General features: G+C 36.6%; 4 protein-coding genes and 3 pseudogenes across 7 annotated transcripts; 2 read left to right on the forward strand and 5 right to left on the reverse strand.

Moving 5' to 3' along the window:
• Positions 1-20860: 20860 nt before the first annotated feature.
• On the reverse strand, positions 20861-25918 carry LOC143537406 (putative disease resistance protein At5g66910; annotated as a pseudogene). The gene is made up of 8 exons (XR_013136051.1): positions 25813-25918; positions 25504-25706; positions 25008-25366; positions 24724-24919; positions 24326-24368; positions 22624-23207; positions 21875-21993; positions 20861-20929 (listed from the first exon to the last, which is right to left on the reverse strand). The product of XR_013136051.1 is annotated as a putative disease resistance protein At5g66910 (transcript).
• Positions 25919-30028: 4110 nt separating this feature from the next.
• LOC143537390 (putative glutathione peroxidase 8) lies at positions 30029-76649 on the forward strand. Its single transcript, XM_077031174.1, has 5 exons — positions 30029-30111; positions 30195-30256; positions 30339-30457; positions 30538-30705; positions 76533-76649. Exons 1-5 carry the CDS (start codon positions 30029-30031, stop codon positions 76557-76559), a joined length of 459 nt encoding a protein of 152 aa, XP_076887289.1. The 3' UTR covers positions 76560-76649.
• Positions 50138-51722, reverse strand: LOC143537368 (5-amino-6-(5-phospho-D-ribitylamino)uracil phosphatase, chloroplastic-like; annotated as a pseudogene).
• LOC143537389 (putative glutathione peroxidase 8) lies at positions 73724-76681 on the forward strand. Its single transcript, XM_077031173.1, has 6 exons — positions 73724-73800; positions 75146-75222; positions 75298-75359; positions 75455-75573; positions 76280-76447; positions 76533-76681. The coding sequence occupies exons 1-6, from the start codon at positions 73759-73761 to the stop codon at positions 76557-76559; spliced, it is 495 nt and encodes a 164-aa protein (XP_076887288.1). The 5' UTR covers positions 73724-73758; the 3' UTR covers positions 76560-76681.
• Positions 76682-77892: 1211 nt separating this feature from the next.
• On the reverse strand, positions 77893-79379 carry LOC143537391 (5-amino-6-(5-phospho-D-ribitylamino)uracil phosphatase, chloroplastic pseudogene; annotated as a pseudogene).
• A 5198-nt stretch (positions 79380-84577) lies between these two features.
• LOC143537392 (ASI1-immunoprecipitated protein 3-like) lies at positions 84578-97442 on the reverse strand. The gene is made up of 8 exons (XM_077031175.1): positions 97081-97442; positions 96035-96103; positions 93101-93781; positions 87279-87419; positions 87123-87206; positions 86982-87041; positions 84956-85042; positions 84578-84882 (listed from the first exon to the last, which is right to left on the reverse strand). Exons 1-8 carry the CDS (start codon positions 97429-97431, stop codon positions 84595-84597), a joined length of 1761 nt encoding a protein of 586 aa, XP_076887290.1. The 5' UTR covers positions 97432-97442; the 3' UTR covers positions 84578-84594.
• A 1951-nt stretch (positions 97443-99393) lies between these two features.
• On the reverse strand, positions 99394-102987 carry LOC143537369 (uncharacterized). 3 transcript variants are annotated; one of them, XM_077031150.1, is made up of 9 exons: positions 102918-102987; positions 100891-101935; positions 100691-100809; positions 100479-100603; positions 100287-100386; positions 100116-100193; positions 99950-100033; positions 99778-99863; positions 99394-99692 (listed from the first exon to the last, which is right to left on the reverse strand). In XM_077031150.1, the coding sequence occupies exons 2-9, from the start codon at positions 101885-101887 to the stop codon at positions 99566-99568; spliced, it is 1716 nt and encodes a 571-aa protein (XP_076887265.1). In that variant the 5' UTR covers positions 101888-101935; positions 102918-102987; the 3' UTR covers positions 99394-99565. The 3 variants fall into 3 exon arrangements, with proteins under 3 accessions (XP_076887265.1, XP_076887266.1, XP_076887267.1); XM_077031151.1 differs by lacking the exon at positions 100116-100193; XM_077031152.1 differs by lacking the exon at positions 99394-99692 and having other exon boundaries at positions 99783-99856.
• Positions 102988-116235: the final 13248 nt, after the last annotated feature.

The raw sequence follows: 116235 nt of genomic DNA on the forward strand, positions 1-116235 counted from the left end.
TGATTTCTACTGGTTGGTTTATAAGAGATCGTACCTTGATTGTTATTCTAAAACCGAAGCAACAGCTGATGGATGGATGGATCAATTGGAAGCGTGAAAACCCTAAACTGAAACCCCCCCTTTTGAAGCTTCTAAACGAGTGTGTTTTGTGTTGGACCAAACTCAACACACTATACTTATTGCACTGAAGCTTCTAGGAAATATTATTAAACACCTATATTATATTTAAAAGAATAACTATATTATATTGGGTTTTAAAAAATAAAAACAACAATGAACACATTTTTTTAAAGAAAAATTATTAAATAATATTACAATTTTTGACGATTAGTGAATGTGAAGATGGAAGCACGCGTGACAACCACTTTATTACCACTTTTCATATGATTATAAGACCGTGCATGATAGTTTCTCACATGCCACGCATGAATGGGGGCGATCATATACGCGCGATACATGTTTCTCAACTCCCGTTTCCAAAAACTAATTAACTTGGACCCATTCCTAAGTTTCCAAGAATCGGCGGTCGATTTCCTAACAACCGCCTTAGATCATCTCTTATGCAACAAGTATAAGTAATTATTTTTTAATGTTAAAAATGAAGCTTTCTTGTTATCATATGAACATGGTATGTTAAAAAGAGACCAACCACCATGGATCTTCAACGCTACCATAGGTTATAGAAAAGAGAACTAGCCTTGTTAACCCAAATCAGTAAAAGTGAGTACTATTTTTACTAATCATAAAATTATTATATAATATAAAAAAAAAATTTGGTGACGCAAGTGTATTACTGATACATTTGGCATCGTGAGATTGGCTAAATATTTTTTTAATTATAATAATTAAATGGTTATTCGTGTCGATTCATCGCCGTGATGCTCGAGACCGAAAACGTTCGGGTTTTACTAACTCACCAACGCAACGCCTGGTATCAACAATGCTCGGATTTTACCAACACCTGGGTTTAACCGACCTTTTTTATTTTAGTTCTAGTACCGAAAAGCATGAAAAGGAAATGAACCGAATATGCGTCGACTCGCCATCGCAACGCCCGTTAGAACTTGATCGCAAGATAGATTACTAAGCCACCAAACATGGCTGACTAAATAATGAGTACGTCTTGAATGCATTAGTTAAGATGTTTGTTACTTTTTTGTGTTTTTAATCAATTACTCTTTTAAGTTTTAGAATTGATTGAAAGTCATTATTTTGATTGGTTTTTGTTATGATATTATTGATTAAAAACATTGGGATTTGTAAAAAAACGAGAATCATATTTATGAATTATATTCCTATTATAAAACTACAAATTATGCAGGTATTGTTTTTAGTCTTTGAAAGGGTTTGTTAGGGATTAGGTATGTATGTTGGGAACTGAATTAAGCAGTATCAAAAGCTATTATTCAGGCTTTATATAAAAAATGTTTAAATGTACACATAGTATTAGAGACTAAAATAATAGTCACTAAAAAATACATTAAAGACTAGTTTAGGAGACTGATTATCAGACTTTAAAAGTACACACTAGAGACTAAAATAGCATACTATTCAAGATTAATTTTCAGTCCCTAAATGCGGCATATTAACAACTGAAATTGAGTAGTAACGAAGACTAATTCTTAGTCTTTAAAACATTTTATTGGAGACTGATTTGATATAGAATCATGAACCTACTAAAACGTATTAGGGACAATAATCTTGTTTGGAGGACTGTTTTGCAGTCCCTAAATTTATAATTTGGGACTGAAATATCATAGTATGCGAGACTGATTTGTAGTCCCTAGAGATATGTTTTAGGGACTGAAATGACGTGTCACATGGGGATAAATCGAGGACTGAATTTTGTGTATCAGAGACTGATTGTTAGTCCTTGTTAGTGTCATATGACGAGGAGTGATTTTCAGTTACAAAAACTAGTATCTAGGACTAGGTCTCTGTCACTCTCGGTAAACTAATCATGTATGAATGGAAGTAAATAATGTTGACAAATTGATTTTAGCATGCAAAGAATGTTTTAACAGAAACTTAATCGACTAATTTTTTATTATATTTTGCGATGACTACCATGCCTGCCTGCAGATTTGAATTCCTGAACTATACATACAAGGAATGAAACATTATTTGGTTTGTCAAATTTATTTCATGTTACAGGAATCTAATGTGTCCGTTAAGATAAACCATTATGCATTTTAGGTTGAGGAAAGAAGTTATGCGGTTGAGACACAATCTGACCACGACAAGAGCTTATAGCTTGCTTCTATAGAATCCAAAATATAAGAAGCATGTCTGACAAATGACCAGATCATAGATCGATTGTTACACGTGTGGGTAAATTAAAAGGCTGAACTTCAAGTTTCAAGTCAACAATCAACATTAACATGTCGATTTTAGATTGATATCATGAATATTTTGTATTAATTATCTCGTATAAAAGAGAGTAGTTTTAGATAATTGAAGAAACACGGATCCGATCTCCGGGTATGGGTTCTGGATCCAATAAGTTCACAGGGTAGGATACGATAATTACGACCAAGATATGAGTATAACTTCCCAAAGTCTAGTGACCGGAACCTGCAAAACAGATACCGTGAGTCTCGTTATAGGAAGGACAAGAGGGGGGGTCTTCCTGTAACCACCATCCGGCATGAGAATCAGTAACGTTCGTAGAGGAGAAAGTACTGAAGTAAATAGACTAAGTGTAGTCAGAATAGGAGTGAGTGAATGGATACCTCATACCATTTAACAAGGTATTTATAACCGAAGGATAAAGGAAGATGATTGGGGCAGCTGTCCTCTTCTAGAAGATCTTTGATAACCGCCTGGATACGTGTCCTCTTGTGATAGGTTGGGCTATACGTCTCATGTGCATGAGTATAACAACCTGGACACGTGTCACCAACTGATAGGACGGATCGCGCCTTTGCCATGTGCACGGTTATAACAACCTGGCCAGGTGTCCTTTGTTAATTGGTTAGTATGTCACGTATTCCCCAAGTAAGAATCATGAACCTGCTTCTAGAGAGTACTTGAGTGGTGACAGCTGTCCCGCTGGCCCTGTCTTCCGGTTGCTTAGGCGGACAGATGTCCTGTCCTGCGAATGACTTTTGAGGATGCCAGGATGCTTCCGCGTGTGTTATGAGGACGTTCCTCCTCAATCGTGATATGCGGGTGATCCATGTGTCCCGCGGGTGGCTTACAAGAGGATTCTCTATGACCCGCGGGTGGTACTTAAGGGTATTTGGGTCTTTTTGGTACCCTACCTCTACAAGTCCCCCCTAGTCCAGTGCTTCTTCGTTGTGAAGTCTTTATGCGGGTGAAATTCTGCATTTAATGTATGGTGGGGATTTTTGTTGTTCGGAAGTTAGGTAGAAAATATCTTCTGTTGGTATGGATAATCATGAAAAAAGGACAAGTTGACCACTCGTAGGCGTGTGAACAGATGATGGAACGTTTTTTACGGCTGTCACTGTACCCGAATGTACAACTTTTTTTCTTTTTCGAATTTCCCGCGTGACGTGGCAGTCACTGGCTGGGTGATGTTTTTCTCTCTCTACTGTTCATATCCCATCGCATTAATTGCGATGGGTATAAATAGGGAGAGACTTCTTCCTTTCGAAGTTTTATCGCTCTTTTCCTTTGATTATCCATATAATTTCTCTGAACTTTTCGTACATCTTTTCTTCTCTCTTATTGTACTTTACCATAATGTCGAACGTCCAAACTGAAGTCGACGAAATAGAAGTTTCATGGGATTATTCAGAATATGAAAAGCTGCTAGAGACGTACGGTATTCCTCCTGAATGGGGACCGGAGTTTCCTTCCCCTGGTTCTATCGCCAGTTTCCCACCGCCTGGGAAAATGGTCGTGTATGCTGACTATTTTGTTTATGGGAATTTCGTCTTCCCATAACAAAATTTTTCGAGAGAGTCTTAACCGCCTATGGGATCCATTTATCCCAATTACATCCGCGTGCTATGATGCGAATTCGTCACTACGAATTTGTATGTATAGCACGTGATATGGTGCCCCATATTGATCGATTTCCAGTTTTTTATCGCCTTGCTAACCGCAACGGTTGGTATACATGTCAAGGGTTTTCTGACCGGAGTATCGGGTATGAAGTTGAGAAGTAGTCCACAGATTGGCGCAACAAGTTTTTTTGGATATCCGAGGATGTGGTGCCTCTGACCATGGTTCGCCGTCCGGTGAACTCTGCTCTTCCGAAGGTTGTCACAGCCGCTCATGAGGGTCGTGAGTGGTATCGTGTGCTTACCATGGAGCCCTCACCTATGCGTGCCTTACCGGAAGAAGCATTAGTGTGGGCAGGCATGAGTCGTTTGTGGCCAACGGAATTCATGGAACCCATTTTTGTAGATGTGCATGAGCGTAAGTTCCCTTGTATTATCTTTTCTCTTTCTTGAATATTTTGATGATTAAGTTTCTATCTTTTCAGGTCGGAGTTCCATGTTTAATGTTTGATGTGCGAATATATATATATGTATATATATATATATATATATATATGAATAAAACACAAGTCGCAACTAAGCTTTAAAAACCAAACAATCTATCCTAGTTCACACAAACGGCAAGTGTACCGGTCGCGTATAGCACAGATGAGGAAAGTCCGGATATCGAACTCGAAGACACGTGAAAACGTTTATAATCACTAAACTCTAACCAAAACTCACCAAAATATTTAATTGATTTTTTTTAGATTTGATTTAACTACTTAACTTAACTAAATGAAAACTTTTGACAAAACTTCGGAAACTTTGACTGCAGTGATAAAAACGTCTACCTAGGTAAGAATCATATTGAAGGAGATGACAAGACAATGGATTGAAAACTCTCACGACACCGGTCCTAAAGGATGATACAACTAAGGTTCGCTCAAGAAGGTCAGATCACCTCTCGGTCTCACTAACAAACTCTAACTTATTTTAGTTGATTTTAAGAACAAACCGGGAAAACAAATTATTAACGTGTTCTAATGCCGACTCACCTCTCGATCTCACCGACACACTAGCCTAACGGAAACGAATACTACGCAACCAAGGATAGAGGAACAACTCAACTTAACTTAAACTAGATCAACTAATCGATCAAACATCTAAACCCGACAAGAACAAAATCTGCTCTCGCGCGATCTTAATTCTAACAAGTAAAAGTAATGAGACGAGTTTACTTCTTATCACCTCTCGGTCTCTAAGAAGGTGTTTCACAACTGATTTTATCTAATTAATTTACCCACTTATCCCTACGGTTGTACTTCCCGCAAATAAACCCTAAACACAAAGTAAAGAGCCTTAAACATGCAACAACTAATCAAAACCGATTCAATTAATTAAAGCACGAGGTTATTAGGTATAATCGAACAAAACACAGCCACTAAACACAATCTAATTTACTGTTAAATCAAACTTTACATTAATAATTTCAGCCATGATCATTAACAATCCATATTACTAGTCAAAACCTAACAATATTCATCAAACCTAGGTAGAACAAACAAGATTAGCTACTCATTAAGTTTGGACAGCCATTAACATTCAAGTAAAACATCATAAACATCAACATAAACATAATCAAACTCATTCAAAATCCAAGAATAACTAAATCAAAGTCAAACAATCAATTACTTGCAAAACAATCCAAAGAAAAAGATCAATTCAACTAGTTAGGGTTCTTGAACAAAAAGTAAAGTTTATGAGAGTTTTACTTAGATATATGGCTGATATAAATGATGAAAAAAGAGTATAGCTGCTGTCCCAAGTCACCCAAGCCTTCTTTCCTTCTTCCCTAGCCGCCACCTAGCCACCACAAAATTTTCTTTCTTTTTCCTCTTGCTGCCGATCGGACTAGGTAGTAGGAGTTAGGGTTCTTTGATTTCGGTTTTTGTGGCTGGATCATGGCAGAAAATTAAGTTAATTAACTTAATATAATATCATGTAAGGCTTCTAACTTGTGGGCTTGGGTCGGGCCTTGAGTTGTAGTTTTAAAACTTGACCAAAAAGGCCCCTAGAGTCTTCCAACTTAACTCTTTTTTTCACCATCTTTCATAAACCTACAATTAACATTTAAACTTTGTAAATTATTGCACTTAACCCCCAATACTTTCATAAAATAAACAATTAAGCATAAAAACCATGATAAAATCATAAGGAAAGTAAGTGTGTTTTACAACACATCAATGTTCTTTTTGGGGACAGGGGTTGTGTCCGCAAGAGTGTCCGTGAGGCGGGGGACCAACCTATACTTGACAAAACTAAGTCTCAATTTCTGTTTCCGAAGAAAGTTCGGGCTGAACTGTAATATCAAATGCCACCTTTGAAACATGTGCGTATGTTCTAAACCCTCCTCCCCTTACTGCCGTTACTTCCGACGGAACGATTGCCATCTTATCATCAAGTGATGATGATGGAGATGTTTCTCAGTTTTCTGCTTCGGAAGAAGAAAGAGACTCTGATGAGGGTGCTTCTGAATTTTCCTCTGTCTCATCTTTGTTAGCAGAATTGGAGAAAAAAAGAGCTTTCTTAGCGTCTCAGACGGGTCACACGAACGTGAAGGCTGCAGATACTGAGGCGGGACCATCAAAGAAAAAACGAAAAGTGCACCGTCCCAAGAAGCCGCAATACAGCCTTGCTGACCGCATTGACACTGTTGAAGGTACGTATCAACCTTTAAATACTGTCTTCTTTTGTATGAGTGTTTGGCTAAGTATAACTTTGCTATGTAGATCCGTTGATCTTTAGTGAGGATATATCTGAGAAGTTATCTAAACCAACTTCTCATACTGAAAAACCATCATCCCCTTTTTCAAGGGGAGGGGCGGAGGACAAACCATCTACTCCGCCTGATGTTGCTGATATGGAGGACCGGCCAACCTCCCCCCGGGTTGAGGTTACTGTAGATGAGAGGATGCTGACTCCTCCGATTGGTACTTCGACGGAAGGTCCCGACAGTCTGACCGTGATACTCGCTTCGATTACTTTTTTCAGACTGGGAGTGTTACAGGGGATCAGCAGGACAATCCTGCTATTGATGAAGAGAATATCCAGACTGAAGAGCTTCCTCATCGACCTCCTCCACAACAGTCTTCCTCCACCCCGGCTCGCCTTAAACCTTCTGGTTCTCGTTATTACGGGGACACGGGTCTGGCTGACAAACATGAGCTGTTTGTCCCTCCATGGGGCATTACTAACGGTTCTCGGTTTTCCCAACCTAGAACTTGTATGGAGTTTGTTGAACACTGTACACCACCCGCTGAGATGGCATACCAACGTGACCTTTCCCGACATGATCTTCACACGAATGTAGCTTATCATCTGGCTAACGCCTTGGCCGGCAGCCAAGAGGTTTTAAGTGAATGGCGTACCTTAGGTGGGAAGGTCGGTGAAGCTCGTCGAGCCACTGAGGCTGCGAAGAAAGAAGCTGAGAAGTACCGAATTGCTGCTCAAACTGCTAAATGGAAACAAGCTGATGCAGAAAATGCCCTCAAGAGTGAGCAAGCTCGTAATGCTGATGCAGCACGCCGATGGAAAGAAGCTTGTGAGAAGCAAAATTCCGTGCTTGAGGCTTCCCGGGCAAAGGCTCAAAGGGAAAGAGATGATTTGGCCCGTACTCAAGAAGCCAACTCCGCTTTAGAGAATCAAGTGGCTCTTCTGGGCGCGCGAATTCATGATCTTGAGGCGGAGTTAAAATTTCAGAAGGAGCGAGTCGATATTAAGGACCAGAATGCTGCTGAAATTCAAACTGCCTATGACTCTCTCCTTCAAGCTCATGAAGAAGCTATTGCGGAATCTAAAGAGTTCCGAGCGCGGGCAGAACGTGCGGAACAGGACCGTTAGTGGTTCCTTACTCGGGGAGTTGATGCTGTAAGTTATACTTTATTAATTGTTGTTTTACTCTCACCTTTGATACTGGGAACTTATGTTTTTGTCTCAACAGGTCGTCCGCCATCAAAGGAAGTAAGGAGCTGAGTAACAGTATTGCCAATGTGATTGCTGCTTCTTCATCACTTGGGCGTGTTATGGGTTTTCACGAAGGGGTGAGTTATGCTCGAAGCAACCGCACATTTAAAGACCATCCGCTGCATGGTGTAAATGTCAAATAAAATCATGCTGACCGAGTTAGAGAGCAGGATACTTTAGTCTTCCCTCTACAAGATATGCTTCCGGAGTTTGCTTCTGTATACGACGGCGTACAACTTTTGAAGAATTATCTTGGGGAGGAATCTGAGGATGATTCTTCGGAAGATACATCTTTGAAAGTGTAACATCCCGGAATTTCTAAAAATAATATTTAATATATTATCTATTTATGATGGAAAAGTATACTTGAGTTAGTAGAGAATTAATAAAATAATAGGGATGGAAGGATAAGTAGGCTAATTAGATGGAGTTAATTATGGACCAAAAAGGAAAGATGGGCCTATGGTCCATGGGCTTAAGGGAGTATAAATACCCCTTAAAACCCTAATCCTTTCCATTATTATCTATCTCTACACCATAGCCTACACCTTGAGAAACACACACAAACAACATCCCTCAAACCGAGCCAAGATCCGAAGGTGGAAACCCGAACCCGTTAGTGCTAGATCGTCGTGGAGAAACAAAACAACATCAAGGCTTAACCGTGCTCGTATTTTGACTCGTTTAAGGTATGTTTATAATTAGGAATCGTTCATTAGGGTTCGGATCAGTTGGGAAATCATAGATCTGTATGAGAATGATGAAAACGAACCTAACAAATCAAATCTTACTGAAATTGGTTAACATTCGATGGGTTAATTGATTCCTAAACGATCCGTAGGGTATATGATCAAATCGCACCCCTTAAACGTTAATGTTTGGCTGATTAAATGGTTAGGGTTTGTAGGCGCTGTAATTCCGAGTCCGTTGATACCTAAATCATGTTATTTGATTAAGAAACGAGGGTTTAATTGCAGATCTAAGATCTGTTGACTATTTGCTGTTCTTGGCAATTTTGACTTTGACCCTGAGTCAAAAGTCTGGATAAGATGGACACAATTCGTTATGATCAGATGTGGTTCGTTATGATAAAATAACGAATTAATCAATCCATTCGTATGTCCAAATAACGAATCAGGTGATTCACAATTCGTTATAATTACAGCAGCGAACTAGGTCATTCGTTACTAGTCAATTCGTTATAATAAGACAGCGAACCAGACAACGAATCAGGAGATTCGTTAATAACCAATTCGTTATACTTAGATAACGAATCAGTTGATTCGTTAATCACTATTCGCTATGTTAAGCTAACGAACTAGAACGACGAATTAAGTAACGAATCAGGCATGTAAGATGACGAATTAGATAACAAATTAGGCTTAATTCATTATACCAAATGAGTGCGCGTCTAGCTCGACCCCAGCCAGGGGCTCTGCCTCTTGGACCCGGCTAGGGGCTGCCGCCCCTAGACCCTGCTGCCAGGGGCGCTGCCCCTGGACCCCCGTTCATTGTGGGTTGTAGTTGAACTAGAAAATACGATATGGATAGAAATAGTTAATTGATACAAGTAAATATTAAACAGTTAGACGCGCACAGCTCGAGAAGGAGTAGCCGTTAGCAGAAGAAGTAGCTGAGATCAGGTGAGTTTCTAGCCCCATTTCCTTGTTATGTTTTTCGGGGCTGTGTGCATACTCGACGTGAAGTGTGAATACACTTACCTTAAGTGGTAAGTGTATGCTATAGATGTTATACGAGGTAGCTATTATATAATGCTTGTCGGTACGTGAACGATCTTCGGATATTGCACGTATCGCCAAGGATAGTGATTGCCAAGTGGTTGTTAGTGTGTATGAATGCTATGACGTGACTTGATTATTATGTAAATAATGTATTGATATGAAGTGTGATGTAGACAAGTAGAGGTAGAGTGTGTTAGAAGTGGCAAGAGTCTAGTAAGAGTGTTAGTGGCATGACGATAGTACGTGGTAGGGTAAGCCTATGCGTGCCCTCGTTATTAAAGTGGCATAATGTGAGTGCGTGGTAGGGTAAGCCTATGCGTTCCCTCATTATTAAAGTGGTATGGCGTGAGTGCGTGATAGGGCAAGCCTATACGTGCCTTCGTTATTAAGTGGCATAATGTGAGTGCATGAGAGGGTAAGCCTCTATGTGCTTCTATAAACAAGTGGCTAAGACGTAAGGGGCAGTTAAGTGGTTAAGCGGTAAGGTAAGCAGGTTAGTCAGTGGACTACATGTCTTCAGACACGTATATGATGCATGTAGTGGTTGTATGATAAGTTGCTTGATTAACTAGAACTCACTCTACGTAGCTGACTTTTAGTATGCACGCAGGTGAGCTGATTATAGAGTTAGCATGAGGATGGCACATGGCAGGGATTGAATGGCTGGCATCTGAAGAAAGAAGAAAAGATGTTTTAAATATAATATTTTATGTTATGGTTTTAAAGAAAAGATTTAATGTTTTGTAATAAACAGTTAAAGTTTTATATTCCGCGAAAGTTTTAATTAACTCTGATTTGAAGAACTGTGTTATGAGTAAATCCAACGCTAAAGTAGGGCTACCGGGAACGGGGCCTTACAGAAAGTTCCGGAAGACCCATCAGCCTAGAACCCTTAAGATAAGTTTAGATGTTCTGTGAAAGATGAATCCCATAAGTTGTCAAGATCGATTGGACAAACTTGGTAACCGGAATCCTGTTGCCGAACACACAACCTTGAACCCACCGTTGGCATGTTTGCCGTTTTTTTATAAAATGACCCTTCGCGATGGGTGGTATAGTTTTGCATCCATCGAGAAGAGGATCATAGGCACGGAATGGCTCCGTAGCCTCCATGGCTGGAAGCCAAAGTTTTTCTGGATCCGAGAGGACGTCATTCTTTAAAGATGACGAAACGCAAAGTGGATGCTCCCCCGCCTATTGTTCCTGCCACCACTCATGAAGGTCTTTCCTGGTTTAAAACACCGATGTCTACCCCTTCTCCCATGCGTCCCATTCACGAAGGCGCAATGGTGAGTGTGAAGATGAGCCGATTGTGGCCATTTCCCAAATTGGAGCCGTATTATGAGAAGACCGATAAGAGTAAGTTTGTTCATGGTCTCTGTCTTTTTCTTGATGTATGAATAATTTCTGACTTGTTTTATTTATTTCTGTAGGTGAAGGTTCCGCCTTCAGTACTTTTGTGATTCTTTTACTGTTTTTAATATCTTTTGAGAATATTTTTCTGAGATCTTCGACTTTTTGAAATGTTTGAAAGTTTGGATAACTATGGTGACGTGGCGGAGAGAGAAACTTTTTGAGGACCACTGATAAGACGTGCATGACGCCGTTGACAGCCTGTTTACACTCATTTTAAACTCTTTCCTAACGTGTTAGTCATTTAGCAGTCCGCAGTTTTCTCTCTCTTCTGGCACTCCATCAGGTGCATTAATTGCGATGAGTATAAATAAACCACTTGTGGGTTTCATTCAACTTTTATCACTTTCAAATTTCCTTTCTTTCAAGTCTTTGAGACTATCAATACTTTCAGAAAACTTCTTACGATTTATTCATCTTTCTGAGATTTAAATGGCTAAAGAAAAGAAGAGTATCCCTGCTATCAACGAGGTTGTCGTCTGCCTTAAAGAAGAGGATTATAATGACGTTGTTAACGTGTGCGGGTTGACGACGGAGTGGGAGCCGGAACGTCCTGCTAGTGGTTCTTTTGCCACTAGTCCTCCTCCGAAGAAAATGGTTGTATATGTAGATCACTTTACAACGGGGAACTTCCGGATTCCGGTTACCAAGTTTGTCCAATCGATCTTGACAACTTATGGGATTCATCTTTCACAGAACATCTAAACTTATCTTAAGTTTGTCCGATGCTAAAGAAGAAGCCCTTAAAGCTATAAATGAAGCTAGGAAAGTCAGCCAGGCCCTGGAGGCGGAGAAGGCTGCTCGGTCCGCTGCTGAGGAAGCCAAGGCTGTTCTCCAGAAACAATTGGACGAACAACCCAAATTAGTGGACCAAGCTTTGGAGTGTGCTAGTCACAAAATGGAGCTTATCCAGGCTAAAGCGAATAAAAAATGGCTACTATCGGAAGCCATCCCCAAGGTATATGTCTTATTCTTATCATAAATAATCTAAGTTTTTTTAGAGTTACTTATGTATGATTGTTTTGACAGGTCATCGCCGATGTTCGGGCTAGTGATGAGCTTGGGAACTGCGTTGCTATCCTCCTAAAAGCTTCGAAGCAGGCCGGTCACCAACTAGGTTTCCAAGAAGGTTATCAGTTTGGCTTGAATTCCAAGATTCCTGAGGAATATGTTCTGGCCGGCCAAGATACTGCTGCCATCCTTAAACAGAAAACAAAGGACTTTGATTCTTTGAAATTTTCTTTGACGGAGCAGATATCCGAGCTTGCTGACAAGGAGGACAACATTCAGCAGTTAAAGACTCTTCTTGAACTTGATGGAGAAGATGAAGGAGAAGAAGGTGCGGGAGGCAACGATGCGGAACATGAAGATGTCGCGCCATAGATAAACTTTTCTTTTTCTTTTTAACTAGGCTCCTCCATATCTTGTAATCCCTTTTTGTATGAATAAAGAAGGCTTATTATTGTATCCGACACACTTTTTTTTATTTTTTATAATATAAGTGTTTTTAGAGGATCTTCTTTGTGTACGAATAAAGGATAACATAATAATACAAGTCTCAAATGACTGAAATGAAAATTTTCATAACTGAGGCATAAGCCGAATTACAAGAAACGAAATTACAAAGGTTCTTAACATCTAGTTAGGCGCGCAGGCCAAAAGACAAACCCACTAAATGTAGCATTTCCTCAGTTGGGCCCCATTCCAAGTTCTAGGGATCTCCATCCCGTCCAACCTTTCTAGTTTGTAGGCACCTTTAGATAGAACTTTCTGGATTCCATAAGGTCCTTCCCAGGTAGGGGCCAACTTGCCCGGGGGCTCTTGTCCTGAGGCTTCGTTACTGCGGTAGACGAAGTCTCCCGCGTCGAATTCACATCTTTGGATCCGCGAGTTGTAATATTTTTGCATTTGGCGTTTATAATTATGCTCGCGGATCGATGCCAATTCCCTTCTTTCCTCAAGGGGGTTAAGGTTCATCCGGAGTTCATGATCGTTATCCTTGATCATGAGGATTCTGGCGGATGGGATCCCGATTTCGGCCGGAATCATGGCCTCCGTGCCATAAGTTAAACTAAAGGGGGTTTCGGAATTACTGGAATTATTTTGAGTGCGGAAAGCCCATACCACATGGGGCAATTCATCGACCCAACCCGTCCTTTTAGTTCCTAATCTGGCCTTAATTCCTTCTTTGATGGTCCGATTGGTTCTTTCAACCTGACCATTCGCTTGCCGATGGGCTACTAAGGTGGAGATTTGAGAAATGTGTAATTCTTTTAACCATTCTTGTAGCCTACTGTCCGCGAACTGAGTTCCGTTATCACTAATGAGTTTCAGAGGAAGACCAAACCGGTATATTATGAATTCCCACAAGAATTTCTTAACGTTTGCTGCCATTATGGAGGCGACCGGTTTAGCTTCTACCCACTTCGTGAAGTAGTCTATTGCTACTATCAAGAATTTGACTCATCCTGGGGCTTCGGGGAAAAGTCCCATTATGTCAATCGCCCATTTCTGGAACGGCCAAGCCGAAGTGACTGGAACTAACTCGTTCTTTGGTCGTAGCGTATTAGGTGCATGACGCTGACATGAATCACATTTTTTTTTATTTCTTGCACAACATCCAAATGCATTCCAGGCCAATAGTATCTGGCATTCATTAATTTGGCTACGACCATGCGCGGGCCAGCGTGAAGACCACAAATGCCTTCATGAACCTCTCTGATTAAATTGTTCTCGTCCTCGGCATCCACACATCGAAGTAGTGGTCCGAAGAAGGAACGTCGGTATAAAACACCATCAAGAATCTGATAATTCAAGGCTTTGTGCTTTATTTTTCGGGCCGCGGTTTTTCCCTCCGGAAGTGCTCCTGATGACAAGTATGTCATGATGGGTGTCATCCAGGATTCTACTCCCGTTTAAATCACTAAAACTTGGTATTGCGGAACAGACGGGCGATCTAATATTTCGATGCGGAGTCCTTGGCAAAGTGTTCGAAGTTTGTTGAAGCCAACTTACTGAGAGCATCCGCTGATTTTTTCTCGCTTCTCTTTATATGAATGACTTTGCAAGAAGAGAACTAGAGCATCAAATCTTTTTCCTGTGACACATATGAAGCCATGATATCATTTTTTGCTTCATATGTGCCATTGATTTGTCCCGCAATTAACATAGAATCTACCCGGGCTTCCAAATGTTTAACCCCAAGCTTTTTGGCTATCCGCAAGCCTGCCAAGAAAGCTTCATACTCTGCCTCGTTGTTGGTACTTTTAAAATCCAACTTTATGGCATATGTAAACTCATGGCCTTCGGGATTGACTAGCCTGAGGCCTGCGCCACATCCCTCACTGCTTGAAGCTCCGTCCGTGAATAAAGACCAAATCTATCCTAATTCCGGAGGTGCTTGGGGTTGCTGCTCGATCAAACATTCTTTTTCCTTGTGATGCGGGACTTCTGTGACGAAGTCCGCCAACACCTGCCTTTTAATTGCTGGCCTAGGTTTGTATTCTATTGCGTGTTCACCTAGCTCGATGGCCCATTTGGCCAAGCGACCAGACAATTCTGGTTTACTGAGAACGTTTTTGAGCTTGTATCCGGTTAAGACATTGATGGGGTGCCCTTGAAAGTACCTACGAAGGCGTCGAGCAGTATAGACCAGCTCCAAACCAAGTTTTTCAATCATGGAGTATCTTGTTTCCGGGTCCGATAATGTTCTGCTGACATAGTAAATCGGCGTTTGAATGTTCTTTCGATCTGTCAGAAGAACAGCCCCGATGGCAATGTCTGAAGCCGATAGATACAACGTTAAAGGTTCTCCCGCGTGAGGTGATGTTAACGTGGGAAGTTCCATCAAACATTTTTTAACCTCCAAAAAAGCTTGTTCCGCCTCCGCGGTCCATTTAAATTGCGCTTTCTTGAGGCAATTCCTTAGAGTTGATATGAAAGGTGAGACTTGGCTGCATGATTTGCTAAAAAACGATTCAAAGCAACCAGTCGGCCATTGAGTGTCTGAACTTCCTTGAGGGAAGACGGGGAAGGCAAGCGGGCTATAGCTTGAATTTTATCTGGATTAGCTTTGAAGCCCGTATCCGTGGCAACCACTCCCAGAAACTTTCCCTCTTCCATTCCGAATGAACACTTGGCTGGGTTCAACTTCATGTTAATACCTTTCAATGTTTTGAAAGTCTCTTCAATATCTCTCAACATCTGGTCTTCCTCAGCACTTTTGATTACGAGATCGTCCATATACACTCCTAAGTTTCGACCAATTTGGTCTTTAAATGCTATGTCCATTAATCGTTGATATGTGGCCCCCACATTCTTTAGTCCGAAAGGCATCATTTTATAACAAAAGATGCCTTGATCGGTACGGAATGCTGTCTTGTCTTCGTCTCCTACTGCCATGCGAATTTGATGATAACCTTTGTAGGCATCCAGGAAGCACTTGAATTTGAATGGTGCCACAGCATCAACCTTGAGATCTATTTCAAGAAAGTTCGTACTATCTTAGAAATAGTCGGTCCCTGTTATAGTTTGATCAGGAAACTTTTTGTTTAAAACCCATTTTTCTGGTTCAGTATTCACAGTTTGTTTTGGAATCTTGCTAGGTTTTGAGCTCTCGGTTACAAAGAAGTGTCGATTAACATGAATTATTGCTATACCAGTACAATTTGGAACTCCTACTACACCGTGTGTCGTGGACGGATGAGCATTGAAGTCACCAATCGCTTCTTGTCCAAGAATAATGTCATGTTTTGATGTTGCTGGCAACACAAGAAATTAGACCTCCTCGGTCCTAGAATGAATTCCGTCGCTTAGGGTGACTGGGAATGAAATTACGCCCCGCGGATACATTATTTCCCCTTCGAACCCAGATACTGGAGCATGGATGGGTTTCAATCTTTCCTTATTTTCTTCGTCAAGCTGTTCAAAGCATTGTTCATACATAATGTCTGATGTACTACCGGTGTCGAAGAAGACATATTGGGAACGATAGTGTCCAAAGAGAGAGCAGTGATGATCAGGGGATTTTTGTTGTTCGGACCCCCTTTGATTCGTGGGAAGACTACTGGCTCATTCTTCCACTCCTCATCATCAGACTCTTTCCTCTTTTTCTCTTTGTTGTATCCACCTTGTATCATATGGACATTCAAATCTTTGACTTGTTTTTTACTTGGACCTTGGTTGTCCCGAATGGGAGCTTTACCGTTATCGGGTTTCCCATTTTTCACTAAATGCTTGAGTTTTCCAGACTTCACAGGTGCCTCAATTTCACTTTTTAATGTTCTACACTCATTCGTATTATGACCAATGTCATCATGATACGAACAATGCTTTGTGGCATCTAAGAATGACCTTCTTGTCAGTGGCTGTGGCTTTCTGAAACTTATATTTTCTGTAGTGAGAATTTTAGCGGGAGTTTTTGAAAGAGGAGTCCAACTGTTGGGACCTCGGTTTGAGGGTCCCGCTTTGTTCTTGTTTCCTATGAGGGATCTTGCATCAAATGGTTTTGGCACTTCCGCACTTGGCTGAAGCCTTGACCAGATAGGGCCTTTCGCCTGTCTATTAGGTCTTGGAGTTTGAAAATCGACTTTAAATTTTTGCTTCGGGTTACCATTTCTCAATGTTTTCTCAGTGTTAGCATACACCTTTGCTGCGGTCATAAGATCATCCCATTTTTTGGGCATTCCATCCCTACCGGTGAGTGTACGGACCAAATCGTCACATTTAACATTCTTGCGGAAGGCACCGCGAAGCATGTCCTTGCTGATTCCACCTATATTCAGACTTTCGTCATTAAATCTGGTGATAAAATCTTCTATGGACTCGTTATCACGTCGGATGACATCCAAAATTTCTGATTGGTCACGTGTATGCTTCTTCTGATGGCTGAACTGTTGAGAAAATTTTTCACCAGATCGTCCCAACTAGAAACCTCCCCGTCAGGTAACTTTTCAAACCATTCTCTTGCTGCCCCTGTTAGTGTCAATGCGAACATGTGACACCAATAGGGGAGCGTCCAACCACTAACACCACCTACCGCTATAAAGTTCTGGAGATGATCACTTGGATCAGTCATACCATTATATTTACCCACTGATGTAGGTATTTTAGCATTGATAGGGAAAGGTGCCGTAGCAATACTTGCTATGAATTTTGATTTTTCGGCGAAGGCCGCCGGACGATATGGTTTAGTGAAGTCCCGCTCAGCGTTACTGTGGTATTCAGTGTGGCGGACTATATCTTGCGGACGACTACTTCTCGCCCGTGAGCTCATCCTACTGTCCCCGGTGTACATACTATTTTCACCCGGTTGATAAGTTGGGTCATAACTATCAAATTCTTCCAAGTAAGATGGTATCCGCATATTTATGCGAGGACGATGACGTAACCTCGGTAATTCGCCAAACTCTGGTTCCGTCAGTTGGCTGTACGGATCTGACTTCCTCTCACTGTTGGTGGAGGAGAGGGAGATCTTCTTGGAGATTCCTCATAATCCAAAGCGCGAATATGAAGTCGTTCATCACGTTTTCTGCGTTCATATTCAGCCACCAAACTTTGTTGTTGCACATGAAGCAACTCCTCGGGAGTTAGCTTTTCTCTAGGTTTGGAATTACGTTGGCGAGACCTCGCCATGTTAGAGTTGCCTGAATCATCTTCCAGATCCAATACTGACTGGTTTCGGCGAGTCTCTTCCGTAATCCGTCTGAGATTACCCAAATTAGAACCTTCCGGAGCCGAGCCACGCCCTATGTCTGTGGGAGCGGGACCGGTTGGTGTTGTAACATTTTCTAGGGGTAAAACCCCCAGGTGTTACATCGGTGATTCGTGACCCCGGAGCTGTGACACGTTCAAGAGTACGGCCGCTTGGAGTCGTAATATGTGAAAAAACGCTAAGAACTGGAGGTGCTTCCGTGTTAGTCACGGTGAATCGGGTGCAGAAGTTCCCGTCGGCCCTTCAAGAAGTTTACTCATATCGAACGAACCAAAAAACCAACGAAAACTATTGCTGTTCTAACACCAAACACGGATGGCGCCAATGAAGAAACATGGATCCGATCCCCGGGTATGGGTCCTGGATCCAATGAGTCCACAGGGTAGGATACGATAATTACGACCAAGATATGAGTATAACTTCCCAAAGTCCAGTGACCGGAACCTACAAAACAGATACCGCGAGTCTCCTTACAGGAAGGACAAGAGGGGGGGTCTTCCTGTAACCACCCTCCGGCGTGAGAATCAATAACGTTCGTAGAGGAGAAAGTACTGAAGTAAATAGACTAAGTTAGTCAGAATAGAAGTGAGTGAATGGATACCTCATACCATTTAACAAGGTATTTATAGCCGAAGGATGAAGGAAGATGATTGGGGCAGCTGTCCTCTTCTAGAAGATCTTTGATAACCGTCTGGACACGTGTCCTCTTGTGATAGGTTGGGCTATACGTCTCATGTGCATGAGTATAACAACCTGGACACGTGTCACCAACTGATAGGACGGATCGCGCCCTGGCCATGTGCACGGTTATAACAACCTGGCTAGGTGTCCTTTGTTCATTGGTTAGTATGTCACGTATTCCCCAAGTAAGAATCATGAACCTGCTTCTAGAGAGTACTTGAGTGGTGACAGCTGTCCCGCTGGCCCTGTCTTCCGGTTGCTTAGGTGGACAGATGTCCTGTCCTGCTGATGACTTTTGAGGATGCCAGGATGCTTCCGCGTGTGTTATGAGGACGTTCATCGTGATATATGGGTGATCGATGTGTCCCGCGGGTGGCTTACAAAAGGATTCTCTATGACCCGCAGGTGATACTTAAGGGTATTTGGGTCTTTTTGGTACCCTACCTCTACAATAATGCTTCAAAACACTTGCATATTAATTGTGGTTTGATAAAATAGTTTATACTTTTATAACAAGCATATTAAATCTTTTTTGGAGACTATATATTGTATTCTCATACTTCATTCATAAGTTTCCCATTATATATACTCCAGTTTTAGCTTGTTTGTTTTCAAAATGATGATAACAAACTAGTTAACGAACAAAAATAGACTTCAAACATTTGCTTAAATAGAAAATAGCCAATGTGTACCTCTTAGGAAAGTTGGAATACGTATGCTTGGTTGGCAACTTTGATAAAAGACTACTAATGGATAAACATATCATGACTTATTATTTTTCTATTTACTCTCCAATTATACCCAACTCTTTGTGAAGTATTTAGTATTGTAACAAAAAAAAAGGAACAATTATTAGTAAATTTTAATTGACAGCTAAAATTACAAGTGAAATACTAGTCCACCATCATCCTCAACTATTGGAAAACATAATACTTTTTCCCCATATTCAATGCTTAATGATGGAGGGAGAAAACACCTCATCCTTTATCTCTATTGTCTCGAAACAACCTTGGCCTCACCTTCTTCTCCTTCAAACGTTTTGTACAAAACGCTTGGAGACTTTTGAAGCCCAAAACGCCCCCTGGGGTGGTGTTCCCGTGATGAGAATAGTGAGAAACAACTTTTGGGGCTAGGATGATTTCCCATAAAAATATGGGATGAGAATGAGGATGGGGATAAAATGTAGATGTTTTTTTTTTGTCATCAACCTGTTAAATGGTGAACATAAATACTCTATACTACCAAAAAAGTGAAAACAACACACACTCATTGTTAACGGGGAAGTTATTGATACTTTGTTAGGCTTAATGGTCATTTTATGACAAAGAGTGCGAAGGCTCTACCTTTTGGGTACTTTGTGGGAATGTCTTTAGCTTTTCAAGTTGTAAATGAAAATTTAGTTATAATGTGGCACAAATTTGGTTTAAAGTCAATTATTAAGAAAAATGGAGGCTTTTACTTTATATAATTTTGTTCATGATGAGGGATTGCTTCAAGTTTTGGAACGTAATCCATGGTTGGTTTATAATGTTCCCTTAGTTTTACAATTATGGGAACCGCATTCATTTCTATCTAAACCATACCCAACCTCGGTTTCTATTTGGGTTGCTATTAAGGATCTTCCATCGTGTGCATGGAATATACATTAATCCAAAAAGAGTTTCATACACCGATGACACGTTTTTGAATTTTATTTCCTAAAACCCCAAGAAAAAGTGCTGAATAAATAATTTATTTATTTGTCCTTTAATATTTATCTCGACGGTTGCTTGATTTAAAAATATTCAACCATAATATTTTAAGTAGTTGTAAACGAGACTAGTGAAAACTCAAAACAAACTCGTTTGAAAATTAGCTTGACTCGTTTCGAGCTCTATATTCAAATCTCGAGATCAATTCAATTCGTTTATTACTTATTTTATCCACATTCATGCTTGTAATTATAGATTTTTATATAACATATATTTTTACTTGCCATTTTCTCGTAATATGAATATAACAATATTTATTATCTTAAATAAGTTTATTAAACTAATGTAGATGTTAGGTTCGTTTAGACTTACCAGCCTGATAAAACGCAATAATATCAAGCTCGGGACCGACTTATTTATTAAACGAACTTCAGTTTAGGCTTGAACTCATTTAACTTCAGCTTGATTAAACATTTAATGAGTATATATCAAGTAGCCAACACGCATCTTCTTGTTCACTTTGTAAGTACTATTTTGCTTTATTTATAAAGGTACATCTTATTTGATTAAAATTCGATACTTGTCTCAAATATCAAGTTTTAGTTCCGTAACTTAAAAAGTATGATGGTTAAACTCCATGTTTGACTAATCCCAAACAGCAAGTTGAAAAAAGTTTGAACCTTTTAGTGCAGTTAATGAACATGATTGGTGAGTCTGAATTGAAATTGAATAAAAAAACCTTCAATATTTAATATTTTATTTTGTATCTTTTGAATCACATCTTTATTTATGTATGTTGATGTTGATTGATCGAACAGTTGACTTTTGTTGACCAGGTCAGATTAGCAAGCTTGAAGATTTGGGGATTCTTGATTTGTTTTACCAAGGGTTTCTTTTTTACATTAGAATCTGTAAGGGAAGACCCGAAGAACAATATTTGGCTATGAAGTCCCTCGCTGATACCTGAGAACTCGGATCTAACTCCATCACATCAACTTTAGCATTATACAGCCATAACTACGTGCACACCGCGCATGGCAAAGACACGTGTGGTCTATACCACTTGTAGCACCTATATTTATACATCACTGTTTTTACCTCAACTATTCACCATTCAAATCAAACTTCAATGAAGGCAGATAAAAAAAACCTGTTTACTGCATTGTGTGTTTTGTCTAAATGTTTTAAATATTTCATTAAAAAAATCAAAATCACAATGTTACTTTAAACATACAAAATCTAACTAGTTGATCAGGTCGACCAGAGAGAAAAAGCCCATTCCATGACTTGAATTGGGATAGGTGGTGCAAGTACTATTGGATATCAAGCACAACAAACATAAACACAACAGGTTTTGAATAAAGTAGAAATAGTGTTAATTTTTTATTCTTAGTCTTTACACCGAAAATGTAATAAGAGTATATATACATAAGCATATGGCAGGTACTCTTAACCGATGCAACGATTAAGCATGGCACAGCCAAATCAACAATCGTTCACAACAGTGTTGACAACGATCTACTATCTTACCCTACATTAAAATAAATATATAGCAATAATAACACAAATAATAATATATCTAAGGTTTGATGTGTATGCCCCACACGTCAGTCTGCTTCTGTGTCAAGTTCGTAGATACTGAAAACTAGTATTAAATACCACTTCTGTGTTAGAAAGCTGTTCCACGGATTCTCGTTTAACACCTGTTATGATATCCATGTAAAGCGTTCCACCAAAACTACCCATACGTTTTGGCAACTTATTCAACGTGCCACAACCTGAGATAGAAGTAAACATAAAACCGAATTAACCAAAAAAATCTAACCGAAGACTAACCAACAGCTAAATTTTGCTTTTTTAAATAATTGATTTTTCGGCCGGTTCCCATTAACCATTTTCTAAACCAAACCGAACCGATTAACCAATACTTTTATCCGTAACAATCATCTTCTTTATGTTCCAACACTTCAAAATGATATTTATCCAAATTTCTTTGGCCATTGTATTCTTTTCTTGATCTTGATATTTCATTCTATCAATAATATACATTAACTCGTTTCAAATGACAGTGACTTTAAATTGGGTTAATTCTTTTATACAATGGCTTTGACAATAAGTTCTTCACCTGTTAAAACTTAAAACTGATTTCATAAGTGATCCTTTATGTATATTTCAAAACTCATATATATAAACTAATTGTTTATAGTGTTCATCGTTTTGATTTTAGTAAATTCTTAACAAAGGTCAGTAAATATTTAGTCTATGTCAAAGTTTGGGTTTAGCTGTTAATTAACCGAACCGAATTAACCACTAATAATCGATTAACCCAAACATAACGGTTATTAGTTTTTTAATAACCGAAGTGTTCGGTTACGGTTATTGCCATTAACCGAGTCGAGCCGTCTAACCTGAGATGTCAAGGACACTTAGATTTGAAAGGTTTGAGATTGATTTTGGTAGCTTTCTCAGCAATAGACACCCATAGAGAATAAGGGTTTCCAAACCCTTTAAGTTGCCGAAATCTACAGGTATTTCACGCAACATATTGCTCTTCTCAATATTAATCATCCTCATATGGATGCTATAACATAGCATTCGCGGGTATACCTCTAAGTTACCGCATCTATCATTTCAAATTCGGCCAGTCTTGGCCAAACATGCTTGTAAACTGAGACATCCTCAAAAGCATCACGCATGTTGTAATTTGTAAATGAAACCTTCTCCAAGTTCACCAATCCAAAAAGGCATCCACCCAATGATGATATCACAACATTCTCCAGTCGTATTCTAGTCAGATTAGATAAGGAGGTAAGAACGTGGCAGCCTTCAATATCTCTGCAGTTATAACTAGGCGTTGTGATTATCAAAATCTTCAGTTTTTTCATTTTATTCAAAAAGTGCGGTAAGCTATAGTCATTTGACTTGAAGTCTATCGACATTACTTCAACATCCGGGGCACTCACATCACACCAATTCGAGTTGAACGACTCTCCTGCCATCAAGATTTTAATCAAAGTGAGCAAATGGTACGAGGTACGAATAGGGCTGTAAACGAGTCAAGCCGAGCCGAGCCGAGCCGAGCTAAGTATAGCTCAAGCTCGATTCAAGCCGGCTCGGCTCGGCTAGATTATGTTCAACGAGCTAGGACACTGTGCTCGAGCTCGGTTCGTACACAACCCTAGCCAGCTCGTGGCTCGACAAGCTAACAACGATTATTTAAGACATGTTTTCTTTATTTTATTTTTTTGCAAAGTTTTTCGCGGTGGAGATTTAGCTCTAATCATTATAAAGGGATTAAGAAACTACAATTAGGAATTGGAAACCAAATAACAAGATATATTCAAATTAATTCAGATTCAAAGTATGATCAAAGTTGTTGTGAATTATTCTAGTCTTTCTAAATGTATGCTCTGTGTTTTAGGAACCATGTATATATTTATATTTGTCAAATGCAATTCAATCGTAATCATTCAAAACCAATTGACAATGTTTCCATACAATAGGAGTCAGAGGCAGGATTTAGTGTCAATAATTTGGAAAGCCAATAATTTAGAAAAACATAACATCAGTCAAGACCATCAATCTATGTATAATATTGTTATTATTATTATTTATTAACAAGCTTTTGTGTCGAGCCTGCGAGCTGGACCACAAACCGAGCCACCCCAAGTTCGAGCTCGACTCGATCACAAAACAAGGCAGCTAGGCTAGTTTTAAATCGAGCTTTTTTCGAACAAGCTTTTTTCGAGCGAGCAACGGGCATTTTGAACACCCCTAGATACGAACGGGGTATTTTCAGTACCTACTTTTAAGGTTTTCGGGAACGAGATCGGTAATTTCGGTACCAGCATTTTACTGTTTTTTCCCTTCAAATACCATACTGAACTGGTACGGTACCGAGCACGTTCGGTACCGGTACCAATTTTTGGTGAATTTCAGGATCCGTTTCGGGTCCGATACAGAGTTCATCCCTAAATCAATTAATAAGAAACAAGATGTACGAATAAATTCATGCACGATCTAGTTAAAAAAAGTGTAACCCGCTGTTGGCATGATTTTCATTTTAGGAGACAACTTTCTTTTAAACAAAAAAAACATCATCGTATATACCTGTATATGTAGATAATATGCGGGTTTGCATAGGATCTTTTAACTTATTGTATTGATGCAATCTCGTCGCTTCCTTGAGCATTTGTAATCAGCAAGTCATTGTGTTCTCGTATATTCAACCTGGGCCTCTTTGCAATGGGTAGCTTGCTATTCAAGTTAACAGCAAGCTACCTTAGCAAATCATGTTGGCTCACAATTTTATGCGCACAATGGGTGTTGAACGTTGCATATCGTCCTTTTCTAAAATAACAAAGAAAACAGTTAAAAAGTGTTTAAAAATTAAGTGTGAAGATTTTCATTTTAGGAGACTTTAATTTAAGCAAAAAGCTTAAACAAAAAAAAATCATCATATATACCTATAGATATAATAATATGCGGGCTTGCATATGATCTTTAACTTCTTGAACTGATGTAATCTCGTCACTTCCTTGAGCATTTGTAATAAGTAAGTCATTGTGTTCTCGTGTACTCATCTTGGGCCTCTTTGCAATGGGTAGCTTGCTATTCAAGTTAACAGCAAGCTGTCTCAGCAAATCATGTTGGCTCACAATTTTATGCGCACAATGGATGTTGAACGTTGCATATCGTCCTTTTCTAAAATTACAAAGAAAACAGTTAAAAACTGAAGTGTTCAAAAACTGAAGTGTGCACTAAGTCGAAGTAATGGGGAAAATGAAAATACCAGCGGCGTCTGACAAGACTGACAAGATTTCTGTCCGATAGTTCGTGGATTGTTGCCAAGGTATCAACTGCCTCATCATCATGTTTGTATATCTGAACCCACATATCTAAAAGAACAACAGCAGGGATTCTTTCATCTTCGAGGAACATTCCAAAGTCTAAAAAAGCTTGTTTGAACTTATCTTCCAACACCTCGAAGCTTCTTTCTAGACCATAAAGAATTTCCTGGTTAAGATCTAGCATTGATTCACCTTTAGCCAACGACTTAATCAAAGATAGCCAGACGGTCTCATCTCTTCCATTTAATGAGCCACCAACTACTGAAAGAGTAAGCGGGTGTCTTTTACAACATTGCACCATCTACAACACAAGGGTTACAAAGAGATTAAGTCCAAAGCAGCAACAAAATTCATTGAATAGTCATTTCTATCTATAATAAAGAAAAGTAAATAAACAGAGAGGAGCTTAGCTCGTATATTCGTTTTTACTAATGTTACCTCATTGACGATATTTTCGTCGATTGTAGAACTCGGCATGGGGTGAAAAGCATCCTCGTCACTCAAACAGTCGAATCTGAACTCATCATATTTCCTGAATCTCATTCTAGTAGTTACCAAAAGTGTGTATCTTCTTCTTCTAATATCGAACTTGTTCTTTGCATCTTCTGGGCCTTGAAACTTCACCCCAAAAACAAAAACATCTGTCATAGAGTAAGAAATGTTAACTATTACATAGATAGCCGATAAATAGCAAAAATTAGTGAAATGAGGCATTCAATGAATATGATAATAAACATTATGGAATACCTTGAACTTGAGGATCATTGACCAGCAGTTTAGCGAGAGTAGTCTTCCCGAAGCAGAAACAACCAGCAGCAGAAACCTCGTCACCATCGATCTCTTTTATGAACATGTTCTGTTCATCCTCTGTACGGTCTAGCTGGTTTCGGCAAGATCTGGTGTTATTCTGTCTAGGGTGATCTTAAGTGGAGCCAGTTGGAGTTAGGGTTTGAACTCTAGCCACGTATATCACCGCCTAGCCAAAGGGTTCCATTTGATTTCTATTTCTATTGGTTTGTTTGTTTGTTTGTTTATAAGAGATCGTACCTTGATTGTTATTCTAAAACCGAAGCAAGAGCTGATCGAGTATGGATTGATGGATGGATCGAAGGAAGGAAGCCGTGTGAAAACCCTAAAAACCCCTCTTTTGAAGCTTCTAAGTCAAGTTATAAGCTAAACGGGAGAGTTTTCTGTTGGACCAAACTCTTCACACTTTATTTATTGCATTGGAGATTCTAGGAAATATTAGTAACTTATATTATATTTAAAAGAATAACTATATTATATTGAGTTTTAAAAAATAAAAACAATGAACACATTTTTTTAAAGAAAAATCATTAAATAATATTACAATTTTATGCAATTAGTGAATGTGAAGATGGAAACACGCGTGACAACCACTTTATTTCCCACCTTTCATATGATCATAAGACCGTGTATGAGTCCTAGATACCCTTAAATGAGAGCTGATTATATTTAGTGCATGCGTTTTAAAAAAGTAACTGACTTAAGTATTAAGGTTTTCAGTTAATATATTTGGGTACTATGATTTATTTATAGTAACACATTTAGGTACTTACACTAATGCAAAATATTTAATTGAGAAGCCTCTCAAATGCCGGTATGTTCGTTATTTTAGTTAAGGGGGAAAAACTTTTGATCACAGTTTTACGGAACATGTTTATAAGCCCATTTTCTAGAATCATTCAATTTCTTTTTTAAATAGTCGTAAAATAGTGAATTTAACATAATTTATTTAGAGCTCATGGGGTTTGCTTCACTATAGTATTAACCACCAACCAAAAATAAACACTAGTGTATCGACATACCACCGATACAATTACAATTTCTCCAAACAACACCATCAAAACACGCATACCACCCGAATACATGTACTTACTTAAAGACCCCCTCTCACGTTAAGCTTAATCATTTTGCTTCATTCTTTACTCATAAGAAACTCGTTTTTATTTCACCAATCATGCTACTTATGCAAGCCAGTTGCCTTATGAATATCACTTTATTCTTTGCTTTTCATATGCACCAAATTATTGTCAAACAAATCGCATGGAAAACCTTTGCCCTCCCATCTAGGAAATAATGAGAATTTAAATAATTCCAACAAGTCACGAGTTGAGAACACAAAAATAAACGACACCTTACACAGTTACACCAATTCTCCACAAGACTCCTAATAGATTAAGCAAATTGACAAGATACGAATAAATGCTCCACCGACTCGACATCTTCTTCACAAATCAGACATATCACCAGCACATTGCACTTAGCCAAAGAAAATAGTACCGGTATTCTTTCCATTTTTACACTTCAAGCCAACATCATGGCGTTTTTAGGAACAAAATTATTCCATTAAAAATATAACACCCCCCCCCCCCAAACAAACTTGTTTTTTAAACTCTTTGCCGAGAACACCACTTCATCATCAGAATCTATTAGCTTATCATCCACCTCACTCAAACTTACGTGTTGACATAGGCTCAACAAGTTTCTAAGTTCATAAATCTCATCTGGCCCATATGGTGCCCTCGACTAGCCCCATTGCTCGCATATTTCCCCTAGGTACATTAATAGGCGGTCAGAAACTTTACACCCTTTATTAGTCTCAAGTTCGAAGAATAAGGGGAACCGAGCATAAACGTGGAATCCCCTGCCACCGCTCAAGCCAAAAAAATGTATTGTTTCCACTCCTTACCTCATGCCTCAACACAGTACATAGATCCACCCCCAGTTCTGCCAAGTCGCACAAAATTTTAATTCTATGTTTTCATAGACCCACTAAGGAAATTTTTGTCGAAACAACGACCATGATATTTCTGAATGATGCAAGGACCATAGAGGGCATGTTTGGGATTGCCTTTTGAAATGGCTTATGGCTTTTTAGAGAGCCAAAATGTCCAAAATGTCCCTCCAAAATAACCTAAAAGCATCAAACTTGATGCTTTTAGATGCTTTTGGAGGAGCATTTTCGATATTTTGGCTCTCCAAAAACCATAAGCCATTTCAAGAAGCAATCCCAAACACCCCTAGAATATTTCTCCACAATCCATTTATCTCATTCTTAAATATCCACCACTACTTTGCTAGCACGGTGAGATTTGTTTCGTCTAACGAGCATATTCCCAACACATCCTTATTCACCGGAATCAATACTTTTTGCCAAGAAACCCGATTAATTTTCACATTCTCCTCCTCCGACCCACTAAAAAAAACCTCCGGTTTCTTTCGAGCTCCCTTACAGGGCACCATTGTGTCTTTTCGCACACCATTGTGTCTTTTATCATCATTGTGACTTTTCGCACCCCATTGTGTCTTTTCGCTTATCATTGTGCCTTTTTTGGTCATTGTGTCTTTTTTCATCATTGTGTCTTTTTTTGTCATTGTGTATTTTCGCTTATCATTGTGTCTTTTTTCGTTATTGTGTTTTTTCGTCATTGTGTCTTTCAACTCATCATTATGTTTTTTTAAATACTAATAACATCGTTGTGTAATAATAATATGTAAAAATAATGATAATAACAACAAATTATCTAATACATAAAACACAATGATTAATACATGTTACACAATAACTTGAAACGTAAAACACAATGGTGAATACGTATAACACAATGACCTAAAACGTAAGACACAATGGTGAATACGTATAACACAATGACCTAAAATGTAAGACACAATGGTGAATATATAACACAATGACTTGAAACGTAAAACACAATGGAAACAACATATTACACAATGACTTGAAACGTAATACACAATGAACGCAATACTATTTTTCTCAAATTAAATGAATCTGTCATATGTCAATCCGAATAAGAGACAATGAACGTATTACACAATGACTAAAAGTTAATGACGAACAAAACGACACAATGACGTAATCTTTGTTTTAATTTTTGTCTTTAATATGAGTATCAATTGAAAAATATAATGATAAAAAACTATAATATAATTCATAGGAAAACTCAACTAAAAGACACAATGAACAACAAAAAAACACAATTAAAAAAACCTATTAATTTTTATTTTATTTTTATATAACAATATGATACTCATATTAAAGATGAAAAACGCTTATTATTATGGTGAATTTTTTTGAAAAGAATAATGTCGTATGAAAAAGTTATGGACATTTTAAAATGATGGAGGAATTGACATGTGCCTTGCATGTGGAGAGAGAAAGTCAACAAAGGTGGGTTATTACCTTCATGCCCTTTACATTAATTTTTATTTATTAAATTAATCTTAGCCATTCAAATCTAAGATCAATGGACTTGATTCCTTCTCACCCTTCTCATTTTTGTTGTCCTTTGTACTTTAACATTATCCTAAAGATAATACCCATTGATAAAGGATTGTTTTTGGAAACAAATCTTGGATTTGAGATTTGAAGCTCCTGGTTTGACTTTTCAAGTCAACTAGGTTAAATTTTAAGCTGAAGTTTGTTAGCGTGAACGCTTTGATAAGTCATGGAAATGTGGTCACTTCACTTGAATTTTTTTTGACTCCGTACGCGGGGCCAAAGTAGTCCGAGCCGGCCACGAGTCCGGATGGACGGAGCCCCTAGCGGTCCACCTATTGAGGGATTCCCGGATAAAACATCCCCACGCCCGTCAAACGGCATGACAGCGTGAGATCAGGATTCGAACCCTTGCAAGCCAGGGTCATCCCTCATATTTCCCATATAAATTGGTGATAGTAAGGTTTGAACGCCTTACCTCTCACTAGTAAAGTGAGTGCTCTACCATTGAGCCACATCCAATTTATCACTTCACTTGAATTAGAATATAACAAAGTCTAAATGCACAAGAATGTGGTGTAAAATTTACAACAAATCCATAACATATTTGTATTTTAAAGATAGCAACTTTGACCTGGAAAGTCAAAAATTGATATCCAAGTAATAAATAAGAATGCCCCTTTTGATTGCCAACTTTAATCTATGAAGGATGCTAATGGAAACAATGTTGACCTTAGCGTCTACAGAGGCAAAGTTCTACTTGTAGTCAATGTTGCCTCCAAACGGTATGAATATGATTCATTTTTTTTTTTGGTACTATTAAATGATCATGGAATCTTGTTTATAAATTGGTGAATCTTTGTGGCAGCGGATTGACCAATTCAAATTACACCGAGTTGAATCAACTCTATGAAAAATACAAAGATCAAGGTTTCGTTTTTTATGACAACTTGTTTATGTCTTGTTATAACTTATAAGCATATGTCTTTGAAGAATTTGATGCATGATGTAGGTTTGAAAATCTTGGCATTCCCATGTAATCAATTTGGGGATGAGGAGCCTGGGAGTAACGAGCAGATTCTAGAGTTTGTTTGCACTCGATTCAAATCCGAGTTCCCTGTTTTTGACAAGGTATTTAGTGATTAACATTTGAGTTAATATACTTACATAAATCAATATGTATATTAATATAAATTCCAAATTCTTGATAGATTGAAGTGAATGGCGAAAATGCTGCACCGGTATATAAGTTCTTGAAGTTAGGAAAACGAGGGATCTTTGGGGACGATATTCAATGGAACTTTGCCAAGTTTTTGGTCGGTAAAGATGGGCAGCCTGTTGGACGTTATTACCCGACAACTTCACCTCCCATAATTGAGGTAAAAGCAACCGTGTTTTTTTTATATAAATCAGTTCTAAAATCAGTGTGTAACTGTTAGGATCAGACGGGTCACACACACACGAACACAAGTCACACACCACTCAACTCACAATCAAGAACAACATGAAGATTTATAGTGGTTCGGTCCGACTCTGACCTACGTTCACTCTCGGTAACTAGGAGGTTTTATTACTTGTTGATGGGTGCAAATTTTACAAATACAAAGATGTCTTATATAAAGATTGAGAAAAAACAAGAACCATGGAACATGCCGTAAACCATGGAACGAGGCTTGAATTTAGATGAGTCACAAACGTGTTTGTTCTCTGCTGCCGACTTTCTGCCACAATCTTTGGCAAACCTCAAAGTGGCTTCACACATAACAATCTTCCACTTGAAGCCACGGAACAATCTTCACCTGTACTTCAACTGTGCATCTGTATTTCTGTAAGAACCTTTTGATCTTAGTACCTTCCTAGTTACCCGACCTTCTCTTCAATTATCCTGAAGGCCAGTTGAAGCTATGCAAAGCTTCAACTTCTCTAAGGGGACAAACTTAGTCAACATATCAGCTGGATTTTCAGTTCCTTTGATCTTCTTTAACTTCAAAGTACCATCACTAACTTTGTCTCTGATGAAGTGATATCTCAGTTGTATGTGTTTCGTCTTCGAATGGAAGACATGATTCTTTGCAAGATGAATTGCACTTTGATTATCACAGAATAGTGCACAATCATCTTGTTCTTTGACAAGTTATTTCAGAAAAATCTTCAACCATATAAGCTCTTTACTTGCTTCAGCAACTGCCATATACTCTGCTTCAGTGGTTGAAAGGGCAACACTTTTCTGTAGTTTAGACATCCAACTTACCGCAGTGCCTCCCACTGTAAAGACATACCCGGTAGTGCTTTTGAATGATTCTTTGCAACCACCAAGGTCTGCATCTGCAAAGCCTTTCAGAATAACATATTTCCCCTTAAAATGCAATGCCACTTTTGAAGTCCCCTACAAATATCTTAGCAACCACTTAACTGCTTCCCAATGTTCTCTACCCGGATTAGACATAAACCGACTTACAACTCCCACTACATGAGCAATATCTGGTCTCGTGCATACCATTGCATACATAAGGCTACCAACTGCAGATGGATACGGAACTTTAGCCATTTCTGCTTTGTCTTCTTCTGATTTTGGTGACTGATCTTTGGAAAGCTTAAAGTGACTTCCCAATGGCGTGCTTCTAATCTTGGCATCTATAAGGCTGAATTTCTCTAACATTTTCTCAATGTACTTCTCTTGAGAGAGTGTCAAAGAACCATCTTCTTTGTTTCTGAAAATACTCATCCCGAGTATTTGGTTTGCAACTCCTAAGTCTTTCATTTCGAACTCTTCAGACATTTGCTTCTTTAACTTCTTGATTTCTGTCATGTTCGAACCTGCAATCAACATATCATCTACATAGAGTAGTAGAATGATATAAGAACCCTTAAACTTCTTTATGTAACAAAAATGGTCATTGTCACATCTCTTGTAACCAACTCTTCCCATGAAGTTATAACTTCAAATACCCTTGTCTGGGCGCTTGTTTCAAACCATACAAACTCTTCTTCAATTTACACACCAAGTTTTCCTTACCTTTAACCTGGAAACCTTCTGGTTGTGCCATGTAGATTTCTTCTTCTAGGTCTTCGTGTAGAAAAGCTCCAAGAGAAAAGAACACGTATGTAATGGATATGCGGTCAACTGAGATGACTACAGAAGAGTCATGTCTTCTGTCAAAGGCAACTGAGTTTGAGTCAGAGTTATGGCATCGAAGAATTGGACATATACATCTTCGCAAAATGAATTACATTGTCAAGAATGGGCTGGTACTTGGAGTTCCCTTGAAGAATTTTAACTTTGAAGATCAATGCTTGTCGTGCAAGAAAGGGAAGCAACACAAAAAACCTCATCACTCCAAGAAGGTTAACTCAATTGTCAGTACCCTAGACCTACTACACATGGATCTCTTTGGCCCCGTGAATGTAAAGCGTCTAGGTGGAACGTCATACTGCTTGGTTGTAACTGATGATTACTCTCGATACTCTTGGGTATACTTTCTGAAGGCAAAAGATGAGACAGTTCAGTTGGTAATTAACTTGATTACCAAGGTTGAAAATATTGTTAGGGAGAAAGGTTAAGTACATCAGGAGTGATAATGGTACAGAGTTCAAGAACTATCAGATGGAGATGTTCTGCTTACAGAAAGGGATAAAACATCAGTACAGCGCCCCGTATACTCCGCAACAAAATGGAGTAGCTGAGAGGAAGAATAGAACGCTAATCAAAGGAGCCAGAACCATGCTGGCAGATGCTAAACTTTCCGTGGTGTTCTGGGCTGAAGCTGTTGCCACAGCCTGTTATATCCTTAATCGTGTTTTAACTGTTAAAAGATTAAATAAAACTTGTTATGAACTTATGCATGGTAGAAAGCCAAACTTGAATGGTCTCGAACCTTTCGGGTCCCCATGTTCGATATTAAAGAAAAACTCAAAATTTGGTGAGAAAGCCGACGAAGGTATTTTAGTCGGGTATGTTGTTGGGACTCCCAACAGAAGAGTCTTTAATTTATCGAACAACAAGGTTGAGGTGGTATGTAACACTGACATTACAAGTTACAAATCACCAAGGCCTAGCATGGGACCCGCTGAAGCTTTCGACTATGATAAACTATTCAAATCTTTTAATATGCCTTACTTGGATTTTGCAGAAGTTGATGAGAAAATTGCTTCACAGATTCTGTATGACGAGGAGGAAAATATTGTGCAACGTCCGCAATACGATGAAAGTCAACCTACCTCGTCAAGTGTCGTTGATACTCCTGCTGCCTCTACTGAAGAAGAATTCTACAATCCATTTCACACTCAACATCAATCACACTGATGAACTCTCTTCAAATTTAGAAAACAATCTGAAAGTCGGTCCGGTTCAGACTACTGGAATTCACAAAAATCACCCTTTGGAGAATGTGATAGGTAATCTGTCTGACGGTGTTCAAACAAGAAGAAGTTTGGATGAACACACATGTGTTTACGCAAGCATTAAAGACACGGGTATCATAAATGAATGCTTGTACACCTGCTTCATCAGCCAGATTGAACCAAAGAATTATCAAATGGCTCTAAAGGATAGCTCGTGGGTTGAAGCCATGCAAGAAGAATTAGCACAGTTTGAGAAGATGGAAGTATGGAAATTAGTTGAAAAACCACATAATGTAAATGCTATCGGTACAAAGTGGGTTTTTAAATGTAAGAAAGATGAGAAAGGGATAATCATACGGAACAAGGCAAGACTGGTAGTAAAAGGGTTTAATCAGCAAGAAGGAATCGATTACAACGAAGTGTTTGCTCATGTGGCAAGATTGGAGGCAATTCGACTATTTTTGGCATTTGCTGCACACAAAGAGATGAAAGTGTTCCAGTTAGATGTGAAAAGTGCCTTTCTAAATGGTAAAGTCGATAAGGTGGTGTATGTTAAACAACCTCCGGGATTCCCTGACCCAGATTTTCCTGATCAAGTGTACAAACAGAGTAAAGCTTTATATGGGCTACATCAGGCCCCTCGTGCCTGGTACGCAACCTTGTCCGATTACTTGCTTGAGAATGGGTTCAAAAGAACAAAGATCGATAGCACGCTGTTTGTCAAGAGAGAAGGGGGAGATTTTCTACTCGTTCAAGTCTATGTGGACGACATCAATTTTGCTGCATCAAAAGTCGCCATGTGTCAGGAATTTGAAGCAGTCATGAAAAAGAGGTTTGAAATGAGTGCCATGGGCGAATTAACTTTCTTTTTGGGATTGCAGGTAGATCAGAAGAAAGATGGGATGTTTATTCATCAAACAAAATATGTCCATGATGTGCTCAAACACTTCAAGATGGTCGATAGCACCCCATTTGATACTCCAGTTTGCGTCAACCACAAACTAGGTGTTGATTCTGACAGTGATGAAGACGTTGATCCCACCCAATATCGAGCAATCATAGGTTCTTTAATGTATCTAACTGCATCTAGACCTGACATTATGTTTGCAGTTTGTCTTTGTGCTCGTTTTCAGGCAAGCCCGAAGGAATCTCACATGAAGGGAGTGAAGAGAATATTGCGGTATCTCAAAGGCAAGCCTAAGTTGGGATTGTGGTACACGGAAGGGGGAGAACTGGATTTGGTAGCTTACACAGATTCTGACTATGGAGGTTGCAATCAGAACAGGAAGTCAACAACCGGTGGATGTCAGTTTATGGGAGGAAGATTGGTGTCGTGGCAGTGCAAGAAGCATACCTCAGTAGCCATTTCCACCTGCGAAGCAGAGTACATGGCAGCATCAAACTGCTGCTCCCAGGTTCTATGGATACAACAGCAATTGCGCGATTATGGTCTGAATTTCACTCAAACTCCTATTTGCATTGATAACACTGCTGCAATCTCAGTAACTAACAATCCTGTCAAACACAGCAAAACTAAACATATTGACATTCGTCATCATTTTATACGGGATTGTGCTGAGAAGAAATTAATTGTGCTTGAAAAGGTTGATTCTTTGGATAATTTCGCCAATCTTTTTACTAAAGCGTTTGACCGATCCCGTTTTCAAAATCTTGTTGAGCTTAATGGGATGATCAATCCCGAGTAACCTTGTTTTCCGTTTTATTTAAAAAAAAAACATCACTATCGCTTAAAATTATGTCGGTTGCTTAAGTTTGAAGGACACATCTTCGGATATGTTTGGTCCTTACTTCTACTAGTAGATTATGATGATAGCCATTAACCAGATGACTGAAAGTGACCGGGGCGGTTTATGATGGGTTTTTATTCTTTCGCTGAAAAATAGTCGTTCATACTTAGTTAGAAGGACACATACTAGTATGTGGTCGGTCCAGCTGATCCATTGGATCTTCAGGATAGCCGTTTACCTGAAGACTTTGACTTGATCAGGGCGATAGAATTTAAATTTTTTTTTGGGAGATGATATAATTTTTCAAGTCTATAACTTCGTAAGAAGTTTCAATACAATGTTTAAAAGAAAATTGATCCAACCATGGAAAGTGATAGAAAAACTAATTCTGTGTGCTTAACTGGTGAAGTTATTAGGCCTAAAAGACTCTAGAACAGCCATTGTATGTTATGGTAGCTTTCTATGGTGCGTAAAAGTAGAAGTGATACAAACTAAATCTCCTCGATTTAATGTGGAGAATCATTCTGAGTTGTGCATGTCTCCATATACATCTTTCCGAATGATAGGCAGAAAAGTGATTACCCAGTCATACACGAGCCCGTGAATGTTTTGATTCCCGAGAAGATAGTGTCAAGTACCTTCAGTGATCCAGATTCGGGACTTGCAGTTGTCTACAATTTGAAGCTGTATTAATGTCTTTATTAAAAAAAATGTTGTTAAGCCTTCTGAAGCTTAATTCTCAGTTTTCGAATATCAATAAAATGGCAAGAAAGAGAACGGGAAGAAGACTCTAAATATCGATGTGTGCTTACTGTTTAATCAGACACTACGGGTCGAAGTCAACTCGGGGTGACTTGGGGAAAGCCAAATACGCTTTGAGAATAGAGAGGAGGCGTCACAATCTCTCAAGTGATGTCCATCTAAAGTTTGAGCTTAATTGAACCTAATCCGTATCACAGAAGCGATGAAAACCATACTAAGTTTTATACCTGCTTACAACCTGTTTCTTTATGTCATAATATCGCTGAACATGGATCTATGTAACAGCCACTTAATTAGTATGATTCCTGTTCAGATATTTTCTAAAACATGCAGGTCCTCGTCAAGACTGAAATTTGACCTCGTTTATTTTATTACTAAAATTTTCATTGCCTATTTTGTTTTATGGTTTAAAACTTGGTTACTTGGTTCTTTGATCGTAAAGTTTAAATCTTTAACGGAGGATTTTACAAGCCAGTTGCATTTTGATCAATTTTATAAGGTTCTGTTTGTAAATTAATATAGGCGAAGTTACTGGTAAGCTACATAGGCGAAGTTGACCACCAGGTTAACTATAAGCGAAGTTAATGGTAAGCTACTTAGGTGCGAAGTTGTCACAGGGGCGAAGTTAAACTTAACTTCGCCCATGTATTTTCAAACCTATAAAAGGTGTAACAGGGGTCAACTTGGTCAAATACTTTCCAAACTATAAACCCTCGGCGAACTTATACCCACACACTTCTAACCTCGGCGAACTTAAAGCTTGAATCGAACCTCAGTATTATCTGTTTCTTGTCCGTGATAAAGGTGTGTAGGATTGGTTTAACCTGTAATTCATATTAATGGTGTTAATCAGAAGCCTTTGTGGTCCGATTTGTGACATATTTTGTGCAATTCTTTAAACAATCGATAAACTATCTGTTTCTACTGTGTTTGTAACCCATTTAGTCTTCTAGATCTCAATAGAACTATCTTTTCATGTTCTCATTCTCAAATACTTCAAAAAAAACCATGATCGGATCTCTGTAATACGCCGTTTCAGATTCAGGCGAAGTTAGGGTTAAGGCGAAGTTGTACTCAACTTCGCCATATGTTTAACTTCGCCTGCTCAAGATTATATTATTTAAGTGATCTGGTTTGTTCTCAGGCGAAGTTAGAGTTTAGGGCGAAGTTGTACTCAACTTCGCCATATGACTAACTTCGCCTGCTCATGAAAATCTTATCTAAGTGTTCTGATCTGTTTACTCATGCGAAGTTGGGTTCTGCAAAGTTAAACATAAAAGTTATTATAACTTCGCTCATGGTAACAGGCGAAGTTATGATCTGTTACGTCAATTTTATAACTTAGACAGTTTGTTGTGCAGATATGGCTGCTGTGGCAGGGGCTGGTGGTGCTGGTGGTGACGAAGGTGGTGACAATAACCGATAGTTCTTTCCGGGTCACAACATGTATATCACTTTGGATCCGGATGCTAGTGGTATAGACGACTATCGTGAGATCATATCATTCCTTGTTCCCTCACGTATTTTTCACGCCATCACGACTACTCTCCCTATTTCACTCCCAAATATTGAAGACTTTTGGCGAACGGTAGAATATGACTCTAGAGTTGATCCTCCGATTATGCGCGCTACAGTGAACAATCAGGTGGTACAGTTCTCGGCAGATCAAATAAGGGTCGCTTTACAGTTCGGGGCTGAAACTACTGATGATCCAACAAATTTTCCGGCTCCATTCAGAGATGGTGCGTTTCTGCGTATGGGTTATTCGGGTCCGTTGGGTGACACTCAAAGGAGAAAGGGATTTTTATTAGATCAGTGGCGTTTTCTGTTGCACATGATGATAGTGTGCATGTCTGGTCGTAAAGCTGGTACAGACGGTATGGGGGCAACGATGCAATCTGCAATGACAGCCCTGACTTACAACAAGCCCTACAGCTTTAGTCAGATGGTGTTTTATGAAATTGATCGTCAGAGACGCACGGTCGCCAGGGAAAGATTTTTGATGTACCCGAGATTCCTACAGATGATTCTGAATCACGTAGCCCCTACGCTGCCTCAACGACGTCCTATTCGTTATGTTGAAAGTGTGAATAAGAGAATTTTTGCGCAATGTAGGTCATCAAGTGCTCGTAGCAAACCAGAGCTTCGTCCGCGGCACACTGCACTATTTGGTTATTTGGTGAATCCTGCTTATATTGTCCTCCAGGAGATGAATTTCGTGACCCGGCACCGCAACAGGCTAATGTTCCTCAACCACCTCCTGTGGTTCAACCACCACCTGTGGTACATCAAGCACTGCCTGCTGATCCTGTTGCAGCTCCGGAAGAACAGGTCGATCTTGAAGTCGCCTTTGGAGAGCAAGGGTTCTTTGACATGGAACAAATTGATCCAGCTGCTGAGGTTCGAGCCCCAGTAGCTGAGGCATCGGGTGTGAATGTTTCTATGGTCGCTACGTCTGTAGCGGATGCTGAGAGAACCGACTCTGACTCCTCCACTGACGATATTGCTGAAGCACAACAGATTCTGGTCAGACAAAAAAGAATACATGGCAAGAGAAAGAAAGACTCGGATGACAGTGAATCTGACTATGAGGAAGAGTTAGACAAGTTGGTACGAAGATCAAAGAAGGTCAGAGCTGGTGAGAGTTCAGGAGTTGGTGAAAGCTCAAGGGTGGTTCGTTTCTCTCCACCCTCGTTATCTGGTATGACTATGGTTCCTGCTTCTATGACTGTGACAGTGCCGATTACCTCAAGTGTTCCCGTGATGACCACATCGTCATCCTTTGGTGTTCCTCCGACCACGTTTCAATTTACAGCACCGGAGATAGTCTCCTTGCCACCTCCTACTGTCACTCCATCGGAGGTTGTTGCAAGATTTGTTAAGTCAACGTTGGTTGCTACTGTGGGGATGCCTGTTTCAATACCACCAGCAGTTACTTTTCAGACTACTTCTGATACTCCAGCCAGTTTGGGAATTCCTCCACCTTATGCTCAAGACATTTCTCACATGCGTTTTGATTTTGATGCTACTTTGTCTGATTCTGAAAGGATAGCGGCTCTTGAACAGGTAGTTGCTGAACAGTCAAGAATCAATCTAATCCAGACTCAAGCTATCCAGTGACTTGTAGCAGAAAATCAGATCCAATCGTCCCTCCTTGTTGAACACGGTAAACTATTTGATGCTCTAAAATAGTTCTTAGCATCTTAGGGGGAGACGAGCTGCAAGGGCGACGAGTTGAGAACCAAGAAGAGACAAGATAGAGACGATGATCCCAATGCGTCGAAAGGTGCAGGTGGTGAGTTGCCAAGAACTGAACAAACTCTTGGGACTTCCACATCTCAGGGGGAGTCAACTGGCACATCAGGTGGATCAGGTGGTGAAAATGTCGTGGTTGTTGATGATGAGGAAATGTTGGGTGACGATGATGATTTAACAGATGATGTGTTAACTATTGATGAGATTGAAAAGATAGAAGAACAGATTGTGATTGATAGTGAGATAGAATAAGGTGAGATTGTGGATGATAGTGTAGAACATGATACTCCAGATGTTGACAAGGTGAATATGAGTCAAGATATGGATGTGTCTGATGAGTCTGAGTGGGAAGAACAGCCGAGATGGAAAGAAGGCTATGCTCAGTGGTTTGTTAAGACAAAGAAGCCAGCGGTTCCAACAATGTTCAAAAAGAGTTACAATATCAAGGGGTATGCTGAGTCAAAGAAATGTATTATTTGTTGGCTGTATGATGAGCAGTTAAAGTTATTTGTGATTAAACACTTTGATGGGATTCAGTATTTTAAGAGACGTTGAGATCTCTCAATACCTTGCCTGAGTGTGAGGTGAAGGATTTGGCTAAATTGAGATTGATTAATAGGAGTGATGACAATATGGCTAGAATAATTGGGAAGATCGTGTGGAAAGAAAGTGTGAAAGAGAAGAAGTTTGAGTTGTTAAAGCCTCAGAAAGGGAAGTTAGTTGAAGATAAGGAAAGGGGAATGCGAGCTGATGGCAAACCTTGGATGGTGATGAAATATAAGCCGATTCGGTGTTTGAAAGAAGTGCCGATGAAGATAATGCCCAAGGATGTTTTAAAGAGTCTCAAGTGGTGGTATGTTGATAGTCAAACAGCTGAAGCTGTTATGGAAGATGAGGACGAACAGGAGATTCTGAGAGTGTATGATCCCATGCACTTGGTAAATTTGTCTCAAGCTGATTTGCAGGTACTTAACGACAAGAAGATATTCTACATTCCTGCGTGGAAAGATGAAACCAAGAAGTACCAGAGGGTGGTCTCTGTATGTGTAAGATAGGGCGTTCATGCTTGAAGACGGGTGACACGAGATTTTTGGGATTACTAGACACGAGAATGAAGATAGAGATATGAAGATACTGCCAAGGGGGAGTCTGTTGGTACATAATGTCAGTAGTCCAGTATCTTGTGTTTTGTATGTGTCTGTAATCGTTTTAGATTGTTTGTTCTGATTTGAATATTGTTTTGCATAAGTTCTCCTGGGATGTAGGAGAACTTGGAGATAAGCGAAGTTATGACAACTTCGCCTAGTATGTTAGGCGAAGTTGTCAAGGTCTATTTAAACCTCCACTTCGGCATATCTTGGTTAAGTTTTTTACGAACGTGTTGGTGATTATTTGATATCACGTGTTGAAGTGTTGCAGTACAATCGAGTTTATTAGTATTGTGACGTGTGTTTATTTATAAGTTCAACGTATTATCTATCTTACGCTCGTATCGTATTACCTGGGGATTCCGCACCCTCGTGTTACGAGATACTCCTGTGTAGATCCGGCTGGGAACCTACAAGATGCAAGCCTTCTACTGCTACAATACTGAGAACAAGTCTAATAGTGGTCATCTTCACTACTGGAGAGAATATCTCATTGAAATCGATTCCCTCTTTCTGTTGAAAACCCTTGACTACTAATCTTGCTTTGTACCGTTTGGTACCATCATGTTCATCCTTGACCCTAAAAACCCATTTGTTTTGAAGATCCTTCTTCCCAGCAGGAAGCTTTGTTAAGTACCAGGTCTTGTTCTTCTCTAGCGACTACATTTCATCTTTCATTGCTAACTCCCACTGCAATGAATCTTTTGTAACATCCCGAAATTTCAAGATAATATTAATTATATTACTTAATAATAGAGGGAAAGTTTACTCGGGTTATCAAGAAATAAATAAAAGAGTAGGAGTTGGTATGGGTCGGGCTAGTGTCGGGTAATGGACGTTGGTTATGGATTTGGATTAATTGAGATGGGTTAAATGAGAATGGGATTTCAGGGATATAAATACCCCCAAAACCCCAAAATATCTTCATTCTATCTTTATCCAAGCACACTCCACACACACATACACACACACCAAGCACCCAAAACCGCCGCCGGCCGGGCCGAGAAAGAAGGAAGGATCGAGCGAGGTCCGGGTAAGAGAGAAAGATTAGTGGTGATACCAAGATAAACGAGATCCAAACAAGCTCAAAAGGTATGATTCTTGATCTTGGAAGTTTAAAGATCCGAGCTTTTAGTGTATAAACGACCGAAAAAGGTCGGGAAGTGTAGTGGGTGGTATTGAACCTTAACAAGGGTGTTAAAATCGCCCGAAATGTTGATCAGAAACCGAAACAGCGGACATCTGGGCAACTTCGCCTTCATCTGGGCAACTTCGCCTTCATCTGGGCAACTTCGCCTTCAAGCGATGAACTTCGCCTGCAAGCTAAGTTCGCCTGATGAACTTCGCCTGCAAGCTAAGTTCGCCTGATGATAAGTTCGCCTGAGGTTTAACTTCGCCTAAAGCCAAGTTCGCCTGAGGTTTAACTTCGCCTAAAGCTAAGTTCGCCTGAGGTTTAACTTCGCCTAAAGCCAAGTTCGCCTGAGGTTTAACTTCGCCTAAAGCCAAGTTCGCCTGAGGTTTAACTTCGCCTAAAGCTAAGTTCGCCTAAGGTTTAACTTCGCCTAAAGTTATGTTCGCTTAGAAAATAAATTAAAAACCTAATGGAAAATGTGTTAAGACAGTTAATGTAAATAAAATTTTTCCAAGCTGACCTGGCAGCTCGACCCCAGCCAGGGGCTCTGCCCCTTGGACCCTGCTAGGGGCTGCCGCCCCTAGTCCCCGCTGCCAGGGGCGCTTCCCCCGGACCCCCGTTCGTTGTGGGTCATATAAAGATAGAAATACATTATGAGAAGTGATAGTTAATTGATACGTATACTTGTTATACAGTCAGCCGTGCACAACTGAAGAAAGGGATTACGATTAACGGTGAACGTAACCGTGTTCAGGTGAGTTTCTAGCCCCATTTATGTGTTACGTTTTCGGGGCTGTGTGCATACTCAATATGTTTGTTAATACACTTATCCTAAGAGATAAGTGTATGCCTTATGTGGATAATGTGAAATGTATGAATGATTGCTTGATGGTACGTGAACGATCTTCGGATATTGCACGTACTGTCAGGTTGTAACGCTATGTATAAGGTAAGTATGTTATGTATGTTTATGTGTATGAACATGATAGAGATAATAGAAGAAAGAAATGATAACGTATGGTTGTGTGGTTACGAAGAGGGTACCGAGCCCTAGTAATACTCGAGGAATGTAGGGCGTAATGCTCTTTATAACGTAAGATATGAAAGTAAGATAATACTAAAGAAAGTAAGAAAGTATGAACGAAAGGATATAAATTTTATGTGTATGCCTTATATGGATAATGTGAAATAGATGAATGATTGCTTGCCGGTACGTGAACGATCTTCGAATATTGCACGTATCGTCGAGGGAAGTGACTAGCTCCTTACATGGATATTAAATAATAAAGTATAGAGTTCCTTTTATGGAAGGTATAGTGTTCCTTTTATGGAAAGTATAGTGTTCCTTCTATGGAAAGTATAGTGTTCCTTTTATGGAAGGTAAAGTGTTCCTTTTATGGAAGGTATAGTGTTCCTTTTATGGATAGTAAAGTGTTCCTTCTATGGAAAGTATAGTGTTCCTCCTATGGAAATTATATATGGTAGGGTAATGGTAATGGTTCTTTTAATAGATATTACGTGACAATCCTCCTATGGATATTTATACAAGGTTAAGGTAGTAATATGTGTCTTCGGATACGGGAAGTAATATATGGGAATGGATTGTATGTTGCCTGATTAACTAGAACTCACTCAGCGTAGCTGACTTTTAGTATGCACGCAGGTGAGCTGATTATAGAGTTAGCATGAGGATGACACACGGCATGGATTGAACGGCTGGCATCTGAAGAAAGAAGTAAAGATGTTTTAAATATAAAGTTTTGTGTTATGGTATCAAAGAAAAGATTTAATGTTTTGTAACAAATGATTGATGTTTTATATTCCGCGAAAAGTTTTAATAAACTCTGATTTGAAGAACTGTGTTTATGAGTAAATCCGACGCTAAAGTAGGGTCACCGGGTTCGGGGCCTTACATCTTTCAACCCCATAGCTTCAGAGTAACACTGAGGTTCACCATTTTCAGTCAAAAGAATGTAGTTGACTGATGGTGAGTACCGGTTTGGCGGTCTAGTGGCTCTATACGATCTTCTTGGTTGATTTAGAGGTGTTTATGGGGATTCTGTAGTTTGAGGAGCAACTTCTTCTACTTCTTCTTCCTCAGAATCATTACTATAATAATCCCCTGAGCTCCCACTGTCGCTTGACTCATTCCCATTTTCTGGATTGTCGACTGAAGCTTCTTTTCTTTTTCATTTTCAAACTCAACACTTTCTTTCTGAACTTCTTGTCTTTTGGTGTTTTTGTCTTTGTATAATTCATTTTCACTGAAGACGACATTCTTGCTTCTCATTACTTTTCTGCCTTAATTATCCCAAAGCCTGTAACCCATTTCTTCTGACCCATAACCAATGAATGTGCACTTCTTGGACTTTGAGTCTAGCTTGTCTCTTTCAACACTTTCTAACAAATCATAAGCACTGCAACCAAAGACTCGTAAGTGTTTTAGACTTACCTCCTTTCCTTGCCACATTTCTTCTGGCAATTTGAAACCCAAGGGAACACATGGTGACCGGTTGATCAAGTAAGCTGCAGTGTTAACTGCATCTGCCCAGAATGTCTTGGGCATCCCAGCATTCAGCCTCATGCTTCTTGCCCTTTCATTCAATGTTTTATTCATTCTCTCAGCTACACCATTTGCTGAGGAGTTCTAGAACTGTCCTGATCGTCTTTATCCCTTCCTTGGCACAATAGTCAGTGAACTGTTTGCTTATGTATTCACCACCATTGTCCGACTTTAAGCACTTTACCTTCAAATTAGTTTCATTTTCAACAGCATATTTCCATATCTTAAAAGCATCAAATACGCCAGATTTATGTTTAAGAAAATATACCCATACCTTGCGTGTTGAATCATCGATGAAGATAACATAGTATCTCGAGCCTCCTAGAGATGAAACTGAATATACATCCGAGTGAACAAGCTTCAACTTCTGAGCTTTTGGTGTCCTCCATGTCTTCACAAAAGTAACCCTTTTTTGTTTTCCAAGAACACAAGGTTCACAAAATTCAGTTTCCACTTTCTTCAAGTCTGGAAACTTTCCTTTCTGAGCCAACATCTTCAATCCCTTCTCGCTCATGTGTCCGAGTCGGTTGTGCCATAAATTTGATGGACTCGGACCGATGGTCATTTCATGAACACCTTCAACAGAAACTTATGCCATGTATAGAGTGTCTTTCTTCTTTCCTTTAGCAATCACTAAATTTCCCTTGATCACTTTCCATTTTCCACCCCCAAAGTGAACACTAAACCCTTCATCATCCAGTTTACCAACTGAAATCAACTTTCTCCTCAAATTAGGAATAACCCTGACATTTTTTAATGTCCATATAGTTCCTAATGAGGTCTTCAAGTCTACATCTCCAATACCTGTAATATCAAGCGTCTGATCATCTGCTAAACGAACTTTACCAAAGTTACCTGTTTGTAGATTCTTGACCATATCTGGGCATGAGATAGCATGGAAAGAAGCACCCGAATCCATAATCCAAGATTCAACTGAATCTTTAACAGAACATATGAAAGCATAACCTAATTCTTCTGAGGATACACTGTTTACTTCTTTCTTTGCAGCTGGGTTTGTACATTGGCTTCTAAAGTGATATTTTTCTTTGCAATTCCAACATTCAATGTCTTTTCTGTCTTTTTTGTACTTTGACTGACTCCTTATTCTGGACTTTGATCTGGCTCGACTATGTCCTCTTTCGTTTCTTCTTCATCTACTTTCTGTATGCAATAGAGAACTAGAATTAGAAGTCCCACTGTTGCTTCTCCGCCTGATATCTTCATTTACAATCAAGTCACGAATACTCTCGAAAGTGAGTTTGATAGTGCCAGATACACTACTAACAGCTATGACTGTGCCTGACCAACTGTCGGGCAAAGATGATAAAAGGAGGAGCGCTTGTACTTCATCTTCAAACTTTATTGCAACCGAGGCTAAACGAGAGATAATCGAGTTAAACTCGTTTATGTGAGCGGTATCTGACATGCCTTCTTTCATCTTGGTGTTAACCAATTGTTTGATGAGGAACACTTTGTTGGAAGCTGACGGCTTCTCGTACATGTTGAATAAAGCCTTAAATACTCCATAAGTAGTTGTTTCATTGACAATGTTATGTGCAACACTTTTTGCCAATGAAAGCCTAACTACACCCAAGGCTTGTCGATCCAACAACTTCCAATCTTCATCGTACATGTCATCCGGTTGTTCGCCCAACATAGGCAAACGCAAACTTTTCTGATATAATAAATCTTCAATAAGCATCTTCCAAAATCCATAATCGGTTCCGTCAAATTTATCAATCTTGATTTTACCGTCTTCTGCCATTTTAAAAAATTACCAAATTACTTACCAAACAGGTTCGTACTGCTAAGTGGTAATTTATACGAGTGGAAGCAACAACTGAAACAAGAAATTTATATTTTTCGCGTGTTAACGCCGATAGATGGAATTTGATGAAATCTTGGTTAAATGGTTGATGGGTGGTTTTTGTCAAAGTATGAAACTTGTGGAATTGGTGAAAAAAAAGGAATCTTGACTTTGCTTTTTGAGATAAGGAAACGTATTCTTCTTCTTCTTGCTTGCTTGAGCAGACAACACAACACAAAATATGGACAAAGAATTAAATATCTTTCTTCCTTCGATCTCCCAAGAAAACGAGCAAGCGATGGTGGCGCGCACGATTTTCGGCAAGGGGAGCAGGCGACAGGTTCATCGGAACCCTAGACAGTCGCGACGGCGGCGGCGGTTCTGGCCGCGGTGATGATTCTGGTCGGCGGCGGTGGCAGATCTGATTGGAACTCTAGTTCCGGTTTCACAGGTCAGTATCTTCTTCACCTCTAACCTGGTTCGTGTGATTCAATCGATCCTGAGCTCTGATGCCAGTTGTTAGGATCAGACGGGTCACACACACGAACACAAGTCACACACCACTCAACTCACAATCAAGAACAACACGAAGATTTATAGTGGTTCGGTTCGGCTCTGACCTACGTCCACTCTAGGTAACTAGGAGGTTTTATTACTTGTTGATGGGTGCAAAATTTACAAATACAAAGATGTCTTATATAAAGATTGAGAAAAAACAAGAACCATGGAACATGCGGTAAACCATGGAACGAGGCTTGAGTTTAGAGGAGTCACAAACGTGCTTGTTCTCTGCTGCTGACTTTCTGCCACAATCTTTGACAAACCTCAAAGTGGCTTCACACATAACAGTAACTACTTTCTGTATCTCTCTTAAAGCTGTAAACTTGATTATTATGCAAAGAGATGTGCAGAAATTTGTGGAGTAGATTCATGAAAAGTTTCCCGTTTCGTAAGGATAACATGCAATGATTAAAATGCTGATTGTACTACATTCGATGTTAGTTTGAAAGACTTAAGAGCATCATTAAAAGGTTCTTTTTCTTTGTTGAAAAAGAGGGATAAAAAGATCTCAGAACATAATAATATTCATCAAGTTAGCAGATGACTGAGATGACATAATATCCTACTGCTACTTAATTATGGGTGTGAATTTCTGGCTCGTTAAGAGTCAAGCATGAGATTCGCTGGTTTGAGTCCCTAGTCATGTGTAATAAACTCATGTAAAGGACTAGAGAACTATATTGTATTTTAGCTTTGCTTAATGTTTTTAGAACAATGTTGTAGAACTCGTCTTTGTCAAAAAAAAAAAAAAACTTTAAACCGTTAAAAATTTGGATCAGTAGAACTCATCAAGCCACCTCACAACCAAATCATCAGCACCGAGTTCATCAACCGGATGATTACTAACCACTGCCACATACATTAAACAACCCGATAGCTTCTTCAATATTTTATTTTGACACATAGTCTTGGGCACCTTTAAAGGTCAAAAGAATATTTTGGATAATTTGTAAGACATGTTTATGTACATCTTGTAACATCCCCAAAATTTCGATCCAAATTTGACTACTTAGGAAAGTTGAGGGATCAAAAATAATCTCAAAGATAAGTAATGAGAAAATATTAAATAAGAAAAATAAGGAAATAAAAATATTTCCTAAGTTAAGTTTACTTACATGAAAGAAATTCCATCCCACATTGTAAGATGTAAGATAGTGGAAGCATTTCACTAAGGTATAAATAAGAAAGATGGAATCCATCTCACATGGAAAGTGGTAAAGAAATGGAAGCACTTTATAAGGAAGAGATTTTTCATAATAATATTCTTTTATGAATATCATGCACTAAGTAGTCCTAGCGGAGGGTGCATAGCACCCGACGCGCACACGCACGCGCTCGGGCTCGGGCAAGGACGAGGACGATGGCGATGGCGAAGGCGACGGCGACGGCGAAGGGCGTTGGGCGCAATGTGGCGCTTTGATGGCGCATTTTGCACTTCGCACGCTCGCATCGCCGCTTTAAGAGCCGCCTTAGTATTTTTGGACAACGAGAATTAGACCAGAAGTGACAAGCTTCAAAAGATAAAGGACCAAAAGTGAAAATAATATCCAGGAACCCATCGGGCTACGCGATGAGTCCAAGGAGAGGTCATCGCGTACCGCGATGGGCCGTGACGAGTCAGCAACACGTGTCGCACTCCGGCGACACGTGGCAGCGTACCAGGACACGTGGCAAGACGTGTCAGGCCACGTGGCGACACGTGGCACGATCTAAAAAACGTACTCGTCGCGATACGTGACGGTTTGAAAAAGGGCCCATCGCGTACCGCGATGGGACCAGAAATCAGCTATAAAAGGGGAGGCCATGGGCTCATTCCCTCACACCCGCACCCGATCTCTCTCTAGATTTACACTCTATCTACCTCGGTTTGCGTGCCGAACACCGTTTTTCATGCCACCGACCCGACAATCATTACCTCGTAATCCGTGCCAAATACCCGGTATTTCCTCGAAGTGCGTGCCACTCAAGAAACCCGACATTCCGTCTCGTAATACGTGCACGACCCGGCGACCGAACATTGCCTCGATTTGCGTGCCAAGAGGAGTTGATCAAGAACGCCTCGATAGACGTGCATAGAGTAGAACTGCTGGCCGTATAAACTTAGGAACATCTAACTCCAAATACCCATGCGAGGTAAGGGGTTTTGCCTAAGTTATTATTTTATTATTATATATGGCTTAGACCATAGTCGAGGGTATAGCCCGAACCTTGAATATGATTTAGAATAAAATAACTTTTCTTAAGCGAAGGTTATAGTTAAATAGTATTTTTTTTTATTATTAAGAAATATAATATTCATATAGAAAGAATATAAAGTTAATGTTTCTTCTTGAAGAAGAAACATAGTATGAAAATGATAAACAAACAAAGGGACTAAAGGTACAAATGTTTTGAATAAACAAATGTTTTTATCAAGGTTAAAGCTATACAAAACTGACTAAAGGTCTGAAGCAAGATCGTTGATCTAGTTATTTATACAAAGGTTATTCTCGTACTATAGGTCCGAGGTAACAAAACAAGAAGAAGGAAACAGAAAACAGGAATCAGTAACAGAAATTGATTATAAACAGAAAAGGTGAATACGCCCCAAACCTTTTATAATGAGTCTGAATGTTTGCATAGGATTTACGAATCCTTAAAACTTTGTGTTACAATAATAAGAAACGAACACTCTGATTATGAGTATACATGTGTCTGGATCCAAACATACATGGTGACTCGGCATTTACCCGAGGCCATGCATATTATCAACATGCCTCTGAAGGTCTACGGGACTGTTCAGAGAAATGATATTGTGTATATAATTAATTGTACATGGTACTTAGGGTAATTTGATCCCAATTTAGTTGGGTGCCTAATGAATAGTCACAAAGGTATTATTGTTGGTATCACAAAGGTATTGAAAAGAGATTTTAGAGTCAGTGTTATTCACCAGCTTTGTGCTGACGTATTTTCCCACCCATGTTACAGGGAAACAAGAAATGTTAGAACAGACAAGCAAGAAGAAATAGAAGATTGGAGTTATAGTCATTAGATGCTATCTGATGGCTCAGATATTTTATTTGAAAATATTATAAATTATGTTTTATAAAATGAAAATGTATTTGAAACATCAAAAGGGTATTTAAATCCGACAGTTTAATAAGTTTTCAATATAAATATTTTAAAGACTTCCGCTATAAACCGCAACTCTGATTTATTTACAAAACAGGTACCAACCAGTGGTCACACGCCTAGGCCCTAAAGTGGGGTGTGACACATCTAGTCATATATATTATATGAAAGACATAGTCTCGCTTTTTTTAGCACTACTTACATGTTTTAAAGAACAACTGTGATCAATGTGGAATAATGTTGAAGGTATTATGTCTATAAAGAAACTTGCATTTTTTTGTTAGAATTATTAAACATTGGATCAATCATCTCAACTTCACATGTAATAAAAAAAGGAAAATAAATATTAAACAAGGTGCAACAACTATGTATGTAAAATATTTATATACAAATTACACATATATAATAACACATACAATTACAAATGGTAATCTAATGTAGACTACCATGTTCCCTTTTCATTCCCCATATTCCCATTTGTGTATTTATCATAAAACTATAACCAACTGATGCACATTTTTACCATGAACATTACCTACTGTACAGATTCATACATACCAAATTACCAAAAATCATGATTATCAATAGCAGCCCGAGAAGACGGGTCATCTTTTTCCTGCAACTCCATCTCCACCTCCGGTTCCGTCCCAAACTCAGAAGATTCAACATCAGCAAGATTCTTCAAATCGACAACCGACAGCTCATCAAGCCACCTCACAACCAAATCATCAGCCATTAGCTCATAAACCGGATGCTTACTAGCCACCGCCACACACTTCATTCTAGCCTCGTGAGCCGCTTCAACCGTCAAATTTGAGTTACCAAACACGATACACCTCTCGGGTATAAACCGCAACAACTGACCCGCATACGCAAACATTTCTGGGTCGGGTTTCCCTCTATGCTCATCTTCAGTAGTCACCACCACTTAAACAACCCGTTTATCCCAATCGACCCAATAGCTTCTTCAATATTATCTCTCGAGCGTGTCGAGACTAACACCATGGGAATATCGTAACGGCCCAACGGGTCAACACGTTCAAAAACTCCTTCGACCCGTCACGAAACCTGTACACCCCACCCTGTAACGCTTGATAAATATGTTCCCTTCTTAACGACATCCGTTTAAGTTGACTCGGGTCTCTTGACCAACAAAGGACCTCCGAAATCGCCTGCTCGTTTTTCATCCCTTCGATCTGTAACATCCCGGCCTCTCGTACCACCAATATTGTCCGCTTTGCCCCCGATGGGTTACCCATCCGGGAACTCACGGCTTTATTTTTGGTTGCCCAGTAGAGACTTCCCAGGTGGTCACCCATCCTAGTAATACTTCCACCTAAGCGCGCTTAACCGTGGAGTGTTCATGTGCTCCACAGCCAAATAAGCCAAAACGCGTTGGTGATGTTAAGAGGCAGGACATTACATATGAACCAAGGATCTCTCTTGTCCACGGACGATGTGGGATTTGCCTAAGAGTGGGACGATGTTGTGTTTGCCAAGGGTGTTACACGATCCTAGAAAGCATAAACGAAGGAGGCGGAGATTTACCCTCTTCCTACGAAAGCGCAATCCACGACTAATTCTCGAGATCAGGATTGTCTTCAACAATAACCCCCTCCCACTCAAATATTGCACCTAACCACCCGCACCCCATTCGTTCTTATCTCAACAACGGGTTATGCAACGACGGGTTATCAGTTTTGTTGTTAGGTGGCCATAGCCCGGGCTTTTGGTCAACACTAGCATCGGTTTCATAATCAGAACTCTCTTTGAAATTATAGACCTCTTTGGTCAACTCCATTGCCCGGGTTTTTGGTTGGGCAAAACCGGGGGCAATCGATTCGGGCATATCAGAATTCAATTAAAGGAAGGATCTTTCAAACTATGCCCAAAAATTGGACTATGCCCTAGAAGGTAAGTTGCAGCTATTGATTCCACCATTTTCAGACAAATTAATTGAAGAAAGTAGAAAACCCCCAAATTTATTAACAAGGTTGAAGCGTCCAAAATGACCAACTTAGTAAACAATGTTAACTTTTGGTGCTTTCGTTTCGTTTGCATCTCTTTTGGTATGTATTTGTAGACTATTGGTATGTAACTTTTGTATCCAAACAATGTTAATTTTGGTGCTATGTTTTGGTATGTATTTGTAGTGTATTGGTATGTAACTTTTGGTATCCAAACAATGTTAACCTTGGTGCTATGTAATGTATTTGTTTTGGTATCTATTTGTATTGTTTTTTGTGTTTCAATGTTGGCTACTTTATTGAGTTGAGAAAATGCATGCATGCACACCACACAATACAAGCATGCATGCACAGCAAACAATACTCCATCTATCTATTATATGCATGCATACAATACAACCAAAATAACATAAACCATCTATTAAATTTCAACAACCAAAAAAGTGGGCTGATCGTTTCAGCATCTTCATTACAACTGTATTCCAACATCCAAAATAGCATAAACCACACACCTAATTTGAAACACACACATCATAACTTAATACCACAACCCTAATTTGTAACTCTAAAAGTCGTTCAAATCAAAAGTTAGAACCCGGTCAGTAGCTTCAGTTGTCGTTCCGCCAGCCGTATCCCTGATCACATTTTATGTCTTTCGGAACTTTCGTGGACGGGGTACATGCAACTGAGATTGAAGGGGTTCTTTACACTTTCCACTTGTGTGACCCGTTTCATGACATCGGGTACAAAACTAGGGGTTGTTTCCTCACCACGAGACGGGATACGTTTATTTTCACTTGGTCGACCGGCTTGTCTTTTTTACATATGCGGAGGGAGTAAAGGCACATGATCTTCTGGCACCACCCATTTAGATTCATTTGTTACGGGGTTAATGGGCTTTAAATACGTAGATAACATGTACTCTTTTCTATAGTAGTAAGTAACTACAATCTGTTTGTTTGTTAAATTTGCAAACAACAATTACATGTCCACAAGGTAACCCTGAAACCTGCCATTTTCGAAAATCGCAATTTCGGTTCAGCAAATCAACCTACATCGTCTATCACCATCGTGAACATTATAACGATATTCGTCTATGCCCATAACTCTCCAAGTCCTATTTTTTCTCAATTTACGGGATGTCCTGCTTTCAGCCCATTTAGACAGTAAATGACTACCTTTTGCTGTAAGTAAACAAAATTGTGTTATTATTTAAAGCAACTAATCAGTAGTAAAAAGTAAGATAAAACTTACCAGCATCTTGTCGTCTTTCAAAAAACCATCTTCGTTGCAGTTCAACAAAGTAATTTGTTAATTTTGTAATCGGATACTATCTTTCAGCCACAGACAACGCGCTTATTGATTCCGCACTGTTGAATGTCATTATATTATAACGATGAACGGGACAATAGGCTCTAGACCACTTTCCAAACCCAAACCCTGTTAGTGTAGCCCTGGAAGACGGGCATTTTGAACAAAGTAAATTAAAATTGCGTTTGAAATAAGATCTTCTATAGGATTTACATGTTGCCCAGTATAGGCTTCTTTCAGCTTTGCCTTTCAATTGTAGATTAACCATCAAATGCCGACAGCAAAAACCATGATACGCAACCAAAAAGATGTCCTTTATAGATAACTCAATCGACTTAGCCCGATCCAAAAATTATTGCCAAGTTTGGATGATCACCGACACATTCTCTTAGTTTTGTTAGAAACCATGTCCATGATTCACTGCTTTCGCTATAACCTACACCGTATGCTATCGGAAATATTTGGTTGTTACCATCCATAACTACCGCCAAAAACATTGTCCCTTTGAATAGATACGCCCCATCGATTATAATAACTGGACACAAACACCTAATTAAGCTTCTTACAGAAGCACCGATGGCAATAAATAGCATTTCAAAACAATTTAAATCATCTCTTAAGATATGAGTGCGAGTTCCAGGATTGGCAATCTCTAAATTGTGACAGTAAATCGAAAGTTTACCAAATGAATCCTCGGAGGAACCAAGAAGAAGACTCTCGGCATACACTTTACCTTTCCAACCTTGTTTGTAGGATAAATTTGCATTGAATCTTTGACCAAGAATGTTTACAACATCCTTCCCTTTAATGTTTTGTGTGCTATCCTCAAGCAAACCCTTAATGCAATGAGCCACCACTTTTTTATTCGCATTACGATGATTATGATGCATTTGCGTCTTAGAACATGTATGAATGTCATTAAATGACGTTACATGAAATGCTTCAGTATCTTTGATGTTACGTGACAGCAAAAACCATTCACAACCTTCAAATCTACAACGAACTTCTAATCGTTGTTTGTTGGATCTCGAAGTTATAAACTCAAACCCCTCAGTTAGTGCCATAATTCCTAACTCAAGTTGCAACTCTTCTTTGTTCATAAACACTTTCCTTAGAAAATGATGCGAAGATGAACAAACTAATATATGACCCTTTCTTTTCTTTGATTTATTAGAAATATCTTCAAGAAGTAACGATGGATCATCATTCAAATCAAAACACTCTTGAGTATCTACACATCCACTACCACCAACATCGCCATATTCATAAGTTGATATATTCAAATCCGGTATACATTGTTTCCGGGGGGCCATTCAACTCAACAATGGCATCTGAGATATAATCACCATGCTCTCCAACAACATATATGAACACTATTTCAGAATTGTTCACTTTTTCAGCCTGTTTTAAAAAAAAGACACGTCATAGTCATCTTCTATATCTACGGGATACAAGTACGATGAGAACTTATATGATCACCGTGAAATGTGTGTTACCTTAAACTGAGCTTCAAGTAAGCCCAACAACTTTGAATGGTTGATGTTTGAATCAAGATTGACACCTCCCTGTTTACAGTTTGTTGGAACATATTCACAGCTTCCATCATTATTGTTTTGTCATTTACCACCATAACAAACTACAATGTTATCAAATTTCATGAAACCTAATTGAAACCTACTTGGAAATATGCTTGAAGATAGAAATGGAAGAAGATGAAGATAATCAGCCCTTATTAAATATAATTCATAGTTTAATTTAAGAAAGTGGGGTCCACCTGAAACCTAGTTAGAAATATAGTCGGAGTAGACGGAATATTTAAACACTTTGTCGGTCGAGACGGAATACCAAAACTCCTATCGTTTTAGACGAAATTTAAACTTTTAAAACTTATAAAAACAAAAGATGAGAATATGATCTCCTTGGAACAGATTCATTTCAAAATGCGTCTTGGAAGACAAAATTCAAAAAACTCTTTTCTCAAGAAAAATAGAATTTGAATGGACCAGATAAGAAACATAAAAAAACCGTCTGGAGAGACTACTTTTTACAAAATCATTTAACTTAGAAATATGGACGAAAACCCCAAGATTTTTAAAAATCTCGTCGGGTTTGTCAAAGTAATGCCAAGTGTCAAGTTTTAATTGGTTCCACAATCCCGTCGGTTATAATTCCAAAGCGTCACCTCAGTACAAGTTCGTTGGATTATTTTGGGAATCTTGCTTCGTTTAGGATCATTTTTTTTTCTTTCGCTTCCTTCGGGTTATTTTGGGAATTTGCCCAAAAAATAAGATACTTATAAAAGTATTTTAGTATATAGAAAGAAAATACAGAAGTATGTGATTATGTGCAATATATCGGTGTTTAAAAGTAGATGTAGTGTTGAAGAAGAAATGAGTTTTTTTATGTTTGAAAGCGAATGAGTAGAAATCTGATGTGACAGCTGATTTGACGCATTTAGTTTTTTTTACTCATCCATCATTGTAGATGCTCTTAGTTTTAATTTTTATTCAAATATATTATTTGAATTAGGTACGTAAATATTTGTTTGTTTTAAGTTATTATTTGTTATATTGGTGTAAAGTTTAAAAATTGTATATATACTAATTTGTTTTTTAATTGTTTATGTAGCTTCAAGTATGTAATCAAACTATTATGCATTATAAGCTATTATATATTAAGTTATTTTGTTTAATGTATATAATTATTTTGTGCTTGCATAAAAATGTCCTATTAAAAATATACATTAGATACCAACTCAAAATAAGATGTTTTAGTAAGAATAATAAATGAAATAGTTTACAATGATTTTTAAAAGGGCTTTTCTAACCACATCGCTGGTGTTGTTAGAAAACCGTACCAGACGCCGCTTATAGCTCTATCCACGGCGTATAGGTGTTTTCTAAAAAGATGTGTTTTTTTTTTGTCTTTTGTTTAACCACGGCTTATAGCTCTATATGTGGCATATGTGTTTTTTTAAAAGCCTGTTTTTTTTGTCTTTTTATGTTTAATGTATTTTAGTTTTAATTTAATTGATTATTATTTTTTATTTTGTTGTTTTATTAAAAAAATTATTGAATTTCTTTATCAAGAATTACACCAATTATAACGAAGCAATGTAAATAAACGATACACACACAAACACACACAACCATCCAACAAATTTGTACAAATAATAACAAAATGTAGAAATCTATCTAAATGCCAGCGTCACTGGTGTTAACAGGCGATGCTTAAATCGTAGGATTATGTGACGATAAAAAACACAAAAAACCACCACCGCGTTCTGACCATGAAGCGAGCACATCGAGCATTAGGTGTGGTCGCGAGGACAACGACGACGTTGTACAATAAAAAACACGAAAACCACCACCATTACAACGAGTTTGTACAATTAATAACAAAATGTAGAAATATATATATATATATATATATATATAAATGACAACGTCATTAGCGTATTAACGAAAGATAATTAAATCTTAGGATTTACGTGACAATAAAAAGCACAAAAACCACCATCACGTTCTGACCATTAAGCGAGCACATCGGGCGTCAGGCGTGGCCGCGAGGACGATGATAGACCGGGATTCAGATGTAGGTTTTATAGGACGACGGCAACGATGCCATTCGTGACACTGCCATTAAGATAGATTTTTATTATTATTTGTACAAACTCATATGTATATATCGTTTATTCACATTGTTTCGTTATAATTTTTATAATTGTTGATAAAGAAAATAAAAAAAATCTATTTTTAATAAAACAACAAAAAAAACAATAATTAAAATAAATAAAATTAAATTAAAAGTAAAATAAAATTAACACAAAAAGACAAAAAAAAACATTTTTAGAAAATATCCTTATATGCCGCGAATAAAGAAATAAACAGCCTCTGGTGCGGTGTGGGGTGTGGTTAGAAAGACCCTTTTAAAATACGAGAACCCAAAGATTACAATTATTGCATTGATTGCTAAAGAATGTTATTAATTCATACAATATGTTGAACCTATCATTCTCATATTTTAGTTTCGTCACTGTCAATCACCGTCAACTACGAAATAATCAAAGAGCAAACATAAATGGGACTTACTGAAATATTGTTTTAGCCAATGAGCCAGTTAGATGCCTCTAAACTTTAAAGATGAAGATAGAAGAGAATTTAACTAATATAACTTTATTTGAATTAAATATGACTTAACTACTTTTATATAGTATAATATATGTTTAACATTTAAAATGTGTTATTTTAAAAATTGTAACATCCCTAAAATTTTGATCCAAATTTGACAACTTAGGAAAGTTGAGAGATCAAAAATAATATTAAAGACAAGTCATGAGAAAATATTAAATAAGGAAATATAAGAAAAGTAAGGAAATAAAAATATTTCCTAAGTAAAGTTTACTTACATGAAAGAAATTACATCCCACATTAGAAGATGTAAGAAAGTGGAAGCATTCCACCAATGTATAAATAAGGAAGATGGAATCCATCCCACATGGAAAGTGGTAAAAAAAATGGAAGCTCTTTATAAGGAAGAGATTTTCCATAGTGATATTCTTTTATGAATATAATGCACCAAGTGGTCCTAGCGTAGGGTGCGTAGCACCCGACGCGCTAGGGCTCGGGCGAGGACGATGGCGACGGCGAAGGGCGTTGGGCGCAATGTGGCGCTTTGATATAAAGGACTGAAAACGAAAAATAATATCTAAGGACCCATCGCGGTACGCGATGAGTCCAAGATGTCGGCCATCGCGATACGCGATGGACCATGATGACTCAGAGACACGTGTCACACTCTAGTGACACGTGGCAGCAGGTCAGGACACGTGGCACACGTGTCAGGCCACGTGGCGACACGAGGCAAGATCTCAGAATTTATGTCGGTCGCGGTACGCAACGGAGTTAGGAAAGGAGCCCATCGCGGTACGCGATGGGACTCAAAAACGGCTATAAATAGGGTGGCCATGGCACATTCATCTCACACACCCACAACCACTCTCTCTAGAATTTACTCTCTCTCTACCTCGATTTACGTGCCGAACACCGTTTTGCATGCCACCGACCCGACAAATATCACATCGTAATCCGTGCCAAATACCCGGTGTTTTCCTCGAAGTGTGTGCCACTCAAGAAACCCGACATTCATCTCGTAATACGTGCACGACCCGGCAACCGAACATTACCTCGATTTGTGTGCCAAGAGGAGTTGATCAAGAACGCCTCGATAGACGTGCATAGAGTAGAAGTGCTGTCCGTATAAACTTAGGAATATCTAACTCCGAATACCCGTGCGAGGTAAGGGGTTCTGCCTAAGTTATTATACTATTATTATGGCTTAGACCATAGTCAGAGTTATAGCCGAACCTTGATTATGATTAAGAATAAAATAATTTTCTTAAGCAAAGGTTATAGTTAAAATAATATTTCTTTATGATTAAGAAATATAATATTCTTATAAAAAGAATAAAGATAAACTAATGTTTCTTCTTGAAGAAGAAACATAACATTGGTAAATAAAGAAAGGGACTAAAGGTCCAAATATTTTGAATAAAGAAATGATTTTATCAAGGTTAAAGCTATACAAAACGGACTAAAGGTCTGAATCTAGATCGTTGATCTAGTTATTTATACAAAGGTTATTCTCGTACTATAGGTCCGAGATAACAAAACAAGAAGAGGAAATCATAAAACAGGAATCAGTAACAGAAACTGATTATAAAACAGAAAAGGTGAATACGCCCCCAAACCTTTTATAATGAGTCTGAATGTTTAAAACTTTGTGTTACAATAATAAGAAACGGACACTCTGATTAAGAGTATACATGTGTCTGGATCCAAACATACATGGTGACTCGGCATTTCCCCGAGGCCATGCATATCATCAACATGCCTCTGAAGGTCTACGGGACTGTTCAGAGAAATGATATTGTGTATATAATTAATTGTACATGATACTTAGGGTAATTTGATCCCAATTTAGGTGGGTGCCTAATGAGTAGTTACAAAGGTATTATTGTTGGTTTCACAAAGGTATTATTGTTGGTTTCACAAAGGTATTGAAAAGAGATTTTAGAGTCAGCGTTATTCACCAGCTTTGTGTTGACGTATTTTCCCACCCATGTTACTGGAAAACAAGAAAGGTTAGAACATATAAGCAAGAAGGAATATAAGATTGGAGTTATAGTCATTAGACACTATCTGATGGCTCAGATATTTTATTTGAAAATATTATATAAAGTTATGTTTTATAAAGAAATGTGTTTGAGATATCAAACGGGTATTTTGACCCGAGAGTTTAATAAGTTTTCAATATAATATTATTTTTTAAAGACTTCCGCTGAAATAAAACCCGCAACTCTGATTTATTTACAAAACAGGTACCAACTATTGGTCACACGCCTAAGCCCTAAATTGGGGCGTGACAAAAATGGTCAAGTTATTCTACAAAGAGGGACAAAAATGAGAACGATTTTTAGTTCAAAAAAAAATCCCTTCAAAAAAACAATGTAAAATTAATAAAAAAAATCATAACTCAAAAATTAATAAAAAATAAAAAATGTATAAAAGCAAAATGTTTCCACCGTCTTCCTTGTTCTAAAAAAACACGAAAATGCACAATGTTGAGGAAAAAATATCATTAAGTCTTTTTATTTATCATTGTGTTTTGTGTTTATTTCGTTATTGATTGTGTCTTTCTTGATATTGTGTTATATTACTCAAAATTTTGTTGTATACTGTTCGGCATTGTGTTAAATTTTGCGACCTATTGTGTCTTTTTTATTTATCATTGTGTTGTTTGTTCATTTTCGGCATTATGTCTTTTTCTCTACATTGTGTCTTTTCGTCGTTTTTTTTCTTTGGAACGGGAATGGCGGGAGAAATATTTTGGTTTTTTATTTTTTTTGGTTTTTTATTTATATTTTGAGTTATAATTTTTTAATTATTTTTTTTTGAATTTTTTGTTTAGAGGTTTTTTGTGTGGACCACAAATTCTTCTCACATTTCTCATTTTTGTCTTCCTTTGTGTTTTAACTTTACCATTTAAAAAGGCCAATATGCACACTCAAGTACCTTGAAAGTTCGTTCCACTCCGGGCCTTAGAATGGTTGACTGATCATGTTCTCAATCTTTGACCCGAACCATTTTTAACACTATCCATTTTATGTCATCCGTAGTATAAATTTCTGGATCCGCCTCTGTCAGGCTAGATCATGTAATCTTGTTTATAAAATGGTGATTCTTTGGGGCAGCGGGTGCCCAATTCAAATTACACCGAGTTGAATCAACGCTATGCAAACAAAGATCAAGATTTGTTTTTTTTTTATTTTTTTCTTATAAACAATTTGTTTAATTCTTGTTGTAAGCATATAAATTTAAAGAATTTGGTGCATGATGTAGGTTTTTAACTAAAAACTGAGTTAGTTGATAGTTGATGTAATCTATACTATATAAAAAATAAAACTTATTTCATGTCACATGTCATCACCAAATTTATACTTACAAAAATTTTTCCTTCACTCTCTCATATTAAATACACTTGACAATTCTTTTTCTTATTAATAATTTTGTATTTCATTTATTTTACTTTTTAATCTTTCATTTTCTCTTTTTAATAATTATTTGTTATTAATAATTTTGTATTTTATATTTTTACTTTTAATCTTTCATTGTCTCTTTTTAATAATTCTTTCATGATTTAAACAATTAAATACCAACATAAATATATTATTTTGTTTTATATAAATATATTATATTAGTTATTAATATTAGGTTTTTATAAGTAACCAATTTTTCACGTTGATATTGAATAATGATTTCAAAAATTAAGGTTTTAAATATATTATATTAATTAAGGTTTTATAAGAAATGATATTATTAGATGAAGAGATAAGATTAATTTTAAAATTAAATTTCAATAAACTTTAACTTATTATAAATATATGATTTTATACTAAATTACAAGTCTTTTTCTTTCAAACCCTAAAAAGATAAATTCACTATTAATGTATTCTTAGTGTTTATGTTAGCTTAAATGAGCGGGTTTCTTTAACCGGTTAAATATGAAACACGGTTCAAGTCAAAACATTATATGATTAAAATGAGTTTCGGTCCATGGGTTGGTTTAAAAAATTAGCCATTTACAACTTCTTTTTAGTTAACTATTTAATCAACCCATCATATATGTTAAGTTCATAATCTTAAAAATCCACAAAAATATAAACACTAGACTACATGTTTTGGTTTTTCAGGTGGATAAAAACAACTTATATTTGGAATACACATGTTAGACATTAACACACTATTAATCATATGATAAATTGACTTTGTATATTCTTCTATTATTGAAGATTTTAAAAATACAGTTTTCTTTAGTGAGCGAGTTATACTTGCACTGAAAAATGAGGTCGCTCAAGAAACTAGCAACCGTTCGCTATCCATGTTGTATCAGTCATAAAAAAATACGCTACAAGAAAGTATTAATTTATTTATTCGAACTCGTGTGCTACACGGGTAACTAACCTAGTAAGAAAGTAAATAACACATTTTCCCTCATTTCAAACTCGCATCCTTCTTACACGGTTACACTCATAAGATAACAGCTTCTGGTGTTTAGGCCAGGGCCGCTCCGAGAAAGCAAAAATAATTTTGGGCCGGAGGCGAATTCTTTTTGGGCCTTAAATAAAAGGAGTATTTTGTTGGGTTTAAACAATTTAATTTTTATAAAGGTTTATTGTTTATAATTTGGGTTGTGTAATTGTATAAAAATATGAGTTAAAATGTCTCAAATGAGAATATAACTCATAACCTTTTGGTTGGAGTAATACTCTTTGCCACTAGACCAAGCTAGTGGTTATGTAATTGAGTTTAAAATTAAATATACATATTGTATTTAATAAAAATACATATATATAAAAAAAATTCGGGTCTAGCGGGGTGTCGGGCCTGTGGCCGTCGACCACCCCGCCACCCCGTCAAGGCCAGCTCTGGTGGTGTTGTTGACATAGTAGGGTACGTTTGGTCTTTTAATTTTTCTTTTTTATATAAATACAGTCGTGTGACAAAAAATAATTTTGTAAAATCACATATACTTAATCGGGTCAACTTAGGTAATGTCATGGAAGAACAAGACGCGGTGTCGCATGGCATGTATTATCAATCAAACTAGGCCTATAAATTTAAAAGGGGGGGGGGGGGGATACAACTCTTTTAGCATGCCCATTTATATTAATTAAAGGTAAAAAACACAGAATTAGTTAAACATTAATAATAATATTTTAAGTGTTAATATTATACCATCTTCAGTCTTCTCGTTTAAAAGGATTCTACAATTTAACGTATTTAAGAATTTCAATAATCCCACAATTTGCAGTTCTGATAACTTAAATCTTAATTACTCTACTTTGATTATGATTATGATTATTCAACTTTCACTACAAATTTGTGCAACACAGACGGGCAAATTTTATTACGACTTTGATTATTCGAATTAGGATTACTGGATTAGGTAGAAGATTGTTACATGCTTTGATACTGATTAGTCGTCTTTGATTACGCTTTCGTTAACTCCTGCTATGGTTAACTGGTTTGATATGTTTGATTACAAGATCCGACTTTACTTTTGCAGTGTGTATTTTTATTATCTAAATGCAATATAATCACATTTTAATTGTTTTAATTGTTTGTACTTCTATAATATATGTACATTTTACTGTTATAGATAAGTTTGCCTCTTCTATGGCCCATGTTATTAGATGTACTATATATATATGCAATATATTTATATACATACCCATAAATTTTACAAAAGTTTGTTAGGTGACTTATCATTGAATTTGTGATGATATAACCAAGTGAACACATTACTTTAGCTTGGTCCCCTCCTGCATAGGATACTCACCATACACCAACTAAGGAGTGTACTGTGAAGATTGATGTTATTCTTTTTTAGTGAAAGAACATCATCTTTCAAAACATTATGCATTACTTTTTTCTTTTTCTTGTTTTTTCAATTCACAAGATTCTTGCTTGAACTTATGATTATGGGGATGAATTATATAATAATAAAACATATAGATATGTTGCTTGAACTTTTCTGATTGAAAGTGATTATTTGGATTAATGCTTGGAATCAAGACGTGTGACACTTTGTTTATGTGGATCTCGTACTTTTATACTTAAAACTAGCTATGTATTAAATGTCCATTTTATTGTGAATTATCACTATTTCTCAATATGATAACACAATGAGACATGTTACTTATGCATCTAACTAAGGCTACTTAGATATTTAAAATGTCAATATATGTTATTCAGGTATTTTATTTGTTATATTTTAGACATCTAGAAAAGAAAACAAATGTATTTGTAACATATTTATACATACTACAACTTTCATATTGAAAGTAATTACATAAGAGCATCTTGTCTATTGCGGTACTGTACCGTGCATTTTTTAATTTTCCCTTTTAGAGGTAGAGGTGTGTTGAAGGAAAAGAGAACACAACAACTCATATAATCCGTAAAAGGATGTCTGCTACATTAATTGAATTTTCTTTAATGTTATCAACAACCATTAGTTTTATTCTTTTATATGTTATCAACATGCATTAATTTGATTTTGTTAACCTTTTCTTTTACCATCACTAATTTGTTATTTTAACCATTGCCACTATAGTTTCACCATCAACTTTTCCCACAAAACTAACTTTTGTTAAAATACTTTTAGGCTTTCAACTTCAATCACAAACTTTTACACTATTACATATTGAACAAAACTTTTAGCTTTTTAACTTTTAACTATAAAACATTTTAAACTTTTTACAAATTGGTCTCCCAAAACTTTTTAGGTACATTTAAATTTGCGGGGATAAAAAAAGAGCTTTCGAAGCGGCCAGTGATCAGATTTCTGCACATGGATACAAATATAAGACTAAAGGCAAAATCATTTGAAATGTGGTGAAATGTGGCCATAACCATACAATCTGTTTCAATATAGAAATTTGAACTTAGTTAACAATGAAATAAGTAAAATAAAATAGTTATCCATATAAAACATAATAAATGAAAGTAAAAGGTAAAAGGCTTCACAATCACAGCAAAATACTATACTAGTATACTACTACAAATCATCATAGTTGTACTAGTATACTAGTACAAATCATCATACGTTGTACTGCTTACTAGCATTCAATATAAAGGAAGAAGCTGCATTCAATTATTCATCCTCACACACCTCCAATCAAATATCACTTTCTTCATCTTCACATTCACTCATTCAGTAGTCAGCTAGCTCCCATACTCATATAGCTTCCCAGGTACATAATCCTTTTTTCATCCTCTTGATAGATATATCCATCAATGTTTTTAATAAAAAAATCTCACATTATTTATTTAGGAATTATGATCCAAGATAATTAATTAAGAAACAGAAGGTGATAATCAAGGTTTATACCATGGCAAATGACAAAATAAGGCAAAAACCCATCATGCTGTAGATTCTGTCCAGGGTAAGTACGTACATACATAATTCATATATGTTTATTTTTAATAACAAATGGGTTTTGCAAGGGTCCATTCCTTAGTCGCAGCTCTGAATGGCTGATGAATTACAGTGACCGGAGATATGGACATCGAAAGGATGGTCAAGAAGCTAAAGAAGGTGGGGCCTGCGGAGATTATATCGGTTGGACCGGGTATAGCTGCTTAATTATTTTCATGTCAACTAAGTGTGCACGTATAACATAGTACGTATGTTTTATACCGTTAATAATTGGTGTAATTTGGGTCTAGCTTCTAATTGAATGCCGATGAATTCTACTTAATTATAATTACAATAATTATATCTTCTTCTTGCAAGCGTTTACTGAAATTTCTTCAATTATAACATTATTATATAATAATTATATCTATATTTGTTATTATTATTGTCTCCAAATTAAATAAGTTGTAATTTTTGGAGAGGATAATAATAATAATAATAATAATAATAATAATATAACTAATATTTAATAATATTAAAATTGAAGAAATTTTCAGTAAATGGTTGCAAAATTATAATCGTTATAACTACAATTAGATACAATTCATCGCAATTAAGTTAGAAGCTAGATCCAAATTACACCAATTATTAACTGTATAAAACATACGTACTATGTTATATGTGTGCACTTAGTTGACATGAAAATAATTAAGCATCTATACCCAGCCCAACCGATATAATCTCCACAGGCCCCACCTTCTTCAACTTCTTGGCCATCTTTGCGATCTTCATGCCTCCGATCATCGTGATCGATCGGCCATACATATCTGCGACTACGGAATGGACCCTGCAAACAACATTTCATATCAATTTGTTATCTTTTTAAATAAAAAATTAATATGTATGAATTATGTAGGTACACACATACCCTGGACAGAAACTACAGTGTGTATGGCTTTTTGCCTTATCTTGTCGTTCGTCATTGTATCAACCTTGATTACCACCTTATGTTTCTTAATTAACTATGTTGGATCATAATTCATAAATAAAAAACTACTTTTTGACCCCCCCGCGTGTTGTGGCAGGAATTCGGTTGGTCGATGGTGTGGTCTTGTAGTACTCCCACATTTATCTGTTTTATTAGTTCATTGAAAAATGTAGAATCAGTTTCAATTACCCAAAGAACATATTTTGATGCTAGAATGTATTACCTGTAATGTTTCGCCTATGCATCCTAATACTAGATTGTCGCTATCTAGTCAAAAACAATTAAAATCAGCTCCTAATCACCTAAGCAAGCTAGGGTAAGTAGGGTGTCGAACAAATAGGAGTATGTGGCCAGTGTAACGTGCAACCAATTCATAATATTATAAATAAAGTGTAGTGCTGATCACACAAGCAAATAGTTTGGTTTTTAGAATGATTAAGCAATTTAACAATTCAAGCAATTAACAATAGCAAATCACACCCGGGGTTCAAGAATGCAAACAAACAGTAATCTCATATAGCCTAACAAATTAACTGTTACTGATTAACACAGACTGATTAACGAGCTAAACCTTAGGCATCAAAAATCGCTAACACACGGCACTGGTTATCAAACAGTCCGTGCCAGTGTGACTCAACTAAGAGCAATGTATGCTTCTTTGTATTCAACTAATCAAAACAATCATATGAGCAATTATTATAGCAACCGACAAACTAATTGTTCTGATCAACGTAAACCTAAACCGACTGAATGCACAACAATACTAAACATCAATACTCATAGATTAATCATCAACAGTTACAAAGTATGTGTTCTTAATACATGAGAAAACTGAAAGTAATACAAACTTTACATCCCGAATATGATTCGAGAGGACTAGTCGAGCATCATTATTGATAGATTAGGATGAGGAAGGCCATTAGGATTGACCAAGAGATGATTGGTAGCCCTGGAATTCACCCGAAATCGCCTAACAGTTGTTGTGCAGAAAACATAAATAGAAAGTGTTACTAAAATATTATAAAAATATATTATAATGATAGGTATGTTATCAATTATATATTAACAGCAGAACTACAATGGCAACAAGTGTCTCTATACAAATTTATGAACCAATTCTTTTACATCCTGTTGTTGTTATTATTATTATTATTATTTATAAGTCTTTGACTGAAGCTCGTTTTAACTTTAAAGAAATTGATGATGTGAATGGTGATTTGATAATTTGGGTTGCAAGGGGAATCCACATCATCATCATCATCATCATCGTACTCAGTATATCCCACTAATAGCAAAGCTATGGTAGGGTCTGAGGAGGGTAAGATGTAGGCAGCCTTACCTCTACCCCATAGGGATAGAGAGGCTGCTTCCGGTGAGACCCCCGGCTCGATAGTAGTTTTGCATCAAGCCTTGGACATAAGGCACATAGCACTCAATCATCGGGACACCGGCTGATCGGTGCATGTACCCTTATCTTTCAGCTATCAACGCCACTACATGATGCCTGATTAACCGTCCGTCACTTTTAACGTTATTTTCACGAGATTAGTAAAATAACGTCAAAATTAGTGCAATTTCACTTTTGCCCACCCGAGGGTTCACACATATATACATCATATGTGCGCACCGCAAGCAGGGCTAAGGGGAAGGGGGGAATCCACATGTGAATTGGATTAACACTGTGTTTTCGAGTTTCATTTTACAAGAGAAAAGAAAGGAAAAGAAAAAGAAAGGAAAGGAAAGGAAAACGTGTGTTTTTTATTCGTGTTCCCGAGTTTAACGAAAAGAAAGGAAATTAGACATTTTGTGTGTTCTCGGGATGGAAGGAAAAGAAAAGAAACTTGCATTTTTACAATTATACCCTTAAAAGAAAAGGAAATTATACCCTTTAATATATGCAGCATGTATATCTGTTGTTCACCATCATTATCCCACCTGCTAAATAGAACTGCAATGTATAAAGACACTCAATATTCAATACCACACAACATGCAGATATTATATGGAATCTTTTGAGTAATAATATGTTTTTTGATTTGTATTTTATTTGTTTAAATTAGTTTTTTATTTTAAAATTAATGCAATTTTTTGAAGGTCTTATAATTATCAGGCCGAACCGTGAAACCAACCCGTTAATAACGGTTCAGTTTTAGAATTTGATTATCAGAAACCGTTAATAACGGTTCAGCTCACGGTTTGATCTAAAAACCGAACCGTGAACATCTCTAGCATATATGTTCCAAAATACCATTAAAGAATTATACAACAAGATTTTAGAGGATAATATTATATGACAATTAAGTACATGCTTAGCCTGTCGATTACCTCAAACTTTAACCATATTAATCATTCTGTTACTATAGCCTTAAGGATCGATGTTAACTCAGAACTAAGTGTGAGATATTAAATTAAGAATACCTAGCAAAACAGGGACTGCCATTTGAAACAAGCGTTGAAAAGCATGAAAGCCCTCTGCGTGGGTGTGGGTATGCTGGGGGCGCCGGCTTACCGTGACAACGATCAACCGATTAGGTTTGGTTAAAATAGAAAAAGAAACGAAGCAATGAATTGAGAGGGAAACATGGTAATTGTTACTATATTGAGTTTGATGAAGTCTTTTGTGCTTTCCTTTCTCTTTGTTTCCTTCCAACTTGGAAGGAAAAAGAATACCATCAATTTTCTTTTCCTTTCTTTCTGTTTTAAAAGATGGACTAAATTCCTTGCCTCTTCTCATTAACCAATGTCAATATATACATAGATTCTCCTATTTTAGAGATATATATACGTATATTTGAATTATGAATAACAAGATAATTATCATCTACTACACCCCCGCAGTCGAAGCGGGAGGTGATCGAATGCTGAGACTGGCTCAGAAGTCATCAAAAAGAATTTTCGGGAGTCCCTTCGTGAAGATATCTGCAATCTGATAGCGTGTCGGTACATGTACGATTCGAACCTTTCCTCGTTGAACCTGCTCGCGAACAAAGTGTATATCTAGCTCGATGTGTTTCGTTCTTTGGTGTTGCACTGGATTACCCGATAAATATATCGCACTTATATTGTCATAGTACACTAAGGTCGCTACCAATAGTGGGCGATGTAGTTCCAAAAGTAAGTTCTGCAGCCAACAAATTTCTGCCATGACATTGGCTACACCCCTATACCCAGCCTATGCGCTAGAACGCGATACGATCGACTGGCGTTTTGACGACCAAGATAAAAGATTATCCCCCAAGTAAACACAATAGCCGGATGTCGATCGTCGAGTGTCTGGGCAACCAGCCCAGTCTGCGTCAGTATATGCTCGTAGTGCAAGTGTCCGTGTCGGACCGAGTGTGAGTCCGAAATCTGAGGACCCTCGGAGGTACCGCAAAATCTGAAGTAACGCATTCCAGTGAGAGACCTTGGGTGAGTGCATATGAATGCACACCTGCTGGACGGCGTAAAAAATATTGGGGCGGGTAAATGTGAGGTATTGTAGAGCCCCGGCCAAGCTTCGGTAGAAAGTTGGATCTTTGAAGTCGTACCCGTCATTATCACTCAACTTCGGTTTTGTATCAACAGGCGTGGGTACCGATTTACATGTAGACATACCTACTCTTTCCAAGATTTCATTCACATAATTACGTTGAGATAAGAACATAGAATCACTATCTCGTTTGACCGAAATCCCCAGAAAGAAACTAAGCGGACCAAGGTCTTTCATTGCAAATTCAGAAGCAAGTTTAGCCATGATGTGAAGTCTTAGAGCTTCTGAGGAGGTGGTGAGAATTATGTCGTCAACGTAAATAAGAATATAGGCTGTCTCGGATCCATGCTGATACACAAAAAGTGAGTTATCACACCGGCTTTGGGTGAATCCGATTGTGACAACAAAATCTGTAAATCTTTGGTACCACGCCCCCGGTGCCTGTTTTAACCCGTATAAAGATTTCTTTAGTCGATATACATGGCCCGGATAATCGCGGTGACGGAACCCCATGGGTTGATGCATATATACTGTCTCATGAAGCGTTCCGTGTAGAAACGCATTCGTCACATCGAGTTGATGAATCGACCAAGACTGTGAAAGTGCCAACGATATTATCGTGCGAATAGTGGCTGGCTTTACGACTGGACTAAACGTTTCCCAACAGTCGATACCCAGTTGTTGGTTTCTACCGTCACAAACCAACCGCGCCTTGTATCTTTCCAAGGACCCGTCCGACCGAAATTTATGTCGGAATAACCACATACTTCGTATTACATTCATATGTGGTTGGCGCGGGACTAATTCCCATGTTCCATTTTTAATAAGGGCATTAAATTCCATATTCATTGCTTGGAGCCATTCAGGTGTAGACAAGGCAACAGTCGGGTTACGGGGAATTGGAGCGATAGCGGTGGTATTTAGGTTAAATTGTTGTTTCGGCTTCGAAATTCCGTCCATCGATCTGGTACGGATGGTGCGGGTAGTAGGAAATGGGGTTTGCACGGTGGGTGGGTTGGGATTTTTCTCCACAGTAGGGATAAGATCAATTGTTGGGTTTGGGTTGTGGTTAGTTTGGGCCGTAGTAAGTGTGGTGTTAGTATGGGTGGGTTGGGCCATAGAGGTATTAGGTGTTGGGACTGAGTATTAAGTGGTGTTAGGTGGTCGGCGACTATAAACTCGCAAAGGAGTTGGTACAGTAACCGTAGGAGGTGGGGGAGCCGATTGGGTAGGTGGATTGTTGATGGGGGGATTAGGTGAGGGAGTGTGGTATGTGGTTAAGTGCCAATATTGTGGGTGTATTGGGTCGGTTAGAAAGGTGTAAGTTTGAAGTATGGGTTTGTTTAATGTTTTGAATGGGAATACGGTTTCGTCGAATTTTACGTGTCTACAAATAATTATTTTGTGTGTCGAGAGGTCAAGACACTTGTAACCACGATGTTGGGTAGGGTAACCAAGAAATACACAAGATTTTGAGCGAAGCTCAAGTTTATGAATCTGGGTGTGAGGAATGAGCGGGTAGCATAGACAGCCAAACACTCGAAGGTGGTCATAGGAAGGTGTCCGTTTGTAAAGTAAGTAAGTGGGGGTTTGAAAATTATGATTTTTAATTGGAAGAATGTTTATTAAATAGGTAGCCACTTTTAGCGCATGGTGCCAAAGGTTATTTGGTATGTTGGAGTGGGCTAGAAGGGTGCGAATGATGTTGTTGATCGAGCGGATTTTGCGTTCCGCTTTACCATTTTGAGAAGAGGTGTACGGGCATGAAAAACGAAAGGCCATGCCGTGTTGGTTGCAAAATGATTGAAAGGAATTATTAGAGAATTCCTTTCCGTTATCACACTGAAACTGCTTAATTTTGCGTTCAAACTGAGTTTCAATTAGTTTATAAAATGCTTGAAAAATAGTGTAAACTTGTGATTTGTTGCAAATGGGATAGGTCCATAGAAAATTTGTCACGTCATCAACAAACAATATATAATAACGATGACCACCGGTGCTAATTACCGGTGATGTCCATAAATCACTGTGTATCAAATCAAACGGTAAATAAACATTAGAAGTAGATTGAACAAAAGGTAGTCTAGTACTTTTTCCCAAAACACATGGTTGACAAAGTTTTGAATTAACCTTATTACATTGAATAGAACTAGATTTATTTAAAACATGCAATAAATTTGCCCCCGGGTGTCCCAAGCGTTGATGCCAAACATCTTGAGCGAGAGCGGTGAAGGAAGGAGAACATATTTTGGAGATGATTTGAGGCGTGAGCGGATAGAGGTCCCCAGTACTATTGTTGCGTAGGATACGCGCCTTGGTCTTGAGGTCCTTCACAAGAAAACCAAAGGGGCCAAACTTAATAGAAATTTGGTTATCCGTAGTTAAACGACGAATCGATAAAAGGTTTTTGATAATATTAGGTGCAAGGAGAACGTTGTTTAGTTTTAGGGGTGGGAACGGTGGTGTTAGGGTTTGGTTGCCTTGTCCGACTACGGGAATGGTATTACCGTCACCAACAATTATATGTCGTGAATTGCCATTATTAAAAAAAGAATTGAAATTACCTGGGTTGTTGGTCATGTGGTTCGTGGCACCTGTATCCATGAACCATGGCTGCTCAGGAGGATTAAGGGCCATGGTATGAAGAGCCTGTTCGATGTCGGTGGGAGTGTAGCCGGCGGTATAGGCCTGAGATGGTCTCGGACCAAGAACTTCATGGCCGGATGAGTTAGGCCGTGAATTTGTCGGGTATGGGCAAGGTGGAGACGACGCCCACTGCTGCCATTGAGACGCCCCTGCACCCGGGTTAGATCACATGCCAGGAAACGACGCCCATGGATAATACCCGACCTGCAAGAAAGGCCCGCGACTAGCCATATTTCTCCCACAACCTCTGCCCCTGCCGCGTCCACGGCTGTAACTGCTGCTGTTTACCCGTCCCCTGTCCAGATTCTGGTCGTTTCTCGCTTCCGCACGTTGATCGGAGGGTGCGTTTTTGCTGCTGTTAGAGCTGACCTGTAGGGCAGTGGCTGCCGAGTTGGCGGCATGGAGTGCAAGGGCTGCTTTTTCAGTTTCTTCCTGGCATAGTTGCGAGCGGCAGTTGTTGAAATCGGGCAACGGTTCCTTGTTACGGATCACGGTAGCAATGGTGGCGTATTGTTCTGTTAGGCCACCAAGTAATTTCAAAACCATTTGTGTTTGGGACATGGGAACATCAACGTTATGAAGTTGGTCAGCAAGCATCTTAATCTCCTGGCAATATGCAGCCATGTCCTTGAAATTCTCGAGTCGTGTGTTGGTGAGCTTAGTCTGCAGACACAGAGCACGCGAACTTTTGTTGTCTTGAAAAAGGTTTTCGAGAGCGATCCACGCGTCGTACGCCGTGATGTTTTTCTTGAGGATGGTTTGAAGGAGGTCGGGGGAAATCGTCCCGTATATCCACTGTAGGACGATAGCATCCAATCTTTTCCAAGAGTCTTGTGTTGAGGCTGGTTCTTTTTCTTTGTCTTTGTTAGCATCCGTAGAGGAGGAAGACGATGACTGTTGCCTCGGCTCGAGATGGTCAGCGACAAGAAACGCTGTGCAGTGGATTTTGAATAATTCCGACCAAGTTACGTATTGAGCACTCTCGTTATCGAGAGTGATCGTAATGAAGTGCTTAATGTTGGTGACTGTGATGGCTGGGTGAATAAGGGATGCCATGGGAGCCGCTGTTTTGAACTGAAGGATGAGAAAAGGGGTTGCCGGCAATGGTAGGGTCGGCTGTTAGGGTTTGTAGCGGAGGGTGGGAGGGAGAGAAAAGGAAGGAGATAAACTGGCTTATGATACCATAAAAGATGGACTAAATCCCTTGCCTCTTCTCATTAACCAATGTCAATATATATACATAGAATCTCCTATTTTAGGGATATATATACGTATATTTGAATTATGAATAACAAGATAATTATCATCTATTATGTTTTCCTTCCAAAAAAACTATGGAACACAATTTTTACACACTTCCCTCCCCTTTCTTTTCTTTTCTCCCCTTAACTTACACGCTGGAACAGCAAAATAAAAGAAGCAAACATCTTGTTAAAGGATTAACAACTACTGCTTCGTAAATCAAACCCAACAACAACCGGCAACCTACGATTAATTAACAACCGTGCCAACAACAATGTAGGAATCCAAGTTCCAATTGCAGCTTCTTCCTTTCCTTAAACACACAAAACAGATTAATAAGTATAATCTAAGAAGTTTTAAAAATCAAATAAGCAACACACAAAACAGATTAATAAGTGTAATCTAAGAAGTTTTAAAAATCAAATAAGCACGTAACTAAATAAATTGATTTTATATTTTTGCACTTGAGGTAAAGAAATTATGGAAAGGATGAAGCAGTTTTTAGTAGAATTTTTCAAAAAGAGTAAACTGTAGTTTTTGTTTATGTGATTTGTCTCATAATTTAAATTCGCGATTTTCGTCCATGTGGTTTCATTTCACTTGCAATTAAATCCAATCACACTAACGCCGTTAGACCTGATTGTTAAACTCATCAGTGTACCCCTAATTAAATTTACAAACCTCTTATAACTTTTGAGATAAATTAATAAGTTACAAAATTATAAATTATTAATTAACTTATGCTCTCACAGTAGCACACAATACCAAAATAAACAATCTCAAGCACCCCTTATTAACTTAAAAAATAAAAAAAATAATAATAAATAATCCAAAGCTGATATGCAATAATGCCAAAAGAAAATCATCACAACACAGCTTATAGCTCCTATCTTCATGGCGAATCAACCTGAATCCATCTATGATGTTACAGTCAAGGTAAACCATTTATTCAACACTACCTTAGGCTGAGGGGTGTGGGGGGCGCGAGAGGGGGCGCGAGTGGGGGCTCTAGCCAATAATATTGTGACGTGTGGCAGAGAGAGAAACTTGATAAGATGAGTGTTGGTTGTGGTGCTCGCGCCCCGGGACATGGTGTGGAGGGGCGCGAGAGGGGGCGCGAGCGGTTTTTTTTTATTTTTTTATAAATGTATTAAAAAAACGTATTATTAAAAAAACGCCGATCCTCAGAAATGACTATCCAAGCCCGACACAGGGCTTCCTTCTCATCCGATGACCACGGAGTGGTTTTCCGTTTCGTCCTTCCAGTCGAAGCCGAACCCGACCCGTCCGTTGCAACTTGTTTTTTCCGGTGGACGCGTCTTCTTTGTCCCGCAGCTTCACCTTCTGGTTCTTGTGTCTCCGGAACAACAAAGTTAGGAGACGGTTGTATGTTGGATGGTTGAAAGCCGGATGATTGTTGCGACCCCGAATAAAACATCGGTTGGTCCGGTGCCGACCATAAATCGTCGTAACTGTAATCTGAATCTAGGTTTGGGTACCAATTTCCAGCCATGTTTTTAAAAAAAGGTTTCGAAGATGGGGTGATTTTGGGTTTTGGGTGTGGTATGTGATATTGGTATGTGATATTGGTTTATATAGAGAAAAAAAATTTTTTTTTTTAATAAACATTATGAGCCCAACGGCTCTATTTACGCAACCCAAGACTCCTTCACGCGTATTCCCAGCCGCTACCCCTCTTGCGCCTGCCTCTTTTTCCGCGCTCGCGCCCCTCTCGCGCCCCTCTCGCGCCTCGGTGGTGTGGTGCTCGCGCCCCGGGGCGCGAGCGGATGAGCTCACGCGCCCCCTGTCGCGCTCCACACCCCTCAGCCTTATGCCCACCAACCCTTAAAAATATTTGCTTTAATCATCAACAACCTACCTGTATTTATTCATCTTAAATTTTAATATATTTTGATTAGATTAGAGAACACCACACTTAATGTTTAAAGATTAATGCCCATTGATTGATAAAGGATTGATTTTGATGGCTTTTAAAAAAATCTTGGATTTGGGATTTTAGTTTGACTTTTCAAGTCAACTAGGTTAACTTTAAGCTGAAATTAATAAGATTGAACTTTTTTAAAATGTCAAGAAAATGTGGTAACCTGGACTAGAATATAACAAAGACTAAATTCAGAAGAAAGTGATGTGATATTTACAAGAACTCCAATGCATATTGGCATATAAAATGTAACAAGTTTGACCTGGAAAGTCAAAATTGGTATATAATTAATAAGAATGCCCCTTTTGATTGTCAGCTTTTTTGATCTATTATATGCAGGATGCTAATGGAAAGAATGTTGACCTTGGCATCTACAAAGGCAAAGTTCTACTTGTAGTCAATGTTGCCTCCAAATGGTATGATTTGATTTAACCTGATATTATTTTATGATCATAGAATCTTGTTTATAAACTTGTGAATCTTTGTGGCAGCGGGTTGACCAGTTCAAATTACACCGAGTTGAATCAACTCTACGCAAAATACAAAGACAAAGGTTTGGTTTTTGAATGAGAGTTTGATTCTTGTTATAAATTGCAAGAATTTGATTCATGATGTATATGTTTGACTATTGGTGTTGACTCTATGTAGGTTTGGAAATCTTGGCATTCCCGTGTAATCAATTTGGCGATGAGGAGCCCGGGAATAATGAACAGATTTTAGAGTTTGTTTGTACCCGATTCAAATCCGAGTTCCCTGTTTTTGACAAGGTAAACAGTTATTAGCATTTGAAGTAATATACCTACATAAATTAGATATATATCAACTAGGGTTGTGCATGAAGCCGAAAATACTGATATGTACCCGAAATAACCAAACCCAACCCAAAAACGCCAGTTGGGTTTATGTTTTTTCAAAATCGAATTTCCAGTTTGTTTCGGTTCTGCTTCTATCAACAACCGAAGTGAACCGTAAAACGAACTTACTTTTATAATCAAATCCCTTTAAAAACTGGGGGGAAAAGCACGATTCTTTTACGACTACATGAATTATAGTTTTTATTAAGTGATGTATAAAAAAGTAATAAATAGTGTAACCCAAAAATTATACGCCCAAATGCATAATAATCAATTTACTATTAAATAGCAAAACTTTTAGGCCCAAAGTTTCAAACTCTGATACATTATTTTAGGTTGTTTTTTTTCTCCAAAAATTTCTAGACTAAATGGCAAACAGAAAAAATAGAAACCGAACCCATTGTGAAAACTGAAAAACGAAAATACCAAAAAACAAACGTGTTCAGAAACCCCAAAACCGACCCAGAATTAGGCGAATTACCCATGCACACCCCTAAACTATTTAACACATATTCCAATTTCCGATCCCTCTAAAAGCCTTTTAACATTTTGATCGATTCATATGCAAACATATCTTGATGCACTTTATTTTCACTTTCTCACATGCAATGTCTAGTAGATTGAAGTGAATGGTGAGAATGCTGCACCAGTATACAAGTTCTTGAAGTCGGGAAAAAGAGGGATCTTTCGGGACGACATTCAATGGAACTTTGCCAAATTTTTGGTTGGAAAAGACGGGCAGCCTGTTGGGCGTTATTACCCGACAACTTCACCTCTCACAATTGAGGTAAAAACAACTCGTTAAAATCAGTTCTAATGGTGTGTAACTGCTTTCTGTCTCTCTTAAAGCTGTAAACTTGATCTTTATGCAGAGAGAGGTGCAGAAACTTGTGGAATAGATTCATGAAAAGGTTCCCGTTTCGTAAGGTTAACATGCAATGATTAAAATGCTGATTGTACTAGATTCAATGTTAATTTGAAAGACTAAAGAGCATCATGAAAAGGTTCTTTTTCTTTGTTGCAAAAGAGGAATAAAAAGATCTCATAACATAATAATATTCATCAAGTTAGCAGATGACCAAGTTGAAATAATCACCTACTGCTACTTAATTATGGGAGTGAATTTCTGGCTCGTTACAAGCCGAACACAAAATTCGCTGGATTGGGCTGTCTTAAAGGGTTCGTGTAATCGGGTCAGTTTCAGGACCTGATGGGTGTACAGGTTGACCTGTTTAATTTTTATAAAATTTTAAAATAAATATGTTTTTTCTCGTAACTTAAAACTTGTCTATGACATGTAAAGGACTAGAGGACTATATCATGTTTTAGACTTTTAGCTTTGCTTAATGTTTTTGGAACAATATTGTAGAACTCATCTTTGCCAAAGAAACTTAAAACTGTTAAAACTTTGGATCAGTTAACCAACTTCACATTCTTGTATAATTTTAAAAGATTTAAATTTTCATTATGACACAAATTAGACATATAACACACACACACACACACGATTCTTCAGATCAACAACCGAAAGCTCATTTAGCCACCTCACAACCAAATCAGCAGCACCGAGTTGATAAACCAGATGCTTGCTACCCACCGCCACACACTTCACGCAAACATTTCCAGGTAGGTTTCAGCAATCACCACCACGTTAAACAACCCGCTTATCCCAATCGACCCGATAGCTTCTTCAATATTATATGGCACACACAACTATGTGATGTTTCCTACATGGTCTTGGGCTCCTTTAAAGGTTAAAACAAAATTTTGGATGATTTGACAGACATGCTTATGTACATCTAGTCAAATATATTATATGAAACACAGTCTTGCTTTTTTAGCTCTACTTAAATGTTTTTAAGAACAACTTTGATCAATGGGGAATAATGCTGCAGAACTCACCTCTGTAAAGAAACTTGCAATTTTTATTAGAAGCAACAGTTGATCAGTCCCTTAAGGAGGGTGCATTGTTACGGACTGAAACCATTGCAAGTATGAGATTTGTCCCACATCGGTTGTATGGGCAATTGATGTGGGGTTTATAAGCCAAATGGGTTCCCTCACCTATGAGATTAGTCTTTTGGGTTGAGTTCTTCTGTTTGGCTTGTAACATTGGTATCAGAGCCAACCTTGGAGTGGTGGCCTGGACTCAGCATCACATTTTTGTATATTTCTATAAACATTTAAGCCCATTCATATCACATGTAATAAAAAAAGGAAAATAAAGATTTAACAAGGTGCGATGACTATGAAGGTGAAATGTTTATATACAAATTACACATATATATAATAACACATACAATTACAAATGGTAATCTAATGCAGACTACCCTGTTCCCTCTTCATTCCCCATATTCCCATTTATGTATTCATAAAACTATAACCAACTGATGCACATTTCACCATGAACATCAAAGATTTAACCCATAACACCTACTGTACATATTTATATATAAATCACCAGAAATCATGATCATCAATAGCAACCCGAGAAGACGGGTCATCTTCTTCCTCCAACTCCATCTCCACCTCAGGTTCCGCCCCAAACTCAGAAGATTCCACGTCAGCAAGATTCTTCAAATCAACAACCGACAGCTCATCAAGCCACCTCACAACCAAATCAGCAGCCGTTAGCTCATAAACCGGATGCTTACTAGCCACCGCCACACACTTCATTCTAGCCTCATGAGCCGCTTCAACCGTCAAATTCGAGTTACCAAACACAATACACCGTTCGGGTATAAACCGCAGCAACTGACCCGCATACGCAAACATTTCCGGGTCGGGCTTCCCTCTATGCACATCTTCCGCAGTCACCACCACGTTAAACAACCCGTTTATCCCAATCGACCCGATAGCTTCTTCAATATTATCTCTCGGACGTGTCGAGACTAAAGCCATGGGAATATCATAACGGGTCAACACGTTTAAAAACTCCTTCGACCCATCACGAAACCTGTACACCCCACCCTGTAACGCTTGATAAATCTGCTCTCTTCTTAACGACATCCGTTTAAGTTGACTCGGGTCTCTTGACCAACAAAGGACCTCCGAAATCGCCTGCTCGTTTTTCATCCCTTCGATTCTCGAAAGCATAAACGAAGGAGGCGGGGATTTACCCTCTTCCTGCGAAAGCGCAATCCACGACTGCTTCTCGAGATCAGGATTATCTTCAACAATAACCCCCTCCCACTCAAATATCGCACCTAACCACCCGCACCCCATTCGTTCTTGTCTCAACAACGGGTTATGCAAAGACGGGTTATCTGCTTTGTTGTTAGGTGGCCATAACCCGGGCTTTCGGTCAACACTAACATCAGTTTCATAATCAGGACTCTCTTTGAAATTATAGACCTCTTTGGTCAACTCCATTGCCCGGGTTTTGGTTGAGCGAAACCGAGGCAATCGATTTGGGCATATCGGAATTCGATTAAAGGAAGGATCTTTCAAACTATGGCCTAAAATTGGACTATGGCCTAGAAGGTAAGTTGCAGCTATTGATTCCACCATTTTCAAAGAAATTAATTGAAGAGAATAAAAAACCCCCAAATTTAGTATGGGTTAAGAACCCTAATTAACAGGGTTTGTATAATCAAGATCTAAACTTTAATTAATAATAACAGTATATATATACAACATATATATGATGAGAGAATAATAATAAAATTGAAAAAGGAGGATTAAGAACCTGAATAATGGATAGGGAATAATAATATTATTATTATGGTGAAATAGGAGGATTAAGAACCGGAACCCAAAGTGTTTGGAATGCATACGTGTCGGTGGCTCAACGTCATCTTTATTATTATTTTCTTACTTTAAATTGATTGATCGGATAATATCCAACCGCTGGTTGTTTTTTCTTTTTCGATTTTAGGTATGGTTTTATGTTATTATTATTTATTTATAAGTGTGAAAAGCATGAAAAGAAAGTATAATTAATCAAAGACGATTAGCCTGCTTCTAGAAGTTGGAATAAGACGATTATTGATTTATGTAAACAAAGTAAGAAAGGTGTTGATAATTAGGTTTGGTAGATCAAGGGGTTAAAACAAGTTGGGGTTAAAATGGAATCGCATCTCTAATGAGCACATTTATTTTTGTTTCAAACCATCAAATCTACATGTCATGTCGGATTCTAAACCAACATTCTAAACCATTTATTTCTCCTCTAGTGATGTATTACCCATTTGTGTTTCAAAGCGTCACATCATCACTTACATTTCCCATTATGTAATCTATATCAACTTATAGCTTTTATAATTACTTACTTTATATTTCGTATTTATTAAATACATTAAATAATAAAAAATAATTACTAGAAAAAAAATATACTTTAAAATAAAACTTAAAATGTCCAACATTTTTAAATACAAACGGTAATAACAAAAAATAAAACAACAAAACCATCTCCATACAACACCTTCATTATGTGAATGAAAGTGTGTACAAACTGCACACATATACATTAATAATTTTATAACTTTTTATTTTTCTAATGTACCCTTGAAAGTTACATTCCATAATACACGAATGAAAGTGTGTACAAACTGCACACATATACATTAATAATTTTTGTTTTTCTAATGTACCCTTGAAAGTTACATTCCATAATACACGAATGCTTCAAATAAGGTTTATATTTTCAGTACGTTCTAACAATAGCAGCCACCTTCAATGGGGCTTTCATGAGTTTGAATTTCAAAACTAACTCCATGTGGGATTTCAAGCATCCTATTGGAGATGCCCTCAGTATGGACTAGGAATGAGCAAATTCGGTACCGGTATCGATTTGGTACCATAGGTACCAAATATTTGAGTTTTGGGATCCGTACCGTACGGTATCGGTATTTCTCGAATTTTTACCTTCGGTACCTGTAATATCCCGGTATCGTATCGGTACTGAACCAAATATTTCGGTACCAGTACCGGTACCAAGAATTTCCGATTGGTATTTTTGATACCGGTACCGGTACGATACCGAGCTCATGGACTATGATGTAATGAATTGAAGAGAAATAAATAAAAAGTATATAATTATAGATGATCAAATATTTTCTCCTTTAATTAGCTCATTTTTTCCACCTCTTTATGCTAAATTTCACTATGTATCTTAATAAGATGGTTTTCAAAAAATAGTTTGATATAATCCATTTTATTAGACACAACCTGTTAAGTGTTATGTTTACTCAGATTCTAGTGTAAATCAGTATTGTAATTCGAATCACCTTGTGACACCGTTTTCTTTTGTAATAACATTGTCAAACGTTATACTTTAAATCGCCTTATAATAACATTATGATATAATAACTATATTGCTTTCTAACATCCAAATAATAAAAACTATTGGTTTTCTAATAAGTTTAATAAATCTAAAATCCAAACAAAGTAGTTTTCATTTTATTATATTCTTATCATTGTCGTTTTTTTCATATACATTTAGTCTTCTACGTGTTATTATTATTCATTGTATTTGCTTACTGGCCGACAACGGACTTAGTCGTGTTATAAAATACAAAATGAATATATTGAATAATGTTATTTTTTAGAACCGCGAGTAATGAATGTCATTTAAATTATGCTTTGTGATAAAATATGTTGCTGAAAACTACACTACAAAAAAAAGCTTAATGAACCGCCCCTACTTTTGTACCATGTTCAAGCTTCAAAGATTGCAACAAGTCAAGGTTGTGTTATAAATTCACTACCAATAAAAATACCTAGCAGTAGTTATTATTATTATTATTATTATTATTATTATTATTATTATTATTATTATTATTATTATTATTATTATTATGAGATGGTAAGAAATACTATTCTTGATTCCTCACAAGAGTTTCTTCAATTGATTTTGCAATTTTTTTGAGTTAGGCTACGGATTTTCAAACCTTGATTTAGACAATGAGATTCAAACATCAAGATTAGTTTACATGATCATTTGGTGGTGGTGGTGAATTGTCTTAATCATTGGATCTCGACTTGTTCAAGGATTAATTTCTCTATATTGACCAATGGCTCGGTCGGGTTTCTAAGAGATTCATTGACACGAGGGCTCACCGCCTTCTTGTTAACATCTTCTTTCCCATTCTATTTGCTAAGCTCGGCCCTAAATGCATACCACATGCATGGAGCTTTAAAAGCTAGAACAATGATCATGCATGGTAATAAATAAACCATTCTGGTTAGCTTTAAATAAGCAAGCTTTATAACACTGTTTCACACTTCACTATGATTTTTTTTTTATTTTTAATAGATCTAAATTGATCACTTATCTAATTTGAGTTTAGCCAAATAAAGCTCATATACATTATTTATTATTTTCTCCTTTTTCTCCTTTTTTTTTTGCTTAGCAAATCAACTCTTTTTTTTTAAAAGAATTGGTAGTGCTAATCACCTATGTATGTAATTATTAGTAAATGGACATTCAAATAAATGGAGTTGCACGCTTGACTTTTCGTTTAAATGAAAACTTTTTAATCTTCAAATATTTAATATGTTTCATTTGCTTTTTAAAAGAAATTTATATTATGAAATCAAGAATTTTATTCTAGCCTTTCTGCATTATATAAAAACAACATGTTGAGGGTTTAATGAACTATTATTTATTAGATGGGTGCCCGCGCGATGCAGCGAGGAATACGGACATTGGTAATTACATTATAGATTTATGGGTGTTTGTCATTTCGTTTGTAACTGTGAAACCATTTATTGGTATATGTAGATTCATAGTACTTATTTTAAACTTATTTTAATATCGAAGTACAAACGAAACGGAAGCTAACAATTGTTAATGGATTTTGTTGGGCAATTTTCAACGGTTTAGTTTCAGATTTGGCGACCAAAAGCCGTTAATAATGGCTTGGCTCATGATTTAATTTAAAGACCATTTAAACCGGACGACAAACGGCTATATGTAAAAAAAAATTTAACAAAAAAGAAACTATGACAATATCATACTCAAATTAAAGAGAATTAAATGCTCGTTTTTATGGTGCATTTTTTTAAAAATAATATTAACGTGTGAAAAAGTTATAACTCTTTAAAAATCGTTGGGGTTTTTGGGTTAAAAATGAAATTATGAAGAATAAATAGTTAAAAGATAAAGGACCAACGTTATAACTATTTCTTAAATTTGCAAAATATTATTAAAGTTAAAGAGGCATTCTTGTAACTATTTTGGAGAATAATGAAACACACGTGAGATTTAATGTAGAATGACCAATTTGTCCTCATTTAAGGTTATACCATGTGTTTAAATGTTTGTAAATCCTTTAAAAAATCACCGTCTTAATTTGTCCATCTTTCCTCATTATATATAGTATAGATAAGTGTTGTTATATCAATGACGTGTCTAATGTAATACTGATGTGTTCATCCCTCCCTCCTTTTGTCTTGATTTCTATAATTAGTTTGAATGCATTGTTGTTATATATAAATAATCTATTGTAAATTAAATTACATATATATTAAAATAATTTAGTCACTCTATTGTAATCGTTTTATAGTAAATTATATTTATATTAAAATAATCCATTCATTCATCTGATTGAGAGCATTTACAACAATAAACCTTCACAAACGATCATATCATATTTCAATTTTTTTCATAAAAATCTCGTTTTCTTTTATAACAAACCTCTACACAAACCCTCATTACAATAATATATAGTAGTATTATATATATATATATATATATAAATATGCATGTGAGTGTGATGTGATAGTTGTGGGTTGGTGTGGGGGGGGGGGGGGTGGCTGGCTACAAAACTTGTCATTTGTAGAGTTGGATACACAAACTTCACCCATTGCAAACTTGCTTCATAATGGCGGAGTCTATGTCATTTTTGTTTGCCTATTTGCCACATCATCAAAACATTATGTTTTGAAGCCCATTGTAAATGTTCTTATATGGTTACTACTTAAAAGTTATGGATAGTTAAAACTTATGTCAACACTCATGAAGTCTTCCGACGACTAACCGAGAAATAAATGTATACATGTGTACGTGTATGGAGAGAGTAAATTATATTTTTCTCGCACTAATCATTCTTAAACCATGAAAATGACACAAATCGTCCTTTATGTTAATATGCTGCAACATGTTTCATCTTTATGTTAATATGTTTACCTAACCGAAACCAACTTAACGAACAATATGCGGAAATTACACAAATCATCCTTTATGTTAATACGTTGACCTAACCGAAAGGCGAAACCAACTTATCTAACAATACCACATCAAAATAGCCGACCCACAACTAATAATCAATGACTCCTAAGTTCAATTTTAGTTATACCTCATTCCAAAGCCGAATCCCACCGAACTTAGGAACCAAACTACACTAAACTTGTTTGAATGTTTGTTATTGAGTTTACAGCACAGATTCATTACTTCGAGACGTGGAGTCAAAAGTTTCTAGGACCAAACTTATTAACAAGTGATTAAAATAAAAATTAGGCCAAAAGTTGCCAAACTCGTTATTATGAGCAAGTATTTCTTTTCAATCTCTCACTTGTTAAACCCATATTTAGCTTATAACTGAACCAAACCCATCTATAAAACCGAAAACCAAAACCAGTCGGTTTTTCCTAGAGCCAAAGTTTCAGTTTATGTTCGCTTCGTGTCTAAAACGGACCAATGCATATCCAGGGGTACAACCGTACAAGTAAAATGTTGTGCAAAATTAAAGTACAAAAAACTAATAAACCAAGCCCAGCTTTGTACCATGTTCAAAGATAGTGTAATAAAACGCCACACACACACACACCCTAGTAGCTATTATCATTATAAATAATAATATTATTATTAGATGGTCAGGCACACTATTCTTCTTTCCCCCACAAGAATTTACTGTATTCATTTTAAGTTTTTGAGTTAGACTGAATTCTCAAACCTATTTCTAGACACACCTAATGATTCAAACACCAACATTAGTTTACAGGATCAGTTGGTGGACGCGGGTTGGGGTTGTCTTGATCTTCAGGTGTCGACTTGTTCAAAGATTTCTGCTTTTCGGGTATAGTGACCAAAGGCTCGGTCGGTTTTCTAAAAGGCTCATTGGCCCGAGGGCTCACCAACTTCTTTTCAACAACTTCAAACTTGGCAGTGGCCGATGAGGCGGTTCCTACGGTCTTCGCTGAGCCTGGCCCGTTTATTGTAAGTGCGGATGCTTCGTCCTGAGAAGCATACCACATGTTACCACATGCACTACACTCGAGCTGCAAAAGCAAGAACATAAACATGTATTTTTAAGGATTCTATTAACTATGTAACATGGTATGAAGCAAGAACCTGGTATCGGTCTGCGTGTCCACCTGAAATGATATCTACCAAACGTACTTTTTTCTCCGTGCATCTTTTACATCGAGCGTCAGTCATCTGCCACATATATATGCATTAACAAAACAAAATCAAAAATATTTTATGTTTGAGGTTACATGATTAAGTCTTTAAACGAACCAAACGTTCAGGGAACCATTCGACAAGAAATTCGTTTATGTTCATTTATTTAATAAACGAATGAACATAATAATATAGTGTGTGATGCTGGGAGGGGCAACTCGGTCACGTTCTGGTATGACACTTGGATCCAAGGGGGCCCGACCGTTTCCCGTTGATGCTCGCTTTAGCAAAGAATAAGCTTGCAAAAGTTTCAGAGTGTTACAAAGCAGTGGAGGGTCGTCTGATTTGGGACATGGCCTGGAAAAGGAGCCCTAGAACACTTGAAGAATGCGCCCAGGTGCAAGAGCTGATGGAGTTGTTATGTTCGCAGAAATTAAGAGATATTAGCGATACTTGGGTTTGGTTGAGTAATGGGGCTAAGGCTGAATTTTCGGTGAAGCAGGTCAGATGTGACCTCCAATCTGAGAGACAACGGGATAACAATGATAACATATTCCATTGGAGTAAACTCTCTACTCCAAATGTGAATTGCTTCGGATGGAGAGCGGTGATAAACAAATTGCCCACGGCAGAGGAATTGACTAAAAGGGGAGTCAATGTTGGAGATGGTTCCTGTCCGTGTTGCGGGATCGCTCCAGAATCCTCATCTCATATCCTAGCTGAGTGTCTCTTTGCTAAATCCGTGTGGTGGAACGGTTGCGTTTGGGTTAGAGTTCCGATCCCCACCGATATTCAATCTCTCAAGCAGATGTTAAATCATGTCATGTCAGCGGATATACCAAAGAAGAAAAAGGAGGTAATTTATGCTGTTTTCCTCATGACAGCGTGGTGTCTTTGGCTTTCAAAGAACGAAAAGGTGTTCAATGGTGGGACGTTGAGGCCGGTTAGGGTGGTCAAGGATATTAAGGAAGGAACTTATTGGTGGATGGTAAAAAGAGCCAAGATCCCAGGCTTGAGCATGGATCAATGATATTCTTTTGAGGGGATTAATTTTCTGATGTAAATTATATTTCTGTTTGTTCTTGTTTTCCTTAGCTGCTTGCTAAGGTGCTTGTTTGTTTTGTGAGTAATGATATGGTCCCTCTTGGCTGTCCAAAAAAAAAGTTAAACAAACGAACATGAATACATGTCCTGTTTGCTTATTTATGTTCGTAAACGTTTGTTTACGTTCGTTCATTTATGCTCATTTTAGTTCATACCTTTTAACTTTTACCTTCATTTATGTTTGTTAGTTTATGTTTATTTATATATTCATTTAGATATTTAGCCCCTTACAACTCAGTATTTTTATGAAATTAGAATATCGCCAATTACAATTTAGTCTAGTTTTATTAAACTTTTTGGCCCGACGTATTAATGTCCACATTTACTTTTTATCGGTTCATTCAGTTATGCTTGTTCATCCATGTTCAATTATGTTTGTGACTTTGTTCATTTATGTTTGTGAATCGTTCATTTATATTATATACAAGCAAACACAGATGAATACGAACACACTAATTTTCTTAACAAAAGAACACAAAGAAGAAAACCCCATCTGTTTAACTGTTTGTGTTTGATCATTTGTTCGCTAAAAGTTAAACAGACAAACACAAACATGCGCCGCGTGTGTTCGATTGGTTCGTTTACAGGTGTAGTCATGATGACCCCTTGTAAAGTGGCATTTCGACCCACTTACTAATGTGTGGGTCAATTTGACTGGTTTATCCCTAACGGGTCAAATAAAAAAAATTAGCAAAAACAGAAATGGGTAAAAAGTTGCTCAAAACGTGTTCTTGATGTATCTTACATCCTATTAAAACATCTTTTTTTATAAATAATGGATTATTATTGTGATTATTAACAAGTACATAATTTTTGTAATCATTTTTCAAAACAATTTCAATGTGTTTACAACCCACTTGAGTAGATTTACCTGCACCTGGAGACCCTCTTCAGGCTCTTTACGTGCTATCTCCTCTGCGGTCAGTCCCTCCTATAATAAAAAAATGCATCCCCTTTGTAAAAATATATGATTTTTTTTCCTTCAATAAGATAAGATAGTAAAACCATATACCTTCAATTCAATAGGTGACATGTTCAATACTTTTGAAGGTTCTAATTCTCTCATTAAGAGGCGCCGGGCTAGCTGTGCATTTTTCTGCAAAGTAAATACAATTAGACTGTTTAGACATAGCATAACTTCATTTTGTCCTGATAAATATGTTTTTACCTTAAGATTAAATACCAACTGCCTCATTTTCTGGTTATATTTCAAAAAATCTGAAGAAAGAGACTCGTGTGAGGCCAGCTCAAGTGCAGATACAGCACGCACAGCATCATCAGGCCACACGGGGGCTAATCCTGTTCCATTCTGCAACAATAATGTATCATTAGTAGTAGAAGAATATAGAAACTTAGTATTTTGTAAAGAATAAGATGGTTGTAGTGAAGTAATGTTTATTACTTGAAGGTTTGAGAAATACATAAACAACTACATCTATTTATACACAAATAAACCCTAGCTATCAACCCATAAAAGGCCCATGGGCTTTAGCCAACTATATGGGCTAAAACCCTAACTAAATACAACTAACACTCCTCCTCAAGTTGGAGCATAGATGTTAATCATGCCCAACTTGTTACAAATAAAATCTATCTGAGCTTTCCGGAGCGGTTTAGTTAGAATGTCTGCTAGATGAAAATTTGTCTTCACATGAATTGGTTGAATGGAAGGAGGATCAGTTTGTGTGCCTACTACTCGATCTCTGATAAGGTGGCAGTCGACCTCAATATGTTTTGTCCTCTCATGAAATACTTGATTCTTGGCTATGTGAATGGCTGACTGACTATCACAGTATAACCTCATCAAGTCATTAGAAACAATCCCGAGCTCTCTGAGAAGACGACGAACCCATGTCATCTCTGATGTTACATCTGCCATGGCTCTATACTCCGATTCGGCACTCGACCGGGAAACCGTGTGTTGCTTCTTACTCTTCCATGATACAAGATTTCCTCCAACAAACACACAATATCCGGTGGTAGATCGTCGAGAACAACCTGCCCAGTCTGCATCTGAGAACCCTGATATCCGACCATCTCCTTCCGTGAAGGCACCTACACGACAATGACCCTGATCGGAGTATAATATACCCAAGCCAGGTGAGGTCTTAAGATATCTTAAGACACGAAGGGCAGCATCCCAGTGACCGGTGTATGGTGTAGCCATAAATTGGCTCAGAACACTGACAGTAAAGGAGATATCCGGTCGTGTGACGGTTAAATAATTAAGTTTACCAACCAACCGTCTGTATCGCTCAGGATCTTTCATTAGATCTCCTTCCTTTGGGAGGAGTTTCTTTGTAGGAAGCATTGGGGTATCAACAGGTTTACAACCCAGTAAGCCACATTCAGTTAACATATCAAGAACATACTTTCGTTGGGAGAGAAGTATTCCTTGTGGAGAGCGGGATACTTCTATGCCAAGGAAATACCTCAATCGACCTAAGTCGCTGACCTGAAACTAAGACTGAAGAAACTGCTTGAGTTCGGTAATCCCGACCTCGTCATCACCTGTGATTATAATGTCATCCACATAAACAACTACGATAATCCTCTTTCCTTTCTGGTGTCTAAAGAAGACAGAGTGATCGTAGGCACTCCGAGTCATCCCAAACTGTCCCATAACACTAGAGAATCGACCAAACCATGCCCTGGGAGACTGTTTAAGACCATATAGAGAACGACGTAGTCTACAAACTTTCGAGGCCTCCTCCTCAACAACGAACCCTGGGGGCTGCTCCATATATACCTCCTCCTCAAGAACACCATTAAGAAAGGCGTTCTTGACATCAAGTTGGTGGAACGGCCAATGATTAATGGCAGCAAGAGCAATACAAATACGGACAGATGGCATTTTAGCAACTGGAGAGAAGGTTTCATCGTAATCAATGCCATATGCTTGAGAATACCCTTTTGCAACCAACCGAGCTTTTAAGCGGTGTAAGGAGCCATCCGGGTGTAGTTTAACCATAAACACCCAACTACAACCAACAATCAATCAATCAATCATACCCAGTAAAATCCCACCGACAGCAGAGTTATAGGTAGGGTCTGGGGAGGGTGGGATGTAGGCACACCGTACCTCTATCCAAAGGAATAAAGAGGTGGCTTCCAGAGAGACCCTCGGCTCTAAGAACATGTGTATGAAGCAAAAAAAGGAAATCAAAGTTTAACAGTTATATAAAAAACTACTACTAATTATAATAATATTAATAAAAAGGTCACAGTTTAACCGCAATATAAAAGCTAATAATAATAATAATAAAGTATGTAAGGGAAATACCATTATGGTATGTGACCTAAATAAGTTAAGTCTAAGCCCTAAGGTATTCAATTCTCTCTAAAAATCCTTAACTTTAATTCTACTTCTCCACGAATTCCTATCCTCAACCATGTCCTCAGAGAGGTTTAGGTCTATCAAATCATGCCTAATCCTCTCATCCCAAGTCAATTTCGGTCGTCCTCTACCCCTCCTCCCCTCTATAGTAATGTTTTCTACGGATCTAACAGGATTCGTCGTCTGTCTTCTCTTTACATGTCCAAACCATCACAATCTCCACTCTCCTATACGCTTCCCTTTAAGAAGTGTTTCAAGATCCCATGTATGATTGGACTTTAGAGCCCCAATTTCATCTTCCATAGCCTGTCTCCATCCTGGGTGAGCGAGATCGCTCGTCACATTTTTGGGAATTGGGTAGGAATCAAGGGTAGTGGTGTACGCATGAGATTCAGGAGATAGGTGGGTGTAGGCAACATAGTCCGGAATTGGGTAACGAGTACATTTCCGGGGTACCTTGCGAAAGGAAATAGGTATATCGGGAAGTGGGGCACCAGGAGGATCATAAACGGGTGTATCAGAGGTTGTTGGATCGGGTAAGGATGTATTAGTGAGGTGTGGATTGCTCAGATGTAGACGGAGTATCGGAGGGTATTTCGGGGTCGTGGCCAGGGTGTGAATCAAGAGTCACTGATGTTTGACCCCTACCTCGCCTAGCATATGTGAAAAGCAGTGGCGGAGATTCTGTCGGTGGGTCAGAATCAGTAGAGATTGGATCGGTAGAAGGAATTGACACAGGAATGGTGGGGATGAAGGGAGATGTTGGTATATCGAGGTCAGGAAATGGGTCAGAAACAGGAGTGGAACACTCAGGAAAGTAAGGACAAGACTCATTAAAAGTGACTTCGGCACTAGTAAAGTATCGGTGAAGAGATGGGCTATAGCACCGATACCCTTTTTGAACCCGTGAGTAACCAACAAAGATACAACGAAGGGCTCGGGGATCAAGTTTGATTGTTTTCGGACGATGGTCATGAACATAGGCAACGCAACCAAAGACTTTAGGCGCGAGAGGAAAAGGAGTACCGGTGGGACATAGTACAGAAAACGGTGTTTTACCATGAAGAACGGGTGTGGGCATACGGTTAATCAGATATGCAGCTGTGAGAACGGCATCTCCCCAAAAACGATGAGGGACACGTGATTGGATCATGAGTGTGCGAGCAACATCCAATAGGTGACGATTTTTGTGTTCGGACACACCATTTTGTTGAGATGTATATGCACATGATGATTCAAGAATAATGCCGTTGTGTTTTAAGTACGAAGAAAAGTCGGTGGAAAAATATTCCTTAGCATTATCGGATTGGAAAGTTTTAATGGTGGTGTTAAATTGGTTTTGAACATAAGCATTAAATTCTTGAAATATGGAAAAAACCTCACTATGAGATTTCATCAAATAAATCCAAGTAGTGCGGAAATAGTCATCAATAAAGCTAACAAAATATTCAAAACCTAAAGTAGATTTGTTAGGGCAAGGCCCCCATACATCAGAATGCAAAAGTTCAAAACAAAAACTGACTCGATTAGACACTCTAGGGGGATAGGGACGCCTGGTATGTTTACCAAGTTGACACGACTCACAATGAAAATTAAAAGACGAAAGTGGTAAATCTGGACGCATTTGCCTCATAACCGCTGTATAGGGATGACCTAACCGACAGTGGTCCTCCTTGACTAAAGCAGTTGCTGTAGAACATGTAGGACCTGACGGGAAGATTAAGCGGTAGAGGCCTCCAGATTCAAAACCTGTGCCAATCAGACGGTTCGTCCCTAGTTCCTGAAAGATACAGTGAGTAGGATAAAATTTAGCAGAGCAATTGTGTTGTTTAGTAAGTTGGCTTACCGAACAAAAGTTATCGGGAAATTTAGGAACAGATAGAATAGACGAGAGGTTTAAGTTGGATGAGGTGTTAATGGATCCAACCCCCAGTACAGGACAAGAAGACCCATCAGCCAGTCGAACAGGTTGGTGGGAGACTTTATTAAGGTTGGACAGAATACCCGAGTTCCCAGTCATGTGATGAGTGGCACCCGAATCAATAATCCAAGATGAAGAAGGACTAGGAAGCGTACCTGAATCGGCCGTATTGGCACATGGAGCAGGAGCAGGAGCAGGAGTCTGAGAGGCTAGAAGCTGCTGGAGACGACAATAGTCTTCTTCGCTAACTGTGTAGGTGGGAGTGGCGGTTGGATCTGAAGTCTCACCAGCGGCAGCCAAACGAGCTTTGGGACGAGGAGGTGGCTGACTTCCAGGAGGGCGGTTCGGGCAGTCCCATTTCGTATGACCTGGTACCTTGCAATAGTGACAAACAAGACCACCGCCCCGTCCAATACCCTTTTTGTGGGTCATATGAGAACCTCGACCAGTACCCCGACCAGTAGATGTATACATAGCCGATGTATCAGTAGGAGGTAGAGTTGCACCAGGACCATACATTTCCCGTAACAGGTGAAAGGTTGATGCAACTGAAGATGTAGCAGCGGAGTTGCTCAACAGTAGGGGTCGGGCGCTTGAATACTTGGGTGATATCCCGGCAATGAAGGTCATGACATCCATCTTGGCGTTTCGCTCCTCCTGAATCTTCAAATCAGTAGTGGGTGGAAACATAGTGCGAAGCTCATCTCGGAGTTTGCAGAATCGTGTGAAATAGTCGGTAAATGTAGAATCACCTTGCTCGGCCCGACCATAGGCTTGAACCACAGAATAAGCATGAGAGATAGACTCCTTAGCCAAAAAGGATGAAGAGAGGTGATCCCACATTTCCTTTACGGTGGAAAAGTTTTGAGCAAAAGTAAGGATTTGTGTATCCATAGCATTCCATAGGGCCATTAGGATTCCGCTATCATCAATTTTCCATTCTTTGGTAATCGGGTCCGGGGGTGGTTTAGTGAGATGATCGTCTTTGTCCATACTTTCAAGACCCTTTTGGACAAAGAGACTCCACGAACCCCAATTTTTTGAGTCAAGTTTGATCGGAATGCGAAGAACGGCTGAATAATTAATAATTCCTGGAGCAATCTGATTTTCTGAAGCCTTTTTATCAGCCATTGGATCTGAAAGTTTCTTATCCGAACGAATACACACGCGAACTGAGACTGAAAACTAAAAGTTCCCGGATTGAAAAACTAACACAGGGTGGCGCGGAAGCAGAAAATAAGTAACCTGGAAAAATACAGCGGCCGGAAGATGGAGCACGCGGCGGCGCGTGGGTGGCAGCGGCGGACTTCGGGTGGCGCTTGGGGGCGCGTGCGGCAGCAGATCGGCGTCGGATTTTCAGGGTTTGCTAATCGGAGGGTGATGGTGACAGTGGGAGAGGCGGTGACGGCGGAATATATCTCGAAAAAGGATTACGAGATCTGCACAGGAGGTAGACGGGTTTGTTTCAGATCTAGGGCCGGCTGGTTCGGTTCAGATTAAGTGGCGGCTAGGGTTTGGATCGAGAGCCGTAGCTCTGATACCATGTAAAGAATAAGATGGTTGTAGTGAAGTAATGTTTATTACTTGAAGGTTTGAGAAATACATAAACAACTACATCTATTTATACACAAATAAACCCTAGCTATCAACCCATAAAAGGCCCATGGGCTTTAGCCAACTATATGGGCTAAAACCCTAACTAAATACAACTAACATATTTCATGATGCTCACATTTGGAATTTTGTCTTGAGGCTCATTTGGAATTTTGTCATCCACATTATCGCATACATATTGCACTGTTTCTAGAAGCTTCTCTAACCATTTATCGCGTTGCTGATCATTTGTGACAACATCAGACTTTACAAGAATATTGTAATATTCACTGTTACAACTTCCTGGTGTGTCTGATCTTGACAATGGTCCAGATCTCTCGGTTGCAGCATCTTCATCTCGGGTAACATCTAATGATGACATACTCTTTCTCCTTAACATTCTTCTGCTTTTCAAATGATCTTCGTGATCAATAACATCATTATCAATTTTAATATCAGGAATGTCACCGATCCGTGACATTGTTTTTTGAACAAGAAGATCGATTTCGTGTTGCATGCTATCTTCATAATCTTTGTCTGTAAGTTTATAAAGACGTTTAAAAATGGTGTCGTATACTTTTTGAACAATAAATCCGGGGTGCAGTTTACGCCTTGGGATCTGTTTGTTTGCAGGGATAAAATGTACTACACATTTGTGCATTACAGATTCGGCTGGGACCTCGTCTTTGTGAAAACTGTAAAAGAGTTCCCTTGTGTCGTTTGAATGCCAATTCCCACCGCCTTTTCTTTCAGCCTCTTCAGGTCGGTAAAACCATTGACCATTGACCATTACACTCCCATCTTTTGTTTCTGAAATATCCTGTGTATAAAACAAAATTTCAACTTTCAACCACCAACTGAAACATAGGAATTTATCTGGTCTTATTAAATACATGTATTATACACTTCATTTTTCATAGAAGAAACATGTCGCTCTTGCAGAACACCTTTTGTATTATCTGATTATAGATTTCGTATGCAGACAAAATACTTTATCTGAAAGCGATTTGATGGGAATGGAGATATGATGGAAATGTAATACGTATTCTTAAGGGTGTTAATGGGAAATTAATAGAAAGGGATAAAGTGTAATATAAGGGTAGTATAAATAATATATGATAAGGCTGGTTAGGATTAGACGTGAATTTGTTATATGTTGGGCTCCTACGGGATGTACGGAGAGAGGGCGTAGCCCTAGTTAATCTTTTGTAATCTTTCCTACCTTTTAACAATATTAAGTTTTCTGATTGTTCTTCATTAATTCTTCTTGTATTTGATCAACAACACATTAGACCTTATCAAATTCTTATCACGATTCCATAAGCAATTCATAATGCTATCCAAGAACTGATTCACGAAACCTACAATAGGGTCTAATCAATACTTCTCAATCTCAAGATTTGCAAGTAAAACCAATACTCAACATAGTTATCAAATGCGATAAGCGCTAGAAAGCGTTGACGCTTTTCCTAGCGCCCAGAATAAAAGCGCAAAAAAGCGCCCGATTTAAAAAAAAAGTGCACATTAAAAAAACAAAATTTTAACTAAAGTAGAACATCTTAATAAGAAAAAAAGATTCATTTTAGTCATGTTTATCATAATTTGATATATAAAATAATAATAGTTAAATTTAACTATTATTATTTTATATATCAAATTATGATAAATTTAACTATTATTATTTTATATATCAAATTATGATAAACATGACTAAATACTAAACAACATACATTGTGTTATTATGTTATTATGATAAACATGACTAAAAAGCATATACTGTTGTGTTATTTATAAAAAAAAAACTAAATAATAAATATATCAATCAATCAATCATACCCAGTAAAATCCCACCGACAGCAGAGCTATAGGTAGGGTCTGGGGAGGGTGGGATGTAGGCACACCGTACCTCTATCCAAAGGAATAAAGAGGTGGCTTCCAGAGAGACCCTCGGCTCTAAGAACATGTGTATGAAGCAAAAAAAGGAAATCAAAGTTTAACAGTTATATAAAAAACTACTACTAATTATAATAATATTAATAAAAAGGTCACAGTTTAACCGCAATATAAAAGCTAATAATAATAATAATAAAATATGTAAGGGAAATACCATTATGGTATGTGACCTAAATAAGTTAAGTCTAAGCCTTAAGGTATTCAATTCTCTCTAAAAATCCTTAACTTTAATTCTACTTCTCCACGAATTCCTATCCTCAACCATGTCCTCGGAGAGGTTTAGGTCTATCAAATCATGCCTAATCCTCTCATCCCAAGTCAATTTCGGTCGTCCTCTACCCCTCCTCCCCTCTATAGTAATGTTTTCTACGGATCTAACAGGATTCGTCATCTGTCTTCTCTTTACATGAGTAAAGGAAAAGGAATTAAAACGTATAGAAATTTTTATATTATTAAATAATAAACTAGTTGAACCCTTAAATAGTGGAGTTCTAGTTTTATTTGAGAATAGGAAGAGGTTGAGCCTTAAATCATGGGAGTTTTAATTTTTACGTGAGAATAGGAAGAGGTGGGTTAAATGTCATTTAATAAATAACACGCATACCATTTGAGAATAGTTACAGGTCAGCGCTTTTAATAGCGATGCATTAAATTCGCAATTAATTCGCTTCGCCCATTAAATGGGCTTAAGCGCCAAAAGCGACCGCTTTTAACAACTATGATACTCATGCAGTTCTCAATTTCAGGTGCAATCAATTGTTATACAATTCTAAATATGAGGTTTAAACCATAATGACTACAATAGGGTCCAAACCTAGTACTCATTTTCCCTTTGTTAGTTTTACAGTTAATTAGAGTAGCAGGTATACAAATTCCTAATCTACCTTTTTCCCTTTTGTAGACTATAAAATGAAATGAGAACAGAAGATTATGAATGAATGCAGACAGTACAGTAACCCATGTTGTGCAAATGGATGATGTGACATGATGCTTATATAATGCACTACGGTTTATATGTAGTATTATTATGGTCATATGTGTAAAATTGTTCTCATGATTTTAAAGAAACCACACACCCCAAAAAATGGCTACTTCCGTGATTTTCTCAAACTATTATTACCTTAATTATAGCAACATATGGCTTCTTGTTTGGTCCTTCAGAAGCAGGCACTAAAAGCACAGGATCCTCCTGCACGTCCACAAAAACAGAATAAAACTGTATGAGCAAATTTCCCCTGGTCGCTCAATTTTTTATATGCTGATATTTAGGTACTTTTATTATACATAATACGACTGTATACTACTTGTAAGTTGTAAGACAATATACACAAACACAAAAACACATATATGTATATATGTGTAAGTGCACACATAATACGCATGACACTGCAAGAACACCAAAGCGACATGATAACAACTCATAGTAATAAAAGGCGCATAGGCCTTTGCTTGGGAACTAGGCGCAAAAAATGTGAGGGCCTAAGAAAAAAAGCACGCTTAGTAAAAAAATTAAAAATATATTATGTAGTAGAAAAATAATAGTATTCTTCATATAAGATAAACAAAAGCTATTATATAACAGTTAATATCACCAAAAGTTCTAAAAGAGTTGATAATTAAAACAGAATTCCAAAACTTGAATAACAAGATGTTCAAAGCAAAGTACCAAAATGTTCAAAGCGTAATAAATAGTAAAGGTTCGAATGATCACTGTTCTTGATCCGTCATCAATACCAATAGAGGTGTCGTCAACTTCAAGAAGCATGGGCCTAGGAACTAGAAGCGCATATATTGGACTTTGCCTGGAAAATGGGCCTAGGCACAAGGAGTGTGGGCTTTTAATAACATACATACATACATACATACATACATATACATACATACATACATACATACATACATACATACATACATACAATGAAAACTCTTTAAAATGACCAACACCTAGAATAGATCAACAACTTCAACGAAATCATCATATATATAAAAATTAAAGCCCAAGATGCTAAAATGCTAGATTAATTCCTCCTCAAATCTCACAAAACTGCTCAGCAATTCAAATGTTTGACGATCAATCAAAGTCAAAGTCAACAGAGCATCCACAATGCTAAATCATATAATAAAAATCAAAGACAACAGTAACTGTTTATATAAAAAGCTACTCACCAGGTCGTAAGAGAGTCCGTCAAACTCGAAGGAGTTGTAATGATTCCTCCTGGATTTGCCCTTGCCTGAAACCCTAACCACATCGCCGATGGCCTTGGCGTCTTCCGGCGCCGGAGAAACCTCTTTCTCCTCCGATCGATCATCCTCATTATTATTATTATTATTATTAGGTCTGGATTGTTGAATTGCATCTTCGTCGTCTTCGTATATTTTCATCCGTTTTCTCTTCCGCTGACTGGACCGCATTTCATCGGATTCCTTTTGCGGTGGATCTTCGTCGTCGTCGTCGCTGGCTGCTACGTATCTCCGATTGCGCATTTCTGTTGTTAAGTGTGCGTCAAGAGAGAGCATGGGTTGGGTTGTCAACTGCTTGGTCATTCACCTATATACCCTTTTCAAACGTCTTCTTCTCATTTGTCAAATAAATATATATATATATATATTTAGTATTTAAATGTTTGATACTCAAATTTATATTTATTTAAATAACACATAACTTATTTTATAAGTTACAACTTAAGACCAAGTGTACTCGGACGATTTTCTTTATCGTCGTAGCTCATCCACTACACATAATTTTACGCATAGTTTAGATGGTGGAATTTTGAAGCAAGGTCTCCTAATTAATTTGATTAATAGAAAAGGTTTATTTATTACATAAATAAATATAAATAACATTATTATATGTAGATATTACTTTATAGAATAATAACCAAGTTTTGAGATTGTCTAATCAGGGCACTTATAAAATCTTTTGTTCCAATTAGGTCACTAAAGTTTTTTTGTTCTAATACTATATATTTTACCTGGATAGCAGGTTTTGTAGATTTTTTTTTTTATTTTAAAATAGTTTGACATTTCAAAATATTTTAAAAATAATTGACAAAATTAGTAGAAGTTGAGAAAAAAAATTTTAATTGTGAGAATATGCAAAAAAAAATAAAAAAAACTGAAAATTTTTCAACAAAAAAAGTTAAGAATTTTTTTGGAATTTTTCAATCCTTTTTTTTTTTACAATTTTTCACAAATAAAAAATTATTTTTCTCAATTTTTAAAAAATATTTTGCAATGTCAAACTATTTAAAAATAAAAAAACTATGTGACCTGCTATCCAGGATTAGCACAAAAAGAAAACTTTAACCACCTGATTGGAGCAAAATATTTTATGAATAACCTGATTAGAACAATTTTAAAACTTGGTTAACAAACTGTTCATGAATGTCCACACACATTATTTTAAGTTCTCATTTCTATCACTAACTTTTCAACCTTCACCTCACACATCTCCCTAAACCATAAATCTTTATCCTTTCAAACCTGCCGCATTCGTCACTTTTTCACTCCAACGTCAGAGCTCACAAGTAGACACCGTTTTATTCGGCTCCAACACACCTCATGCAATCAAGTACTTATCTTCCCTTGCCACCGTAATCCTCTGTTAGTCGACATCCTTTGTTGATCACCTTTGGCATCCGTCATCTCCAGTTTTAGTGTTTTACCATGTGGTTTTCTTTATTTTAATTTAGGGTAATAAACCTCACTAATTGGGGTTTTTCCTCCTTTCTAATGGTTTTTTGGATTTATGGTTTTGTCAACAGCATCTGAGTTACTCAACGCAGCTGCATCTTCGGTAAGTATTATCATATATTAATAATCGGTTATCTTTAAATGATTTCTAACAACTAATAACAAATGTAGCTACAAGATAGTCATTAGTTGTTAACTCTCACAAGTGTATACAATTTTATTTCTATTTGCATATAATCCTAAAACCAAAACTCCTTACGTCCCCTTCAAGTTGATAAGACGCAAATTTATAAGAAGAAATTGAAGGGCAAGTAAACAATAAGATCTAAGCGTTGATATGGTTACGAAATCTGGCATCATTTAGCCAACTTCAAAAAATCGATGGTTATGAAATCCGATTAGCATTTCATGAACACATCAAAATCGATCATGAAGATAGACATTGTAATACATAGCAACAAGTTTCTGGATAAATTCTAGATTACTAAAATCATAAATTGGCAAATTATAGACTTTTAAGACTCTTTATAAATATCAATTTTCTTCAATGAAAAAGAATATGTATTAACATAACAATAAAAAGCTTTTGAAGTAAAGAAAAAAAGAAAGAAAAAAAGCATATAGTCCGCAATCTGTTATCAGTGTGTTTAAGCTACCAACTTAGATTTAATGATTCTAGACTTGTCTTTTATAATGGACTAATTCACTAATACATAGCACTTTTACAATGAACTTGTATATTACTATATTTGTATCTCTGGAATGACAAATAAAAAAATTGGCAGCAAATGCTCATTTCATCAAAACAATTGTTACACTAAAGAATTGTTAATACTTTGATCCTCACCTCAGCATACCTTCAGATCTTTACATGAACTATGCACTCAATCAATATCACATATCTTACATCTATGACAGCACCTAAAAGAATCAAAAATGGTACCACTTGAATGCTAAATTACAAACCCTTTGATGTAGATTCGAGTCGAGTAGCTTCTAAAGAAAGTAATCTTTTAAACGACTCGTAAGATGCAAAGAAAAGCGCCCCTTGAGTCATGTACATGACCAGCCTTGGTGTCAAACCCCTGATCATCACCCACCCGTTAGTCAAACATTCAGATTTTAATAATCCCGGTATCATGTAACTGTTAAAAGTACTGATAATCTTACCTATATAGACCCATCAGGCCTTCATTTTGGGCTATGTCTGTAAGTGTGCTATATACGCCATTATATCGATTTACAGATCCTGGAATCTACACAATAGTCATCTTCATTCTTATCAAAACAAAAACGGGACCCACAAAACGAAGATGCAATAACGAATTGAACAAATACATACCTGTGTCTGTAATCTTGTCTTCACGACATCAAAAGGAGTAGTAAATAAAGCAGCAGTAGATCCAGCTAATCCTCCACATAATAGCTACATAACATAAACACATAAATTACAAATATTACTTGAAGAGCACGCAACGAAATATCTCAATAGTAGCAAATATACAAACCGTTGATATTGTGGTTGGTTGACCGTTCACTTCATTTGAAGTGAGTAATGCATTCTTTAAACTCTCATATGTATAGAACTGCAATCACATGAAGCAAGAGCTTTCAAGAAACACATTGGATATAATATTTACATACAAACTTATTATTCAAATTCAGTCAAATCATCTAACCTTTATGATAGAATGAGGAACATTCCTACAAAGCACAGCTCCCCATCCATTATACAATGATAAAAAGCCTCCTTTCCCAACAATCCCTAAGAATGCATTCCTGCGAAGAAAAACATATATGATTGTAAGTTTGTAACGGTCAATGTTGAAACTGTGAAGTCAAACATTAAGAAAATGATAATAAAAGATTACCAACAGGTGCGATAGTGCGAACCAACTTGCATCTGCTGCTTTATTCTTTCACTTGGAGTAAAAAAAAATGAAGTAGCAACACTTGCACAACCTCCAGCCACACAGTGAGCCAATGAATGATATTCCTGAAGTATTTTTGTACAAGACGAAATGTAACTAAAGAATAAATCCAAGAAAATGTATTATGAGTATAACAGAATGAAATATTTCACCTTTGCTAAAAGAGGAAGCAAAGCTGCCTTTACCGATTCATAACTGAAAGTGTAAATTGCAGAAATAGGCGCGGACGAAGCAATATTGCTTGCAATTCCACGGTAAAGCCCTAACAAACCTGAAAATAAGGCTATGAATTAATATTAAGTTTTGATTACGGTCCTTTAATAGATCATAGTAATACTATTTTCACATGTACCTCTTTCAGATATAATCGATTTGCTAATATAAGGAATAGATCTATGGTCAGTATTGCAAGACTGCACGACAGTCTTAACTGTATCCATGGGGTGCAGACACAGGCTAACAAATGTACCCGCAAACGCTCCAGCAAAAGCATGCTCTTGCTTTGCAAGTCCATACAATGGTGATGAAAAGATCTTGCTTTCTTGGTGGGAAAATTGGCCCTTTTGACCCTCTTTTATCTCAAACAAGTCATCCTCTTTCACATGTTGGGACTCTGTGTTACTTTCTATCACACTTTTTGTATTTTCATTACATAAAGATTCATCATTTTTTGAAGTCATGCCATTTTCAGAAGTAGTAGCATTATCTGTATCACTTATTTCAAGGTTATTTGTTTCTACAGCATTATAACTTGGTCCAAAAAGCTGCATTGTGTTCATCCATCCATATATATTCTGCAATTCATCTGACATCCGGGCACTAGAAACCCTTTTTTCATCAGTATGCATGCATCTCAAAAGATAACGGTATATATGGGACTCACTGAAACAACCAAGTTTATCGGCTACGTGTACAAAATCCAACTCTTTTTGTACATTCACTGGAGGTGACACATGGCTACTGTCTTTAAAGTTGACCAAGACATTTTGACCTTCAGAAGAAATAGAAGCAACTATATTTCCTTCTTCAGATGGATAATATAAAGTATTCTCTTTCTGAAGAATCTTGGTGTTTTGTGGTGATGTTGTTCTATGACGTACAGGAATAGATGAGGTCGCAAAATTCCATAACTGACCGACTCCTGATACAACATATGTTGTACTTATTACAGGTGACTTGACTTCAGCTTGATTAGCAGGTTTATTTGTGTTATTATTATGGGAATTGGGAGCATAATCTTCACGATTAACATCCACAACATCAAAATTAGGTCCTCCATGAGGATTATACTTATAATTAATGGATGGTTTATTATAGCTATTTCTGCGCGAGTTAGCTCCCTGAGTCATTAGTGTAGAACAATTCAGGAATTTTCTTTGACAGGTGAAGAAACACAACTGCATAATGAAATCAATGCATCACGAAACTTATTAATAACATACACAATGATAACTGGAAACAATTTCACATTTCCGTAAATCAAACTGATGATTTACAGGTTTCCAAAAAACATTATTGCTACAAGACAGATATACAGATTACAGAATCACATGAGCAAGTTCAAAATAATATATGTGTTTACACGATTAACCTATGCAGTCAATATCGGCGCTAAAGAGGTTATCGGACCTCTAGCAGAATATCGGTACCGATAATTTCAGCGATATTGGACCGATGTATCACTGATTTTACCAATATCAATTTTTTAAGTCTTGTCAGTTTTTAGTGTTTAATGTTAGTGTTATAAGTCTTAATCAGTTCCTACTTGCTACAATTGTTAGTGTTTTGTAAGTTGCAAAACGTTAATTTGTTAATGGTAGGTGAGCATACTGAATTGTTAGTATTAAATGGTACATATATAAATTCTGCATGATAATATAATTACTGATACCCCCACCACGACAATCGATATCTCAAATATCGATCCTTGACCGATATCCGATATTTTTCAGCATTAACTGCATAGTGATTAACTAAAGCGAGGGAATACCAGAAGGCAAAAACCTAATAGAAGTACTACTGACATGATTTTTAACAAACCGAATGGATCTCAACAAGCAAAATCAATAAAAGCGCATTCAGCGATTACATGATATGAAACAATTTCACATTTCTGTAAATCAAAGTGATAATGATTTTCTAGGTTTCCAAAATCATTATTGCTACAAAGGCATATATACATACAGAATCACAAGAGCAAGTTGATAATATACATACGCAGAGTCAACCTTAGGCAATACAGCAATCAGTAAAAGGCAAAAAGCTAATGGAAGTACAGTGACATGGATCTGAAATTGAATTGTGAGCAACAAACTAAATGATTGAATTGTGCAATCAGCGATTTTGAGCAAACAAACAAATACTATAATAAGGACGAACCTGAACGGATCAGTGGATTGAGATGAGGATCGGAGCATAGGGTTTAGTGTTGTTGTTTTATTCATTTTCAGGTAAAAGAAAAAGAGGAATATCGAATCCAAGGAGGTTCTATTTATTTATATGTGATGATGAAATCTCTGTTGAACTACTAAATTCTAGACTACATCACAAGTCCTAACTCACATCCATGTATGATTAAAAGAAAAATCATTCAACCCACATTTTGTAGGCCTTCTAAAGTATAAAAATGGACATATTGGTAATTTTACTACTCTAATGTGTCCAATTTTGTGGAGTTTATAAAGATTAACCGAGTTTATTTATGAAAAGAAAGACAGGTAAAAGAAATCTTTCTTTTTTTATCTTTTCTTTTGGTACCTTCTATTTCTCTTTAATTTATTTTCCTTTTAAATCTTTTCAATTTGAAAGGATACAAACTTTTTTATTTTACTCATCATTTTCTTTTCTCTCCCCTCCTTTTCTTTCTTTTAATGAAACTCGGGAACACCTCTTTTAACATTTCTTTTCTTAAATGAAACTCGGAAACACAACGTATTTTTTACATCCCTCATTTTCCTTCTATTTCCTCATTTAAATGAAACTCGTGAACACAGTGTAAAAGTTAAGTTTCTAAGAGCATTCTCAATGGGTTCTTTATCTTTATCTTTAAAATTTAACTAAAAAACACAATTTTTATAATCTGTACATCATTTTCTAAAAACCTCTCCCAACTCATTCTCCATTCCCAACTCTATATTTTTTTTATTATTTTTCTCTTTCTTCCATTTAAAATCTTAACTCATAATTATTTTGTCTTATTATCATTTTCAATATAAATTGATTTCTAAAATATTTTTATAAAAGGGTAGTTGGAAATGAAGCGTTGTGACAACACTCTAAATTTGGAGGCTTCCTATACCATTTCACTAAAATTTAGAAATGGAGTTTGGAGATAGAAAATAGGTTGGAGTGGTTATTTAGATAATTTTTCTAAATTTTAGAAATAGAGATGAGTATGAAGAACCCATTGAGAATGTTCTAAGAGCATTCTCAATGGGTTCTCCATCCCCATCTTTAAAATTTAACCCAAAAACACAATTTCTTAAATTTATACATCATTTTTTAAAAACCTCCCCCAACTCATTCTTCATTTCTATCTTTATATTCTTTTTTTATTATTTATTTCTCTTTCTTCCATTTATATCTTAAACTATTAAGGAGGGAGTTAGAAATGGAGTGCTTTGACATTGCTCTAAATTTGGAGATCTATTGTAGCATTTTGTTAAAATTTGGAGATGGAGTTTGGAGATGGGGAATGGATTGGAGCCATTTTTTAGATGTTTTCTTTAAATTTTAGAGATGGAGATAGAAATAGGGAACCTAATGGGAATGCTCTAATTAGTTTTAGTTCATCATCTTTATCTCTATTATTACACTAAAAAACACCACATTTTTTCTCCTACTTAATTAAATAATATTTTTTATACATTGATCATTATAGTTTTTTCTATCTTCTACTCACAATCAATTCAAAAAATATTAAAGAATAAATAGGGGCAAACTTTGTTTCCCCGAATTTATAAAAACTCATTAAATTTTCTCTCTACACCATATAATTTACACTCACAACCACTTAAAATTTCATCATATAATTTGCAAATTTTTCTCACATACTTTTTAGAAGATAGGATGAAAATACTCTTATTTAGTTTTTAACTTTTTAAAAATTTGACTCAAGACATAAAGTTTGCGTAGACGTGTCACAAGCTGATTTTTTTTGCACTTATACGAAGCCAGACATTTCGTATTATTGGACAAAATGTTGTGTAAAGTTAAATGGTTATTTTGCTAAAAATTGTTTTTTGAACGGATACTTTTGTTGGTTTTTCAATGGTGAAGTACAATTCTAAAACATTGATTTAAAAATGTTTCGAATTCATTATTTATTAAGTAACTTCATTACAACATAGTCGGACTATAGCGGGGCATCGAAGCTCTCCAAATTTAAAGAGTGCGGTAACCTAAATACAAGAAAGTCTCCTTTCTAAAAAAAGTAACCGCGTTGTTTTAATACTACTTAATACTTTTTTTATTTAAAAATTAATGTCAAAGAACGACCAAGCCAAACTCTGAAGCCAGCGTGCGCCTGGTTAAGGCAACATAGTCTGACTAGATTTGGGCATCGGAGCTCTCCAAATTGAATAGTGCAGTAACCTAAATACGAGAACGTCGTTGTTCTAAAAAAATAGTACCTGCGTTGGTTTAACGCTACTTAATATTTTTTTATTTAAAAAATAATGTCAAAGAACTGTCAAGCCAAAATCTGAAGCTAGTGTGGAGCCGGTTAAGGAAACATAATCTAGCCAGAGGAAGCATCGGAGCTCTCCAAATTTAAAGAGTGCGATAACCTAATTACAGGAAAATCATCGATCTAAAAAGAATTAATAAAGTTAAATGGAATCAATAATATATGTTTCTTCAATGAATTGTATCCCAAATTTTGACATTAAATGTTAAATATAAAAAAAAGGGTAAAATAGCATAGAGAAGAACATGCTTGATTAAGGGTAACATATATTATTTTTTTTATTGAGTTAAGTGTCATTTTAGTACATGTGGTTTGGTCAACTACGCAACTTTAGTACCGTTTTTGAATTTTTTGCAAATGGCTACTTCACGTTTCTAAAACTTGTCAATTTAGTACCTTTTTCTAACCCCGTCTATTTTACTCGTTAAATCAGGGGTAAACTAGTAAATTCCTTAATTTATTATATATTAATAAGTTATAGAAAGTTCAAGGACTAACTTTGTAAATAAATGTAAATAATAGTTTTAGATACATATAAAGTTGAAGGACCTTTACGCAAAACTTACTAAAACTTGATTTTAAGTCTTCTTCCTAACCAAAAATCTAACCACCACTCAAATTTTTCCGGCAACCTTTTAATCACAACAATAGAGATACACTTCAAAGGTTATCACTGTAGGCCACTATCCAACACCACCGTCTTCAGCCGACAACACGGAAAGCAATCATCAACTTGATTTCGCAACTTTTGCATCCGATTTAGATGGTGGCGACTTGATTTCGTGGCGGAACCCTAGAGCTGCAGGTTTCCGTGATGATGGTTCTTTTCGGCGCCGTTGAAAAAGCTTGTAACTCATCGTTTGGAAATCGTTTTAAAAAATCCACAATTCAGCCATACTTGTGAAGATCGATTGCTCGATTGTTCAATTTGATGAGATATGATTCGAAATCGAACCTGATTTGGAAGAGATCGTTACCCAATGATGAAATTGAGAAGAAATTAGTGGAGATAGAGTCGGGGGTGGGCGGGTGCGGCAAATGGTTCAGGTTGTGGGTGGCGGTTAAGAGGACGGAGGGTGAAACGAGGACGTTTTGGAATAGGTTGGTGAATTTGTCGTTGTGGTATTGGGAGAGGACTAGGGTTTTGAGTTGGGGCTGTGTTGGGGTTTCCGGCGGAGAGACGTCGACGAGATGGAGTGAAGTTTTATTTATTTATCTTTTATTTTTTATATATATAAGTTATATAAAGGGGAATGGTTTAAAAGAAACAAAGAAATAAATAAAAACAATGTAGATTACCAGTTTACCCCTGATTTAACGAATAAAATAGACGGGGTTAGAAAAAGGTACTAAATTGGCAAGTTTTAGAAACGTGAAGTAGTCACTTGCAAAAAATTCAAAAATGGTACCAAAGTTGCGTAATTGACCAAACCACTGGTACTAAAATGGCACTTAACTCTATATATAATTACTAGGTTATTGACCCGTGGGCGCCACGGGTGAAAAAATATAAATCATGAAACATCCACACGTTTCTAGCATCAACTGATATATAAATCATGTAAAAACATAACATTCAACTAAAATAACATCCATTTTACAATTATAAATTAGTAAATAGTTCCTTATAAACCATATTGTAGTTTTATTTGTAACTTTAACTTCATTGTCTAATATAAGCATTTTAACACCGTCTCTACTCTTCACTTGTGTAAAGCCACATATAGTTGACCATGTGTAGACACCGGTTCTCGCGTGTATATGTCAACTCTTGCTAGTGATTGACCTTGACTTTTATAAATGGTCATTGCAAAACAATCCGCAACAGGAAACTGTCTTCGTTTCAATATGGATGGCAGTTTCTTAGCTGAAGGAGTTAGACCACTACGAGTTATATAAGTGTGAAACTCAATGTTAGTACCTGAAATAACATTTAGTTCGATAAAACGTCTCCGCAAGTTAATTACTTGTAATCTGGTTCCGTTGCATAAACCGTTCTTTTGATCAATATACCTTAGTAACATTATTGGCACACCAAATTTTAGAACCAATCTATGATTAGGCATACCAGACATCTTTAAACCATTTAGAAAATCCGGTGAGTGTAATGCTGGATCGAAACCAGGACCAACACTATCAGACTTGTCTATACTATCGCAACTGAGATATTTAACTTGTTCTCCGGGAAACAAAGACAAAAATTTGTCATTCATATCTTGGACAACCTCATTTAAAGGTGCAAGTATGGCCCTTTATTAAAAATATGAAATATCATTAAAATTTTCCAATAATGCTGGATATACAAAATCAATCAGATCAGAAATATGATCGAATGAATCACCAATCAAAAGATCATATGGTATATCTATAATGACGTTGTTGTATTTATAAATAATGAAATGCAAATGTTGTATTTATAAATAAATGATAATTTTATATGAATTATAAGACATCATAACTTATTTGAATCAAATACAAAAACATACAAAGACTAACAAAGATAAATGAAAAATTAAACTATTTTATAACTTATATCATGAGCACAATAATAAGCAAACAAAGAAATTGGTCTCTAAATCAACAAAACAGTATTACAATTTTGATTCAACAAAACTTCTATCTCAATGTTGATTTAAAAGAAGAACATTATCTAAGACATTTGTTACACATCAATAACCATAATGTTTATTACTCTAAGATAGTACCCGTGTTTATTTACACATCAATTTAAATATATGTTGCACATCAATGTTAAAAGATGAACAATATCGAATACATTTCTTTTTATAAGTATATTTTAAATTTATGTTACAAACAAACTGTTATGACAATCTAAAAACTAAATTTAGTCTTTCATAATACTATAATTAATTCATCTTCAAAATAAAGTCTTAATCAATATTCAGTAACATATTAGTTTTCATTCAAGTATAGCTGGCATATAGTTTATTCCTAATATATATCATTTAGGAAATTATGCAAAGCTTTCTCATCCATTTTTTTATAACTCATTTGTGGATAAATTATGTTAAATAGTTATTGAATGCATATAATAATAATAATCTAATATTGTTTTAATAGTTTGTGCTATGTAGTTGTATTGTTTTACCCATTTAGACAAATTGCATCTACTCGGGAGAATAAACTTTTCGCCATATTTCATACATGCTAATTTGGTGGTGATGAAAATAGAAATTTAATTTTGTTAAAACTTAAACATATGGTCAACTATATGTTGCTTTATCACGAGTGAAGAGTAGAGACGGTGTTAAAATGTTTATATTAGACAATGAAGGAAAAAGTACAAATAAAACTAAAAATGTCGTTTATAAGGAACTATTTTGTAATTAATGAAATTCTCATTTTTAATATATCTAATGATTGTAAAATGCATGTTATTTTTTTTGAAAGTTATGTTTAGTAAAGTTTTTATTTTGTTACCGACATTATTAACAATTGTATATCATCTTCTCGTCTCCACATATATGTATGAAATTATATTTTCCACTTTCATATTACCGGTGGATGTTACATATTTTATATGTTTCCACCCATGACGCCCACAGGTCAATAACCTAGTAGATAATATACATCTTTGATTCTTTAAATGCATAATGTATGAATCTTGCAAGTTATAAAAGCAATGGTATATTCACTTTAAAAAGTGTTGCAGGTAACAATATGACAATCAAAAACCTAAATTTAGTCCTTCATAATTGATCTTTAAAAATAAAGTCTTAATCAATATTCAATAACATATTAATTCTCATTCAAGTGTAGTTGACATACAGTTGATTCCTAATATATATCATTTAGGAAATTAGCCAAAACTTTCGCATCTAGTTTTTTATAAATCATTTGTGGATAAATTACGTTAAATAATTATTAAATACATATAATAATAATATAATATTGTTTTAATAGATTGTGCTTTATAGCTTTTATGTTTCTTTCAATGTGTATCCATTTAACCCGTTTTATTTGTAGCTATATTTTTTTAGCTATTTAGACAATTGTATCTACTCAGGAGATTAAACTTTTCGTCATATTCCGTACATGCTAATTATTAGTGATGAAAATAGAAATTTAAATAAAGAATTAATTAATACTAGTCAATTTAAAAGTGTAACATAATGTAAGTAATTTTATTTAATACAACGATAATTTTGGTAATACAATTATTATTGATATAGAACGAACAAATAAAAGTTTAGTATATTTAATGGAACGATTATTATTGATATAATCGTTATTATTGATATCCATATTAGAGTCCGTGTTACACACGGTTGAAAATATAAAAATAATAACATAAAAACTTGTTAAAAATATACTTAATTTTTTTAAAACCGGGTCATAGTTCCAAATCCATAATAATCTAGCTAGTATTTGAACTAACAATATACCAAAACATATTTATAATATAATAATACAAAAGATCAATATGGTACCAAACTACCAATTAAAAGTAAACTATAACCCATAACCTTCATCTCCTTCAAACAATATGAAATTTGAGATAAATGATCAACTTTGTATTGTGAGTCTCTTGGACTTGTTTGGCTGCTACAAATTCGAATTATAAGGTATTACGTCATGAATATTAGTTAAACGGTAATTGCATCATTTGAAATTAAAAGTACAAATCTAATATAATTAATATGTTATAAACAAAATGGATTCATATGTTATAAACAATTACAAAAGTTTAAATAAACATATATGTTATAATAATAACATATAAAATGATTCATAAGATTTTATTTCAGATCCCAACATCAACTATAAAATCTTTTGTTTTAAACTTAGTAACTACTTTTAAAACTGCACCGTCAACACTGTCATAAAGATCCTTGATGTTCCTTTTTAGATTTGTTAACAAGGTTTGCATCAACAATTTTCATATGAGTAGCACTATTCTTACCAAAGGATATCCTCTCCTTCATAACAAAAGAGAAGTTAAAAATACAAAGTAACAGTCCCATATCACATATATTAAACATACAAATTAAAAGTTTTCAATATTGTATTGACGGTGTCTTAGGATTGGATATCACCATTGCTAATCTGGTTTCATTCGGACATTTCAACCATTCAAGTAACAAAAAATAAGCAAGTATTTTAATCTATAAAACAAATAATATGATAACATTTATAATATTAATAATACCACTTCGTTGTTAAATCTATGTTCCAAACACTCCAGAAACAATATATCATTAGCAAACTTATCAATATTAAACACGTTGCTCTTTCAAAATTGTTGTTGACCAAGAGGAGTAAGTATTCATTTTGAAACATAGCATTCCCAAACTGATGTAATTTCATATAATTTAAAAACCGTGTGAGTTATTTTTTAAACAATATTACGTAACATTAATAAAAGAATCTAATTTATGAATTATGGAAATATCAGAAGTCATTTACTTAAAAATCTCTTACATAAAATTAAATTTAAGAAAATGTTTAATTATGAATTATATATTAAGTCAATATATAATAAATAATTAACTTGTTTATTGTATATTAAAATTTATATCGTTAGATAGTTTTACAAAATTAATACACCTTTATTTTAAATTTTAAAATGTCATTAATTTGGATGCATATTTTGATAAATATTATTGATTAACATTTAATAGTATTAAATGTGGGTGATGTGTATTATAGAAAGTTTTTGAAAATATCATTATGTATTTTGGAAAACTGTAATCTATATTATAGAAATTATAGAGACTTGGTCAACATATTAAAGTTTGAGAAAACAGTCTATATTAAAATTGAATAAAAACTTAAACGAATAATAATGCAAAAAAATCTATATTAATATTGAATAATAATAATCTTGTGAACAATATATGTAAAGTAAATAATATGAATGTAAAAAAAAACATTGTAATGTTTTTCGTTACAAATATTCCATTAAAATGGATTTAGTTTGAATTTAAGCTATTTAAGTTATTCAAATTCGATTTTTCCAACATATAAGGAAAGTCAAACTATATAATTGTAATAATGAGATTTTTAGACTAAATATATATATATATATATATATATATATATATATATATATATATATATATATATATATATATATTAAATTGTACATGTTCAAACTAAGATATAATAATAAATTTTTTGTAAATTAAGTATATATAAGTAATAATCGGTTTCTATAATACCATATTAAATGTGTATAAAAATATAAAATGTAAACTAATATAATATTGGAAAGTGTAATGATGTTTTAAATTGGACGGAATATTTTTGACTTAATTGAACATTGACAAAAATAATAGAGTAATGATTATGCTACTATAGGTAATTTAATGTACATTATAATCTTACTTGAATATATTATAAAATAATCAATTAAAATTCATTTACATAATATAAAATAATCATTTAACTTACATAGATTGTGAAAAGAAATATACATCAATATTAAAAAAAAATATATACCTGAATATTAAAAAATAAAAAATATACATCTTATCAAGTAATACTCAATCCATAAAATCTTCTTTTCTCATCCAAAAAATTCCTAAAATTAAAAAAACAAATCCAATCTATGAATGTGTAGATTTGACATATATTAAGACAACCTAAATCTTGTTGATCATCCGTATAAAAAATATATAAAAACACAATAAAATTAAATGTATAATATTAATCAAGGTGAACTTGTGTTCACAACTTACAAATGTATATTAGAAAAACAAAATGAGAATATTGTTTTGAGTCTTCCTCATTTCAAGCAAAAAATCATGCTCATGAGATCTTTTATTTCTTTCATAAAATATAAAAAAAATCCTAAAACTAAAACACAAATCAAAACTATGAATGTACAGATTTAGTTTTCCCTTCATCATGACCATAATACCAAAGATGCCACTTAACGAACTTCTTCAACCCGGTCGCCAATTCCGTCATCGGCTTATACCCAAGTTCCCGTCTAGCCAAACTTTTATTCGCGTGCGTAAATAGAACATCAATATAACAATCAACGACCTATTCTCACCAAGCCACACATCATGCTTGGGGATGCAAGCCTTCCTTACATAAGCTTGAATTATGTTACCCTGATACATTATTATTAACATTAGTACAAAATTGTATGAATTAATGAATGTGTAACAATACCATTTCGTCTTACAAAATCATTTTTATCAACCAATCTTCTCCGGGCTTTGAATTGTCCTTGAGACGCCATAGTTTTAAAATACGCACCTTGAGGACATGGTCACTGTTTAGCACATCCAATTGGTTCAACATTGTGATGTTTGTCGGCTCCATCTTCCTAGTAGTGACAAATTAAAAATAAACAAATTTTTAATTTTGGAACAATAACACTTTTAACTAAAAAAATTAAAAAACATAATGAATTATATAAGCACGACAAAAAATATAAACCTTACAAACAAACAAATTCGTTTTTTGCTAAATATGGTGTGATAGTGTAAGAATTCTTGTGTCAAAGTCATAGTATTTATACATAAGAAGTAAATGATTGAATTTTTGGAGAGTTGAATAAATAAGGAAGATATAAATGTAATTAATTAAAAACATAAAATTTGGGATTTTGAATTAGCATGAATTATGGACGAAAATTAGGAGATATTAGTTAGGGGATTTTCAAAATTTGAAAAACTTGAATGTAATGTACCTAAATTATATTATAAATACAAAATAATTAAAATTGATATCTTTAAATCTACACCATAATTTCAACTTACAACATTAATGTAAGGCCCCGTTCCAGGTAGCCCTACTTTAGCATCGGATTTACTCATAAACACAGTTCTTGCAATCAGAGTTAATTAAAACTTTCGCGGAAACGTTTACTTGAAGCATTCGTTACAAAACATTCAATCTCTTCATTGATACCATAAAACAAATCATTATATTTAAAACATCTTTTATTCCATCTTCAGATGCCAGCCGTTCAATCCATGCCATGTGTCATCCTCATGCCTTCTCGATAAACATATATACCTGCGTGCATACTAAAAGTCAGCTATGCTGAGTGAGTTCTAGTTAATCAGGCGACATACGATACATACACATATCTTCCATACACGCATATCTTATCCTGGTATAATTGTCCGTAAGAGGACGTCACATAATATCTATTAAAAAAACTATTACTATTACCCTACTATTTATATTCTCCATAGAAGGACACTCTATATATATTTTCTCCATAGAAGGAACATCCTATATACTTCCATAGAAGGAACACTATGCTTTCCATTAAAGGAACACTATGCTTTCCATCAAAGGAACAATATACTTTCCATTAAAGGAATACTATGCTTTCCATCAAAGGAACACTCTGTATATTATCCGTATAGGGAACTCTGTATATAAGCTATCATTTAATATCCATATAAGGAGCAATCATACCTATTCTTGGCAATACGTGCAATATCCGAAGATCATTCACGTATCGACAAGTAATCATCCCTGCATTACATACAATATCCATATCTTTATTTATAACCTAACGGTACATGCAATATCCGAAGATCGTTCACGTACCGACAAACAATCATTCATATCGTACACATATATCACATAGGGCATACACTTATCACTTAGGATAAGTGTATTGACTAGTCACATCGAGTATGCACACAGCCCCGAAAACATAACAAGGAAGTGGGGTTAGAAACTCACCTGAACTCGGTTACTTCTTCTGCTAACGGTTACTCCTTCTTGAGCTGTGCGCGTCTAACTGTTTAATAATTACAGTCTTAAGTACCGCTCTAGTCATCTCATTGCTACTTAATTAGTCTTACACGTCTAAGCTGTTTTACTTCATTAAATCATTACCTGGTTAGTTAATCGTTACTCATTAACCTTTAAAGGTATCTTTCATAAATTGCCAAACTCCAATGGCTGTTATGTAATTATATAATTCTTTTCTAAGTCCAGGGACCATTCTGTCTTTATATTAAACTCCTAGTTCGTTACTTTGCCCTTAACGAATTGGGTAAAGAATCATCCTCTGATTCGCTAAGCTCCCATAACGAACTAGCTAACGAATCACCCTCTGATTCGCTAAGCTCCCACAACGAACTAGCTAACGAATCACCCTCTGATTCGCTAAGCTCCCATAACGAACTAGCTAACGAATCACCCTCTGATTCGCTAAGCTCCCATAACGAACTAGCTAACTAATCACCCTCTGATTCGCTAAGCTCCCATAGCGAACTAGCTAAAGAATCACCCATAACGAATCACCAATAGTTCTTATCCAGACTTTGACTCAAGGGTCAAAGTCAAAATCGTCAAGAACACAGATTAGTCAACAAATCTTAGATAAGCAATTAAACCTTCGTTTCTTAACCAAATCTCACGATTTTGGTATCAATGGAATCGTCTGACCAGCGCCTACAAACCCTAACCATCAAATCAGCCAAACTTTCGTGTTTTAAGGGTGCGATTTAGGCATAAGGTTTACGGGTTCGTTTATCAATCGATTAACCCATCAAATCTTAACCATTTTCAGTAAGTTTAGCTTTGTTGGATTCGTTTTTACCATACAAACACAGATCTATCATTTCTAGACTAATCCAAACCTAAACGAACAAGTTCTCGATATAAACGTACCGTAAACGAGTCGAACTACGAACACGAGCTGGTCTTTGATGTTGCTTTGGTTCGTCACGACGATCTAGCACCAACAAGCTCGGGTTCTCGCCTTTGGATCTTGGTTCGGATTGTAAGACGGTGTTGTGTGTGTTTTCTAAGGTGTAGCCTATGGTGTAGAGATTGATAATAATGGAAAGGATTAGGGTTTAAGGGGTATTTATACACCCTTAAGCCCATGGACCTAAGGCCCATCTTTCCCCTTTAGTCCATAATTAAGTCCATCTAAAAGCCTACTTATTCTATCATATTTATTATTATTATTATTATTATTATCCAAATGAAAAATTAGGATGTTACAATTAAATTATTAATGTAGAAAAATAACTTACTCATTTATTTATTAACATTAATACAATTAATCATCAATTCAATAATTCTGTATATGTAAAATTGATTATCAATTACCATATATCTAAAATTATAATAAATTATGATATATTTAAAACCTTATTCATTTGGTTGAAATTTATAAAAATAGTTAACATAATATAATTAATTAGCAAATCAGCATAAATAACTTACTAATTTTTTTTTATTTGTTACCATTAATATAGCAATTGAATCAAAATACAAAAAATAAAACCTGATGATTTAAGTAAGAACGTTAAAACTCTAATTTGTATTATAATTGTTACCATTATGGATTTGTAACTCAATTGTTATTGTTAAACAATAATAAGTCAATGAATTTGTATTATAATTGTTAAAACTTAATGACCGTAATTAAGTCAATGGGTTAATGGGTCAACATCCGTAAATATGGTAAAACTTAATGATTGTTAATTAATTCAAATTTACATTCAAATTTACACCATAATTTATACAATAATTAATTCAAATTTACAAATTCCGTAATTAAACCATTTCCTTAATAAAATGGGTCATCTTTTCCTAAATTTAACATGAATGGTACAAACCTTTACAACTTTATGAATTTGATAATTTTAAATAAATATAATATTTTAACAAAATTTTAATATTTTAAATCGGTAATCTCTCTATATTATATATATATATATATATATATATATATATATATATATATATATATATATATATTCGTAATCTCTATATTAAATCCGTAATCTATTCTATTCATGAAATATCAAATAATTATCAAAATTCTATATTATATATTATCTAAAAAAATAAACAAAGGTGATGAATGAAATCAACCAAAAATAATAAAATGTTCAAAATGAAATTTTGAATATTTGGTTTTAGAAACTATAGCTACGATTTTAAAACATTACATTAATTAGAATATTCAAAATGATAAATTAAACATTAAATGAAATATGAAAGATAATACTTTAATAGCATTGATGAATCTTATTTTAATATATTATTGAT

This window comes from Bidens hawaiensis, unplaced genomic scaffold (assembly GCF_021521415.1).
Source record: "Bidens hawaiensis isolate Kalapana, Puna unplaced genomic scaffold, B.hawaiensis_p1.1 tig00011186_1, whole genome shotgun sequence".
NCBI classification, from domain to species: Eukaryota; Viridiplantae; Streptophyta; class Magnoliopsida; order Asterales; family Asteraceae; genus Bidens; species Bidens hawaiensis.

Coding starts and splice junctions, on each gene's coding strand:
- LOC143537390 (XM_077031174.1), top strand. CDS start 30,029: ATGAAGGATGCTAATGGAAACAATGTTGACCTTAGCGTCTACAGAGGC. Junction 30,112..30,194: donor GTCAATGTTGCCTCCAAACG/GTATGAATATGA, acceptor TCTTTGTGGCAG/CGGATTGACCAATTCAAATT. Junction 30,458..30,537: donor AGTTCCCTGTTTTTGACAAG/GTATTTAGTGAT, acceptor AATTCTTGATAG/ATTGAAGTGAATGGCGAAAA.
- LOC143537389 (XM_077031173.1), top strand. CDS start 73,759: ATGGCGAATCAACCTGAATCCATCTATGATGTTACAGTCAAG. Junction 73,801..75,145: donor TCTATGATGTTACAGTCAAG/GTAAACCATTTA, acceptor TATTATATGCAG/GATGCTAATGGAAAGAATGT. Junction 75,574..76,279: donor AGTTCCCTGTTTTTGACAAG/GTAAACAGTTAT, acceptor AATGTCTAGTAG/ATTGAAGTGAATGGTGAGAA.
- LOC143537392 (XM_077031175.1), bottom strand. CDS start 97,431: ATGCTCTCTCTTGACGCACACTTAACAACAGAAATGCGCAATCGGAGA. Junction 87,207..87,278: donor AGTTGGTATTTAATCTTAAG/GTAAAAACATAT, acceptor TTTACTTTGCAG/AAAAATGCACAGCTAGCCCG. Junction 87,042..87,122: donor TGTCACCTATTGAATTGAAG/GTATATGGTTTT, acceptor TTTTTATTATAG/GAGGGACTGACCGCAGAGGA.
- LOC143537369 (XM_077031150.1), bottom strand. CDS start 101,887: ATGACTCAGGGAGCTAACTCGCGCAGAAATAGCTATAATAAACCATCC. Junction 100,194..100,286: donor TTCCTCATTCTATCATAAAG/GTTAGATGATTT, acceptor ATGTGATTGCAG/TTCTATACATATGAGAGTTT. Junction 100,034..100,115: donor AACCAACCACAATATCAACG/GTTTGTATATTT, acceptor TATGTTATGTAG/CTATTATGTGGAGGATTAGC.